This window comes from Centroberyx gerrardi, chromosome 24, assembly GCF_048128805.1.
Source record: "Centroberyx gerrardi isolate f3 chromosome 24, fCenGer3.hap1.cur.20231027, whole genome shotgun sequence".
Taxonomy (NCBI): domain Eukaryota; kingdom Metazoa; phylum Chordata; class Actinopteri; order Beryciformes; family Berycidae; genus Centroberyx; species Centroberyx gerrardi.
In genome coordinates this window covers 5319811-5461756 of record NC_136020.1, presented here as the reverse complement: position 1 = coordinate 5461756, position 141946 = coordinate 5319811, and the positions used below count along the sequence as shown (strand labels likewise).

At 42.7% G+C, this 141946-nt stretch overlaps 9 protein-coding genes across 13 annotated transcripts in view; 4 read left to right on the top strand and 5 right to left on the bottom strand.

Moving 5' to 3' along the window:
- The window catches only part of usp6nl (USP6 N-terminal like), a 67410-nt gene extending 29133 nt beyond the window's left edge, over nt 1–38277 (top strand). The window contains exons 1-14 of one of the 2 annotated variants that reach the window (XM_071912064.2): nt 3866–4006; nt 14526–14599; nt 18378–18457; nt 21058–21097; nt 22157–22237; nt 26836–26943; nt 27686–27795; nt 28687–28735; nt 29377–29497; nt 30155–30249; nt 30766–30831; nt 31220–31319; nt 31419–31571; nt 34828–38277. In XM_071912064.2, coding sequence (XP_071768165.1) covers nt 3952–4006; nt 14526–14599; nt 18378–18457; nt 21058–21097; nt 22157–22237; nt 26836–26943; nt 27686–27795; nt 28687–28735; nt 29377–29497; nt 30155–30249; nt 30766–30831; nt 31220–31319; nt 31419–31571; nt 34828–36443 — 2748 coding nt within the window. In that variant the 5' untranslated portion in view covers nt 3866–3951 and the 3' untranslated portion in view covers nt 36444–38277. Of the gene's footprint in view, nt 1–3865; nt 4007–14525; nt 14600–18377; nt 18458–21057; nt 21098–22156; nt 22238–26835; nt 26944–27685; nt 27796–28686; nt 28736–29376; nt 29498–30154; nt 30250–30765; nt 30832–31219; nt 31320–31418; nt 31572–34827 lie in introns of those variants that run through there. The other variant, XM_071912065.2, reaches the window with a different exon arrangement.
- A 1613-nt stretch (nt 38278–39890) lies between these two features.
- Nucleotides 39891–42772, bottom strand: echdc3 (enoyl CoA hydratase domain containing 3). Of its 2 annotated transcripts, XR_013504074.1 has the most exons (7): nt 42621–42772; nt 41808–41929; nt 41608–41705; nt 41310–41510; nt 41053–41231; nt 40028–40913; nt 39891–39990 (listed from the first exon to the last, which is right to left on the bottom strand). XR_013504074.1 is itself a non-coding variant. In XM_078282055.1 (6 exons), the coding sequence occupies exons 1-6, from the start codon at nt 42752–42754 to the stop codon at nt 40760–40762; spliced, it is 888 nt and encodes a 295-aa protein (XP_078138181.1). In that variant the 5' UTR covers nt 42755–42772; the 3' UTR covers nt 39891–40759. The 2 variants fall into 2 exon arrangements, 1 of the variants encoding a protein (XP_078138181.1); XM_078282055.1 differs by having other exon boundaries at nt 39891–40913.
- A 2076-nt stretch (nt 42773–44848) lies between these two features.
- Nucleotides 44849–52458, top strand: proser2 (proline and serine rich 2). The gene is made up of 4 exons (XM_071912073.2): nt 44849–45032; nt 46318–46529; nt 48347–48668; nt 49051–52458. Exons 2-4 carry the CDS (start codon nt 46416–46418, stop codon nt 50532–50534), a joined length of 1920 nt encoding a protein of 639 aa, XP_071768174.2. The 5' UTR covers nt 44849–45032; nt 46318–46415; the 3' UTR covers nt 50535–52458.
- A 1350-nt stretch (nt 52459–53808) lies between these two features.
- upf2 (UPF2 regulator of nonsense mediated mRNA decay) lies at nt 53809–74541 on the bottom strand. Of its 3 annotated transcripts, none has more exons than XM_078281989.1 (22): nt 74499–74541; nt 73327–73701; nt 72125–72904; nt 71856–72016; nt 71321–71512; nt 71074–71223; nt 70642–70745; nt 70340–70425; nt 69955–70063; nt 69174–69287; nt 68964–69080; nt 68430–68615; nt 67386–67589; nt 66405–66680; nt 65334–65517; nt 62284–62441; nt 60207–60311; nt 59845–59943; nt 58897–59070; nt 56872–57013; nt 56333–56453; nt 53809–55073 (listed from the first exon to the last, which is right to left on the bottom strand). In XM_078281989.1, the coding sequence occupies exons 2-22, from the start codon at nt 73698–73700 to the stop codon at nt 55064–55066; spliced, it is 3846 nt and encodes a 1281-aa protein (XP_078138115.1). In that variant the 5' UTR covers nt 73701; nt 74499–74541; the 3' UTR covers nt 53809–55063. The 3 variants fall into 3 exon arrangements, with proteins under 3 accessions (XP_078138115.1, XP_078138116.1, XP_071768170.1); XM_078281990.1 differs by having other exon boundaries at nt 53809–55070; XM_071912069.2 differs by having other exon boundaries at nt 58897–59067.
- A 4664-nt stretch (nt 74542–79205) lies between these two features.
- calua (calumenin a) lies at nt 79206–83258 on the top strand. The gene is made up of 7 exons (XM_071912071.2): nt 79206–79330; nt 80245–80463; nt 80922–81115; nt 81236–81396; nt 81494–81554; nt 81686–81885; nt 82267–83258. Exons 2-7 carry the CDS (start codon nt 80246–80248, stop codon nt 82369–82371), a joined length of 939 nt encoding a protein of 312 aa, XP_071768172.1. The 5' UTR covers nt 79206–79330; nt 80245; the 3' UTR covers nt 82372–83258.
- Nucleotides 83259–83911: 653 nt separating this feature from the next.
- Nucleotides 83912–85946, bottom strand: opn1sw1 (opsin 1 (cone pigments), short-wave-sensitive 1). Its single transcript, XM_071912075.1, has 5 exons — nt 85607–85946; nt 85304–85472; nt 85036–85201; nt 84103–84342; nt 83912–84013 (listed from the first exon to the last, which is right to left on the bottom strand). Exons 1-5 carry the CDS (start codon nt 85944–85946, stop codon nt 83912–83914), a joined length of 1017 nt encoding a protein of 338 aa, XP_071768176.1.
- An 8917-nt stretch (nt 85947–94863) lies between these two features.
- Nucleotides 94864–114901, top strand: tnpo3 (transportin 3). The gene is made up of 23 exons (XM_071912062.2): nt 94864–95109; nt 98712–98912; nt 99994–100067; nt 100761–100917; nt 101652–101795; nt 104015–104190; nt 105023–105161; nt 106103–106249; nt 106372–106479; nt 106567–106658; nt 107176–107315; nt 107462–107653; nt 108342–108433; nt 109231–109307; nt 109466–109526; nt 109652–109792; nt 110440–110556; nt 111130–111224; nt 111446–111602; nt 112003–112170; nt 112267–112379; nt 113555–113647; nt 114072–114901. The coding sequence occupies exons 1-22, from the start codon at nt 94990–94992 to the stop codon at nt 113613–113615; spliced, it is 2772 nt and encodes a 923-aa protein (XP_071768163.1). The 5' UTR covers nt 94864–94989; the 3' UTR covers nt 113616–113647; nt 114072–114901.
- Nucleotides 114902–115898: 997 nt separating this feature from the next.
- irf5 (interferon regulatory factor 5) lies at nt 115899–124235 on the bottom strand. Its single transcript, XM_078282140.1, has 9 exons — nt 124127–124235; nt 122691–123020; nt 120895–121081; nt 120767–120792; nt 120637–120664; nt 119554–119976; nt 118352–118741; nt 117214–117332; nt 115899–116993 (listed from the first exon to the last, which is right to left on the bottom strand). The coding sequence occupies exons 2-9, from the start codon at nt 122862–122864 to the stop codon at nt 116805–116807; spliced, it is 1536 nt and encodes a 511-aa protein (XP_078138266.1). The 5' UTR covers nt 122865–123020; nt 124127–124235; the 3' UTR covers nt 115899–116804.
- A 6160-nt stretch (nt 124236–130395) lies between these two features.
- Nucleotides 130396–140036, bottom strand: cdhr5-rs (cadherin-related family member 5, related sequence). Its single transcript, XM_078282236.1, has 15 exons — nt 140012–140036; nt 139215–139316; nt 138113–138321; nt 137965–138021; nt 137760–137852; nt 137482–137568; nt 137123–137233; nt 136056–136226; nt 135647–135737; nt 134805–134911; nt 134458–134658; nt 134216–134347; nt 132844–132922; nt 131981–132174; nt 130396–130971 (listed from the first exon to the last, which is right to left on the bottom strand). Exons 1-15 carry the CDS (start codon nt 140034–140036, stop codon nt 130396–130398), a joined length of 2235 nt encoding a protein of 744 aa, XP_078138362.1.
- Between the last annotated feature and the right edge of the window lie 1910 nt (nt 140037–141946).

Here is a 141946-nt window from a genome sequence, read left to right as displayed (position 1 = left end):
CTAATGGGTACAGTTGGTTTTTTTTCCTGTGCCACCCGCCCTGGACTTGTCCTGTCTTGTTAATGACACACTGGTGACGGTCATGATGTTGGCACTAGGAGTCCCGGTGACGTGGTATATTAACAGCTACTCTTAAGCGGTGCCAAGTCCTGTCACAGGTTGTTCAAGCAGTTGCATTTGATGAAATTTGTTCTCTCTAGATTGAATTTGCCATCGTAGTTTCATTGGATTAAGGGGGGGGATCTGAAAGCTCCATACAATGGCAGTGACCTGAAGGGAAAGTTGTCATCCTATTGATTTTAAAAGTCATATTATTACTTATTACTCCCTGAAGCAGTAATTCATTAGACTTCTTGTTATATTACTTTTCCATTACAACCCCAAAATTGACATTTGCATCCTCTTTTACCATTAAAAAAAAAAAATAGGAATGTCAGTTTCCGCTCCTGTGAACGATCAGGAAAGCAAACTGTTGATGTCTATAATCCGTTTGCTTGCTACAATGAAGGCAGTGGGAATCCTTCCAACCAGAGAGTCGACTTTAATTTCTACCATTTCTCATCTAAACTAGTGTGAGACGACGACAACTAATTATGTTTAAAACAATTTGGGGGATATTGGTTGGTTATAGTTTTTGGATTCAACTTCAATGTAACATTTGGATGAGGTGATGACAAGTAGTCACGCAACTCATTGGGAAAAGTAATAATATGCCTGTAAGGTGTCACCACCCAGCACTGGTTTTCACACACATACAGGCATACACTGCCATTACTCACAGTGTAATGGCAGTAAGTATAATGTGCGTGCATGTACTGTGTGTGTGCCACAGAGAGAGAGAGATGACGTCAGACTCATAACCAGTGAGGAAGTCGGACTGGTAACCAGTGAGGAACAGTGACTATATATCGGCTTTCATGCTTTCTGTGAAAGTCACTGTCAGAGCAGCTTCCTCCTGCAGTCTTTCATCCATCTTCTAAGTACCTGCTAATGATAATGTCTCCCCTGGGATGAACCTATTATAGACAGCTTAGATAGCTTCTGATCTCTCATAAAGTGGATCCAGATAAACTTTTCATTCATAGTACCACATATAATCATCTTCCAGTCTGCTGCTTTGCCTACTGACTGCTAAGTGGATATTGGTCAATATTTGCCTGTGGGGGAACACTGATCTGTGCTGTAGCGGCACTGCAAAAAGATATCCAATTTAAAGGAGTACACCAGGTTTTGGGGAGATTGGTCAACGTACCTGTTAAGTGATGAGAACATAGACACCAAAATCATCCATGTGTCCCTGGTAGATCGTTGTCTCTGGTGCTCCATACTAACACTTTAGCATACACTATGTTGAGTGATAATAGGCTACTAGTATTATCCAAAGTAAGAAGACTGACCGTTTACTAATAAAAGATTTGTAGTGATTTGTATTATATGACCTGTAAATGGAACTATACTATAATTGAACTATACTTGGTATATTCCTAATCTACTATTGAGTCCTAATATCTTATTTCACTTTTTTCCATTCCAGTTTGACTGAATTCACTTGAATTGAATTCTTGAACCATGTTGATTTGCACTGAAGACAAGTAAGATTTTCTCAACCCACTTTTTCACTTATTTCAGAAAAAAAGATTTTAAGACTTAATACAAGATTAAATGATTTAAAATGGACAATCTGCAGTGTAGCGACACACATCAAAGCAGACTATGAATGGTCTCATGCAGTTTTCTCACGAAGCCTTTTGTCCACTGAATGCTTATACACGTGCACCCAAAAAGCACTGAATACACAATGTGCACTTTTGCAGTCTCACGCTTACTGTTCAGACAGGCACATTTGTTTCCGAGAATAAGTGTGCTTCAGATTCACAGCGACAGGGGTACAGTGTGCTGCAGATTTAACAGTTTTCGCTTATTTTATTCACACCAACGTTGAGCACGGAGGTGTTTTTCGCTACTCGGTGGTCGTTTTTATCCGGCCTGTCGGTGCCAAGATGCCCACACACTTTCCAAACCGCCTGCTTCCATCTCAGATACAGTACAATTAGGGGAGTTTAGTTGCACAACAGCTACAAAGAAAGTGAGAGGGAGACTCGGGGAGAGAGAGAGTGAAAGACATTTTGAGAACCGCATTGCCAGAATCACTTATCTTGGCTTTGCAACATTACAACTGACAAAATACCCTTCATAGTGTTCAAGGCTGTGTGACAGAGATTAGTGGTAGACCGATATATTGGTTTTGCCGATATTGGCCTTTTATGAACAATCGGATGTGGTCCAGTCCAGTGTTGTCTCCTTCTGATATACCATCATCTTGGGTTTCAGTGGAGAGTTTTAGTGTCCCCTGATGGTCTAAATGCTGTTTCAGAGGCTTTTCCACCCTGACAAGAGTCAAATTCTTGGGGGAAACACTGAATTTTGAAGATACTGAAGCACAAAATATCAGCTATCTGCATTTTTGACCCGAAATGATTTTTATCAGCCTTCAAAAACCCAAATCGGTGGAAGCCAAATAGAGATGTGGACTTGCCCTTCCTCCCCAGTCTCTGACAGTCTTCCCAGAAAATGGAGACTGTGCCTCAAAGCAGTAACACCCCCCCCACCCCCCGCTGTGACCCCGCAGTTTCAGAAGTGAAAACGGCACTTCAAGTCCCATCTACCAACTCTCTCTCTCTCTCTCTCTCACAAACAGAGATATTTCCTGTACCGATGGAGGGAGGAGATAGAGGCGAGATGACAAGAGAAGAGAGAGAGAGAATTTCTTTTCCTTTATTTTTCCCTTTTGCCTGTTGCTCGTTTCGCCCCTCCTCTCTCTTCCCCCCCACTGTCTTCAGATATGCCACATCAATAGGACCCTTCATGGTACACCACATCCATTTTTTATAATGAAGTTTTAATAGAAACTGTTTATCATGAAGCTGTCATCGTCTGCTCTCCCCCCCTCCTCCCTTGCGTTCAGTTTCCCTCGCTTCCCTCTCTTTCCTCCCCACATCCATTCTTACCCCCTGTTCCATCTTCGCCATCGCTCGGATTTCCATCTGAGCGCTTTGATGCGAATTACAGTGTATTGAATTAGCAAGGCTGAACGGAAAAAGGCAAAATTCGATACGGTTTCCTCAACATCGCGAAAATGTTTGTACATTCGTTTAGGCAGTGGGAATTTTTTTCATCGCTAAAAGAATTCTGCAATAACTGCCAATGGAAACGCATTTGTTGACTAAATAATGACTGTCTTGAAATGTCTTTCCACCACGACCTCCTAGAAATGTCACACCCGCTGTGACTCCCTTGTATATTTGCCCATTGTGGGCGTATGGCTATTAGTTGGCGCATTAGAACATTGCCAAGTGCATTTCTTTCTTTTCATCTTTCGATGAAAGCATGACACAAGCTGACACGGACAAACTAGAACAACTTTGCCCCGTATCAATCAATTCTTGAAAGACTTTCCGTTTTTCTCGTGTGCATTTTTTCAAGTTCAGCCTGTTTATTCGCTTCAACCCAGCGGATGTAAACACACCAAATCTGCATTTTATTTTTTGCGGCATTTCCAAAGTTTGCTTGAAATTCACCAGACAGTTGGATGGAAACACAGCAGGATAGAAACAGCTATTCCCTCTGTCCTTCTCTTTCCCTCTGATGTATTGAATAGGGCCTGTTGTTGTGTTGTGTTTGGGTGGGGAATGTTGTGAGTGGGACAGACTCTCCTCTCTCTCTCTCTCTCTCTCTCTCTCTCTCTTTCGTACCTACAGTGACAAACAGTGGCATTGTGACCGCAGAGGCTCTCGAACTCAACATCTCTGATCTCACTTCTCTTTGCGTCTCTCGCTTGTAATTCCTCTCTTGTGTTTTTTTTTCTCCTCAGTATGTAGCAGTGGGTCATGTCCACTAATGGGATGGGGTAGTTCAGGTTGTGTCTTTGTGTGTTAGACCGGGTCATCACCAATGCGGACTAAGGCTCTGACTCACTTGGAGGATCCACTTGACGGCTTGAAGACAGGTAAAAGATGAACAGATAATGTAGCTAAGGCTGCTTATTCTCTCTAGTTTAGAAATGTATGTATGTTTTCTGTTGCAAATATATCGGGCCGATATTGGCTTTTTATTAAAAATCAGATCTGGTCCAGTCAGTGTTGTCCTCTGATATGATGGAGTTTGATTGTTTTTATATTTATTGTGGAATTGATAAACTAAACTGGCTGTCTATGGGAAGACCTACTGCAACATTTTGATCAGATTCCAAGTATGCGTATCCTGGCTTTCAATGGAGAGTTTTAGTGTCCCATGATGGTCTAAGCTAAATGCTGTTTCAGAGGCTTTTCCACCCGGACAAGAATACTGGTGGAAACACTGAATACTTGTAATTTTGTAATTTGAGCATAAAAATGCTCAAATTAAAAAAATTTGAATTTTGGCACAACATATCAGCTATTGGCTGCTGTAATCCAAAAATATCGGTCACTGTATCAGCCTTCAAAAAACCATTTCAGTCGAACCCTAGTTCTATGTATGACATATCACTAGTTTGTCATTGTATCTCTCTTAATGTATATCTGAGGAAAAGGGATATAGCTGCTGTTCAAGTTCCGCTTGTTACTGCAAGGTTCCTGAACTACTGCTACAGAGAGGAATTGTTATTTTAATGTTTTTATATTGTTCTTGTTTCAACCATCAGGAAGTGCTACCAGTGGTCTGGCACTGGCATTTAGACTGACACCGAGTTTTGTGTGTTCATGATTTTGTTCTACTGTAACATTCAAAAAAGGATCATCCCCAGATGAAGCTGCAATATTCATGCAGGTTAGATGCTAGATGAGAGACATCTGGTCATACTGGAAAGTTGGCGGAGTGCGTGGGAGCTCATTATTTGTTTTTAAACCATAGTCTTGATCAAGATGGCTGAATTTTTTTATCTTATGGTTGTCACTACGAGTCATTCTGGGGTCACGTCATGGTCAGGTTCAGGTTAGAGCACGTTTTAAGTATAGACTGGGAGACGGATGATGGTTTTGGAAGCATAGTAATAGCACATAATAGTATACTGTATAGTGTCTGCAGTCACCTCATCACTTGTTGTTGGTGACATCATCTGGTGTGTGTGTGTGTGTGTGTACGGAGTTGGTTTGTCAACACAACATCAGTCACTTCTTATTTAATAAAGGTGCTATGTGTAGCATTTTAACATCAATAAATCATTACCACATTAATTTTGAGACATTAGTATAATTACCATAAACAAATGAGACCATCACCGTAAAGAGGCAGCCTGTACACTACACTGCAATTGCTTTATGGTACAAAACAGGAAGAGGTCGTTGTTTTTCTAGCACAAACGCAGCTAAAGCTTTCAGAGTTTCTGGCAAAGGCAGATGGTGGAAGGAGTGAAAGGCCGATGGAAAAAATCACTACAAACATCCAACATGTTTATCCTCTTCAGTAAAGCCAAAGCAAAACAAACATACAGATTGACGTCAGGGAGGGGCGGACACGTGCCAACATCCTCTTTGTGACAGGAAGCAATGGGGTTTATGGGAAATTTGGTCTTAATTTTGAGAAGCACAAAAACTAACAACATCACCAGCGTGAGACAGAGGCTACCAATCATCTTGACCATGCTCTCACTTGTTTCCCATAATTATACACAGATATCACAATTAATTTGACAATGATATATTGATGTTTAAAAATGCTACGCACTGCACCTTTAAACCTGTTTCAATTCATTTTATTCATTTCAGGTTGAATAGCACAGGGTTGACTTCCAGACGTTAACTTTACTCCAGAGGGCCTTGGCAGGCTTTTCAGACAGCAGTAAAATGGAATCAAAAGGAGAGAACATTTTGACGATGTCTTTCTCTGCATGTTTAGCGGGTATATAGGCACTAATGGGAGATGGAGGTGCTGTGGTGTGAACGGTGGTCAGGTGTGGCCTCGGGGCCTGAGCACAGGCTGCAGCTGAGGAAATACAGCAGATGAACTAAGTGAAGCGTGAGTGTAAGAACAAAGGACAGGAAATGAGTTATTCTCCAATCAACCTCTCCACTATTATTATTATTCCTCTTTCTCTGCAGATAGCAACTACGAGAGAGCGAGAGATGCATAAAAAAAGGTTGAAGGAGTGCAAACAACTGTAACGCGCAAAGGCTCCTTATCATAAAGAACAAAGAGGGCTCATTACAGCAGCCAAAAGGAAGCTGGAGAGGGGAGAGGAAATGAGAAGGCTATGATTACGCCTGTCGTGTTGTTCATTGTCAGTCCTGGTCTTTAACAGCAATGATAATGAGGAACAAAAACAAATACACCCCAGGACACTTCTTTTCACGTGGCGTCACAGACCCTAATGGTAGCCAGCTGAACTAGATTGTGTGTCTTGTCTGGAGACTTCTGGTCTCATGCAGCCATACGTTTCCTCCAGACGTTTCCAGCTTTGTCTGGCTGATGCTGTTTGTCAAGCGGGAATAAAAGTGTAAAAGCAAACTGTAGATAGTGCTGTATTTCTTCAACCTGTCACAGAGCAGGGCGACGCTCAAAATCAGGGGTTCGATGGCCATCGTCTTGTGTACATTTGCCAGCATGTACGTTAGCCAGAGTTCCATTGCCTTCTTGGGGCAGTTGGTCGAGATTCAAGGACCAACATGTAGTTGTAGTAAAGGGATGGGGCAAAAACCAAGAAATTAAGGACTTTTACTATTCTCTAGACTGTGAAATGTCCATTGAGACAGAGTTGGTTTCCAAGGAGTCCAAAGCAAAGGCGTTCTCAGGATTTCAGAACATCCGTGGCTCAGCCCAGAAGAAGTTACAGAACCATAGTAGGGGGGTCCAGGGGCATCAATTCAATTCAATTCAATTCAATTCAAAACTTTATTCCAGACTCATCTTCAAGAAATTGGTCCATAGCAGATAAAAACAATACAAGACAATTACACATAGAAGAGCAAGATGCACATAAGAAGAATAGAAAAGGTGAATAAGTTGCAATCAAATGCAAAGGATCCATTTATGTCACATCTAAAAAGTTTACATAAAGGCTCTTGCGCCAGTGTGTCCACAAATCTGATGCACTCCTGCCCTCCTGAATTCTTCTCTTGCCTCCTCTGATTTCTCTCCTCCCCTCTTCTCTGTTTCTCTGTGTCCCTCTCCTCTCTCTTGTTCAGTTCAGGTTGTGCAACAGATAAACAGAGAGACACAGTTATCAATGAATAACTTTAAATATGATATACAGTATGTGCTCATCACTCCTCATCTGTCTCTTTACTGTAAAAAAAAAACAACAACAATAAACATAAACAAATCCAATCTCAATCCAATAAGTTAATTAATTCAAAGAATCAAAGGTTGTGTTTCTATATATTTTACTAACTCATAATATTATTACAACCTAATAGTAAGCTACTTTGGTTTGTTTGTTAGGTATGGAAACTTAATTTTAAACATAACTTATTTTAAGAAGCAAATGATTTCAGCAAAAATTTATTATATTTACATACTCAACATGCTATTTTAGCAAAGATTTGTGAAACAATACAACCTGAAATCCATGGCATCTTTTGAATCTTTGGAAGCTTCTTTGGAATCAATTTTCTCAACCTTTCACTGATGTCACGCTCTTTATGATGCAATTGGAACTGAAGCATAAAAGAACATGCACCAGTGACAGAGGTTCATTCGGTGCAAAGAAACTGACAGAGAGAGAGAAAACACAGACAACACAGACGGACTATTACTAGCAGGTCTCTTCACAGAGAGGGAAGCCCTTCACAAGACATGGAGGAGCCAGAACACCACAACCAGTATGTCTTAAACCCCTACACCCTAGCCAGGAAGCTCAAGGCCTGCGAGGCCGAAAAAGAGGCCCTTCGTCAAGCAATGACCATCAAGCTTGAGGCCTGTGAGCTGGAAAATAAAAGCCTTCACGGAGAAATGGAGGAGATCCAGAGATCCACACGCGAGCAGGCTGCTAAATTCAAGGCAGCACAGAAGGAGAAGGAGTTCGTCCTCCGACAAATGGAGGAACTCAGACGACTCCAGAAAAAGAAGACCTTCGCCGTACTCGAGGACCTTAGGGCAGAGCAGAGGGACAAGGAGGGCCTCCACCGAAAAATGGAGGAACTCCGACTTCGGCAGAAGCAGATGGGCCTCTCCACGCGCAAGCAGGCTGATAAGCTGAAGGCCGCACAGACGGAGAACGGGGTCCTCCTCCGAAAAATGGAGGAGCTCCAACTAATCCAGAAACAGATGGCCTTCTCCACAAGTGAGCAGGCCACTAAGCTGAAGGCCGTGGAGGAGGAGAACAAGGTCCTCCTCAGAGAAATGGACAGCCTTAAAGACAAGCTCCGCAGTGCCCAGGAGCAGGCCAGTGAGATGGAGGCGGCACACCGCAAAGAGATGGAGGAGAATGAGAAGACCCGCAGCAACGTGGAGGCCATAAAGCTCAGGGCCTCTGAGCTGGTGAAGGCACTGGAAGAAAAAACGGAGGATCTGAAAAGTCTCCATGCAGAGAAGGCCTTGAGCGCAGAGCTTACTACCGCGCTCAAGGCAGAGAAGCAGGAGATGGACCGCCTCCGCCAAGAAATAGAGGCTCTGAAGATTCTCCATAAAGACAAGGACTTAAGCATCCAGGAACTTTCGGTGACGCTCAAGACGGAGAAGGAAGAGAAAGAGTCTCTCCTCCGAGAATTGGAGGAGAAGGCCACGAAGGCCTGCGACTTGGAGAAAGAGACCCTCAACCGTGACACCAGAGAGGCAGAGGCGGGAGGCTCTGGAGACCGAGACCAGAAAGAGCAGAAAAAGTCCAAGAAGCCCTCCATGCTCAAAAGATTTGTCAAGCTCCTGACACCAAAAAAGAAGAAGAAACAGGAGAAGGTGGAGTCCACTTACAACAGTGACTCCAACATTTGACTTCCCTGAACTTCTTCAAGCCAAGACACAGACTTGGTAATTGTGCACACATGCCTATAAATGTGCACATTTCTAATTTTCACATTTTGAATAAATTCTAAAATCAAATAATGCACCATCTGTATTGATTTATTCCTGTAGAGAATTGTAAGTGGCACTGCAGTCAACATTGTATGCAGATCATTTAAGACAGCTGGACAGAGACAGTGTTGTAGAGGAAATTTAAAAGCTGTGTTGGATCTGTAGTTGTTTTTATGTTTTTAACGTATGAATTGTTTGTGTTTGTGTGGTTTTGCAATTTAAATGCTGTTGTCAAGCTCAGAAATGGAAATGGAGCTGCTATACTACTCTCACAGTCACATCATAACCTTGGAACAAGTCAAAGATAAGTTGGTTAAAAATGAGTTTTTTATATAATGCATATAATGCAACATTACATTCCAAGTTCTCAATTATAGTGCCACATTAAAGACCCTGTGAAACAGCATCTTTACTTCCTTGATTTGATGTATTTCCTGTTAATACTGTATTCCAGCTAAATAACTGGTCTTTCAGTGTTGGGATTACATGTCATTCATGGTAGCAAGGACCTCTGGGTAATCTGCTCTCCACTAAGGAGTCTCCTGTAACTACCAGTTTGTGTTTTGCCATACTACCTAGGTTGGTAATTCAGTAACACACTCTTACTGAATCAATACATTTGCACTCAGAAAATAAAAGCTAGGGCAATTAATTCAGACAGCCTGACCATTAACTTAAAGACAAAGTGACTATCAACTCATGTTGGATTTCTCCAAAGCCTTGTCTTTGGATGTCATGATGGGAGAAGAACATCCTGGGAACACAATATTTCTACAAGGGTTCGATCCATATGGAACGTATATTTCGGATTGAAGCTGCCGATAGACAGTATTGTGTGTTGATATTCAATATCTTTAAATTTGGCGAGAGTTTCTGCCAGAATTTGATCTATTCATGTGTTTGTCTAACATTTTTCCAAAAACACTGCTCAGAATGTGAAATAACAGCTGTGCACTTTGCTGTTAAGTGAGATGGATGAAGAGAAGAGAGGGTTCTAATGCTGTATTTGTCAGATAAAAAAGACAGTATGTATGAGCTTCCTAGTTAAAAATACCATTCACATCAGCTTTTAGGTGGTAAATACTACTTGGGAAATCAGGGTTGGACGATGGACACCGGTTTCTCCCAACTTCCTGATTTCTGATGTCACCCACAAGTCCACAGAAAACTTCAATCCTGACGTCTTGACGGCTTCAAACGGGTTAAAACGCGCAAACACTCCCAAGCCTTTGCCTTTAGCCGCGAAGCAGCGCTGACAGTAATTCCCATATGACATGACTGCGGCATAAAGAGCAGGAGTGAAGGGCAAAGCGGGGGACAGGGCAGTATCCAGCTGGCCAAGCGGATGACAGACAGGGACATTTTAATCACAACGGGAGAGGGACGTTAGCCGGGGCCCACACAGCCGTCCCTGCTGGAGACTGATGTGAAGGAAGCAAGAGGAGCACTGGCAGCTCAGAGGAGGAGGATGTGAAAGGGCAGCTAGATGGTGGGTGTGTGTGTGTGTGGGGGGGGTATATCTTACATTGATATCTTACATTTCCCAGAATGACTTTCGCCCCTTACTGAAAACATGTCTTGTGGCTGCATTGCACTCTGGTCTATTGAGGCTGCTGCCATTGGAGAAATTGGTCTCTCTTCTTCTATGATGGATTTCTCCCTGTATGATTGTTGCTGATAATTGAATTCACAAGAAAGTATCCCAATGAGAGAAATATATGAGTGACTCCTCTTATCATAGGTTTCACTATTATCTCCCCGCTGTTAGCTCCCCACATACAGTGTAGACAGTTCAACAATTCAGTAGTAAATCAACAATTAAAGTCTTCCAATCTTCCACTGGGACAAAATCTTATCAAAGCCTTATGTGTTTTAATTTGGAGGTCCGTGACATGAAAACATTTCAGAACCTCTGTCTTAAGATAGAAGCACGGCGGGCTGAACACCCTGCAAGCTTCCAGTCAGAGGGGGTCTTCTACAATTGGCTATAAAGCCCAGCGACCCCCAGCAAGTCCAAAAATACCCCCTCCCACCCGAAACACAAACACACACACGCACCCCCAGACTCAGTCACGGATGCCAATGTGATTCCCAAGGCATGAAAGAGGTCTAATTGCATTTAGCTTAAGCCGGGCCACTGTGGAATACTAATATGGCTGCAGGGGGGTCAGAATTAAGGCTAAGCTTTAGTACAGGCGGAAAAAAGACTGAATCCTATTTCCTCTCCAATTCCACTCCGTCTCACTATGGGAACCGCAGGGCCCCCCGGGGTGGAATTCCCAGCAGAAAATGGTTTAGTGTATTTGTTTATTTGCCCCAGACAGTGTGCTGCGCTGTGTACGGACTCCCTCCGCTGTGTGTGTGCTCTTGGCAGCCCATAGCGACATGCCTTTCACCGTCACACACACTGTCCCACCATCCTGTCATAAAAATGCCAGCCGGCTCAATAAGGGGCACATTTGTTCGGGACGTATTGGAATTCCGGTTAGCCGTCCCGTCTCCCCCTCCCCCCCTGTCGAACCCCAGAGACCCACAGAGGAAGTTGGAGAATGACTGGAGTTGAATGCTTCCTGCTGAAAAAAAGAAAGGAATTATTAAAATTGCGTAACTGCTGGAGTTCGACCAATATGGGTTTTTGAAGGCTGATACCAATATTTCTGGACTGAAGCTGCCAATAGCCAATATTTTGTGCCAATATTTAATATCTTTAAAGGGGCCTTATTACAGGACTTAAAATCCTCTATTTATATACATAAAGATGGTCCCTGAATACATTATTAAAAAGGTTTTTGTTTGAGTGGTTGAATTTAAAGTTATTGCTTTGTCAAAAAATATTCTTTTCCAGACCGTTTCAAATGAACTCCAGAAAACGCACCACAACTGGACTTGGTCCTGATTGGCTCCCCTCACTAAACAATTACTAAAATCCCTCCTGAAATCAGGCCAGTTTGCAGCATTTGAACTGGAAAGCCTCGACTCAGCAGGTTTACCTCGTTTGAATTACAGGAGCTGCTGCTGTCGGCCAATCAGTGTCCAGTATTGTGACTGGTCTGCCTGTGAGGACTTCATATTCATTCAATAAATATAATTTTAACTAAACTACATGAAAACATCACAAAGAATATTCTTCTTATCCTGATCCATAATAAACAAAACAAAATCATGAAACTGAATATTGGAACTTTAAATTTGATTTTCATGCCAAAAACTTTTTTTTTCTGACAGAATATTAGTGGAAAACTCTGAAACAGCATTTAGACCATGGGCCACTAAAACAATCCACTGAAACCCTGGATAAAAATAACAATAAAACATATTCATGCATACTAGTGTGGAATCTGATCAAAATGTCACATTAGAATCAATGCAGGTTAAGGATTTCTAATAAACGACCACTGTAATATTGATCAATCCTACAATAAATATGTAATCAAACAAACTGCATCATATCCATCATATCAGAGGTGGACGACGCTGACTGGCCCATATTTAATTTTTAATAAAGAAAGACTAAATCTGAGACTTAACTACTCTCATCCATGATGACTTCCTGCATACTTCACCAGTAAACACCAGTGACATGGTTATTGCCTAAGTATGTGCTTGTGTGTATGTGGTTTTTGAATACTATCACTTTAATTAACCCAAATGAATAAGCCAAAGATGTAACTACATTTTGCATCCCGCCTGCCTGATGTGTGTTAAAGGCTAGTGGCTCAGCACGGGAATATGAAAACAGATGGAGTGCCAGCCTTTGGGCATTCGCCTGGAAGTACGCATCATCTCCAAACTACACACACACACACACACACACACACACCCCACTTCCATCAGTACCTGGCTGCTCAAAATTGGGCCATGGGAACATCTTATCCTCTGCGGCTATTTATTATCAGACTCATGCCATGAAATACCTTGCTGCCTGCTGGTCGCTTTTAGTGCTTTTAGTGGGTCTGGGTATAAATCATTATACGCCTCCATTACTTACGCGCCTCACACGGTGTTCCAGCATAAACACACAACGTGACCCCACTTAACAGAGTGCGTGCCAGCTTTTGTTAACACGCTTCCGATGTTAGGAACCGCCCATGGGTGGTTGAATCAGGAAGTGTGTGTGCGTGGAGTGACCGATCCCGTGAAATAGTAAACACGAAAAAGTGGAACCTAAAGTAGGAAACTCTGATTTACAGTCGTGAGGTGCATGGAGAAGTGAGAGGTGTGTGTGTGTGTGTGTGTGTAATTGGGTTGTCTAGCAGCAGTCATACACATTTACACTCACACAATGCGGTGCGTGGGCTCGGCAAACACAGAAAGCCTTTCTCTCCCACAGTGATGTCTCTCCGTCACAATGGCCTTCATTCTGAAGTGGCTCCTCTCATCAGCCTGCACCCACACAGACAGACACACACACACACACACACACACACATTATTCTCCCAGGCTGAGGTCAGGCTGACACACTGGCCACGGTGAGGTGATGGGTTCCTGCTGGCTTGGCCACTCTCTCGCTGATTGGTCTGCGGAGTGTGTGTTCAGAAGTGTGTGTTCTCCACGTCAGCTCTTGACCCAGAGTAGGGGAGAGTAACACACGTCTTTGATGACAGAATAAAGTTTGGTGTATGCAGCATCAAAGTTTAGTAAGAAGCAACAAAGGTTTTATTTACTCATAGACACCAAAATCATCCATGTGTTCCCAGTAGATCATTGTTTCCGGTGCTTTAGCATACACTATGTTGAGTGATAGTAGGCTACTAGTATTATGATGTATTATGATTTTGGTGTCTATGTTCTCATCACTTCATGGGTAAAGTCTCCCAAAAACTCCTTTCCTAGTCCTCTGATGTTGATCTGGTCACTCTGTCACTGTTCTACCACACTCTTGTGCTAAAGTGTTTTCACCTTCTGCCATGTATGTAGTTTTGGATTTATATGTGCAGTCAGGACCGACACAAATTAGAGAGAGCAGTTGAATATGCCAGCAAGATAACCGGTGTTCTTAAAAAAAAAATCAGTGGCAAGTCTGTAAACAACACAGGAGCAACAAAGTCGGAGAGATAATAGAGCACAGCTGGGTGTCTATGTAGGTACAGCAGGAGAGGGAGTAGTTGCCTACTGGCTGCAATTAAACTCTACAGTAAGTCTTTGAAAAAGTGAATTCACCTATAGCTATTGCTGTGTGTGTGTGTTTGTGTGTGTGTCTGGGCAGGGGGGGGCTGCTTTTTAGTATTTTATGTGTTTTTCCCTGTAAATTTTTGCATTTTCCACCTTTTTTTTCATGTGAATGCTACTGTCAGTCTCCCTCTTTGGCATAACAAAGATGGACTTGACTTAACTTGCCTCGACTCGCCTTGTGTAAAAGCCCAGAAACATCGCTACCGGCACAGAGGGTTTGATTGCCGTTTGCCCGCGGCTCATTGAGCGTAGCGACACGGCCGTTTAAAGTTTGAATTGTGACTTGTCGAGATTAATTTGTCTATCCCTTCTCTCCTTTTCCCTTCTCTCTCCCTCTCTCTCTCTCTCTCTCTCTGTCGGCTCTGCAGCGTCTGATACCGAGCAGGATGCGGCGTTGAAACTCGAACAGGAGCGGGCCGAGATCGTCGCCAAATATGACAAGGTACAGTGAGAGCTCCCTCCAGCAGAGCGTAAAGCGCAGCTCATCGTGAATCCAGTGTGATAATTGGTCATAATTTACAATTGCTGTTTTTTCTGGTGGTCATCAAGAGCCAAATCCCCTCCGTCACTCCGTCACGGTGAGACACTTCACTCCTCTATACGCTATCAATCTTCATTACGGCGCGGTAAAAGTCACTCTGCAAATCATTGCCCCAAAATCAGCTCGCTAATTTGAATTTATGCCTAAATTAACAGAGGCTGTGATTAGCGTGCGTAAGAGCCGCCTTATTCGCAGCGATCGCTCAGCTGACAGCCAATGAAAATCAACATGTTAATTAAGCGCTGCGTATTTAGCGGCCGCCCTGATGATCCGGGCCTGTGGCAGAGAAAGACGTAAGTCTCCCCAGCAGAACTCTAGCTGGCTTTAAGAGAAGAGGTAGTGAGTGGAAAAGACATGAGGGGTTATTCATAAAATTCACCAGCAGGGATAGCGTGACGCCTTTGGGGGTGATGTTGTTGGCTGAGACCCAAGGGTGCCAATTCACTAAACTCTAAGCTATGGAAAAGTCCCTTCACCTAATATCATTTTCCAGTCTCTGGGGACAAAGTGGAGTAATGACTGATGATTGGGAAGATAGTATTATTTGGTCAAAGTGATTATTAAACACACACTGCTTAGAGGGAACTTTGGTCCTGAATGCTCCCGTTTTTTGTTTTGCTTCCAATTGATTTCTGCCAATTATTACTTGATCTCTGCTCTGCATTATAATAGTAAAAACCACAAGATCAAATCTGGGCATGTCAAATTAGCAAAAGGGGATGGCGGAGCTGCAAAAGCAAAAACTGTAAAACTGACCCGGTAATTCACATCTAAGAATAAGAAAACACAAATTTTCAGCTTTTAATGTCACGCTAGTTTTATGAGTAATCCCCTAATGTCTATGCTTTATTGAGCAGTTTCTAATAAATAAATGGAAGTAAGCATTAACTCTATCTCTTAAGTAACTCTAAATCTCAACACTTTAGCTGTGATTTTTCACACAACTCCCATAATCCTCTTCTCGTATGCAAATTAATTTAAATGACATCACACAAAGGGGGTTTTTCATCTATGAATTTACATGGACTACTCCCATACAGTGATACATACATGCATACAGTGATACATTTTATAACAAGTTATGTTGCTGTATAAGCAGTGCCTCTATAGTATAAGCTACTGTATTCTCCATAGAGAGGTTAGTGGTCTAGTTTGCTGTGAGTGTGATGTGTGTTATGGATGTATGTATTTCCTGACTGACAGCTCTATTTCCCAGCGCCGCCATATCAGCCGGACCAGCCGGACCAGCCCACCGCGCTCGGTTTGTAAATTAGCCGTTTTAATTTAGTCCGGCGGGCCGCATAATCAAGCTGCCTCATTAAGAGTGAAGAGACCATGGAGGGACGGAGGAGGAGAGGAGATGATGGAGGAGCGCGTGTGTGTGTGTGTGTGTGTGTGTGTGTGTGTGCGAGCGCTACGCCACTTGAGTGTAATTGTGTTACGTCGTGTGACCTCGATCGCAAGAGGAATCCATTTTTGGGTGCGCGGCGAGGCAGAATGAGGCGCAATCAGTGGCATTGCCACTGTCTGGGAGGGGAGGAGTTTAACACTTATCACAACGCCACACTCGCTGTTCATCATCTCATATCAACAAGCGCTCCTTTGTGGATATTAAAAGTGATCTCTTGTCTGTTTAGTTTTGTTCCAAAATGAGATGTCCACTCGGGTTCGACCGTTTCATGCCAAACATATTTGGAATCTGATCAAAATGTCGCATTAGAATCCATTCAGGTTAAGGCCTTCCCATAGACAATCACTGTAATATTGATCGATTCTACAATAAATATGTAACCAATGAAGCTGCATCATATCCATCATAACATTTTAGAGATATTGAATATCGAACGACAGGTATTGACTTTTGGAATCTTCAAACATTATGTTGTGCATTTGATATCACTAAGCATTCATTTATAGTCACTAAACCATACAGTTGTACAGTAGATCATAGAGTAACATGCTTTAATGTTACTCTGACATTGATTTTAAGCAGGGAGGGAAATGACTAGAGAGTGTGTGTGAGTGAGAGAGAGAGAGAGATTGTATCATCACTATTGGACATGGGTTTTAGGTTCACAGTCTGTGTGTGTCCTTCACTTTACTGCAAGCGTGGACACACACGCAGTCTGAGGTCGGAGAGCACACTGAGGCTCTTTGATTCTGTTGGATTTCCACGTATTTATTTAACCAGCGCGCAGAGGGAGCTGTGCGGGCGAGGACGGAGATGAATTTTTAGAAACGCATCACCTCGACATCTGGTCTTCAGACTGACCTGCGAAACCGCAGACCGGCCCTCTGTCTCTCCATCTGTTTTCTCGGCGAAGTTTATTTTGAAGGCGTTTTGGATGGCGTGCGGCGGAGAGCGACAGGAAAGGTGGGGGGCAGAGGGGGTTAGAGGGTACCTACCACCGGTGGTAGGAAAAATGTCTCCTGATGTGAAAATGCGGGAATTCTGCTATTTGTGAAGTTCATAGTCATAGCAGTTATTGTTTAGAAGAGGAACTTTGTATATGAAGGTTAAATGCCATTCTGTTTTATTAACCTGGCCTACTGCACTGTTCATAATCTGTTAACCCATTATGAATAAGCTGTTTTTATGTCAACCTATTCTGAATAAGCTGTTTTTGAGAGTAAAGCTGTGTGAAGCCATATCCTCAAGTCTCTGCTATGTCCTATTATTGTCATTTAGCATTATTTTTGTATTTGATTGAGGATTGTTATACAATGATCAGTGCATAATGAGGAAAATGAATGAATAACCACTCCTGATGCAGTTGCTCCTATAATTGTGTTATAATATCCCAATACTAGGCAGCATGAATGACTGTAAATTGAGTAGTACCTGGGTCAGCACTCTGTATTGGTGTTGGTGCACCTGCAGAGACTGTGTACAAAACGCCAGAAACGATCATGAGCCGCTTCGAAATGCGATGCCACCGGGGCGATTTCTTTCTCTTTCTTTCTCAACTCTACACTTCCATTCACTCCCTTTTCTCCCACCTTTTCTTGCCCGCATTATCTGCCATTGCCACTCTTTCTCCCTTTGATATTCTCTCCCCGTTCCTCCTCTGCATAATCCTTCCCTCCACTCTCCACCTCTGGGTTTTCCATTTCGTTGGCCCATGATGGCAAATTAACCAGAACCAGTTTTTTTTTCGGAGGCCCGGAGTCAGACGGTGACGCAGGTGGGCGTCTGGCTGTTCATTTCACACCTGTTAATCGCAACACACACACACACACGCAAACATCGCTCTTTCTGATACATTCATGCACATGCGCTCTCTCTCTCTCTCTCTCTCTCTCTCTCTCTCTCTCTCTCTCTCTCTCTCTCTCTCTCTCTCTCTCTCTCTCTCTCTCTCTCTCTCTCTCTCTCTCTCTCTCTCTCATATACACACACACTCCCAAGGGCACCGGAGTCGTAATCTACCAGCCAATCAAAACATGATTGTCTGCCCCTGAAGAGCGTGGGTGGCATATAATCAGCTCCATCAGAATCCACCGTTCATTTTCAAATAGAATGCAACCATTAGGTAGCATGTAATGCACCTCTAACAGTCCAAGTTGGTTTGTGGTCTTCTTCTGTGCTTCATTTGATGTGTACGCTCTCCATAGCAGGGATGTTTACCATGCACATATATTCCAGATTCGTTTTTAGTCACCGCTCGCTTCTTCATTTCAGGGGAAAGAGGCCATCGTCGAGCCCTGGGAGGACACCAACTTCCACCTGTACAAAGTCATCGACCGCTTCGGCTTCCTCCAGTAAGCACACACACACTGTCACACACACACACAAACATCACAACCCATTATTTCTGATTACTAACTTAATAACGCAGTTCGAACAGTAGTGCCACTTTGAAAGGAGAGAAAAAAAGGAGAAAATGAGAGGCTATAAAGATGAGTGGTGCTGAGAGAAGTGTGTGTGTGTGTGTGTGTGGCTTTGGCAGGGCCAGCAGGCGGGCTGCGAGGCTCTTAAACAGCAGTGTGCTACGGCGTTATATATAGGGCTGGCACATGCAGGCAGGAAGCCGCTCGGTTAGCCACAATCACAGGGCATCAGTGTCGGGGCTGCAGCGCATAGGAACACACTGCAAGATGGAGAGAGAGACGGGGAGGTGACGGAAGAAAGACAGCGATGGGACACATACGACCTGTGGGTTATGTGATCGGTTGAGACGGGGAGGACAGAAGTGTCCTTGGGCCCAGGGACGAGGCCTCGGACTGGGGGGGTCGGAGGCAGAGATGGGCCAAGAGGAGCTGTGACCTCCACATACTTTCTAGGCTTTGGAGGCTGTGTGGACTGACAGGGCTTTACAGCACACAGACAGAGGGAGACTGAATTTACTCAGAGGCTAGAAGGAAAATGAGGAGCTATGTTTACATCCAAGTGTCGAGCGAATGTTAAAGCTGCACTAGGCAAGGATTTTATGGGAAAATACCCCTCTATTAACAGTCTAAATCACAAAGTGGGGCTGCAACAGAGAAGAGTGTCCCAGCCCCTCTAATTGAAACCCCATAGATTTGCCCAAATTAATTTCAGATGTCGGGTATGGTCACTGGTAGGAAATCTTTTCCGCCCTCAGGAAGTGACAGATCCCTCCAGAGAAAGCTGGACTCATCAGCAATTCTTGAACCTGCTACAAAAAGATATTTTGTCACCATCTGCACCCCTGCTAGCCACTAAGACAAACTTTTTAGGTTTGAGAAGTTGGCAGTTTATTGATGGCAGTTTATTGATGTCACATTAAGTCAGGTTCATTTGTATAGCACTTAATCAGCGTTACAGTCTCAAAGGGCTTCACCACGCCCACATTATGAAAGCAATACATGAACTGCTGGATAATGTAATAATTGGCCAAAAATTGATAAATTGTCCCTCTAAATGGGTCAAAAATATAATAAAAGCTGTTAATGCAATAAGCTGCCAAATAATGTCTTCAGACTGATATTGTAATCGTTTAAAAAAGTTATACAATTGTGGGAATGTCTTACATCATCAGTTATTAAATACTAGATTATTAGTGCATTGTCTGACCATTTATTACATTGGCATTTTTTATTCCATTTTTGACCGATTTAGACAGACATTTTATTACATTTTAACACGTTATAAAATTATTATATATTGTTATTATTAGTCAGTTATTATATTATCAGTTGCTACAAAGTTTCCTCAGCTTCAAAAAGCACATTCACAGGAAAACTGGAAAGAGATCATTTATTCACCAACATTTCTTCATAGACAAACAAATGTTGCTACCTCAAGCAAGCTTAAAAACATTTTGTTTTGCAATATTGAGGAAATTCAGCGTTTTCTGATTCGATGCGTCTTAATTGGCATGAAAACACTTGGATGGAGACCCAGTGTCATTACAGAGCCACAAACACTTGTGCACAGAGAGTATATTCAGTGCGACAGTCAATTTGTTCCATTTTAATTGGATGGAACGTGCCAGCGCACACATGCTGGCTCCACTGTGCAGGCTGCCTGGTTAGACTGGAGGTCAAAGGTCACGCGGGGATGAGTCCCAGACTGAGCTTCCTTCCTCTCTTGACCTGATCTCAGATTTCAGACGTATTGGATGGATGACGCAATGGGATGCATAGCTAACTTTCACTTATCAGCTTGAACATGGGGCATGATATTATGTCTTACAGCCAGGAAGGAAGGGAGGGAGGAACGGTGAAAATGTTTTCAAAGATATTCAGCTGACCTCATTAAAATCTGTGCATTCAAACCTCTCTTTGTTTATTTTACTTTTGATTCGTGTAAGACGAAACTATTTTCTCAAGAGAAAAACAGCAGGGAGATGCCAGTAAGCATTCAGTGCAGTTGACACCAGAATATTCAATGACTTTGTTTCCTAGGATAACCTCCGCTCAGCAATTGCTTCAGGGGCTTTGAAACCCCGATAAGCGGAGCCAAAATGGAGGAATGTCTAATCTGTTATTTCCTGTTTGTGTGACCGCCGACATGTTTCGCGCTCCCTTCCTTTTTGATAACTGCCAGGGAAAGCTAGACGAGCCCCGACCCGGCCGCCGTTTATTTCGGTTCGATGTCGTGTTAAAAATTCAAAAACTCTTGAGATGAAAAAAAAAACGACAGCTGTGTGAAGCGAATAAGTGTGAGAGTCGGGGTGAGGAGTGATGCTTCGCACCTGCCATGCTTATCATATGTTACAGGCGGGGTTAACTAAACTATGATTAATCCAGCGCATGTGTTGACAGTAAGCGCATGACTAAAAATAAACTGTGAGCTGAGCGATAAGTCGAAGGCTTGAAAGCGCTAAAGCATTTTATCTCCTCACCCTTTCCCCTTTTTCTTCTTTATTTCCGTTCCTCTGCTCTCCTCTCATCAGTGAGAATGAACTGCCGTCCTACGACTCGGTGGAGGAGAAGGTGAGTGATATTATTTCTCTCTCTCTCTCTTATTTCTATGTTTCTCCGACTCCCACCTTCGCCCCCCCAGTGTCCTTTTGTAGCCGAAAGGGAAACAAAAGGGCCGATTCAAACAAATAACCATTACTGACACTAGAAATAGAACTGTGGCTGCTGAGAATGTGCAAAGCTCTCCTCCCAGATATCTTGTGCTTTAGTGTGCTATCATAAGTCTTCCTCAACATCGATCAAAGAGTGGAAAAAGTTGGATCCAAGGTGTTCCAGCATCAATTAAAAAACCTTTATTACAAGGGTTCATTAAAACCGAAAGCTTAAAAATAGTTCTCGCTGCTTTTCAGATGTTTTGCTATCATCATCATACTTCCTTTTCTTTTGTATTTGGAACGCTTTCGGTCCTTCTTTTTGCTTTGACTAAAAATAGAGCCTTTGTTATCCTTTTTTTTTATCATGTCGCATGCCAGCCTTCTATCAATCTCCTCCCACACCTCAAAGCCTGTTCTCTAAATCTCTTGTTGACTGTTGTATAATGTTTTTTACAGCCTGTGATTGTTACTTTGTGGTTGAGATATCAAATGCTGCATTCACGCCCCATGGGAAACGGGAGCTTCCCACTTCAAAATACCATTTACCTCAGCTGTCAGATGGTAAATACTGCTTGGGAACTTGGGGTTTGGCGATGGACCCCGATTACATCACCAAAAAGGAAATAGAGAAGTGTAGGGAATGATATATTCATTTCAAATAAAGCAAACCAGATGAACAATTTTGTGATCACAACTAACTTGCTGGATTTTTGGTTTGTGGTTGTCACATGTGGTTTGGTTTGCTGTAAAACATGAACTCAGATGTATCACTAAGTGCAACCAAAGTCTACATAAAACTTGAATCATGACATCTGGGCGGCTTCAAACGAGTTGGAACGCGCAGTCGCTTTCCGAGTCGTCGCTTTTAACCGTCAAGTCGTTCGCTCTGACAGTAATTCCCACAGGAGGTGAATGCAGCAAAAGACTGTCGGGGAGGAAGTTCAGTACTAACGTGTCACTTCCCGTGTCCACTCAGCAAAAACACACGGAGGTGGAAAGGACCACCAAATGGCTGAAGATGCTGAAGAGCTGGGACAAATACAAGAACAGTGAAAAGGTGATCTCTCTTCTCCTTCTCCCACTTCTAGACTGATATATCAGGCCGATATTGGCCTTTGATTAAGTAAGTGTTGCTCCACCCTGAGTGTCAGTCTGTAAAACCTGTAATGAAACCTGCCTCACCCTGCCTTAAGGAGCTGCTTACCCAATTTTCATGGCTTTCAGTGAAGAGTTTTAGTATCCCATGATGGTCTAAATGCTGTTTCAGAGGCTTTTCCACCATGACAAGAATAAAACTCTTGGGGAAACTTTGAATCCTTCTAATTTGGGGGGGATTTTTTTATGCATGAATGTGGTCAAATTTAACAATACTGATTATTGGCACCAGAGGTGGGGACTCGAGTCCCGGTTTTAATTGCTTGAGACTTGTCTTGGGTTCTGGTGACTTGGGACTTGACTTTGACTTGTACTTTGACGACTTGAAAAGGTTTCAAAAATCTTGACAAAAGATTTTGTTTGTGTAAATCACTTAGATTGAAAGTGATGAGATTTGTTCTAGCAGACGACTGAATTAAAATTTTGTTTTCTGAATTTGTATGGAATTGTATGGATGATTGAATTTATTGAAGTTCAAACTGACTATAGAAATCAAACTCATGATGCTCTTACCAAGTTTTTATCCTATTAAAACCATATTGCATTGAAAAGTCCTAGATATTTAGTTTTCTTTAAGATATTAAATTGATACTGGACTCTTGATTTGTTCTGACTTGACTTGCTGTTCTACATTTAGACTTGAGAATTGACATTAATGACATGGACATGACTTGGACTTGACTTGGTAATCTACATTTAGACTTGGGACTTGACTTGAGACATGTGCCTCAAGACTTGAGACTGACTTGGGACTTGAGCAAAGCTGACTTGGTCACACCTCTGATTGGCACAAAACGTCAGCTATCGGCAGCTTCAAACCAGAAATATCGGCCTTCAAAAAGCCACATCGGCCTAACTGCCCTCTACCATCCTCCTTCTGTTGGTGGCAGCTGTAAAGGAGTGTCGGTCTTCTCTGGGCCTCGGCCTGCCTCCCACAAGGATGCTTAGAGGGAGTCAGGTATCAGTTATAGCTGTCCTCATTAGTGCCTGATGGTTTTCTATATCCTGGTTGTGATAACTGTGTGGCGTTGCCTGGAGCGCTTCACCATGTCCTTCATTTGTGTGTTTGGTTTCAGGAGGGATTTAGCGGCGGGGGGGGGGGCAGAAAGACTAAGCCTCTCCTCCGTTTCAAAGAGTTGTCGGTGGCGAGGAACAACCAAGGACACCACAGCATTAACACGCCCCAAACCCACCACTTCCTCCCCTCCCCTCTTCTCCCCACTTCTTTCTCTTTGCTGCAAGGATATATATAATTTTTTTCCCCTTCTTTGTCAGTCAGCGCCAAAGCTTTTTGCTCAGCAAGTAAACAGGTCACGCTTGATACGTCTCTATTTTGTTTCCTCACTTGCGGGCTGCTAAGAACATTTAGCCCGGAGTAGGAAGTACAAGGCAGCCAAGCAGTTGCAAAGCAGCCGTCGGCTTTTTTTTTTCTTCTTTTTTTTCTCCCTCATGCCACACATGATGGAATTGCTTGAGGTTTCAGTATTTAGCATAATAGTAATAATAACAGCATAACACAGCATCCGATACCTTGCAGAGCTGTGACACAGATCTTGGTGGGGTTGCGGCATCTTTAAAGCAGACTGTGGCCCCTGCGAGCAAGCCGAAATCAATACAATCCAGATTGCAAAATTGGGTGGACAATGCTTAGGGTGTGTGTGTGTGGGTGGGTGGTTGGGTGGGGAGGAGGGTGTGTGGGGGGGTGCTGATTCAGGGTCCTTGCGGAGCTCGGCGGTGAAGTGACAGTCAATCGATGCTACAGACGGAGCGCCGCAGAGTGCAGCGGGGAGCGGCGACCTCTTCAGCCGGAGAGGGATTACATTAACGCACACGCACACATGCCGCTTCACATCAGCACAGATGCCACACACACACTCGCACACACACCAAAGCGCTCAGGAGCCATCGCACTCTCACTCGGAGATACCGTATACACACAAAACCCAAAGAGAACCAGTGGATTGAAAACAAACCTGTAACTGTGTACACATATGCGTTCAAGTGAACACACACACACACACACACACGAAAGGATGATTAGTCTAACAGATGCTCTCATTGACTAGCTCATCAGAGCCTAATTACAAGGCTGTTGCACTAGAAACTATGAGTCCCAAGTGTGATGCTAGGAGGTTGATGGAGTGTAAGCTTTGGATACTCCACATACACACACAGGCAGACGTTATTAATTATAAGATGACACACTGACTTCTAACAGGGATGTTAAGGTAGGAAACTGAAACACAGACACATCATGTGCATCACATATTTCTGCATGCAGGCGAGGTTACTGGCAATAATCGATCCATGACTCTTCATTATCACTGTGCTCTGCTTCACACATCTCTCTATACATCAATCTGTCTCCCTACTCTTACTCTTTCTCTCTCTTTTCCTTCTCTCTCTCCCTCCATCTTCCATATGATAAATAATTCAGAAGCAATAAGACATTTCCAGATTCTAGATTAAATGCGATCAACCTTGTGTATCCGTACAGTCGTGTAATACACCTCCCATTTGTAAAAACAAGGAATGGGAGGACTTTGCTCTTCATTCGTATCCCCTTTCAGCTACCTATATTGCACACACACACACACACACACACACACACACACACTTCCCATATCTGCTTTATAACCGTTCCAGCCGGTTGGTTTTTAATAGCTGTAGAAGGAGAATTCACTGCTCCGATTAGCTTTGCTGTCCCAGCAGTTTGGGTTTTAAGACTTAATCTTTCTCACCCCGAGTCCAACAGATTTTTCCATCTCTTTGTGGACATTGAATTACTTTAGACTGTTCTGCATGCATAGCAATCTCTCTCTCTCTCTCTCTCTCTCTCAGCCTCTCTCTCTCTCTCTCTCTCAGCCTCTCTTGGAGCTGGTCCAGCCAGATGGTCATGGCTCACCTTCTAAAGCCCTTTCCATTTGCCCGGGGAGCGCACCGAGCACGTTCGCGCACACACACCGTTTTATCATTCACATGAAACTCTCACTGCTTGGACACACTGCGAGGAACTGGGCTGATGGGTCGCTCTATTCTGACCGATTGTGGGCGGGGCCAGAGGCTTCGATTGCATCTATGCAGCTGCAAAGATCATGTATTTTTCAGTGCTTTAGTATTACCTTTCATAATGTTACATCTAGTTAGATAAAGAGAAAAAAAATAAAATGATTTCAGAGCCTCCCATCGACCCCAGCGATGAATGCAACCGTTCTCCAAGTATCGTTTTTGAGACGTTTATTCTTATAGTCTTTTGAATTTTGCCAGGCAGAACTATTGTTCATGAAACAAAATCAGATTGATAAAAAAACAAGGAAGCGCGGAAATCTGATTGGCTATTGACAGTTGATGACTATGAAAAGCTCAGCTCTATTTGAAATTAATGGACTTCCACTGACTGTTGCTCGCAGTGTGGAAGCACAATTAGAATCATTTTCTGTTTTCTTTTAGAGTCTATTCTTTCATTCTCACCTCTCTCTGACCTGCATTGATTTGAAACTATTTGATGTGTAAATCGTACTGAAGTTATGCTTTAATATTGTAAACCTTGATCTTTCCGGTAGACTATAGCGGTGGATGTCAAAGCGGGGTCTGGGGCCCCTCAGGGCTCCTTGAGGGGGTTTCAGAGGCTCCCCAGCGAAATGAGGAATACTTTAATTTGACTATAATCTAATTCACTAGAAATTCACCCAATTAGAGAATGTATAAGAATGGCTCTTGTCGTAATAGGTTTAACTCTCCCCACTGTTATCGCCCTACATACTGTGTAGGATGATATGAAATGAGCCATTTAATGTTCCCTGTGGGGAAATGGGGTCGTTGCAGCAGGAAAATAGTAATAATGGGGTACAGTCAGGAAAAATTGGGTATAAATATGAACATACCAAATATTAAATATAATGCAACTTGCTTCTCTAACCCTAACCCTAACATATTAAGTAGAAACGTATGACTGAAAGTTTGCAAAAACCATAATTACAGCATTATGAAGGTGTGCAAAATAACAGCAGTAAAACATACAGAGACAAAGACAAAATGAAGGGAAAAATTCAATTCAACAAAAATCTTCCAATTTGATATAAATTGATATGAGTTTAGAAAGCTGATACCAATATTGTTGGAGTGAAGTCACCAATAGCTGATGTATTGTATATGTAGTGTCGATATTCAATGTCTTTAAATTTGACTGTTTCCATTACTGTTTCCCTCAGAACTGTATTCTTGTCAGGGTGGAAAAGCATCATGGGATACTAAAACTCTCCACTGAAACCCAGACTAATGAAATTTTTTCAGCACTGGCAGCTCCTTAAGGCTTCTTCTATTCATTGGTAGGGGGAAACTGGGATACATTACATTTCATTGTAGGTTTTGCAGACTGTTTGCACATAGCGGTCAGAGCGGAACCTTGGAGGGCGTGGCTGAGGTGAATTCCTCTTTGAAGGTGTGTCTAACAATGGCTCCCCCCCCCCCCCCCCCCCCCCCCGCATCTCTCCCTTCCAGCTGGTGAGGAGGATCTATAAGGGAATTCCCCTGCAGCTCCGAGGGGAGGTGTGGTGTCTGCTCCTCGACATTCCCAAAATAAAGGAGGAGAAGAAAGACTTCTACGAGGTATGGAGACACGAGCCGGGATCTCACCACTAAACACACACACACACACACACTCCTTCCCTGTCTGTAGTTTACAGTCCTGGACTCCAATTTATGGAACGTATGCCGCGGCGCGTCCTTCATTACGGCACAAGCCTCATAAAGATTCATAAGCAAGTGAGCAGGCACCCCAGCTTTATTTGATTTCACCAAGCTGCATCATTATTATGGGCAGGAGGTGGTTTTGGAGGCTTGTGTTTGTATGAGTCTGTGTGTGTGTGTGTGTGCACTGTAATTTTTTTTTGCCAAGAGCCAGAGTTTGGACCTTATTAGAGGGTTTGACTGGCTAGATCAATGTATCCCTACCTTCAGTTGCTGTCGGAAATGTTTTAATTATGAGTTGAGTAAATAAATGAGCAAACACAGTGGGAAATTCAAGCTGGAAAAGTTGGAATTTTTAGGGGTCTTTATTTAGGGTCTATTTAGGGTCTAGATTTTCTTACTAATTTTCTTACTAATATGTTATTGTTTGGCATTCCATGTAAATATGTGTTGTTGTATGTTTAGATTTTCACTCATTTTGGTATTTACTAAATTATTTGGCTATTTCCAACCAAAAGCGTTTGAATGCACTAGTCGTATTTACGACTTTGGAGCTTGCGAGGAGCACTTGAAGGCAGCATAAACGTGCAGCCTCCTCTCACTCCTCTTTGAATCTCACCTGCTCTTCCTTATTCTTTCTGTGTTTTCCCGCCGTCTCCAGAAGCTGAAGGTGAGAGCGAGAGGGGTCTCCCCCGACATCCGTCAAATTGACCTGGATGTGAACCGAACCTACCGGGACCACATTATGTTCATGCATCGCTACGATGTCAAGTGAGTACCCCAACAAATACACTCCCCAGCACACACACACACACTCCTCTATGACAGCCAATGAAAATCAACATGTTAATTAAGCGTTACATATTTAACAGCCATCATTCAGCGAACCATAGACCAGGATTTCTCAGACTTTTTGATTTCTCTGCCGCACTGCCAGAGAAATCCAAAAGTCAGAGAAATCCTGGTCTATGGTTCCTGTCTGAGAGCAGGTGGTATTTTGTGCTTTTGTGAAACTGACCCGGTAATTCACACTTATGAATAACGGAACACTCTCCAGTCGCGCTCTCCCTGACGGTTTTATGAATAATTCCTAATATCTGAAGCCCCAAAGCTGCTTCCTGCTGACATTTCCCCCGAACACGGAAGCGAGAGAGACCGCACGTCCCCCTTTCCTCTGTGTTTTGACTTCTGCTCCGCGACGTCGTTCTGACAGAAGCCTCTGATGGATTTTAAGCCAAGGAGTATCAGAGAGCAGCCGCCGCTCACACACACACACACACGCACTCCTGTATTGCCAGTCTAATATCCTTTTTCACACTGCCGGTCTGAAATGAAGCGGCGTAGTCGGCCCTCGCAGCGGCACGACTCAGCTCCGCTCAGCTTTTACGGGGCCGCCGTGTGAAAAGGATATTACACATTACATTTTTTTTTTTTTTTTCAATGGAGTTTTTTTCCGCACCAAAGCATTTTCTGTTTAATTCGCGCCTCGGGGGATTGACTTACAACTTCCTAAGACACACATGGGTAATTTTACTGCGAGTTAAAAATGTTCGAGCTATTACTGCGCAGGACAAAAAAAATGATAAATGAAGACACCGGCCGTAAAATAAGGATTGTGTGCGGGGTTTTGTTGCTGAGTGCGGTTTGTGTTTGTGTTCTCAGGCAGCAGGCGCTCTTCCACGTCCTCACAGCCTACTCCATGTACAATACGGTGAGTCATTCACATTCCCACTTGTTCCACAGGAAAGTGCAAAGCTTACTGTGCCTTTTGAGTGTTTGCATGTCTCTGAAAGCAGTAGCGGAATCTATAGAGGAAGGTTTTGGATGCATTTTAGGTGCAAACTCCAGGTTTTGCTTTACTCAACTAAGTGACGAATTGAATTAAAATCTTGACTGTATACAATTGTTTCCAGGGCACCAGTGGTTTCAGCGAATTTCATTATCTCCCGCAAATGCGTCACACAAAATGCATTACTTACATCAGGTTCCCCAGTAATACTAGTCCCATGCAAATAAGGCTCAAAAGCCTCTTTTTCAAGGGAGACCTGGCCAAGAAAGCAGCATCAAGACAAACATAAAAGTTGCAGACAAACAACATATGACATTGCACAGAGTCAGAATCCAGTCAGAATTGCATGAAAGAAAGAGCAAAGTATAACAATGTGTGTAAAATCAAGGTACAAACAAAAGAGAACACATGCACATGTCCATCAGAGGCGTCAGAGGTTCAGTGTCCGGCCCAAGGACAGCGATGGACACCAGCTGTCACAGCAATTGAACCTCTGACCTTCTGACCATTTGCCCACCGTGCCGCTCCGACCAGCTCATCTGTATTGTACCGTGTGTTTGCAGGAGGTGGGCTACTGCCAAGGTATGAGTCAGATCACGGCGCTGCTGCTCATCTACATGAACGAGGAGGACGCCTTCTGGGCCCTGGTCAAACTACTGTCCGGGCAGAAGCACGCCATGCACGGTAACGCATGCTCAACACTGTATGAGCAAAAAAATTTAAATTTGAATGTGTTCTGTTGCACCACAATCACCACAAAGGCTCTCAATGTCCAAGGACAGGGAAGTGGCTGGCAGGCACACAGTCTTCCGACAAGCTTAACATTTGTTCTGTTTGAGTCACATTTATTGTCCTTATTTTTCATTTAACTTCTTCATTTGGATTATTATTGTTGAAAACTAGGGCTAAGGAGCTTTAAATATATATAAGAAGCCACTACACACACCATGTCTACAGCATGTCAGAGCACACACGTTATTCTTGTCAAACATGCTAAAATCATGTGGAAGAACAGCAGGCAGGCATGTTACAGCCATGTTCCTGAGCTCATAAATCTCTAGCAACAGACCCCAAACGCTCCATAAATGGCCAAGCTCACTACACCAAGGAATATGTCCTATAGACTATAAACATACACAAAGATAGACTATACACAAGCTTAGGACCTCCAATATGGCCGCCAGAGGGTGTGTCACATCACCTGAAAGCCCTTCTATAATGTAAGCATCTAGACTGTGGTCACAGATTCAAACTTTCACACTCCCCAGGTAGACGTGGAGCTTAAATGTCATCTCTCCCTCCCACCTCCCACCTCTTCATCTTTCCTATCCTCTCCATTAGGGTTTTTCGTCCCCGGCTTTCCCAAGCTGATGCGCTTCCAGGAGCACCACGACCGCATCCTCAAGAAGATGATGCCTAAACTGAAGCAGCACCTGGTGAGGCGCGCAACACTTCTGTAGCAACCGATAATGCAATAAATGTCCATTCAGATGAGTCAAAAATGTAATAAAACCCAATAATGGTATATCTCATTATTACATTTTCCACTACATTATCTGGAAATTTATAACATTAACAGGTTTTATTACATTTTTGACTCATTTAGATGGACATTTTTATTGATATTTTGTTATTACATTATTACTCATAAACAAAAACCTATACGTACATAACAGAGATGGCAGGTCAATTTAGAACTAGTATAGTGGGGAGGAGGAAATGATTTAAGGCAACGGACTGATGTGAAGAGATTCAAGCTGACTGGAGTGAGAGAGAAATATCACGCCAAGGTCAACGCTTCTTTCATTCTTATTCTCCGCCTCTGGCACATTCGCATACTAACATGGCACTGCTGCCAAATCAAAACCTAAAAGCACTCCTTCCGCCCACTTCTCCACACCTACTCAATACACTGAATAGAGCTTCTCTCTGGTTTGTTTGTGCCGCATCAGGACAACCAAGAGGTGTTCACCAGTCTCTACACCATGAAGTGGTTCTTCCAGTGCTTCCTGGACAGAGTGAGTACCGTCTCTGCACACACACACACACACACTGGATTTCATTATTGGCTTTAAATGAAGAATTAACTTTCAAAAAAACATTATTGAACAAGTAAATGAGACCATTTTTACATACTGCTACCACTGTTGGGTAAAATCCTCCCACACCACATTGGAACGATTTCTCTGGCCAGCCATCTGGAATAAAAACTATAATAATAAAAGCATATTGACTGGCTGTGTTCAGGAAGAAACCTCCTACACATCATCGATGGATGATATTACACGCTGATATCAGACTTTTAAGGCCAATACCGGCCAACCCGATATATCGGTCTAACCCTACAGGGAAACGATGATAAGGAGATCGTATTTACTCATAATCTGTGGGTCTCCTTGTGTCCAGACGCCCTTCACCCTCACCCTAAGGATCTGGGACATATACATCTTAGAGGGCGAGAGAGTGCTGACCGCCATGTCCTACACTGTCCTCAAACTGCACAAGAGTAAGACCGTTTACTCCGCTCAAACATTGCCGGTTGCACTGACTCATTCTCAAAAGGAGAAAAATCTGATGTGTGTGTGTGTGTGTGTGTGTTCAACAGAGCACCTGATGAAGCTGTCCATGGAGGAGCTGGTGGAGTTTCTGCAGGTGGCTTTGTCCAAAGACTTCTTCTTTGAGGACGACTTTGTGATTGAGCAGCTACAGAACTCCATGACGGAGCTCAGGAGGGCGAAGCTGGAGCTGCCTGCACCAGGTACTGCCAATACCGTATGACACACACACACACACACACACACACACAATATAACCATACTATACTACGGTAATAATACCCAATGAGGCATTCTTGACTGTGATTATGGGTACAGTAGGAAACACAGGAAACACTGAATGCTTGTATTTTTTTTGGGCATGAAAATTGTTGAAATATAAGATATTTTATATCAGCAAAACAAATATCAGCTATCAAAAGCTGCAATCCAAAAATATCTGTCAGTATCGGCCTTCAAAGACCCATATCAGTCAGAAGTACCATAATTACAGAAAAGAACGCCCTCTCAGGTATTATGGTCTTTATATAAGGGATATCAATGCATGTGTACTGTCTGAAAAGTTTTCTTGTGTTGTGCATTAGCGTACAATATCACACAGACAAAAAAGAACATACACACCGATCCAAATGCATTAACACACACATACATTACCACATACTGGGGGTCAGCTGACCTGGCTTGGCTTCTTGCTGCCGTTTAGACAATAGTTGTAGAAGTAGTCATGTGTGTCTAATCTTGCCGTATCTCTCTTGATTAATCTGCATTCTCTCCCTCTTCTTTCAAATGATGTTAGCCTACAAAACTGTGGCCGTGAGCGGGGGCCACATTCCCTCCTACAACAGTAACCGGTGGGCTATCCTGACTGGTCTTCCCTCTCCATGTCTTTGTCCATCTGTCCCTCAGTCCGTCCGTCAGTCCGTCTGTCTGTCGCCTGTCTGTCCAGCAGCCCTGGGGTTTTCCTTCACTACTAGTCCTCCAGCTATTTTCCCTGATAATACTCTAAACTATGCTCGGCTGCATTGCTTCAGCGCTTATTTGAAGTCCTACAATGGCTGGGTTCCCTCTTTTCTTTGTATCTTGTTAATATATTTTCCTTTTACTCCCATGCTCCCATGTCAAATGAAATCAGGAAATTGTCGTTATCACCTCTGTCCCTATAAAGGGACAGGTGACATAATGCACCCTCTGGTGGCCATATTGGAGGTCCTCAGCTCTTGGGCAATCTCAATAGAACTGAATATACATAGTCAATTTCATCACTGATACATCTGATCAATTTTGTGTTTAGATAATGTCAACTTATTGGCAAGCAAATCATAGTACATATTAGCTAACTATCACTGCCTTCTTGTTAACACATCTGATTTGCACACAAGCTAACGTGTCTAGTAGAAGCTAGCGTTTATGGTAGTATTTGCATGTTAATATTAAAATTGGTTGCTTTGCTAAATTAGCCTGCTGGCTAGTTAGCTAGCTAACAAAGCCAAAAACCAACTGTTTATTTTGCTTGACTGACCTACAACTCATAATAGTAGCTAGTAGTAGCTACTGTAAGTTTGAAGTAGAGGCTGGGGCTAAAGACAAGACAGTTACTGCGTCACAGTAACATTTGGAAGCCAATCCACCTCATCAGACTATTCACTTTTACTTAGAACTTATTGATCCACGTCTACACCTCCACAATCCTTTTCAGGTTTCTCTCTTTTGTTTAGCCATTATTTGCGCACAGCCAATTCTCCACTGGACCTCCATGATGGCACCAGTCGTGGTTGCTAGATTTGCGACGCAACTGCAAAACCTCTATACCAGAATATTTAATACTGCACAATATATCTGAAGAATATTCTCCAAGGGGACCAAACCAGAACTTCCCTGTCTTCCAGAACCCACACAGCCAACATTACAGTAGCTGTCTTATTGCCCTCTGACAAGATAATGAGCCACTCTTTCCAACACTGGAGGCTTTTGTCAAACTGGCTCTTAGAGACCCATCTTCAAAACCATCTGCTACCACCAAGCCAGACGCCAGTTTATGTGCTGGCGTGGAATGGTGGCATTTTTTATTTTTTTTTATCTGAATTGGCTGAACTGTGAGACATTGACAATGGTTCTATGGTTCTGGTAGTTTTGAGTTTTGCTAGTCATGTTCTTGAGTTAAGAGATGCCATCCTCTACCCAACCACCACAACAACATAATTAACTTTCTCTGCACACACTCCAGCTGGGTGAATCCCCAGTCTGAAGTGGCTTCATCTCCTGTGTCTTTACTGAGAAGACTAAGTAGGTTAGAGCAATAAGGAGTCAATGCCTCAATTGAGTACTTTTCCATGTATTCCTTTCCCCTGTCTCCTTTCTTTTGTGATCACAAACCCAAAAATTAGGGTTAGGGCGATTGGGTTTTTTGAAGGCCGATAGCAGTAAAAATATTTGAAGCTGATACTTTGTGCTGATATCCAATACCTTGGCAAATATGGCAAACCGATATATCGGTCTAACCCTAACAAAAATCAAGCTTCTTTACACGATCTTATCCAGTACAGATCAATGCTGATGTGGCAAAGGTGGATAGGGAAGGTAAAGTCACTTAAGTGATTGTTCTCTATTGCTTTAACCCATTTGGTCTGAGAACAGGAGAAAAGGCCAAAGTTAGTGGAAAAAGATATCATGGACAGACATTTTAGTTTGTGGATACAGTGCCAATAAGTTCACTTCCTGGGTCACTCCCACAGCCTTTCCTCTTCCTCCAGCTGCTGCCTCCTGGCCTGACTCTGGTGATTGTAGATCACACTTTCCCTTACAGTCCCCAACACATCCAGCGTCACCATTACTGTCTCTGCACACTGTATATGTTCTTGTCAACTGTTCTTTTTATTTCTTTGTAAGTCTAAAGTAGTAAATTAAAGTAGTGAATAATATCATGTCATAACTTGTAACATGTACTAGTTGTAGAATACTTATTGTAGGTGCAAGCATAGCAGTCGAAGTTAAGAAATATTTCTGTGGTTTTATAATGCTTGTACTTATAAGTCTAAGTACATTTAACAAGGTTCATTAATCAAGAACTATTTCTGTATGACCTTTCAAGTCCGGGTCTACTGCCGCAGCTAAGTACAGTTTAATGGAATGGAGTGAAACTCATAATTTCAGAGGCTACTCAATTGAGTGTCAGTTCCTAATTGAGCGCCTCCAGCGAGCTGGGAATTAATATCAAACACTATTTCAGATGTATTTTTTTCTGTCCTTTGTTCTTTGCCTGTGGAAATGTGATTAAGTGTTGTCATGAATGTAATTCTCCTTTATTTTTACCTCCCTATGGCAGTGGTGTTGCATGAATCCATGTACCCGTTGTGAATCCTCATCTGATGTGAATCAACACCACACAGTGTGTTCAAGCCATTACCCTTCAATTTGTTTTTATGGCGGTCTTCTAACCTCTCCACTGTTTTCACTTGGCAGGTAAAGAGGAAGAGTTTCCCAAGAAGCCTCTAGGGCAGCTTCCTCCTGAGCTGGCAGCAGCGGTGGCGAACCACATGGCTAACGGTCAGAGCCACGTCGAGCCAGCCGAGCCTCCCAGGGCCCCCAGTCCTCTGCCGGACCGCCAGCGGGACAGCCGGCCCCCCAGCCGGGCGCGCCGGGACTCCCTGGACAAGCTGGTCCGCCAGCACAAGGCTGACAAGCGGGAGGCTCGCTCCAGGGGATCGGGCGAGATTCCCGCCGAGCATCGAAGGCAGCCCACCCCCTCCACCATCACAACTCCTGAGAGGGGGGTGACGCCGACCCCGGCCCGCACTCCCACGCCTACCACCGCACCGCAGCCCATCCCGGGGCTAGTGGAGGGAGGGAAGTCTCAGAGCCACGCCACGGCCAACCACAACTCCAACGCGGCCTCCAGCTCTCGCAGGGAGATCACCCCCCGCTGGGTCAAGCCCTCCGAGACCAAGCTGGAGGCAGCCAAGGCGGCGGCGGCCCGGGAGACCAAGCTGGGCCGAGGGGCGTCCCCGGCCCCCTCCAGCCCGGACGACACCGTGCCGCCCCACCGCCGACCCCGCTCCAGGGGCTTCGTCCCCGGCTCCAACCGCGGCTCCAACGCCTCCCAGTACGACAACGTCCCGGGACTGCCCGAGCCAGACTTCGAAGTCCTGGAGCTGGACAGACCTCCGTCCAGAATGAGGACCCCTCGCAGCGAGACCCCCTTCAGCACGCCGTCCCTCCGCCAGGGCAGCCCCAGCCGCACGCCCAGCCACGCTGGGAGCGCCGTCTCCGTCGCAACAGGGCCCAGGGTGGCCAAACACCCGCTTCCCCCTCCTCTTTCCCTCAACAGTCCAGCGGGGGTCCAGGCCGGCTACCCCGGCACCCAAGGCCAGTACCACACTCCTCCCCAGCAGTACTCTCCCAGCAGGCCTACCATGATGCCCCTCTTCCATCCCTCCTACAGCGTGAGCCTGGAGCACAGGGGAGAGGAGAGACACTACGCCCCGCCCTCCCGAGTCCCCCCGCCCTCCAGCCTGGTGTACGGGGACCGGGCGTACGCCACCACTCAGCGGCCGCCCAACAGCCTCTCCCCGGAGAAGGCGCTCATGAACAACTCCTACGCCACCTACCGCCGACAGCCGCCCGACCTCCGGAACGCCGGCCCGCCCCCGGAGCGCCCCCTGCAGCTGGAAAGCCCCGGCAGCTCCACCCCCGTCTACCTGCGACAGCCCACCCGGCTCACCTACGCCCCGCCGGACTACAGGTTCGAGGGGCAGCGGAGAGGCGAGGCCAACCCGCATTACCCGCCGGAGGGGCCGGAGCGGGTCGTGGACGGACACCCGTGGGCGCAGGAGGGCGAGCTCCCGCCTCGCTCCCCGGGCGGGATGCCCCGCTCGCCCAGCTTCCAGAGGGCGCAAATGTCTCCCGTCCAGGAGTTCACCTTCCCTTCCCCCCCGGACCCCGACAGCCTGCTTCACTACAGGACACAGTACCAGGAGCAGCAGCCCGTCTTGAGGCAGCAGCTCCCCCAGCTGTTCGGAGGACCACACTACAGGCACGCACAGGAGGCGTTCGCCATGCAGGAGTCCATGTTGCTGTGAGGGCAAGTGACTGGAAGAGAGAGAGAGAGAGAGAGAGAGAGAGAGGTGGAGAGACACTGAAATAAACTGAGGTGTAGTCACTGACACTGTGGCAAAGACAGGCAGTAGTCCTAGCGTTGTTAGGAGCCTTGTTTTGTTCTGTTTCCTCGTGCTTTATGTGTGAAGTACTGACCTTCTGACCGTCACGCTGCATCGTAAAGTTGCAGGACACACCAGCCTCTGACGTTTTTACTGATCACTTTAAAAAAAAAAACTGACTGAAGATTTTATTTTATTTTTGGATGTAAATCATTAACGAGAGGTGACTATATATCTTTTAGAGTCTGAAATGTACAGTAAAAAAAAATGTTTTGTTAATATACTGAGTCGTTAAACTTTATCAGTAGTAGGGGAACGTTCTCCCGAAGAGGAAAAAACTCCAGATGTATTTTCTTTTTCCATCTTTATTTTTTTATATGTTAGCTCCAGATATTTACAGTAGAGGTCGATTTACTCTATATGCTTGTGAATATGTTATTTTTCGAAGAGAAGAAATAATACTATGTCATATGATAGGATTAGAAGCAGTGATGATTGACTCGCTGCAAGTCATGATTTCCATTTCAATTTTGAAGCGCCGCCACTGTCGTTTTTTTGTTTTAATTAGGGATTTATGGGGTTTTTTTTCACCGAGATGATTTTGTTATTGCTCAGTTTCAGCGATAACGTTTATTTCTGATCAACTGATGTGCAATGCATTTCTCTTTCCCACATGAAGTACAGTACATTGGCTATTGACATATATTTGAGGCCAGTGTAGTTTTCGGTGAAATTCCCATCCCGACTCGAGACTCAAGGAATAGCGAGCTGTTTTGCGAGGGCTGTATGATCCAGTTTTGTTTCTGTTTTTTTTTTTTTGGTTTGATGGTTTTAAATCCTCTGATTTAATGTGTAACCATAGGTAACATAAGTTTTACACTTGCAGTACTGTAGTTTCCACATCTGCAGCACATGTAGCGGGCAGTCAGAGGCGGGTGTGAACTGGCGTTTCAGTACAATGCAGCAAGTTCGCTTTACTTAGTTATGTTTTACTATTCTCAACACTGTCAGATCAACTACTGTTCAGCTACTGGCACTTCCACTGGCATACATCATCCCACACACACACACACACACTACATAGTCACTGATGTGTGAGTCACACATTTCAACACTTGATCAGTCACATTCCCTGTTTTTCCTCAAACTTTTGTCAATTCTCAAACAGTATTGCCATACTGTTCATTACATTCCCTAAGTTATCTTGTGTTTTTTTTTGTTAAACGACTAATCGCAGACCATTCTCTGATACTTTGCTTAATAAAACGAGATGGGGTGAAAATGAAATCGGCGGATCTGTCATTGACTGGGCGTGAACGGGAGGTTATGTCATACACTCGCTAGGTAGAGTAGTAGGAAATCCTCAAGCATGCACATTCCTACAAGATTTATTTCCACCCCTTTCTTTTCCTGCTGCATGCCTTGTCCTCTCTTTAGGATACTCTGCCCCCTAGTGGAGAAACGGGGCTTTGGAGGAAATTTAATTTCACCTGCCTGCAGCATGTAAATAAGAGATGTGAAGTGTTTTTGAGTGAGTTTAGATACATGCAGAATCCTTTAAATGAAGTTCCAGCACACAAACCAAGAGGGAAACGTTTGAATTGGTGTTAACAGGATAAATATTATATTCTGGTCAGGGATTCGATTTGAAAGTGTCTCAAATTTGATACAGATCTGCGTCTTTTAGGGAAAAGTAAGGCCAAAGTAAAGATGTCTCCTGATTAAAGTTACACTCAGTAGTGGGGAAAAATACTGGCAGCTTCAATTTATATAAAAAAATATGGTCTACTTATAAATAAATAAGCTGGTGAAGGCATCAGAGGTATAGCTTGTAGGTAGCTTGATAGGATCAGTCAACATCTCCATTCAACCCCCTGACTCCCATGCTGTTATTGTATATCTCTGAGTTGATGAAGGCATCAGAAGCACATCATGTTGAGAGCTTTGTGGGATGAGCTAACACTCGAGGAAACAACAAAATCCCGCTTCTGATGCCTGTCTCCCTGCAGCCTGCATGGTAATGGCTGTTTGTTGTCAGCAGTGTGAAGACTTACATAAATAGGATGACAAATCCACGGTAAGAGAAGCTTAAAGAGATGCTTGTGATGCGCCGGGATGTCGCTTTGAACCCCGGCCCACAAATCTTCAGCTGTGTCGTGTTATTTTTGTCCGTAGTGCGGAGAATCTGCATAAGTAAAGAGGATAAATTGGAGGAAAGGCTGAGAGGCTCACTGGGATAAATACTCGGTTGAACCATCAACACCTGAGACTCTAAGAAGGTTTGATCCCTGATGGGGGACAACTGTTATTACTGAGACTAACCTGTAATTTAGTGTTGGCACTGCTTACAGAGCAGCTCCATGGAAATACATCACTACAGACTGGCTCCTACACTGTGCTACAAAAGCTAAATCTAAACCCCAGTCATGACCTTTGACATTTAAAACCTGTACCTAGACCTAATTATTATATAAACCCTAATATATACTGCTGACATTTTCAACACGTGGGTATCGGGAAGAAATGGATTACTAACATTGGGTTCTTCTCTCAAGAAGAACAAACTCTTATAATGAATAATTGTCAGCATTACAAAACAACATTACAACTGGACGAACTGTCCGTCATTAGGACACAGTGGGCATATTTTCCATTGATAAAATAGTTTGTGGACGCACTGAGGCTGTGAAAAGATTTTCTATTCATAAAGTCGGCCTCATGTTCTTCAGGGCTGCAGTGATGGAATATGAATGCAATAGGCTGCATTGAATTGTCAGGAATGCAATGAAAAATTATCAGCGCAATTAATATGCAACAGTAAAGTAAATTCATTGATAATATGGTCAGTTAAGTACCTGCTATATCACCGATATAATAAATTATCATGGAAAGCAAAGTGATTCTACTAGCCGACCCTATTGAACACATCACCCTGCAAACCCTTCTGACTGTCTGTTAATCAATAACTAAGTAACTGTTCTCTTTATTACTTGTCATTCTCATTTGAATGCAGTATTTTTGTCCATGTTGGGATCCTGTAGAAATGGTAACTGCCTGTTTCCGGAGAGCTGATTGGTCAGGAGGCGGGCCCATTTTGATCTGATAGATCTGAACTTAACCTGCACCTGAACTGTCACTTACCTACAAAGATACTGTTTAACTCTAAACTAACCAAAAACAATACCAAGTGAAGTGGTAGGTTAAGGTCGTGTGGGAGGGAGTAGAGGATCATGCGAAACTGAGTTCTATAGGGGGAGTCATCTGTTTGAATAGCAATGAAAAAATATTTTTTGCACATGAATAAACCCAGCCATATATGAAGAAAAAAATCTGTACCCTTGATACAAAATGTTTACAGTAACTCAACTCTCCATTCGTAGACTTTTATTTTGAAAACAGAAACAGGATTTGAAGTATTGCATGGCCAGCTGGCTGCTGCTGCTGCTGTAGTGGAGCCTCTGAAGTCTTGCTTTTTGAACCTTCACTTTTCAGATCAGGACAGTGACACCATCACATGGCCATGCAGCAAAACAGCAACCTGTTGCACAACTGATGTGGTGACATGTTGCACGGAAGCATTTCACACTTTTATTCCCATCACCTCGGAGATTTTGAGAAATCACTCAATAGCTGTCATTCATCAAGAGCTCCAGTTCACCAGTTCAGTGTAAGATTACATTACATTTATCCTCTGTATAACAGAGCATCCCATGAAAAAAATAAAATCACCAGCCCATTCATATTTCTTCAATAAATTAAAGTAGTTTGTGGCCATTTAAGGACCCTAATTCAATTGTACCTTACATTAGATATATAGTCAGAGCAGCGCACTTTAACTCTAGTGAGTCCACTATTGTCACAGAACATCTCAAGTCCCAATGCATTCCTTCCTTCCTCTTCCTAAGGCACACACTGGTCCAGCTCACTTGCCTTAATCACACAGCAACAGGGAGGAAATCCTCAGGGAAGCCAGCTAACAAGTTCAAAGCTCCTGCCTTGCTTGTGATCTGGCGAGTTTCACTTCTAAATACAATATCATCGCCAAACGCTAAAACAACAAGCAACACAACAAACACTTCCCAGGTCTTATCAGTAGCCTGAACATTTCATCTGGAACGCCTTTGAATATTCCACACCCATGATCCGACACCAGATTCAAAGTGCAACAATCAGGATAATCACTAGAGTAGTACGGTAATCAGCTGTGGTAAAGGCCTCTCCGTCCTTCCATCCATCCATCAGTCGTGGGCCTTCTCCGCCTTGTGACTCCACACCGGCTTGCGTTTCTCGATGAAGGCCCGGATGCCCTCCTGGCCGTCTCGGAGAGCCAGGTTGTCCACCATCACCTTGGAGGCGGTGGCGTAGGCTGCGTCTCGACCCTGCGCCATTTGTCTTGCGGGGGGAAAACAACGTCAAGGAGAGCATGTAAACTTGAACCTAACCCTACTTTAAGAACCACTGACATAATCATATGCACAACCACTATGGAAAGGGACAGGCTGATCTTTGAAGAGCAGAAGAGCCTCCTCACCTCTGGAACGTGGCCTTGCCGAGGGCCACGACCGGCCGGCTGGCCTGACACACCCGCCGGGCGATGGCTAACGTCTCCTCCTCCAGCCGCTCCTCCGGCACCACCTTGCTGATCAGACCGTGCAGCAAAGCATCACGGGCTGAGATGGGAGTCCCCGTGAACAGCATCTCCATGGCGACCTGGGAAAAAAAAGTGAGAGATAAGATAAAACTTTACTGATCCCTGTGGGAATTTGTCAAATGGACTCCCATGTTTACCTTCCTGGGCACCGCTCTTCCTATGGCCACCGCTGGCGTCGAGCAGAACAGGCCCACGTTGACGCCCGGGGTGGCGAAGGTGGACTTCTCCGTCGCCACGGCGACGTCGCAGCTGGCCACCAGTTGGCAACCTGCTGCCGTGGCGACGCCGTTCACCATGGCGATCACAGGCACAGGTATGTCTTGTACCAGAGTCATTACCTGAAACGCAAGAGGGAGTGGATTTAATGTGTGTGTGTGTGTCTGTGTCTATGTGTGTGTGTGTGTGTGTGTGTGTGTGTGTGTGTGTGAGACTAACCTCTGCACAGCTCTGGAACACCTGTGTGTGATATTCTCGGCCCTGTGCCGACGTCAGCTCCTTCAGGTCATGCCCGGAGGAAAACACTGGACCGTTCGCTGACACACACACGCACACACACACACACATTACACAGTTAGAATAACATCTCGCTCTCTTTCTCTCTCTCACACACTGACACACACACGTCAATATTATACCTGATATGATAATAACTCTGAGGTCGTCACTGTCGACATCAGTGAGGATGTTCTCTCTGAGTGATTCCAACATGGACAAGGACAGAGCATTTCTCTTCTTGGGATTGTTCAATATTATTCTCCTGAAAACATAAAAAGTGTCATTAACATAGAGACATATTTGCTCTCAACGAATTAGGTGTCAAAGAATATAGGAATAGTATGGGAATATTATAGTGATTTTTCTTTAGGGTTAGTGTAAAGGGTCTTTAATGGCCTTACAGTAAGACTAGACTGAACAACTAGCCAACAGTCTAACTTATGTAACCTGCTAACCCCAATACATGCCCTTCTCTCCTATGGACTGAACGCCAAACTCCATTCAATAGTCTGAATTTAATGTTTCATTTCTTATTCAAACGTTCTCACCTGGTAGAATACAACTTTAGACCTTTTACAAATAGTTAGGAGACATTATTTACTTCGGCATACATCCAATACACGAAGCAACACTTATTTCGATTAAGTTTCAACTTTTACTACGTGTTTGCCTGTCATTCCTATCTTCTTCCAGCAAAACACACCATGGTGGATGTGCGAACCAATTCTAAAAGTGATTTTATGGAGGTAATGTTGTGCTCTGTGGATTAGTTGTACGCCGAATTTATCAGAGGACCCTAACGAGTCGGAAAACGTCTCATGTCATGTGCTATGAGGTGTGTTCGTTTGCCGATAAGCAAGAATGCCAGATTGTTGAATGGAGTTTGCCACACAGTTCATCTCCAAGCTATCCAGCTAAGACGACGGACACAGTAACATGATAACTCACTCAACCTTATTCCGTTGTTTTGCTGCCTCACGGTCAGCGGCTCCGTTTGAGTCTGAGAGTATAACCGTGTCCCGGTCAGCAGCGTTAACCTGCTGAGCTGAACTACATCCACGGCTCTGCACAGTAGACTACGGGCCATGTTTTGCTCTTGTCACTGTCCTGTCCTGTCAAACGACAAAGAAGGGATAAAGCGAAGACCTCCCACTCTTCCCTGTTTCCGGGTACCACAAACGTCATCACGTAGCGCGACGTGCAAAAACAAGTACAGATTATTTTTTGTTTGTGTTTAATTTAACCACAGTTACACACATTACAGTGAAAATACTTTGAAAACACCCGAGCAGCATGTAAAAAATAGGAAAAGGGGTCTAAACTTTTCATATGAATTCATCATATTATATATTTAGGAGCACTTTTATTCTCTTAACTGTAAAAAATAATGTTTATGGATGAAATAGCACTAACTATAATACCGAGAAATACTCCAATTTTCATTCTCCATAAAGAATCCAAATTGTATGCTATTGTTATGTTATTGTTATGACAGCTCTGTGGTAAAAATTGCACACCAGGCAATGCCTTCAGTTTTTGACACTAATGAGAAAGTGGCCTGGTATTACATGTTGTTGTTTTCTTTCATTAAAAACATGTAAGGTTAATTTATTTGGACCAAGTCACACACAAGCCAAAAGTAGTGTTAACATCCAGCATCCAAAGCATTTTTTTTTTTGTGTGTGTGTTCAGTGGTTTTTGAGAAAAAACAAACTTTGAGATCAGTTGCTGTGAGGTCTACTTATAGATGGGACAGTTTATTTGTAAACTACTGAGTAATTCATCTTTAAAAAAACTTGAATGATCTTTGGTCTTGTGCCGTTCCTGCCGGTCCGGTCAAACGAGCGAAAACAAAACAGTTCCGGGCTGATGGGCTTTCACAATAAAAGCCCTCAACCAAGTGGACGTGTAAATAAAGGATGCTTACAACAGTGGTCCGTAAAAGTGGGGTCCTGGGACCTCCAGGGGTCCTTGACCGTGTTCCAGAGGGTCCCCGAGAAAAATAAATAACAGGTTATCATTATTATTTCGCTGCTTAGACGTTAGTCCAATGACATGGATGACTATTTTAATCAAAGGTTTCACTGTATGCACTATTACTTATTTTTACATAGATTATTATACGTCATATTTTTGTTTTGAGGGCAAAAGTTGTTCTATGTGATGTGTGGAACAGCCCAAATGGAAGTATATTAATAAGACTTTAACTTGATATATATATGAGATAATAATTTCTCTACCCAGATACAATGCTGTGACTTGATTGACCCTTGACCCTCATAGTTTTTCTTTGTCATGTGTCCACTAGGTGGCGCAGTCTACTTTAGCACACTATCTGTGGAACTGAATGTCTGCCTTACATATTTTAATCCTGTTTATCCAGTAGTTTCATTCCAATTTCATAAATGTTTTCAATTTCATCCTTACTTTGACAAGCAAACTGATGACTTTTTTTTTTTTCGTAATAGGCCTATCCTGAATAGTGGACAAGGCTGCAGCATCTGTTTAAACTCTCCTTTCAGTGTAACACTTGTAATCTGGGATGTATAAACTATTATAAATATTCTTTTTCTATTGCAAAAAAATATGAAACACACCCTGGACATGAAAAGTGAAACACCAACTGCTCTTCTCGTTGAGGTCAAAGTGTAATCACTCCCACAATCACTTTAGTGCAATAAATATACAGGGATTTTGTCTGACCACTTTACATACAGTGCAAAGAGAACACATTGTTTTGGATTCATAACAAAATATAAAAATGTAAGCAAGGCTGTGTATCAAGATATAATTTTGCATATAACTGTAGGCAATCCTATAATGAATACTATAAAGGATATTCTACAAATGCCACAGCAAAGGTACAAGTCCTATAGGAATATTATAGCGATACCATTGGAAATAAAAATCATCAACCATCTAACAAATGCCAACTGCATCACTTTGATATATGTGTGAATTGAACTCCTAAGATTTATGTCAGACTATCAAGGCGGATAAAAGTTTATTCCGCCAATAAAAAGCTGGGTAGCTACACTGGGTTTACGAGCCAACACTGATTCTCACACCTGAATGAAACCACCGCCCCCCTCCCTCCCTCCCCCCTCTGTTGGGTGGAGTTTGCCCGCCGCTCAAACTGGTGCGCGATGTGCCACTTTGGCCCCATTACGCACGGGGAGTTCACCAAGTCCGCACGGAGAGAGCGCAGCAGGGCATTTTTTTTACGACCAAGTCGGAGATTAAATACATGATTTCTCTTAGAGGGGAAAACGACTGAGCAGTTTTCCCTCTCATAAGTCGCTGATTTATAAATATACATGTGATCTGTCGCTGTGAAAGCGATGCGGCTGCTGCGGAGATGTTGGGTAAGTCAAAACATCTTTGACTATTTCACTGTTATTGGCAATCTTTCTTTACAGCAGTCCCAAAGTATCAATTTGATGTCATTGATTAATCTGACTTAATATTACTATTAATATTACTTACCTCCCCTAATGAAAGTCACTATAATATTCCTATATGGACTTATTAGTGCGTCTGGGGTTCTCAATAGTACTTTACAGTGTTTTTATCTCCTATAGTATCTCTATAATATTCCTATTATATTCCTATAGAGAATTATAGTGTGTCTCTTGTACTCAATAGTGAATTTACAGTGACCCTATTGTACTCTATGGTATTTTTATCTCCTATAGTATCTCTATAATATTCCTATAATATTCATATAGAGACTTATACTGTGTCTGTGATACTCAATAGTGAATTTACAGTGACCCTATTGTACTCTATGGCATTTTTATCTTCTATAGTATCTCTATAATATCCTTATAATTTTCCTATAGATACTTTTAGTGTGTCTCTGGTACTCAGTAATGAGTTTATAGTGACCTTATACTTAATGGTGTTTTACGTTCTATATCACTGTAATATTCCTATAGGTTAGTGTATAAAGTTTATAGTTTTGCTGTGATAATTGTATTGTATCCTCTCACATTTATCAAAGCCAGGGGTGGATCAGTATGCTTTCTTTTTGAGAGGGTCAGCTGTAAGTCTGCTGTTGCCTTTAGCCTGTTTTGTTCAGATCTCAGTTTGTGCTATTTGGCTCCAGACCACAGCAACGCACCATCTTGCTTTAGTCCTTATCAGAACTGCTTTAGAAAGGAATGTGCTGGCTAAATCACCCACTTGACAAACCACCGCTGCTGCTTTGGAGCCTGGTTTCCAGCTCCACCTGATCTAGGAGAACTGGTCCGTCAGGCCTCTGTTGTGATGCTGTGCTGTCACCTCCAGAGAGACAGGAATAAAGACTGGCACACTACTAGAAACATAAACAAAACAGCGAGGACTTCCAGCCCAAGTGGATGCACTCAGCTGTTTCTTGTGATTGCGAAGGCGAAAGCTTCCTCAAGTACAGGTGCTGACCTTGAAGCACTTCTGGTTGAGGAGTCAGTTGAGTGTCGGTTGGAGTAGACCGTTTGTATTTGCATAACAAACAGCAGAAGGTGAACTGGTCTTGTGTGCTGAGTAGACCCACATGAGTGTGTAGAGTGGCCATCAAAGCCTCTCTTCCTCTCTGTCACGGTGATATTTTATCTTTCACTCTTCTCACTCTGTTTGTTGTCTCTCTCTCTCTCTCCCTCTGTTTTCCAGGCTCTGGTTGAAATGAGAGGATTCGATGATTCTTCAGAGTGAGCCCGGACACGCTTCTGGTTTTCTCCTAGAGAAGAAGACTGGAAGCCCTCCATGAGATGTCCAAAGGCCAGCTGACCTCTGACCCGGTTACCATGGACGTCCATCTGCAGGCCAATCCTCCGCTCCACTTCGGTGTCAACGGAGCGGCCAGGAGAAACTCCAGGCCAAGCGTGAGTATTAGGAAACCATTATGGTTAATCAGTAATTGACTTTGGGTCGGTATTAAGTCTTCTTGTACCTTTATTTCATCTCACAGGGCGAAAAGGATCCTCTGCACACTTAGATTCATGTAATTTACATTTACTGAGCCAAGCTTTAAGTCTGCAGGAGCTTTATCAGACCGTGGATACATGATAAATCATGAGCTTGGAATTATAACCTTCTATCTGGGTGAAGTGCCATTCTGCAATGTTGAGCATCAAAGATTTCACAATCCAGCTGGGAAAACTGTTCTGTACTTTCTATCTTTTTAAATATTTAACCCCAAAAGGCATTAAGTAACATTCAAAGATCATGAATACGTGGATAATTCAATTTTGATTAAGAAAAAAGTCAGATAGAACCCATATAATTCTAAGCTCTAAGTGTGTGGAAAATCTTTTTCACGGTGAATTCGACTAGTAACACCTTGCCAAAAACTCCACACGCCTTTATTTCATTTCAAAGCATTTATTTTCAGCTGTCTATTACTAACGATAAGCCTCAATGTGTTGGTTATCAAGTTAAGAGCTGATGCTTATTGTTCTGTGATTCACCCTTGACTGAGCAGTGCGTTGTGTTTATACAACGCAACCGGTCCTCGCGGACACGCAGAAATTACACTCGCTTAACAACTTAATCCCTTTGCATGCCTTGGGGATGACACGCATTTATCAACACACAACACAGCCGAACCGGTTAAGCTGCAGTTTTCTGGGTCTTGGCTCCATTACGACAATAGACATCATTCATTCTTGCTGAAACCAGCATATCAGTTTTATCTCGTATTGGTTTCAGTTGGGTGTTGCCACAGGTGTCTTTGTGTCTATGTGTAAAGCAAAACAAGCCTCGCGTTCACCTCGCCGTGCCACCGGTTGGCTCTTCGCACAACGTTCATGTCAGCATCAGACATCCGCCTGCCGCCATGGTAACCCTGTTTACCATGTCAACCACAAACTGAATGTCATAATCTTAAAATAGCACAAATAAGCACCTTCAGCTTGGCCAGTGGCAATATAATTGTAGTAATACACGATATGTGATCAAAACAATGTGTTGTTGTACATTGTATTGTCACTGTGTCTACTAATGTGCACTCTACTTACCTCTAAGTGCATCATGTTTGGCTGTTGGGGATAATACCTACTCCCTAAAGCCATGTGGTTTGGTTTAAATAGGTGGACTTGACCTTCGTCTGGACTGAAAAAGACCTCAGGGTGCAGCGGAAAAATCAATAGTCACCCAGCAGCCCAGCCATCGAGGCAGGCAGCGGCTGTTATTGGACACCCCATTGTGTCGTGTACAGGGGCTGCCCTGTGTGAAGCAGGACAGGTAGCCATGAAGGCAAGAAGCAGGGATGGAGAGAGGGAAGGAGGGAGGGAGGGGCTGTCAAGGTTTAGACCCCTCCCATAGAAGAGAGGGGCGTTTGAGCTAAATATAGGGTGGGAAAGAAGTTTGGAAGGTTGGGATGCAGGAACAAACAGCCCTGTGTTCTCTCTGTACGCACACACACACTCACACACACACACACCTACTGTATGAGAAAGCCAGTTCAATGGCTTGACACAGGGTTTTCAGTGCCACCATGAATGGAAAGGCACTGCTTTGCATCATTTCACAAGGGTAAGACTCAAGTAATGATGTTCAATAACAAAGTCGTGGCTATGATGGTGATGCTTCTACCACACAGAGTGGAATGCAACGCCAAAAGATTGGTATTGATGTGACAAGGTATACAGTCCAGGCTCCAGTAATAAGCAGGACTCTTGCTTTGTATGGCCCCTGACAGGAAGACGAGACGCTGCAGTTCCTGAGCCAGGAGGAGCAGGAGTGCATCCTGTTCTTCGAGGAGACCATCGTCTCCCTGGAGGAGAGCTTGGAGGAGGACGAGCAAAAGCAAGGGCCGGCGAAGCCCCCGTTGAGCAGCAGTCCCATCGAGGAGGTAGACGGACCCCCCACCTTGCCCTCTGCACCGAGCTTCAGCCCTGGGCCCATGTCCTCCTTCCCGGACATACCCCCCAGTCCCAAAGACCAGGACATTATAGACCTGGTCCAACCAGAACCGGACCTTGTCCAGACCAAAGAGCCACTTTTCCATCCCACCATTCCAGGTAGTGTACTGCTCAGCTTGGCCTAACAGCCTTTATTTACAGTCCATTAGAAAAAAACATTTCTCCACCTACAACAGGTGATGAACTGAAACTTAGGAGTGAAATACAAAGAGTCTCCTAAACAGCCTTTCTCGTACGTTTGGTATTCTTTGGTATAAAGCATCACAGACCGGCCAGGTTGGCAAACATGAGCGTGCTGTGTGCAGTTTACTGACATCATGTTACAGGATTTCTGGGTATTGAAGTTCTCGCTGCCATCTGGAGCCACCAACGTGCAAAGTTGCCTAGTGCAGCTCTAACTAGATGATATTTGTAATTCATGTCAGTTGAAAGGAGAGGACTAAGAATTGAAGCATTAATCTTTGAAATGTGTCCCTCCTAGATTTCCAGACTATGGCGGTGAATCCTGACAGCCACTTTGAGATGAAGCCAAGGCGTGATCCGATGGACGGCTTGCCTTTGGAGTACAACCCTCCCCTACCTAGCGGTAGCTATGGACCTGCAGATAGCCACTTTTCCTACCACCCCCCAGGCTGCATCCCCACCCCGGTCCTGATTGCCCAGAAGATAGCTGAGAACCAGGCGAGTGGAACCTCCAGTTTCCATCCCTCCTCTCTTCTCCGCCATTCGAGCCTGGAGTCTGATAAGCCGCCAAGCTACAGCTCCGACCATTCAGCCAAACAGGGCCCTCCTACCTCCGTCAAGCCCACCCGCTTCCCTGCTAACATCAGCGTGATGCTCGGCAGCAAAGAGCACCACAACCAGTCGCTGGCTAACGTGAACATCCAGGAGAGGCGGGCGCAGATGCTGGCTAACCTAACAGGGACATCGCACCCTCTGGAGCTGGAAGACCCTCAGCAGGTCTCGCCACAAAAGTCTCGAAACGTTCCCACACGTAGCGTTTCCTTCAGGGATCCCACGCCAGACAAATCCAGGCAGGAGGCGCTGTCTAAGCTGGGCCTGACCAGGAACCGTGCCATGTCCGGGGGTATGTCTGTCCTTATCACCCCTAACAGTACCATCCCACCTCTTACCACAGATACAGAAACCAGCACCGAACCTCCTGTGGCCAATATTCCCAGCCCAATCCAGAGCCAAAGTCATGCTGACAGAAAACCAGAGACGGTGCTGACCAACTCTGGAGATAAAACCCCTCAGATGAACCCCTCACCTCCTGCAACAGTCACACAAAGCAGCTACCCCCCACCTCCCTCTGAAAGCAAGCCGCCAGTCTTGCCAGCCCCTCCACCCGAGGTTGCCTCTTTGGACTTCAACAGCTATGGAGGGAAAACCATCGTGGTCAACCCTTCTGCTTCCTCCAAAAGCGAGCCTGCGGTTTCTACAGGCGGCCATGATAGCAAAACCCTCCCGTCCGCATTGGCTAACCCCAGTGACTTCAACAGCTTCGGAGGAAAGACCAAAGTCATGGCCACTGCCTCTGTGCCCATGACCAGGAGCGACCTCCCCGACATCCTCAGCTCTCACATTGACAAGAGCAGAACGTTGCCATCCCCCACCAAACCGGAAACACTACCCTACGAGCTCAACAGTTACGGAGGCAAGACCCGAACCATAACACCCTCCACCAGCTCCAATCCCCCTTCCTTCAGCCCGGCGAGGACTTCCAAAGCTCCAGCCCCGACCCCGGCCCCCAGACCCGCCCGCCACCACCCCCACCAAAGCTCTTTCAGCCCCCAGAAAGTAGTGGGCCGACCCCCTTCCCCCGAATCCAGGCGGAGGTCCATCTCCAAACCGGCCTCGTTCCGTTCCCAGGGCATCACCGTGCAGTTTTCCGGACGGGGAGCGACGGATGAGTCACGCAGGGAAGCGCTGAGGAAACTGGGGCTGCTGAAAGACACTTACTAAACCAGTCTACTCCATTCTTCAGGCTTCACCTGTACAGCCTGAATCTCCTGAGTGTAGTAGCAGGTGGAGGTGGTTTCTCGAAGTTTCCGTGTGTGTATGTGAGAGGCGTGGTCGGAGAGAGACCTACATTTACAGTGGAATGGAGCTGGATCCTGTGATAGACCTGCACAGCCAGTTCTCTGTTCCTGGTCAACAGAAAACTCCGACAAACAAGTCTGACATGGTGCAGTTGTTGTACACACACTTTTGCTGACAAAGTGTTGACAAAGGAACTATAACAATTGCTTTACATTGCCTCTGATCCAAGACATTGTATACCTCTACACAAGATACTTTGAACCAAATTAATGCTGTAAAGAGGAGTGTCCCCTCCCTGTGGGAATCAGATAAGCGTTGAGAACAGACTTTTGATCTCCTGCTTATGCCACACACTAAAGAAGTGGCTCCCCACAGTTGTTTCTATCACAAAACGGATATATATATACACAATTTATTTAGGTTACTCTGTATTATCATGTCACTTTCTTTCTAGCAGCTTTCAGCCAAGTGAAATTAATAGTCATAAACAGGCTGTGAAGTCTGTTGTGCCGCTGTTACATGGGAACTCGTGACCTCTTGTTTTCACTGGTTTGTTTACTGACTTGGGCATTGTTGGTTTGGAGGGCATTGTAGTCAGTGTGTGTTTTTCTGTCAGCGCTTATGAGCAAGAACAAAGTTGAAAGCACTTTTCTTGACAGCATTTTATTATTCTGACGTGATCAAAACTATATTGTAAATCAAAAGCGGTGTGTTTACACACAGTGCTATCTTAACTAGAACAATAGAGGACGCAAGAAATGAGACCACTTTCATCTGGAAAGACAAAAAAAAAAGATGATTTGCATACTAATCGCTATCTCATCCACGCTCATAGTTTACAAAAATTGTACTGGTTTCTGTTCCTCTTTTAACTGTACAGGAAATGAATGTCTGTTATACCAATGATTCCACTCAATCAAATGTCCTAGAATGACATAGGCACAAAGTTGAGTTAGTGAGAAGAGCCTGAGTTTCTTGGAAGAAGCAATATGTTAAAGCTGTGTTAACTACAGAGTTGGCTGAAGGATATTTATACTCCACGGACAAGCCTCCCACACCAAACCACAGACTGTGGAATGAGTTGTGGGTAGGACTTTTACTTTTTACTACACAGAGGGAATATGGGAAATGAAAAAAAAAAAAACACTGCTACTCTGTAGGGACGGGCGAGCACATGGTATTGTACAGAACACAAACACTAAAACCACAGAATCTAGAAATACATACCGGGAGAATTTTTTTTTTCCTGTCACACTTGTTGATGACTATGCTGTTCTGACATTTGAAGTATGTTATTTAACTGTCATTGTAACGTATGCGTCTGGCACCCTTGCTGGTATGAAACCCTGTGTGTGTGTGTGTGTGTATGTGTGTGCGTGTGTGCATGTGTGTGCGTGTGTGCATGTGTGTGAGAAACCTGTATGTCTATTTACCTTATTGTTTTATCCAGACTCCGGCCTCTGTAGGTAGTCTACAGTAACTCTTGAAGTATCTTTTGTATCACACAATAGTGTGAATCTTTTTGTGAATTTTGTTTACAGACTCCGGTTTTTTGTAGTTCATCTACAGTCATTTTGAAGTATCCAGTGGTGCATACATACACATATACATACTGTGTAAACTCACACCAGGGAAATGTATCTGCATAGTGTACAGATCCACACCGAGCAAGGCAAAACGTGCTTCCCTGACATGAACGGTAGATGGGAGATCAATGGCCATCCAAAAGTTGCTGCTATGGTACAACAGCTTGGTATGCTTTTTTTTCTGAATTCTGAAAATGTACTCTGCTAAATATATCTCATGTTCAAATTTTGTCAATCATTAAAGAGAATAATATAACGTCTTTCTAATTGAGGCTTTTGTTTTTCTTCGCTTTACTCTAGAATGAAAAGAATGAATGTGTGGTGTTTAATGATTGGCCATGTCTGGGGAATAATTCACCTGGGTTGAAACTTTAAAGGAATAGAAGTGATGAGAGCATAGACTTCATACATGTGTCCCCGGTAGATCGTTGGCTCCGGTGCTCCAATACAAATTTTGCATACACTATGTTGAATGATAGTAGGCTCCATGCTAACACATTAGCATACACTCTGTGTGTTTACATGCACGCTAATAATTCGATCTTAACCCAATTAAGGCAATACTCAGACTTAATTTATCACGTAAATTGTCATTTAAAGTCCTGATTATCTCAATCAGAGTTAGGTCATACTCAGAGTCAACATAACCCAGTTAACACACCCAGGTCACTGCTCAATCTTTCCATTTATTAGGACATGTGAACGCCTTACATTTCTTTTGCCTTTTTCCAACTGCGCATGTAGACACAGTGACCATGCTGTATTTGCAAAGCAAACATGGCTCAGTTCAGTGGAGGGACGAGTATTCGATTAATGCATTAAACGAATCCATGTGAACCAGGTTATTTGAGAAATTGTGTCACTTCGAACCATGTAAATGTAAATATTGTAATTGTAAACCTATAGATTGATAGATCTTAAAAATGAAATATTAACTAAATATTTTGGTGTCTCTGGCAGCTTTGCTTGCTTGTGCAATGAGATTTCATAACTTTTTTTCCCAGACATATTTCAGATTTTACATTGGACTCCTTATGTACTGACCACCACCTAGCTGCACAGAAGCAATGCTGTCTAAGTTGCAGACTATTGCATAAGGCCTCAACAGAGAAGCCTTCTTCCCTGAGGAGTGTGGCTCGGAGACTTCTAGACTTAAAGAGTGTGTGTGTGTGTGAAAGAGAGAGAGAGTGAGGGCATCTGGGGCATCTTTGGGAGTGACCGAGGAGAATCTGCGTTCTCGTTTAGCGTGATTTGTCTTAATGAGCGTGCATGTCCTGCAGTGTGTGTTAGCGATGCGCTGCATACGATGTGTTTGAGAGGAGGGAACCGGGCGGGAAGTGAGGAAATGGTTATGTTTGGCCTGTAATTAGGTCTAGACAAACAGACGCACCCTCTCGCTGCTCTCAAACACACGCAGCACACACTCATTTATAGATCATTCATTCATCATAGCTCATTCTATTGCATGTATATGGCGAGGGTAAGAGTTTTATATAGACGGTTATTTTTCATACCTTTATTGTGATATTACTTAGTCTGTCATGAGCCAAGACAAAGCCGAAGGCAGTTTAGAGCATGTTTGAATCTTAAGACACAAGACAAACTATAAATTGGAGTCACCAGTGGACACTTTACTACAACACAGGCAGAGAATAGCTTAGAAAGCTGGTGCAGAAAAGGCCCATGCAGCAGAATACAGAGTAGATCTACCTATAGGTTCAGCAGACAAAAATAATCCAACGGTATATAGTCACTGCCGCCGCTAAGCACGACTCTCAGGCACACAGATATGGATGTTATCAATTTTGTCAAAGGAAAAATATGCTTTTTTTTTCTTTTCTTTTTTTTACCACATTACGGCACACAAATCCAAATCAACACAAGCTGTATACGTGTCCAAACTTATCTCTTTTGATGCTGAAAGAAAACATCTAGAGGGCTTAAAAAGCAGGGGGGGAAATAAAGAATATGTACGCTCAGGTATATATTATATTTGCGACCATGAGATGCGGGTCGGTTAAGTCTCTCCTGGCCTGATCACCGCCGTGGCAAGTGTGCACGGCGAAGCGCTTCCTCTGCGTGTGCGCGCCATCCACGTCTTCCTCTACACCGTCGGGCGTATCGTCTCTCAGTGGGCGACCCTCCCCAACCCCAACCCCAACCCCCCTCCTCCTCCTCCGTCTTTCAGAGCTGCCTTGACAAACAGTGTGCAGTTTTAGTTAGGATAGAGAAAAAAAGTAGACTTGAACAACAGATGCGTTCCCAGTTTTTAAAGAGTCAAAACAAATCCCTACGGATGTCGAATCCCCCTCTCCCCCCCGCTACTCTTGCACACAAATTCTGTCCGTTGATTCGCAGCTTTCTAAACTCTGCATCCTAAACGTTGAGTGACTTTTCTACTCCTGTGCTGGTTTTGACGGCTGGAGGCGATCCCATTCACCCTGCTGTCTGTTTGTATCCGTCTAGCAGCCGGTCGGTGGTTTCATTCATCTTTCTAGTTCATTCTCTGGTCCAGACAGGTGGTTGGTTGTTTTTTTTTTTTTGCGCGCTACTGTGCCGCTGTCGTCTCAGGCGACAGACAAAAAGAAAGGGAGCCGTCCGTCTGACCCCCCTGACCCCACCCCTCCCCCTTGTTGATAAGCTTTCTCCTCCTTGTGCTTCAGCCCCACGGTGGGTTAAGTGTTTGTATGGGTGGGTGGTGGTCCGCCCCGGCATCAGTGGGCGTCTGGAGGACTCATTCACTCCTGTTTCAGACGAGACCGGTCTCCCTCCGATCTTCTCTCTCTTCTCTCGCTCGCTCGCTCTCGTTCTCGCTCGTTCGTTCGCTCACTTACTCGCTCGCTCGCTCCCGGGCCCAGACTCCGATCAGCGTCTCCTGGAGGACAGAGCAGGACGTTACTGTAGGAGCTGCTTCCGGGACCGGGTTTCCCTCTAGACCAGCGGAGGCCAGTCATGGAATGTGCCATGGAAGAGTCTGCAGGTTTTGATTCCGACCAAACGCTACAGCGGCTGATTTCACCGGTTAGTTCTTTCCTCTCTGGTTGAAGGTGCTGTAGCGTTTGGTCGGAATCAAAACCTGCAGACTCCTCCATGGCAAAAGACTGCACACTACTGGCTTACATTGCTTAATGATTTATCTTGTTTGCTGTGGTATCTAATAGTATCACATTTTCACATACACTTAGTAACTGGTATCAAAGCAAAATAAATCTAGTGTCGTGACAACACTACTCCAACTGGAGATCACCATTATCTTCTCACTCAAAAAAAACACAGTCTGTAATCTCTCTTCAATGTTTTCTACTCCATCCTCTGGCATTAATGTATTCTCCTGAAATTTCCTGTATTCTCACACTGCAGCTGACTGTCCTTAAGTTTCTTAATTCAAAAATATTATGCACTAATTTTAAAAAACCTTTCCCCCAAATGTAAAAAAGTATTCCAAAACGGGTCACACTTGCTATTAAATAAGCTTGTGGTTGGTTATGGGTTTAAGAAAAATGTCATGTATGCAAAAATTCCTCTATAGAGTGCTTATGTCATGTTGTCATTCCTCGATACAGATGCAAGAAAGACACACAAGGTGCTTCTGATGTAAAGAAAATATAAACTTCATGCAATCTTTATTTCCAAATTTTTTCTACAGCTTTTAAAGAAAATTAAGAATCTCACTTGAGCTTAGCACCTGCAAAGCAGAACACATTTCAGTTAAATAAAGAGCAAAAATGAAGAGTCTCTCCTCCACAAAAACTATTTTACTAACTTGCTGAACCTTCGCAGCTACTGCCTCACTCCTGCTGACTTCATATTATTAGTCTTTAGTGGGGCTTGGACACACACACTTTTGAGGCTCTGTCAAAAGCGGGTCCAGCTCATCTGGCTGGCTCTAGCCTACTCCATTTTATATGCGTTGTTTCTCTCCTGCTTGTCTTGCCTCGCTTGTCTCTCTTGCCTGTCTTGCTTCTCATGTCTTTCATTTCTTGCCTGTTTTCTCAGTCTTCTGTTCAAAGAGATGCCGATAAGGAAGAGTCAGTACATAATAAGATAATGAGCTCTCTTCCTTATTCCCGCAGTCACGAGTACATGCTGCGGGTTGTGTGTGTCTGTGACCGGGGTTGAGGGTGTGAGTCTCACCTTCCTCCAGTCTTGAAGATGAGGTCGGCGTTGGGAGCTCCTTTGGGGTGCTGGTAGCGTGGCCGGCGCTCCCGGTTGGTGTTGGCCGGGGCCGGCCGCTGGGCCAGGGACTGCATCATCTCTGTACCACACACACACACACACACACACACACACACACACACACACACACACACACACACACACACACACACACACACACAAGGTACAAGGTACTGATTGTCAATAGTGACAGTTAATGCAGCTTGCCCTTACGGAAATTAACCTGCTTTTCATTATCAGCATGGAATGTGGCTGAGGCAGCGCTTTCTCTACAAAAAAGTGGAACCATGTAAACACACCCATATCCAGTCTATTACAGGAATACAGCAAGTTTTTGGAGATTGGCCTGTTGTTTAGAGACTTTTCCAAAGGGAAAGTAGTCCCTGGTCATTCAATTTTTATATCATTTTGTATCAATCATTTTTGTATCATATTTGGTGTAAATTTCACTGATCTCCTCCTCCACGGGGTATTTAACTCAAATCGTCATCCCATACCCTGGTAGTCCTCCTGCTCCTGCCTCTCGTTGATGTCCAGGGTGAGTTTCTTCATCCTCATGCGCTCCTCCTGCTCAGCCTGCTGCTGGTTGAAGTGGTTGGCCGCCAGGTGAGATGACAGGGGCACGTTCAAGATCTTGTACTGTTGACCAGACACACACAGCGCCGTTTCTTTATTTACACTGGCAAAACTGGCATACACAGGCTCAAAGATCAGTGAGAGGAAGACAGACATCAATAGAGTTCAACCAGTATGGGTTGTTGAAGGCTGATATGGGTTCCTATATTTTTTTTCAAACTACCCATAGCCGATATTTATATATAAAAAAATCAATCAATCAATCAATTACTCAGTATATCCTCCAGAATGTTATTCCTGTCAGAGTGGAAAAGCTTCTGAAACAACATTTAGACCCTGGGACACTAAAATATATAATAACAATAATAAAACATTCATACATACTTGTAATCAAATCAAAATGTCTCGTTACAATCAATTCAGATCAATTCTACATTATATAAGGCAACATTGGCCTCATACATCATCAAACCAAAATAATAGTGTAACCCTAGACAAGAGTACAGTATTTAGCATAGAGCGTTAGCGTGTGTGTATGTGGTACTGACAAGGCTGTTATATTCTGCAAATTCCAATTCCTAAACTCTCTCTCTCAGTTAAATTGACATGTGTGGGTCTGAGGAGCTGGCAGCAACAAGCTGCGAGAGTGTGTGTGTGTGTGTGTGTGTGTGTGTGTGTGTGCATGTTTGTCAGGGAGCGACTCCAGCTGCGGTCCAGGTACATCCTACATAGAGGTAGTGACACTACTACTACTACACACACACACACACACACACACACACACACACACACACACACACACACACACACACACACACACACACACACACACACACAGGACTCCTTTATTCACCATTGCGGTAAACCCAGTACAGCAGAGGGGGAGCTGTGTTTATAATGGGGGTGCAGAGAAAAATGTCATTTCCTATCTATATGGCTTATTATTACATCTACATAGTCTGTGTACTCGCCGACTTCTCATATAAAAACTAATTTATTTTGCGTATATGTATCTGGCAACTGTCCTTAAAATAGAGTAAAGTCATGTGTGCTACTGTGAGTGTAGAGTGCTCTATTAAAACTTAGTGCGCTGGCAGAAAGCTGGACACACCCTACAGTACAAGAACCAGTCTCTGCCCTCAAACCACACATTCCACCGCTGCCGTTTGCCTAAACACACACACACACACACACACACACGCACACACACACGGCTGCAACTCAAGAGTCAATATTATTCCTGGGTTCAGTCGGACAGTGCTGAGTCTGTGAGGGAATTTCATTCAGTAGGAAGGAGGTGTAAAAGAAGGAAGGAGCGTATCGCTCCTCTCCTGGTGTCCCTTCGCTGTCAGTGATAAAATCCACTTTAAAACTCTTGGTGTTTCTTTATAAAGCTTTGTATGGTCTTGCTCCTTAGTATATTTCTGGACTTCTGGACCCTTACAGCACCACTAGGTCCCTTAGGTCCTCTGGCCAGGGGCTTTCTAGGTTAAAACTAAAGGGTGATTGTGCTTTTGCTATTGCAGCCCCTAGACTGTGGAACAACCTTCATGAAGCGTGAGGTTAGCAGAACACAATGCAATATTTTAAAAAAATATATATATATTTTTTTTTTAAACTTTTTGTCCGTTTAGCTTGTTTATTGTCATGTTATCTTTTTGGTGTTTAATGCCCTATAAAAATAAAGTTAAACTTGGTTGGCGTAAACATCAATATGTCACTGTCAAATGAATTGTGATACCTTGGTATGATTACTGTAAACAAATGAGATCATGGTTGAGATGAATGGTAGCCTCTATCTCACACTAGTGGTATTGTTAGTGCATTTCTTGACCCCCCTCCCCCTTCCTCCGTTGCTCACAAGTTCAATTGTGGTAATGATTTGTTGATGTTAAAATACTACACATGGCACCTTTCAAAGTGTGTGTGTCCTCTGCAGATTTTACCTGCTGCTTGTTGCCTTTGCGTGTGAGCATGACAAACTGCATGGTGTCAGAGATGTCGGAGTCTCCCTCCCCGGTGCATGCTGGTCCGGGGCAGCCCTTCCTCAGCTGGCTCTTCAGCTGCAGGGGAATGGCCACGTCCAGCTGGTGCACTTTCACTGCCTCGCCGCTGCGCTGCTGTGGAAACAAACACACAAGTCAAAATCCCTTCTTCCTTCACAGTAAGAGTCGACCTGGTATCTTAAGATAAACGTTTAATGTAACAGTAATAACAGTAATAGGACACAGCAAAGAAAATAATATCATTAAGAACAGAGCAAATGGAGGGTATTTACATGAACTTATTACATAACATAATGCAATGGAATCAGTGGTATCAACCTGTTATGATGGATATGATGCAGTTTGATTGATTACATATTTATTGTAGAATTGATTAATACTACACTAGTTGTCTATGGGGAACCCTCAACATGAATTGATTCTAATGAGACATTTTGATTGGATTCCACACAAGTATGCATGAGTATGTTTTATTATTATCATCTTGGGTTTCAATGAAAAGATTTAGTGTCTCAAAAATCTGGGGGAAACACTACAGATTTTTTGGCATCAAAATAAGAGAAATTGGCATCTTCAATACAGAATATCGCTATCGGCCTTCAAAAACACACACTGGTCAATCCCGAAGTAGAAATCTCTATGCAAAGTATGGAAAATGTATGAATTACAACATGTATGAGCTTGTTCCAAAAGCAGCAGTACAAAATACTAAGACAAAGAAAAATATGTACAATATGATAATTTATCCAAAATATATCATATGTGGCAAATGAGAAAAATATGACTATATGAGGAAAACAAACAAAAGGTTATACACAGGATGTGCAAAATGCGTGTCGTATTCGCATTTTAGCCCACAGATGAGTATGAGGCACGATGTTAGCATACCTGCAGGTTCTCCAGCATCATCTTGTCCAGAGCCTGGATGAAGTCCTCGTCCTCGGCGCAGGCCACGTGCTTTAGGCCACCACCACGGATGGTCACCTCCTATGGAAAGGCAGAGGATGAGCGCAAACCAATTCATACACTCTCAGAAAAATCTAAAAAGATCCATCAAAACACTACGTATCCATTTTGGAATAAAACTATGACCTGAAGTTCATCATTAAACATCTCTAGGGATTCCAGTCTGTAAAGGTTACCAACCATCTTTCAAAAAGCACCAGAATTTGTTTTCATGTTGTGCTATCAATTTGGTAGAATGTTTTTTTTTGGAGCAAAACTATTCATATCCACATGTTCAATCTTACATTGTTCTCCTCGTCGGTTTCATTTTCTTTATTGGAGTCGGTCAGGTAGTCGGTGTTCTCCTCCTCCTCCTCCTCCCTCTCCTCTTCCTCGTTCTCGGACCCTTCCTGGAACAAACAGAGCCGCATCTTGTTTACTGACCAGGGATTCAGCCAAGTAGGGTTAGACCAATATATCGATTTAATTGGGGCAATATTGTTCTTTAAGTGAAAAACTGGATGTCAGCCAGTCAGTGTTGTCCATCTCTGATATGAGGGAGAATCCGTCCTGACTAGGGATGCACCGATCCGATACTGATATCGGATATCGGTCCGATACTGACTCAAATAGCTGGATCGGGTATCGGTGACAATGGGGCCGATCTATTCAATTCAATTCTATGTTTATGTCTACGTGCGCATACTACGTCATGCGTCAGCAGCGCGCCGGTAGACCCGGCCATTTGCCTTCGGTGCGTCCGATGGCTCCTCCGGTCCAGCAGCTTCGGAGGATCCCGCCTGCCGCGCGCAGCGTCTCGCGCACTGAATTCTCACTCGTGGGGCGCGAGCCTCCCGCAGCTAGCATCCAGGCTAACAAGCTAACCTGGCGCCCAACCCTCATAACAGAGCCGGGGTCGGGGTGAGCTGACCGGGGGTCGGGGTGAGCTGACCGGGGGTCGGTGCTGATGCTCGGTAGTTAAAAACACACCTGCATGAATACTTTGTCTCGGTTATATGTTTAAACTCTCCCGGGTCACCGCGCGGCCGAGCAGGCTGCCATTTAACCTGCGAGGTAAAGTAGTTTTCCACCAATTATACAATCGGCGCGTCCAGCCAGACTCCATTCATAAATCCAAGGTGTTCGTCAGGTACTGCTGCTCCATTCGGCCGACACATAGTCAGACTAACATACCTTGATTTTTTTTTCTGAGGGCTGTTTCATAAAGCAAGATTACCAGTTAAACCAGAGTTATTTCAGTAATTTAGGTTTATTCTGCATATTTTGAATGTTTTGTTTTTACCAAGTTACTTGTTTATACTACTTGTGTGAATTGTGATTTAATTTATCAAGTTTGCACTAGTTTGTGACTTAATTGTGATTTAATGTTTACATTTTGTTCTCATTTGATGCAGTTGTATTGTTTTATACTGGAATTTTAATTCCTGATCAATTTGTTGCTGCATTTAAAAGGTTTACACTTGAATTGTAATTCCTGTTAATTTTGAAGATGTTATACCAAGTTGCTGGAGCACGATTATTTATTATTTTAATAATAAATAACAATTGAGTACATTTATATCTATGTATTTATTTGTTACATTTTGTTTTACAAAGCTAGGAAAGCAATGTTAAAGTCAAGCCTGATGTTGCTTTACACATAAAAGAATGATCCCAGTCTCTTCCACACAGTGAGGCATAGCCTACAGTTTATTAATTAAACACTGGTATCGGATTGGTACTCGGTATCGGCCGATACCCAAAGCCCAGTTATCGGTATCGGTATCTGGACTGAAAAAGTCGGATCGGTGCATCCCTAGTCCTGACCACAGCTAATCCAACACGATATCTGTCTAACATGAATTCTAATGTGGCATGATCAGATTCCACACAATTATGCATTAATATGTGTTTATTATTTTAGGCCAACTCATTTCACTGCGGTGTGGATGTATTTTAATCAACCGCTTCAGGGTGTCAGTCTGTGAAACCTGCAGTGCAACCTGCCTCACCCTGCCCTCAGGAGCTGCTAAGCCACATAAAAGAATTTCATTAGTCTGGGTTTCAATGGAGAGTTTTAGTGTCCCATGATGGACTAAAGGCTTTTCCACCCTGACAAGAATAAAGTTCTGAGCAAAAGAAAGAATTCTTGTCATTTTATGCATGAAAATGGTCAAATTTAAAGATTGAATATTGTGTGTGGCAGATATATCAGGATTAGTCAAATTGATTTAGACAGCCAGTGTCAGGAACACAGTTTCAACACACATATTAATGTGTTAAGTTATTCTGAGTGTGATATTAACATGTCGATCTACCGGCACCAACAGTAGAAAAGGGGTGGACAGACAGGATGGAGGTTTTTACAGTCAGTTCACTCACTTCCTCCTCCTGTTCATTCATTTCGCTCTCGTTGCCCGACTGCTCCTCCGTCTCCGCCCCTCCCTCTTCATCGTCATCGCCGTCGTCATCTTCCTCGTCCAGAACCTCGCCCTCACCCATGGCGCTGGAACAACGGCCGTCCTTCTCCATGGCTAGGCCTTCATGAACACACGCATTGAGACATGTTAACACATATGGGATCAGAGGGCATGGGGAAGAAGTTGAAGCTCTTTGAGGAAACAAGGAAAAAATGCAACTCGCACAATATTCGTCATGTTTTTCTGAGCGTAAAGTCAACATTATATTCCATAACGCTATGTTGACCATAATGCTCTACAGCAGGGCTATTCAATTGGGCCAGATTTTAAAACCAGGAAATGTAGATGGGCCAGACATTTTCAGCAGCCTATTTAAAACCTTTTTTTAGCTTTAGGTAATGACAATTTTTAAATAAACGCAAATGAATGTAGTAAAAAATAGCAATGTTTATTGTTTCACTTTTGAAATAAAAAAAATATTTTTGGTCACATATCTGACCCAGGCACATCACAAAGTGCAGAAACAGAATAAAAAAGAGCTATCAATGCACAGAATCATAACAAGTGGCAATAACAGTAACCAATAACACACTCTATCTCTCTCTACCAGTATCTCCCTCCCTCCCTCTCCCCTCTCTCACACACACACACACACAAAACAATGTTTATTGTTTCACTTTTGAAATAAAAAAAAATATTTTTGGTCACATCTGACCCAGGCACATCACAAAGTGCAGAAACAGTCCAGGCAGGGTTAAACCAACGGTTTTCATTGTCAATTCTACGTTTCAGGGTTGACAGAGACATATTTTCAGAAAAAGTGGGGGTCGTCTTATATTCGAGGACTAGACAAACGTGTTCACAACATCAGATATTCTTTTTGAATGGACAAAGTACCGGTGTAAAACCGACTGCTACACGGAGTGTTGCATTATGGGTTGTTTGTAGCCTTAATGTTGCTAGGCTAGCGAGTGTCTTAAAGTCTGTTTATAGTGAGTCTGTTAGAGTCAGTCAGCCCCAAAAGTGTTTCGTTAGTCCAGTTTAACCTGCAGGAGTTTCTGAAGGCTCGTGTAACGTGTTTTTCTGCCACGGAGGAAATAAATTCATGACGAGTGAAAACGAGTCAAAATTTTTATAAAATAATATTACAATTAAAATTGCTATTAAAATAGCCTATTTAATTCAAGCTCGCTGGGCTACTCGGAGGTTGCTTCTGGGCCGGATGTGGCCCGCGGGCCACCAATTGAATAGGCCTGCTCTACAGGAATAATGGTCATGTTCTCAACAGGCTTTAGATGCAGTAATCAGATTACACACAGAGATGGTTATGACAGATTATATCATAAACTACTCCAAGTATGTCCAACCCGGGTGAACGGCTTTCCTCCAACAAAAGCTTCACTTATAAATAAAACAATTATTCATGAGAGAAGGCATGAGGAAATGACTGCTTCATTAAAAGGGAGCTTCGGCGTTACACACCGACCTAGACAATGAGCGCCAGACCAATTACAGAGCCAAATTACGTGAGAGTGGTGACAGAGCGGAGAAATGAAGTCAGGTAGGCAAGCTGAAGTTGAAGATCAGGTCTTGTGTAACCAGGGGGCTGTGGAATGCCTTATCCTGGTTAAAGGATGAAAGGTAAAACAATGGGGCCACTGTTTAGCTTGGGGGCCTCCATCTCCCTCATCAATCACTCTCTCCCTTTCATTCACACACACACAAGCATAAAAAGGCAGGCAGGCGCGCACACACACACACACACACACACACACATACAAACTCACATGCACTCACTGACACACGCGCAGAGGGTGGAGCTGTGGTTTGCTGAAAGCATTCTCTCCACATTACACGTCAACACCTTGAAACTGTAAAACAATGCGGTGTGCCGGTGCTGCTATCAGGCTGAACGGTGAAGCCTGTTTGCGCTGTGACTGGAGAGTTCATTACACCTGCTACAGGAATGCTTCCCTCTTCCTCTCCTCTGCTGCTACAGCCACCTGACTCTAGCTTGCTCATCTGCTTTGCTCCATTCATTCACAACTGTCTGTCTTCTGCCCTGAAGACAGACAGTTCACGGTACACTCAGCAGCAGCCTACCTCGTTATTCAGTAGGCCTAAGTATTACAAAATTGCAAGGCAATAAATCACATTATTAGAAAGAAAACTCAGATAATAGGAGGTGGTAATGATGTCATGCCAATCGGAACTTCTAAAGTGATATTTTGATCGGATTACACACAAGTATGCATGAATATGTTCTTCTCCTAATTATCATCATCATCCAAACTATTATTTTTTTTATTATTCATCATCCTGTGTTTCAATAGAGTTTTAGTCTCCCACGGTCTAAACAGGCAACAGATGAATCAGATAAATCTCAAAAGAGAGAGAAGCCATTTGGGCATGTGTATTTTTAGAGGAAGTTTACAACATAACAGGATCCAAATGATATATCATTGAATATTATTGGCACATATGCAACCCATATAATCATCTCAAAATTGGATTTTACTATAGTTATAATATAAAATATATAAAATAATTATTTCTAAGATATTTACATTCACAAAAATCTGAGGAGTGAGGAACATTTTCCTTCAAAATACCCTGCAATTACATAAGTAATTCATTAGTGGCAGATATATTGAACGTCATTAATTTTAGTTCCCAATTATCAGACCCGAAAATCCTGTATCTGCTGGGCCCTGCAGTGTAGGCAGGACTGACAGCTGTGACAGTGTGTGTTAGGTATGTGTGTTTAGATGAGCTGAACCTGTCTGACAGATGGATAGACAAGAGAGAGAAGAGTGATGCAACAGCATCCTCCGCCTACACACCGGGGAATGCTGCTCAGCCGGGAAGACAGAGAGTGGGTCAACCTGCGAGGCTGGCTGCCAGCTACACTTACACAGTCACATCCTCTACACATGCTGTAATTGCATGCTTGGTGGAGACAATCGACAATTGCATGTGTCTGTAAATGTCAGCGGGTTGCTGCCAGCGTACCTAGTTTGACGAGCACCTCCCTCTCCAGGTCGGTGACCTGTTTGGTGGCCTCCTCCAGGGAGCAGCTGAGCCTCATCTTGGGCCTGAGCAGCTCCAGGGTGTCGGTGATCATGTAGTCGATGTCTATGGGGAACGGGTGGTCCTTGTTCCACACATCTATGCTCTTCTTCCACCAGATGTAGCGCTATAAGGACACACAATGACGTCAGGCAAAAACTTATCTCTGATATGAGGGAGAATCCGTCCTGACTAGGCCACTATAGAGGCCTAATCTCCTCCACTGAATTGATGCTGATATGAACCACAGCTACAGAGAGAGAGAGAAGTTTGCTTGGTTGCTTGTAATGTTGGCAATCTAGGAATTGAAGCTCATTTTGCTATTAAGTTGATTTGTACAGCAGCATTAACTAAATGCCTAAAATGTAAAATCCCAGAAGCTATGTTTCCATCCAAGTGCCAATAAATTTTTAGTCAACTTTTGAAATAGTGCAAAAAATATAATGCAAATTCTGTGCGTTTCCATCAGCTGGGTTGAAGTGAATACACTTTGTGTTCTTTAGTTTCGCCTAATGTTGGCTCTATTTCATGCTTTCATCCAAAGATGAAAACAAAAACATGCACTTGGCAATATACTAGTGTACCAACTACGGTCATACAACCAAGAAAGTTAGACTTATACATGGGAGACACAATGGGTATGGCATCTCAAGGAGATGTGCTGGACAGATATTTTACACACAACATTTCAAAACATCCAAAACCACAGTTTGAACCATGCATCGGGCTGATCATGCCAGGCCTACGTCAGTATTTTTTTTATTTGAGGAATGTTTTCATCGCTACTTATCTTCATCAACAACAAGTCCACTGAAGTCCACTTGAAGCGAGCGTAAAAACTTTTTTGAGATATTTAATTAATTGTATAAAATTCTGACGTTTCCATTCAGCTTTTCTGATTCGATGCAACATAATTTGCAAAAAACTAACTGGATGGAAAGCAAGCTAGAGAAAGAGACAGAAAGGACATAAAACTAAACAGAAGGACTCAAGGTGCACTGGAAGCAGACATGCCTGGAAGTAGATGAGGAAACAGTCCAGCTTCCTTTTGCTGGAGCCTCGGTCAAAGTACTGGCCGCAGGTATCCAGCAGGGTGCAGACCAGCCGGATGCGGAAGAGGTGCTCCGGCGGGTCCAGAGGGCTGGGGCTGCCGTCCTGGTTCACCCCGAAGGAGATGAAGGAGAAGAGGGTCCGGAAGATGACCGCCGACTCCACCATGCGATAGTTGTAGAGCTCACCCAGGAACTTGGCACTGCTGATACGCCGCTGGTTGAACTTGGGCTGGTTGACCTGGGGATGGAGAAGTGTGTGTGTTGTACAGTTAGATCTATGGAAAGCCCTTAACGTGAAATGAGCAATGAGACATTTTGATTGAATTCCACACAAGTATGCACAAATATATTTTATGCTTATTATCCTGGGTGTCACTGGAGAGTTTTAGGGTGTGATCGCACCTGCAGTTCTTCTTCTTTGGTCTGAATCGTAGTGGAAAAGTTGACTCACAGTACCCAATTACAAGTAAATCAGAGCTTGTTCGCAAAAGTCAGTAGACAATTTATTTAAAGAGATGTACCGTATGCATGTGTGTTCATCACATGTGCTCATCAACATTTCACCATGTTGTCCTGCTGTTGTCAGAGCCTGAGGGGCAACTTCACCTATGTGACACCTTAAGAAGCATGGTGCAAAGCCACGTGACTGCATCTTAGGTAGAGTCATACAGTATTCTCACGTGGCTCACAGCATGTACACACGGTTCATAATAATGACAGTAACAACATGTTACTTCATCTTCATACTACAGTCAAACATGTCAATCAAGATTAGCGCCTATTATCGTTTGCGTTCCTGTCCTCTCTCTGTTCCTTCTTCACCTCAACGCCCAAAGAACCCTCAGTAATATAGTATAGTAGAAGTATGTGTGGAGTATAAGTGGATCATATCATCAGTGGAGATACTATCATTTTCCCCATTACCTCCCCTTCCCCTCCTCACCTCCATGCCCAGGCGGATGTCCTCCAGGACGCCGTCCACCACGTGGATGCCTACGTCCTCCTGGTAGGCCACCAGTCCAGCCAGCAGGTTTGCCACACAGTGGATGCTGTTGTACTTGACGTTCCAGATGTTGACCATGCAGCAGATCAGGTAGCTCTTGATCTCGGGGTCCTGCCAGGGAAGCTTGCGCATCTGCCTCAGCACCTGGGGACAGATGGGAGCATAACTAATACATTCTGTATACTTCAAGTTTTTGTCCGCTATGATGTAGTATGCTTGCATTCAAACTTGGTATTTCTAATTAATGACGTTTATGAAAAAAAGAAATGAAATGTCTGAAATGTAGTTCACACCATATGTAGCGGTAAACCACACATTTTGGTTCACAAAACTAGCGCTAGTCAGATGGGGGTATAATTCTGCGCTAATATTAATAGAGTAAGAGACTTTAGTGCCTGAACAAAGATACTGAGCTTGCCAAATGAAATATCAATAAAAATGCAGCCAAAACATAGCCTAGTTAGATAAATACACACACACACACACAACTGAGAAAACACCATGAGGTCCATCTCAATTTGAATAGACAGAATAGAGGATAGACAGAATAGAAAATAGACCTGTGGGAACCACTGTAGACTGATGGCGATGACATATTGACTTAATTAAAGATCAGTTTATTTGAATGTGATCTCAGCTCTCTGGTTCCTTAGTTGATCAGCTGCCTTCATCACTTCTATGGAGATTACAGTAATGTTAGGCTATCTGGCTCGCTAGTTTAAGTTTATTTGCATATGAGAAGGGGATTATGGGACGTCTGTGAAACTTTGCAGCTAAGATGTGAAGATTTAAAGTCAAAGTTATTTTTTCTCAACACTACAACTTTTACTTCCTTTTATTAATATTTTACTGCTCAATAAAAATGTTTTAAAGAGAACAGGAATGGAATAGTCAATTTGCAATCATCAGCACAAGAATTGCTCGTTAATTGCTGGTTAGTGAATTAACATACTACAGTCTCTCCAGTCATATCAGGTCCTGTACCTTCTCGGTGGTGACCTTGGACAGGTCCTTGTAGAGCAGCTTGCGGATGTACTCCTGCAGCGGGGGTCTCTTCTTCTTCACGGTCTTCTCCATGGGCGGGGGGTTGCAGTAGTAGTAGGCGTTCTCCACCATGGTCACATAGCGCGCATCCAGATGCTGCGCCTGCTTTTTACGCATCATTTGCTCCTGGGACGCAGAGAGGAATTGACAAAATATCAGTTTCCATGAAGACTTACAGCAAAATATTCAACAGTCATAATAATATGGCTCAAAAGAAGAGGGTAGAGAAGATAAGGGAAATCCTTTTCATATGTATGAACTTCTGTAGCCCTGCTAATGTGAATACAGCACACATTTTGCACATCCTGTATATACAGTACGATGTACATTTTTTTCTTTGCTGTATCCTATTATGATGCTGCTGCAACAACGCAATTTACCCACGGGGATCATTCAAGTTTCATCATATCTCGGCATAATAATAATAATCATAATCTTTTTCCTGTGTGTGTGTGCGCGTCCTTGGGTGTATACCAGTAGGACGCTGGTACGCAGGTGGGACTCAGGGGATCTGAAGAGGAAGCGACCGCAGGTCTCCAGCAGGGTGCAGGCCATCTCGATGTGGTGATGGGAGAAATCAGACAGCAGCATCTGTTGGACCACACACACACACACATTAAACAACTTGTTTGTTCATCCACTAAACACAAAGCTTTAGATCACTGACAGAGATTATCCACCTACCTTGAGACAATGAAGCGTGTCCGTTTTGGAGAACATCTTGAACTTGGCCAGCTCCCCAATGAATCTGACAGTTTTATTTTTGGTTTCAATGTTGATCTGATCCTTCTTCCGAATCTATGGGAAAACATCAGTGAAGCAAAATAAGCCACCAATTCAAACTTAGAATAGTAATCCGCAACATTTTCATACAAATAAATTTCTGTTCTGCTACTCTACATCCACAATTGATTGATTTAACCTGTAGCCAGATCATGAAAGCTTTTACATTTGCTGTTCTGAACACCCAGAGTCTGGTAGCTCTTTACTGGGGAAAATCCTCTGCTGGAAAACTGGTGGTTCACAGATTACCACTTTTTAATGCAAAGTCCCCATTAGGTTTTATCCAGTGACACTAAATCAGTAATTAAAAGTAATAAAGAGGACTAGGGCTGCAACTAACGATTATTTTCATTGTCGATTAATCTGTCGATTATTTTCTCGATTAATCGATTAGTTGTTTGGTCTATAAAATGTCAGAAAATGGTGAAAAATGACAATCAGTGTTTCCCAAAGCCCAAGATGACGTCCTCAAATGTCTTGTTTTGTCCACAACCCAAAGATATTCAGTTTACTGTCATAGAGGAGTAAAAAAAACAGAAAATATTCACATTTAAGAAGCTGGAATCAGAGAATTTTGACTTATTTTTCTTAAAAAATTACTCAAACCGATTAATCGATTATCAAAATAGTTGACAACTAATCGATTAATCGATTAATCGTTGCAGCTCTAAAGAGGACCTACGTGAAACCTGAAGTCTCCCTTTAGCATGGAGCATAGGTCCTCAGCCACATCTGACATGCAGGGGTGAAGGGTCGCAACCAGGCGAGAATAAAAGGGCAGAAGATCCAACCTGCAAGAGAAAAACTGTGAGTGCCCTACTGGTCTTCAGTGCCATAAAACATGAGGATAGCACCACCTGGTGGCGTCAGTCACCATCACATCATAGATATCAACCATGAATTGAGCGCACTAGACTGGAGTTTGACCAATATGGGTTTTTGAAGGCCGATGCCAATACCAATATTTTTGGATTGAAGCAGCCGATAGCCAATATTCAGTATCTCTAAATTTGACCATTTTCACGTGAACTGATACATGAGTCTAACCCTGGTGTGCACAGCTTTACCTCTGCCTGGGAACGGTGAAGAGGGCACGGACAAGCTTCCTCCTGTTGGATTTGGTGTTCATGTTCATGCAGAAGTCCATGGCAGCCTGTGAGAATAAACAGTGTCCATAAAATAGAAATGATCATTCATGAAATCTCACAGATCTTTTTGCCTAAGAAGCAATGACATTGGATGTTTTTTTGCTTCTCAGTTACTTTTTGAACTGAGATCAGTGTTACCTTTTCAGCTGTCAGTCATTCTCTATTTCCTAAAACCCACCAAGTAAAGCCTGCCATTACTCCTTTGTAATGCTTCTCTTTACCTTGTCTATGAGGTCTCTGTTGACACAGTTGGGGAGCTGCTGGATGAAGGCGTCCACTATTAACTTCAAGTGGGACCCGGTGCTGGCCTCCTCATCCTCTTGTTCTTCACACACACAAAATAATCATGAAGGTAGGTGTTAAATCCACTTAAAATAAACTAAAAACTGCCAAAAAAAACAAAAAAAAACCTAACAGGACAATAAAAAGATTTGAGATTCACAGTTGCACAAAAGTACAATGCATTGTTAAAAAAAAAAAGACAAGCAGCATGTAATACAAATTAGAGCTGAAGAGTTTATCGTATTGTCAGAATCTCACATATATTGAAAGGGGTTCTAATACTATTCTGGCTATCAAGCTAAATAGTAAGCGTTAAATGTAGGAGGGGGCTGGTTTGTCAGGTGGCATTAAGGGAATACCTTCATCTTTACCTTGCTCGTCCAGCAGTTTCTTGGCCAGCTCTTCATTCTCTGCCTCATCTGGGCCTTCCAGTTCAAGAGGGTCGTCAGCAATGTCCAGAGCCTCCAACTCCAGCTCCAGTTCTTCTGTGGTGCTGGCCCCATCCTTCCCCTCTCTGGCATCTGAAGAAGAGAGCAACAGTAACACAGTCAGAAGAAATCTGTGTGTGTGTGTGTGTGTGTTCGCCCTCTGTCTGTGATTTTACTAAACATACTGTACCTTTGGCATCATCTTTGTCTTTGCCCTGGTTGCTCTTCTCATTGTCCTTGAAGAGGATGGCAGGGACAAAGGCCTTCAGGTCCACCATGTTCTCATAGAAGTTACGAGCATCCTCGTCCTCCCAGATGCCCCCCTCGAGGTCATACTCTCCGGGCTTACCGGGGGTGAAAATGTCAATGCCAGGGCCATGCTCTGTGGGCAGAAGGAAGACAAAATATTACACACAAAAACACTGGAAAGACCTAAAGCATCACAATTAAAATCTTCACGACAAGAATTGTGTTATCATAATTATAACGGTAACACATATAAGATTTTATGCCAATGTGAAATTGTGGAAATTATCACTGATGCTACATTCTATTGCCCTGCTGTTTTCTAACTGTATCTTTCCCCTCCAAGCTGCTTGAGAGCTCAGACCTCAATGGAGCTACTGTTTGTGATCCATTGTTATTCTGCAGATACATATTAATGAGAAAACCCTACATGTTGCATCTTTAAGTTTAAACAGGACCAGAAAAGAATCATCACACACCCTCCTGCACAGTCTTGTCCTGAGGAAGCTCTGGCATGTTTTCATCAAGCAGATCGGCCAGAGATTGAGTGTTGGCCAGGAGCTTCTGGTAGGAGGTGGCAAACTCCTCATACTGCTTGTGTCTGTCCTCGCTCAGCTCCCCTTTGGAATGGAGGATACGCCTGATGAGGACAAAATGTAAAGAGGTCTTAGTAAACAACAAAAAGCGACCAAGGAGAGCAATGCTCTGTGGGGAAAAAAATAAAATTTTCTTTTGGTCCCCTGCTCACCTGTTCTGCCTCTCAATGTTCTGCAGCTCTCGGTGGTCCTTCTTCAGGTGCTTGGTGAGTGATGTGAAGTACTCTCTTAGAAGGTTCTGGAAGGGCTGCTGTTTCTCTGTGTTGATGATCTCGCTCGGTGGGAAGACCAAGCCAAACTTCTCAGCAGCCAGTTTCACCTTGCGGGGCACCAGACCGGCGATGTCATCCCCGCAGTGTTTACAGAAGCTGATGACCACAGACACGTGAGTGTGCGTCTCCCGGTCCGTCCCGATGATGTTCTTCAGCTGCTCGTAGATGAGCGAGAGGCCCTCCTTGTCTGTGAAGAGGCCAACGATCGTGAGCTCAGCGATGAAGCGCAGGTCTGTGCGCAGCTTGCTCACGTTGGGCGACTTCTCCTCCTTCCGCGCCTCAAAGTGTTTCTTCCATGCCTGCAACAGCAGAGGGGCGAACTCAGCATAGCGCTGGTGGAAGAGGGAGCACAGGTGGACGGCGCAGCCAACGTCTGAGATCTTCAGCTTGGCCTCCACGACGGAGCTCACAGCCTCGCCGATGTACTTGCTGAGGTTGAGCGAAGCAAAGTCATTGGAGAGGGAGTCTCGCTGCTGCTCAGTGAGTGTCCGCAGCTTCTTGACAAAGGCGGTGTTCTTCTTAAGGCTGGAGTCCAGGCGGCTGAAGAAGGCCTCTTCGGGCCGACCCTCATGGGCGTTCTGGTTCTTGCTGCGGAGCTCCTTCCTGCACTGGTGGCGCTCCCAGGCCTCCTGGTGCAGCTGATGGCTCTCCTCCTTTTCCCTGGGGAAATAAGGATGAATCGAAGGTAAGGGACAATGGATGGTGAGGTTAAGTCAACAGAAGCAGAAAGATGATGTTTGCTAATGCATCCTTTGATTTTAGGGACCTTTCTGAACATTAAAACTTCCTGAGCTCTATGTACTGTTAAAACATAAAGCCGTTCATTTCTGTGTCAAAATTCCCTACCATCCATATCAGGTGTACCAAAAAAGATTAACATGAAACAAAACAAAGATTTCTGCCTAAAAATTGTAATGCCTTGTTCCTACTGGCCAGGGTCCTGCTATGCCAAGGACTGCCTGGTTCAAAGCTACAATGTTCTTAAATGATGGAGAGCACACAATCCAGTACTTTTTAATCACAACAGTGAAAAGGGGCCTTACAAGGAAGAGTGTAACAATACAATGTTCACCATCACTTACTTCTGCTGAGCCGCCTCCTCTTCACGTTGTCTTTTGGCCTCCTCCTCTTGGAGCTTCCTCTCCTGCTCCTCCTGCTGTCTCTTCTCCTCCTCCTCTTTCTTCCTCTGTTCCTCCTCTGCTTTCTGTTTCTCCTCCTCTTTCTTTTTTCGCTCTTTTTCTTCTTTCTTCCTCTTTTCCTCCTCTAGGCGCTTTCTCTTCTCCTCTGCAGCCTTGCCACTATCTTTTTTACCACTCATTTTGGCCTCATCTTTTGCTTTATCTCGAGAGGATGCTGGTCTTCTGTCACCATCTCTATCCTTCTCTTTTTCTTTATTACTGAATGAGCACACTTCTTTCTCATCCATGTTTACTGACCGCTTGCGTTCAGCAGGCATACTGGAGATAAAGGGAATAAAAATTATGCTAATCTGTAACTTGGATGCAATATGCAAGAAGCACAGCTTAGTGACACTTGTGAGCACACTGTAACATTATACTAAGGACGCCGTTCTGCATGAATTGTACCTAGTACAGCTAAATGTGATAAATACCAGGCGGCTAACGTTAGCATAAAGTGAGAGACCTGTTGAAAATCACTGACATTATAGTGCTAGCACATCACAATAGCTATATCGGTAGATACTTCGTTACTTACCTGCTTTCGAGAATATATAAACTAAAATTCAATCAAGTAACCAACGAAACCAACATAAATGTGAGTTTGCCGCACACCCACAGCCGTTTCGTCCTGGTTTAACGAAGATACCTTCGTTAGCTAGCTAGCTAGCTAGCCACCTGAATACTTATTCGGTATGCTAACGTTTGCTCACTTTACGTTGTGTAGCCGACGAATCAACAACAAATCGTGTTGTGCGTGAAACAGTCAGATTAGTAGCCTCGTGGCGTGGTAGACGTTTATATTTATATAAGAAGTCACAATACACAGTAGCTAGCGAAAATAGTTAACGTTACTTAGTTAGCGTTAGCATAGTTATCGTTAGCCGTCGTGTTAGCGTTAGGCCACTTGAATGGAAGCATTGAAACTGATGTAAACAAATGTCTTGACAGCGCGAAATTAGCAAATGGTGTTTATGTAATCGTTGTAGAGTAAATTTACAACAACTTAGACTATAATTCGCGTTCACCCATTCTAATGCAACAATTTTAATGCGCAATAAATGTTTAACGGTTACCTTCTACTTGTAGCAAAACAAACATCGGTCTTGAGCGTTGGTTTCCGTGTGAACCACAGAAGGACCCTCTTGTTTTGGTAACACAAATCATGCCTGAATAAAATTCTTCCTAATGGCCAAATGTACTAGTTATTTATTGTCAGGAATTTACATATATGCATAGTTTAGTTATAAAATATCAAAATATAATTAAAAACATAAACAATAACACATTTCGGTATATTAGGCCTACATTTCTATCACTCTGACAGGCAATACTTATGAAGGATACTAGTGCAACACTGTGCAATAATATAATAACAGACTACAGTGGGCAATCAATTTGCACCATTTATCACACTAGATACCATTTTGTTGGTGGTTTCTCTTCAGGATGAACAAAATAAAATGTTACAATCCCTGACAGCTGTGAGACTTGAGCTTCCAATACAAAATAATCTCATATTAGACAGATAATAAAGGTACAGAATTAAATGAAAATGTTTTCATTCTGTCTGAAACTTGTGGAAGGACATGGGAGTACTTTAAACATCTTCTAATTCACTAGCCAAGCTCACTTTCTGATTGGCTAGTTCTCAGAAAATGTGCCCACCCACAGCCAAATCACAATTTCCACTTGTTTTCCACTTAAAAAATGTAAAAACAACAACAAAAAACAAACAAACGTAAAAACACTTCATATTGCTTGAATAGAGCATCTTAAACAGTAAACATGTCAGTGTTAATTTAATTCTGCAAGTGTTAAATTCAATACTGCAAATGTTTAAGTCCAATCAACACTTATTAACACTCAAAAATAGGTCATCTGCATTGCTTGGAGAATTGTGTGTCTACCTCTACGCACTATACCTTAACTGATCCACATGATCTATTGATATTTTTACTTACTGAAAAGTGTCAATCTATTTTCATGTCACTGTTCATACTGTTTCACATGGGAAATAAGTTTGAAAATGTAGTTTTGTGATGGTGATGCATTGTGTTGTGGCAATTGTGGAGTTTTTTTTTTGTTTTTGTTTTGTTTTTTTCAGTTTCCTTATTCACCAAGACACAGGCATTTGCCCCAAAATAAATACATTTTATGTCAGTGAGGTTAATGATTTTAGTCATTTCTGTGATAAGTGAAAAAAGAGTTAAAATTTGCCCTAAAATGGATTACTGATTGATGATTATTATGATTGCTTATGTTAACTTATTTCTTGTGATTGGCGTATCCTGCAAGTCAGCAGAAACTATACCTGCCTCCACTCTCATCAGGTCCAGACTTGGTTCTCTTCCTCCTCAGTATGACAGTATCAAACTGTGCCTTATTGAAAGTGGCCAAAGATGCTGTACTATTAACATACTGATCCTTCCAAAGGTCTGTAAAGTGACATTTCATAAACTTCATGCAAATTTCCCTCTGGGTCAAAAATGCACATAGTACCTGAATCTGAATCAAACTTTCTAACAATTGACCATTTTCCTCCTCTTGCAGCCTGCGAGAGCGGCATGGTCAGAGTATATTATTTTACCTAATAGGATGGGAATGACTGTTTTTCATCAGTAGCGGCATTGTTCTGGAAAGAGACCCTGGCTGTGATAGGGCTGGCTGAGAGTGCAGGCATAGTAGATTACTGACCACATCATTTTCACACTTCCCAGGGTAGAGTGAACAGCCAGGGGAACAAGCCAGCCAACAGTCACACCCAAGGGACCACATGCAGTATCAATGGCCTCGGAAAAACTGGAGGCCCAGCAGGAGTTCTGGAGACTTCAGGTTGGAAGACCAGCATAGAAAATGAGAACTAGTATGTTTTGAGGACCAAGGATACAGCATCGGAGATGACAGCAATCCCTGACAAGGCAAAAGTAAACATGTCGTCCCTGACACAGGATGCAGTCATTGTTTAGGTTAGTCAATCATTTATAATTATGGTTTTTGTCTGTAGATTTGTGTGCTCTGTCATATCTCAGACACCAAATTTTGACCAATTTTGATCACATTTTGACTAAACTTGTGTGAATAATGCATCTCAACACTGCATTCGTCCCTGTTAGAGCAATCAGTGTAATTTGTAAGGATAGCTGGATTTTTGTGGCAAGTTTTGTGTCAGTCGGACAGTGATGGCCTGTCCAAGTTAGAAATTTCGACTTTTAATTATAGCGCCCCCATCAGGCCAATCAGAACACAATGTCAAAAAACATCATCCCTCCAACTCCCTCTGACATCCCTCCACACTAAGTTGTGACAGTATGTATTTCCTCTAATTCAACATTCATCCTAGCAGCTATGGACACGTAGTACACCCTCAGGTATTCACAGTCGAACTGTCAAACTGTCAAACTGCAAACACAAACTGGTAGAGTAGCAATCCAGTTTTTATAGAACTCACCTGCCACACAGCTGACGGTTAGTGCTGACTGGGCCTAAATTCAGAGTTTGGGATTGCTAAACCGAAGAAAATCAGCTTCACCCTGAGAAGCTGTCGCATTCGGCCCACCAGCATGATGCTGTCCGGTTTAAATTCTATGTCGATGACACTCTTCCGGGTGTTGAAGGTTGTGGTTGGCTGCATGTAAAGTCAGGATATACCATAGTTTAATATTGATAAACTTACATTTCGCTTTTTTGCATCTTGCTTCATGCAGTTGCTTTCTTGCACCTCGCTTTTTTCCTGATAATAGTTTGAGATTCAGTTTAATAATTTATTAGTGATGAAAGGTATATTTGTCTCCAGGCATATTTGGTTTCATATGTAACAACAGTTACAGTTAGCTCACATGTAACGAACCTTTGGTCAGGCAAAATCTGACCAATTGAACAAGTGCTACACAAACTTTCGCAAACTTTATCTTGGTGTGTATTACATGATACTGAAATATTGACATCTCCATGTGGGGAGTAGAGAGTTTGATAATTGTACCTTCTCTACCAACTCCATGGAAAGAAACTTTGGGCTTGCTGCCTAGTGAGGACCCACTGCCTCTCTGCCTGGTGCTTATTGGGGTCCCGCTACCAACAGAGGTCCCACTGCCCATTGATGTGGGAGGTCCCACTGCATACTAGATTCCGACTGCCTATTCAGGGTCCACTGCCCACTGAGATGAGGACCTGAGGACCCACTGCCTCTCTGCCCAGTGCCTACTAGGGTCCCACTGCCTTTCTGTCCACTGCCAATCGAGGTCCCACTACCTGCCGAATTTCCATCGCCTCTTTGCCCGCTGCTGAATGAGTTTCCACTGCCTAGTAAGATCCCACTGCCAATCGGGGCCCCGCAATCTATTATGGTATTAAATTGACATGCCACTGCCAGCTGAGGTCTCACAGCTTGCTGAGGCCATATTGAGGAAGTGATTTATGAGGACTATTCAGCATGAGGCTGTAAAATGCAAGGCTTGTCATTTTTCATGTCAGCCCGTTTTGGGCTGACATTGGGCTGTGTCCTATCCTGGACAGGACAGGACACAAAGGACACGGGACATGTGCAATTCGAATGGGCACAAGACTAGTGAATCCCTTCCTTGGAAGGCAGTGATACCCAGTGAATCAACAGAGGATGTAATTATGTAACACGGTGGAGTAGGTTGTCTTGGCGCACACAAGGAAAAATTATCTACAAGACTTTAAATGTAGCCTTTCTATTGTTGTTTAATGAAGTAATACATTACAGACTTGACTTCCTTGGCATTGTCCACCAATTACCTGAATTTTATTTAATAAAGTGCTATCTTATCTTAATAATTGTAATTATGTTATTCCTAGGTACACAGTCTGCATCATATGTTTCATCAGTGAGCCTATTTTAACACCCACAAAGACACACTAATAAGAATTTACTGTAATCCATGTTTATACCTATGTAACCTATTTCTGTTCTTCTTCACCCACTATAACTGTATCATAATGTAACATAACAACACCAAGAACACCATAGTTATTTTTGCTGACCACAGACAGAGATATTTTTTAAAAATGTATGCGTAATCTTACATTTTAAAAGAAGAATGTAAATGTAGAGGGTCTCCTTGTGCTTTGTGAATGCAAAAGTTAAAAACATGTTATTATGAAGGCAAATCTCTTGCATATTTGCTGACTTTATTATAGCTATAACATGTGAATGATGTAACTATCATCCAACATCCAACCAGTTTCAAAACACTATCCTATTTGTCAGTCAACTTTTCAAGTCAGATGGCCTTTTACTTACAGTAGGTTTTTGGTTTCTTTAAGTGTAATAGAAGCAAGCAGCATCTTATCATTTTTAATTGATGTGATGTATTTCAGATTTGGAAATGCAAGTCTACAGATAAAAAAATAAATTGGTATTGAACAATCTATGAATACCATCCTACACTCTTCCAGTAAGAAAGTTGTGAAATGAATAAATATTTGTCTTCCCTTGAAGGGGCCACATTGTATACATCCTGTGTGTACTGTTGTTTCTGCACTTGTCTTTTTATCAAATACAACAGACTCATCTACGTTTCAAAGATTGTGGACGTGGCAGGTAGCGGTGAGACTTTTCTCCACGCGTATCCGCTCCTTTAACCCTGATTGGCTCATACACGGAACTCTGCTTACGACAGCCAATGACAAGCAAGTGCGATGAGCGAGCCCTCCGTGCGATGCATGATGACACAGACTGAAAACGTTGATGCTGAAGTGGACCAATGGAATCGGGAGAGGTGTTGTGTGCGGGTTTTGATTGGCTGTGTCCGGGAGGAAACGGGACGTCGACGCAGGGGTGTGATCTGTTGACTGATGGGATAAAGCCGCCTGTGTTTTGGAGGCTGGTGAATTGAGAAAAGCGGTTTGCACTCTACAGCGTCCGACTGCAACCATCATCCAGGTAGGTAAACCTTTCGTAATGTTTGCAGTCTTTGTCAGTGCAGAGATGAATGATAAGCAAACTATGGCGTACATGTCGCATTCCTATACAGCTCAGTCATAGACAGCAGACGTGGTCATAACATTGTATTTACCATACATGGTTGTTACAACTCAGGTTAGTGGCCAGACTGATCACTGTGCTGTTGTTGCTTTCAGTGTTAGTATTTATAGTTGGGGAATCATTTACAAAGTCGTTGCTATAAGTTGTATTAATTATGGTAAGGGTTATCACCAAACTGTGATGTTGCCCTGCATCAGGTTATGATTGCAACATTACATTGCATCATATTGTAATTTGATATGATGAGCAGAAAGTCATGCAGAGCCACCTTAGCCACATGTCTACACTCTTAACACTGCTGATGCTGTGTGTCCTCAGCATCGCTAACAACAACACATATTAATACATCAGGGCAGCAGTCAAAGCCTTACTCGAGTCCATGTCAATTCCAAGACTAGGTTCAGTCGAGTTCGAGTTAAGACCGGGTCCAAAGGGGGTGGAGACCAAGTCAAGACCGAGACCAGAGCAAATCAAGTCCTATTCAAGACCAAGACCAAAAAAGGCTATAAACACTGTGCATGTCTTTCCAAATGGAAAAAATGATACTGAAGGAGTTTCTTTAGGACCAACAGAGATGTAGATCTATCTGCAGGAGCTCTGTATGATTTTGACCAATCAATGTATAGAAGTTTATGCAGGAATAATTCCTTAAATTGCATATAGTGCTGGGAGGGAAATAAGTCCAAGTCAAAATAGGCACGAGACCGTATCATGCAGTGTCATGGAAAAGTCTGTACCGCTTCTCCGACTGTGTCTGCATCCTGTATCCTGCATCTATGAATTTGATGTGAATCTCTCCCTCTGCCTCACAGGATGATCAGGCCACTGCTCATGTGTTTCGTCCTCTGCGTCGTCTACGCCACCAGTAAACCCATGGAGAAGAAGAGCCGCATTCACCACGAAGAACCTCTCAGCCACCTCGAGCACGACGATGACAAGAACTACGACTACGACCACGAGGCCTTTCTGGGCCACGGAGAGGCCAAGAGCTTTGATGATCTCACACCAGAAGAGAGCAAGCACAGACTGGGGTGAGTGGATTTACGATTCAGCTATTTATAAGCGTCCTTAAGTCCCGATGGATGATTGAACCTTTTCTTGCTGCCATCATCCATAATGACTTTGAAGAGAAAGCGAAGAGAGGGTGATATTGTAGCGTCAAATGCAAACCGCCTGTGTGATGTTTGGCAGATTTTAGAGATTGACACACCAGGAAGCAGGCAGTAGATATCTTCCTGTAAATATGTTTAATCAATGACGAGGCAGACAAACTGGAAATGTACTTCTGCTTACTGGATTCTGCTGCAGAATGATCATAAACTGGTTGTGCAAGTTTAAGTCCAAGCATGTTCGGAGCGGTTTATTTGAACTCTAGAGCGTTTCCTCGTTTAGTTTGTTTGGCCAGGTGAGAACGATGCCATTCAAACTAGTAGAATTGGTACTGATGTTCCATTGGACACTTTGGACAAACCTTTCTTTTTCTCTCCAGCTTCATTGTAGATAAGATAGACGATAACAAGGATGGTTTCGTCACTGAGGAGGAGCTGAAGACCTGGATCAAGAACGCTCAGAACAGGTACGTCTATGACAACGTAGACAACCAGTGGAAGGACTTCGACGTGAACAATGACGGCCTGATCTCCTTGGAGGAGTACAACAACGTCACCTATGGTACCTACCAGGGTAAGGAGGGAAGGGCAAGGAACTTAGAAGCCATTGGTTCCGACAAGTGTCGCTTTCTAACGTTTGTATAAGGCCACATTTGTGTGTTTTGATCCCATCCATTCCCCCTTGACCCAATAGATGAACCAGATAGCGAGTACGACCATAAGAAGATGATGGCGAGAGATGAGAGGCGCTTCAAAGCAGCAGACAAGAACGGTGACCTGAAGGCAGACAGAGAAGAGTTCACCGCCTTCCTGCACCCTGAGAACTACGACCACATGAAGCACGTAGTGGTGCAGGTATGTATTCTATTCTAAAATCAAGTGATTCCAAGAAACGCAACCAGGATCAGAAACTAGTTTCATGACACCTATACCTGTCTGCTTACCCGCACAGGAAACAATAGAAGACATCGACAAGAACGGCGATGGCCTCATTGACCTTGATGAGTACATTGGTAAATAATTGTGATGTTTTGGTTGAAAATGTGGTGGATTATTACTTTAAACGTACCAGTTGAATAATTAGACATGTTTCTCCTTTGTCAATATAGCAGTTTTCTCATCCCTTTCCATAACTCTTTCGTAGGCGACATGTACAACCATAATGATGACATGCCAGAGCCAGAGTGGGTGGCAACAGAGCGTCAGCAGTTCACCGAGTTCAGGGATAAGAACAAAGACGGCAAGATGGACAAGGAGGAGACGCTGGACTGGATACTGCCCAATGACTATGACCATTCAGAGGCAGAAGCCAAACACCTGGTCTTCGAGTCCGACTCCGATAAGGTGTGTTATCTCGAAAAGTTGTTTAAAAATCAAAAAAAGTATTCAGTGTTTCCCCCAAAACTGTATTCTTGGCAGGCTGGAAATGTCTATGAAACTTTTAGACCATCATGGGACACTAAAACTCTCCATTGAAATTCAGGATAATACTACCAATATTAATATATACTAATATATAATAAATATGTAATCAAACAAATTGCATTGGATCTATCACATCAGAGGTCACTGACTGGCTGATACCCAATTTTTAATAAAAGGCCATGGCGTCAAACTATTGGTCCTAACCCTAATCTCAGTGCTTTTCTTTTGCTCTCTGTTGTGCTCTCTCTCTGAAAATGTTTGCCTATTTAACAACTGTTTTGCATGTCCTTGTTTCTACAGGATGGGAAGCTTACCAAGGATGAAATCGTGGACAAGTATGACCTGTTTGTCGGAAGCCAAGCAACCGACTTTGGGGAGGCGCTAATACGGCATGACGAGTTCTAGAGACTTAGTTTGTTTAGATAGATAAAACAATTTTACACTTGATTTGATAAATGCTATAATTTATTTTGTACGAGACCTACAGCACTCAAAGACTAGCGCGTCCAATTAGTCTGAAGAGCAATGCATTTGTTTTGGGTGTTTACTTTGAGAGTTCTGTTACATATTATGATGCTCAGTGAAGCGAAATGAGCTTTGACTGGTCATTGTGTTTCCCTTTGAGGTTTGACTTGTTCTCACAAGCACTTGCTAGTCATTCCATTTCTTTGTATACCGTCCTTTTTGTGGTGCTTAGTGTCGTTACTGCTCCTCGTAGTGCTGGTAGACGACAAAGGCCCAGTTTTTCTTTTGTGCCTTGATCACTGTGTTCATCAACATTAGCACTCTGTATGTCCTGATCCTGTTATGTACTATTGTCTTGTCCTACTTTTGAAGAATCCACTATAGGGCAGGTATGACCATGTTACTGACCTCTGCCCCTGTTTGCCTTGTGTTCGCCTTGTCAATCATGCCTCACAACAGTTATCAGTGACTTTCTGTATATTCCTATTTTCTTTTCTGGATTTCTGTTTATCATGCCATTGGGTCATTCCATATCACTGATAAATTTAAGATTTAAGAAATCAAGTTCTGATGTGATGTAAGAATTCTCAATCCGGGTTGAAAAATCAAAGCTGCTGGAGAACCAAGATGAAGCGATCAGTGCTTTGAAAATCCTATGAATTGTTAATCTACGTCTTCATCAGAGACATTGTAAAAAAATTGACATTTACATATCAGTTTTTCTTGAATTTGCATACAGACAATGTATGGTTATTCATATTTTGGACTAACTGCTGTACTTTGACCTTCACAGCTGATTTCTAAATAAAAACACAAAATTGACTAAATGTGTATGTGTATGTGTTTTTTTTCTTTTTTAATTAAATTGTTTATAGTGTCTTAGTTATTTCAGCCTCATGTTGTGATTGATTTAAAGACTATACTGTTGCCAAATGTGAAAATGTGGGTCGAAAAAAGAAAACTGTCCACCATGTTTCAAAAGTGCATCATACATACATTAACATGCTTTATTCATTCTAGATGTTACAGTGGAATTATTACATCAAAATAAACTCAAAATGCAATTTCCCATAAATATGTGCACTCAAGAGTAAGTCATAGACTAGGAGAGACAAAAAAAGTTTGAAAATAAAAGTTCAAAATATTTTTATTTGATTTTTTGTTGCCTTTATCTATACAAAGATGTACTACAGTATAATACATGTCAGCATCAGAAGCTGAACCATTTGTTGCATTTATACATTGCATTCCCATGTGATCTAAGGGTGGAAGTCATGAGAATTGAACTTATTGGCTACTGTTGTTATGAGCTTAGTATCTCACATTTTCACTTTCCAGTTATAAGCATTTATTCTCTGCCTACAAGGGAAAATGCAGCATACCTCCAAACCTGCGGTCAGATTTTGGAAAAGTCCCATTTCGAAGATGGTGGAAAGTGTCTTCCATCTTCGATCCTCTTTATCCTCTTGTATCCCAAAAACTAAGAAGCTACAGAGACTGAGGAGGTCTCAGTCTTGGAAGAAACCTCAGAAGATTCATCCATTTTCTTGCCAAAGACTGTCTCCATGATGCAGGCATTGAACTGAGGAAACAACCACATCGACATACTGTAACTTCACAGACAGGAATCAGTGTAGGATTGTTTCTGTCGTTCTGCCTCTGTCTACTCACCTGTTTGTTCATGAAGGCGTAGATGAGTGGGTTGTAAACACAGGAGCTCTTGGAGAAAAATGCTGGAATGGTGACCAGGCGATAGTCTTTGCTCTCATCTGCTGAGTGAGCGAAGTACATGGCTGCGAGGGCGTAGGGCCCATAGCATGTGATGAAGGAGCCCACCATCACAATGATCATCCTGGACACCTCCTTCTCTGCCTTCTGGGTGGAGACTGACTCAGTCTGCTGGGCTGCAACCTGAACAAATGCAAACACCATGTGTCAAGGAAATCAATGGAATCAATCAAACCGTGACAGGTAAATGATTTTAACGACCGTCTGCCTTTTTCTGGTCGCACAATGCTTAATGTCCATTCACACCGCAAGCAACACAAGTCACCAGAAGTCCATTAGTTTCCTGTAGAGCTGAGTGACTTCAAAATGTGGAAATTCAGCAAATGTGTGGACCGTGAACAAGTTTGTCAGCTGAGAAAAACTGGCCACTGCTGAACTTTCCATGGTCATCGGCTGTCAACTGCCAATCAGATTTCCACGCTTCCTTGTTTCCTTAAAGATGTGATTTTGTTTCATGAACAATAGTTCCAAATGACAAGTGCAAAATGGAAGTTGATTACAGCCATTCACAGCTTCCCAGTTCTCTACAACTTGTAATGAAAGATGACAGGAATTGCATCCATGGTTGGGGTCGATGGTAAGCTCTGAAGTAACTGAGTTTCTTGTGTTTATTTTCATTAATGATACTTAATTATTGTCGCTTGCTAGCTAGTTTTGTTAACTCATCAACAAGATGTAGCACTATGAAAGGCAATACCAAATCATAGAAAATGTTATGATTTGATGAGTCCACTAAATAGACACAATTGCCCACATACTGCCCAGAGTGACCCATCAACCAAGTTGCTTGCAGTGTGTACAAGCAGTTAGACTCACAGCACGCAGCGCCCCCAGTAGCTGGGAATAGGAGAAGATGATGATGGTGAGTGGTGAGATAAAGCAGGTCACCATGAGGAAGTAGGTGTAGCTGGAACAGTTGAACTCCTCATTGTGGGTGTACCAGTCAGGTCCACAGGAGCAGCCTAGACCCTCAGGAATGTACCTGCAAAGCAAGCAGAATGTTGTTAAGATCGCTCTTATCACCCTAACACAGAACATTTGTACCCATATTCACATGATCTTGGAAAAAGGGTGCGTCAGTTACCTGCTCCAACCGAAGAATGGTGGGGTGGCACACCCAATCCCCATGAACCAGGTGAAGGCAACAGCACCTAGAGCATGATTGGTTCCAAATTTGAAGGCGCCAAAGGGTTTACAGATGACCAAGTATCTCTCGAATGAAAGGACAGCCAAGGACCAAGACGTCACCAACCCTGAAGAGTAGAGGATGAGGTGAATAAAGAAATGGAACACAGTAGAAACAAGCTTTTCATCATAGTTGAATTGAATAGATCCTACATTTCTCTCAGATGATATAACTATCATTGCCGTAGATCAGTTTTTATACCTGCTATAGATCCCATGCAAGATTCTAAGGCACACATGGTATGGCCCAAGAAGTAGTATCCCTTCAGGGAGGCGAGGAATACTTGACTCACAGAAAAAGTGACAAAAATTAAGCCTGCGAACGAAATGTTGACCAGGATGTAGTTCAGTGGCATCCTCAGCTTCTTGTATTTCACTGTCACGAAAAGAACAATACAATTCAAGGGTACCCCAGCAAAAAAGACAAAACCCATGAAGGCAGCCTGCAGGTAGAAGGCCCAAAGCGGAGCCAGGTAGTACTGTGGCCCCTCGAAGGGATCCACTTTGGAGATGTTCTCGTACAGGTGGAAGTGCTTCCCCATCTTGGCTCCTTGGCTATGCGGCTATCTATGCGGCTCCCTCATGTTGCCCCTTTTTAAACAGTCATAAACCACTTAAGCTGAAGATTACAGATGGGGCAAGCTTCCCTTGAAGATCTCCTGATCGTATTGCTGGGACAAATTTTGGGCTTAAGTTGCTGTCGTCACATTCGCCTTCCGTCTACGGGTGTCGTCCGCACAACAGTATAATCCCATTTAGAGCTGGCAGTAAGAATCAGGGAAGGATTGGAAAGAAAGGGACTTAGAATATATGCAGGATCCACTTTTACATGGGTTAATATCACATACTGTAATACACATCATTATATATGTATAGATTTATATATACGATGGTTCAACTTATATGGGGTTTTGAAGATACCAATACCAGTATTTTTAGATTTAAGTCACTGATAGACAATATTTTGTTTCAATTTAAACATATTGAACATATTTCATGCAAAAGACTTCAGTGTTTATTCTTTTAGGGTGGTAAAAACTCTTAAACAGTATTTAGACTATGGGACACTAAATCTCTCCATTGAAACCAATACTAAACTCTTTTGGGTTAGCAGCTGTTTTCTTCACAGCACCTATTCCATGGTAAGGAAACTCTGGGATGCAATACTGCCTTTACATGAAGAATTAAGTTACAAAAAACATAACTGAACAATTAAATGAAATGTATAAAGATCATATCGCAAATACATACAGTACATTAAATCATAGGATAGCACCTCACTGAGGAGAGCAGAAGTGGGATCTGTTTTGGTCTATTAAAAATTGGAGAGGGTGGTGGTTTCATTTTGTAAAATTAAATAAATAGATGCTCAAACTAGTTTTCAGTATTTTTCTTAATCAGAGCAAAAAAAATCCAAATCATATCCCTTATACATGAACTGTTGCTCTTATATTTTTAAAGAGTGGTTATTAAATTGGTCTCTTGTGTACTAAAAAGACTATTGAAAGTTTTCTTTAGAATTTGGAATTTGGAAAAATTAGCCTTTGTATTGAAGGTAGAATCTTTGTAGCCTACTGTGGAAAATTAATGTGTCATGTGTTCTGTGTCTTTTAACATCCTCACTGAGAGAACAATCTTTTGTGGCATTTGGAAATAGCATTCCAAACTTCTAAAAGTTCTATAAAGCAAATTGCCATTAAAGGCACATTACCTATATTGAATTGACTGCAGAAGATAGGAGATACTGAATTCTGAGGATTTTTATGTATTTAATGTGTTTGGTAAGTGGGTTACAACTGAAGTTGTGATGTTGATGATTGATGAGTTATTTGAATATGTACAGTGCCTCCAAGATATTAGCACAGTACACACTACGTGTCAATAATATACAGGTCATGTCAAGGTAGTTTTAGGAATTTGAAGTGAAGTACAATGCTACCTACCTTTTTTGCCTGTATTTGACAGTTTAACAGTGAAGAGAACAGGAAGGAAGAGGGAGAGGGAGGGGGGATGACATGCGACATCTTGAGCTGGTCACTCAATTATCACTGTGCAATCCAATTTTCATTATCTTGAAGCGGCTTAGCTCCTTAACCCTGCCTGAGAGCAGAACAATTGGCAGGGAATGACATGGCAGAGTCAAATACAAGGTTTGTCAATTAAATTAACCCTGTAAACTCTCATTTAACCAAATCAATCAAGCAATTAAGTCATTAATTACAAACTCCAATTACACTGGGATGCAGTCAGTGGAGTCTAGTTAGTATTCTCCGACTCATTGGTTACATCAGATTTCCTTTCTTTTGAGTTAATTGATGATCTAACATTACAATCTAACAAAGTGAGACTTTTTTTTTGAGCCATATTCAAATCATTCATGAAATCAGTCATGAAATTTGAGACATTACAAATTTTCTTTTTCAAAGACTTGTTAGGGCAACTTTGCAGCAGTACAAAAAACTGTATCCAGGATATGAACTGTAATGGTAAAATCTATCTTTTGCATTGTAATATCTGCACTCTTATCATATCAATTACAGCTTTTAAATTGACTGACCATGGAAACACTGAAAATTTTAAGTTCAGGAATCATATTTCATATGGACACATTTGAACAGTCTGTGATTGTGGAGAGAAAATTTAGATATATCTTCTCTGTTCATCCATTTGTTGTTTGTATGATGTAAAATGGATTTAAAAAAAGGTGTCAGTATACTTCAAAAGTGAGTGTACTTTTCTTATCTTCAACTTTATGTAACATCTAGCCACTGAAAAGCAAGGGCTACTTCAGTCCAAGTGTATTATAGTTCAACAATATGATACGGAAACGTAATATACACTGAAATGCATAAAACCTCCTTGGATCAAGGATGTCTTGCTGCATTTCAAAAGCAACGTTTTAACTTCTCGCATATAATCCATTTACTATAAGGATGTGCTGTCAAGGCCCAGTGATAGGTGGAGTTAGCTAACAGCAGCGGTGGTAATTGAAATGGATTAGGCTGAATCATAGCCAATTAGTTTAATTAGTGTGTTTCTTGTCACTGTAGCGAGGTCACTGTAAGGTCTTGGCAGGGCGTGTTCCCATAACCACAGTCACTGTTATCTTACGTTTCATAATTGGTAATTATTCATTGGGACTTGTTTCAATTAATGGAATGGCTATCAAATGTACTTCCCTTAAAATATATTGTAGCTATATATAGAGGTCTTAGTCTTGGAGAAAACTTCAGAGGCCTCATCTCTTCTTCCCAAACATCGTCTCCATGATGAACTGAAGAGGGGAAAACCAGTCAGAGCATTAATGTGTGCATTCAATACACTGAATATTAGAACCACAATGGAATGCGGGTTGTACCTTGAGAAGAGTCAGGTCAGTTAATCTGAACCAACAGTTGTTTTTTGGCTGTTAGCTAGCTATATGGCCAACAAGCTAATTTAGCAAAGCGTTAGCTAGCGCTAGCAAAATGTTAGTTAACATGCAATTACTTGCCACAACTAGATACATTAGCTAGGGCACATTTCAGATGTGTTTATGTCGACAATGATAGCTAACCAGATACTATGGTTAGCAGCTAACAAACAAAATTGATTGGTTGTATTGGTGGCGAAATGATCAGTTCTCAGTCAAAATCTATGAAATTCAATCACAAGTGGGTGTATGGTTATATCTACTTAGCTTGAAAGTGTGATCATTTGGGTTATATGTATAGGTGGAGAGAGTGATAGCATAGTAAGAGCAAAAGAGTAGTAGTTTTTGCAGTTGAGAAAAAGAGTGGAGAGAGAACAACATTGTGCTCTGCAGTGATGAATCCACACTTGTCCTACCCAAATAGCTGACTAATTTCCTGTGTTGAGCTGCCTTGGTTGAACTGGTGGCTCTAATAGATGGCTAAAAGAGTCTTATGTAGGTTCCAACAATCTGTCACATAAAAATTGAATATTTGTACATGAGCAGCAAAGACAAAATATAAAGGAAACATATTGAGTTCTGAACATATAGGATAAGAAAAAGCAGACTAGAGGCAACGATTCTCCCTATACCTTTCACAAACTGTTGTTTAACAAGTAATTAACCAATCTGGTTATACCAATCAATCAATTTACCACTTAGTGTCTGTGTGTGGTTGGCTAGTGTCCTACAGAATAACATACTGAGACAGACACAAATAAAAGCTAATTGGCTAAATGGCTAAATAAAAGCTTTATTCAAAAATAATGTTGTAGATTGCAGATTTATTTGTAGAACACATGTATGCAAGCTGGGGCTTTTATCTGGTCATAGAAAAAGATAGAAATTCAAGAGCAATCACTGATATCTAATGGAATCAAATACAATACAATCTGAAAAACCTGAAAAAATACAGATAGAGTGTATGAGTCTGGTGTAGTAGTGTATAGACACCATATATAAATCATACTGGGTGGCATTTATATTGTTAATCAATATAAATGATACAATAGAGAGATTTAATGCTTGTTTATTGGGACTATTATAGCTCCAAAACAATTAGGATCGCATTGTACAACTGAACCCTTACGAAGAAACAAGTAAAAAGATAATGATGAAATTTAATCACAAAATCCAATTTTGCATCTCATGTCTCACTTGTCTCATTCATTTTAAAGTAAGTATTTTCAGTCGCATTTTAACATCTTGCAAAGAGCAAAATCAGTTTATACATAGATCACTCTGTGCGATACAAAGCTCTCGCAATACAGAGGTTATGTAAATGACATCTGTCCTGAATGTTGAGCCATATCTCTATGCTGGAACCTAATGAGAGATTGGTAACTGTGAAAGTTATTGACTTACATGAGTGTTTAAAATCACTTTTTGAGATAAATAAAATAATTGATTGACTCATTCATTTTCTCTACCTGCTTATCTGTTTTCAGGGTCGTGGGGGGCTGGAGCCTATTCCAGCATGTGTGTGTGTGTGTATATGTATGTGTGTGTGCTGCATTGAGACAGGCTTTGAGACAGGATAAAATTGTTATTCCTGTGAAATATTTAAATGAAGTGTCTTGGTACCTGTTGACAGGCGGTGTGACACGTGCCATTCCTCTGACTTTCTATGAGTGTGAATGTTATCCTTCAACCAGATCATTCCGACATTTGAATATTCAAAAGTGTTACAGATGGCTGCATTATCTGCATATCTTTCAAAGCCAAGGACAACCAAGGACCAACTGGGAGAGGGAGAGAGACATGGCTTTAGAGACATGGAACAAAAAATGTTAATTCTCATAAAGAAATGAAAATGTTCCTTCTAGTATTTCATTCTAACTAGGAGGAACAATACAGTTCAGCAGCAGGCCAGCTGGCTGCCTGCAGGAAGAAGTCTTAGATTAGTTTTTGTCGATTCATGCTCTGGGGTTATTTTACAAGATGAATATAAAGTTACAATGAAGTGAAACATGACTTCTCCATATCATAACGTACACCTATTTAACATGAAATACCAAATTCAAAATTTACATTTTCTTGCACTTTTATATCAAAATCCCATTACTTTTACTTACCGGAAAATAATGTATTTTCAGCGGTTCAGGCATACATACAAATTCCAACCAATAATACCATCACAGATTTTTGAACAACCATTCATTTTGTGAAAAAGGGTTTCTTTTGAAGGCTAAATATGAAGTAATACACTCTACCATTAAAAATGTGTATCATATTTAGACTTAGATACTGTAATGTGACTGTTTCCACTTCAACAAATTACAGTTTTTTATGTGCTTTTTGAACTGAATGACTGAATGAAAGCACCACAGCTATAAACTATATAGAAGTTGGCCTCATTTCAAAGGCTTCATAATAAGGATAGCAGGTGGCAGCCACTTAAATATCCTGCATTTGTTCCCTGTGGCCTTTCTTTTGAGCTTCCATGTGAAACCCTCTAACCTACAAACTGTCATGCCAAGCAGGCCCATAACCATCCACCCTGCTAGAGCAAACTGGAATCTTAAGAATACCCCCACCACTGGGATGAGCTCTAATCTGGATATATAAGATTTACCTGGTCAATCCTCCAAATCCCAGCCAAAACAGTGCTATAACATGGGATTAGAGCCAAAAGACTGCGCAAACTACAGTCTAAACTCAGATAAGTGAAGAACAGCTAATCTGGGGAAGGATAAGGAGAGGGATAAAGAGAGGGATAACAAGTAAATCGCCTCCTCCCCTTCTTTGCCCCCCCTGCTCTTTTTTTTTTAAAAACACCTCCACTCCTGTTCTTCCTCATTCAGAAACTCTTCATCTTCTCTTCATGCCTTTCTCTTTTCCTTTGCAGGACAAGTGCAGAGGAAAGTGCCAGAGAAAATCTCCTAGAAATACAGAAAATATGACAAAATACAAAGGTATGTTTTTTTGTTTTCATTTCTAGTGTTTAGTATTACTTCACTTATATTTGTCTTGTTTAAACGTTAAATTCTAAAGCCAAACTTTTATTATTATTATCATTTTTGTCATTTTCACGTTTATCTATCTCAAATTTGCAGACTGCACTCCATTGACACTACATCACTTGAATGTATTGTAAAAATGGCTTTCATTGCTGCATTTGTGCATTGGTTTTATGGCAACGTGAACAATTTTTTCCTGTTTCCGCACAGCGACATGCACTTATTCACCCGGATCGTCTGAGAAATAAGAAGAAAGCAGATGACGTTTGAGACAAAAAGGAGACGACAAAGGCCAAGAGAGGAGGGAGAAGTCACTGCCAGACCCGGGCTTGTATCATAACCAAGCTGTTGAGTGTCAGATGCATGGGTATGATACGACCTGAGTCTGGAAGTGATCTGCAGCCTGAACACTACCATGCCACCACAGATATGACTGCACAGAATTTCATAACTGTCTCTATAGGGAAGTAACACTCACGTTACTGCAATTGAGTTGCTTTTTTTGTGTTTTTGTACTCTTTGGAGTATTTTTTAAAGTCAGTAATTGTACTTTTGCTTAAGTACGTTTCTGCTGAAGTATTGTACTTCACTACATTTTAAATCACATCCATTACAGAGATTCACAGTGAATGGTCAATCAGCAAAGAAGAGTGAGTCAGGCCCAGCTCATGGAGATTTATAATAAGCAGGTCCTCAGGATGGCCAATTCCATTCTGGTTTGTCCTGACCATCCCCTGCAGAAGGAGTTTGAGCTCCTGCCCTCAGGCCGCCGTTTCAGGGTGCCTGCTAGAAGGACTAAGAGACATAAGGTCTCCTTTGTTTCTGTGGCTATTGACAGGCTTAATAATAAATAGCCTTTGTATACTCACTGTATTTCCCCTTTGACAGGAGTTTGTGTATTTATTGTCTTGTTGCTGTTCCTAATGTTTGATCATGAATGCTGTATTGTGTTTTGTTATTGTCATCTGTTTTTATTTGTGTAATTCCCTTACCCCTGGCTGCAAACCAATTTCCTAGTGGGACAATAAAGTTTTTGAATTGAATTGAATTGAAGAGAAGAATAATGTGGCTTTACTTTGCTTAATTTTGTAATTTCTCATTTTTCCAATGAAAAGAATCTAGTTTGAACTCTGTCCTCTCGTCCTTTTAGAGTTGCATGGAAAAGATCACAGCTGACAACGTTCTCTTTTCTAAAAAGGAACTCAGTAACTCTGAGGGCATTTTAAATAAGCTACTTTTTACTGTTACTTCAGTAGATTTTTACACCAGTACTTTTGTGTCTACTTAAGTAAAATATCAGCAAAGTAACAATACTTCTACTTGAGTAGGAAATTCTATTACTCTTTCCACCACTGGGAGGTAACAATGGGGAGAATGAAGCCTCTGATCAAAATAGTCATTATAGTCTTATATATTCTTTTGTGCTAAGGGTTTGATTTTGAGGGGGTCATTTCTCTTTTATCCTTCTTGTTGGATAGGAGATAAGTATCCTGCTCAAGGATGCTTTGAAAGGTACGACCCACAAAGTGGATCAAACCCGGACGGTCTCACCAACCACTTGGCTGTCCTGCCACCTTGTGGGGAGTGAAGTAGTAATGAAATTTAACTGTAAGTCATTTTGCTGGGGGGAGCCCCTGGAGCCCACTCAGGGACCCCTGGTGGTCTCCCCACCCCACTTTGAGAACCACTGCTTCTGCGTAGTCTATCACATTCTCTCCAAGTAAGAGAGAATGTATTCAAAAACAGGTACATCTATAATATAAACATAATAAGCCTATAATATAATAACATGACCCAATTTCCCCACTGGGATTATTAAATTGTCATGGTGTCTTTATGTGCAACCTTTGTGACAAAACTCTTGCTCCAGTTCGTAGTATGTACTTTGCTGACATCTAGTGGTAAATTGATACACAATACAAAGACTATGTGTATTTTTGCCAATGATACATTGTAACATCTTTCTTTACAATAAAAACTACAAAATATTTTAGTGCAATATACTGTATCTGTTTGTTGTTTATCCTTTTTCTAACCCATTCCCCCCATTTAAGTTCATTTTAGCAGAACGTCACGCCAAAGTCTATTCAAAAGTCTTTCAGTTTCATGTTGCCTTGTGTAAAACGTAAACGCAAATACCGGGCGGAACATGACTTAAAGGGTAACTTCAGTATTTTTCAACCTGGACCCTATTTCCCCATCTTTTTGTGTCTAAGTGACTAAAGGGGACAACAATTTTTGAAATTGGTCCAGTATTGAGTGAGATCGCTTCAGATTTCGCTTGACCGGATCAAGCGAAAGGTAAAGAAAAACTTTTAATTTCTCTGTAGGGTCCTTTCCATAATGTTGTCAGACACTTATAATAACAATCTGAGCCTGTCAGTGGCAAAAACAAGCACTTTTAGTGGACGTACATTGACGGTTCACATTTGCCCCATCGGATTACATTGCAGCTCATTTCGCGGCTACCGGCTGACGGGATCTTGCTCAATACTGGACCAATTTCAAAAATTGTTGTCCCCATTAGTTACTTAGACACAACAAGTTGGGAAAATAGGGTCCAGGTTGAAAAATGCCGAAGTTACCCTTTAAGACCTTTTACGGATAGTTGGGAGCCATTCTTCAATTCGGCATATACCCAACACAAAGCAGCACTTACTTAAATAAATTATCAACTGTTATATTTGGTTCGCCTCGATTTCCCACGATATTATTCAATCAAAATACACCGAGGATGGCAGTAACGAGCAGGGGGAATCAATTCTAACAGATGAGATTTCATTGAAATAAAGTGCTGTTTATTGAAATGTCTATATAGCCGACTTTAGCAAAACCCCAAGAATTCATTAAGGATTCAAATAGCGTTCTACCAGGTCTGTGTCGTTGCCCTAAGTACGGCAAAATTAAACTTGATGACGTTTAACTGGATGTTTGACTGGATGAAGTTGGGTGGGTGTGACATTCTCTCCATACGACAGAGCGGAACGTTTCAGGGCTAGGTTCCTGCTTATGTTTCTTCACGGAACAGAATCGTAGTTGCACGCGGGAAACCTGTGCGAGATGGCGGTCGACATAAGGACCGACTAGAAATCTATCCGGCTCAAATACATCTAACGTTACTGTCGGTAGCATATTATCACCTTATCGTTTACATTCATAAATCTAACCTGCGCTATGGAAGGGGGCAAACCCACACTGGCACTTGTTTACCAGGCTGTTCAGGCTCTGTATCACGACCCGGACCCCGCCGGCAAAGAGCGAGCCTCGGTGTGGCTTGGGGAGCTGCAGAGATCGGTAAGAAAATGGGAGAGGTGGGAGGACTGGAATGGGCCCTGCTACTTCGTGGGGGAAATAAGTCACTGATGGGTATATATGGGTATTCCAGACCAAGCCATACTTTAGCACTGCATCTACATTGCTAAGCATAAATACACATGAAGTGCGCAGTCAGAAAAGGGGCTGCAAATTGCCTGTATTATAAGCTAGCTCACTCGGTGAATGAATGGATCAAAACATAACATGCTAGGGTTACAGTGCTGTTAGCTCTACATTTGGCTACATCATCAGCTGGTGGCTATCTGTCCTAAGTTGGCAAGATAGCCTCCAACGGCACATATTTATTAGTTATGCTCATTTTTCTTTGTATCAAGGCCAATGTGTCTCTTCCAGACGGAGAATTTGCATTTTACCCGGGCTCAGGGGATTTCAGCCAGGGCCTGGGCAACTGTAGCTAGCTAAGTTAGCTTAGCTAAATTAACTGCTACAGTGAAGCATATAGCTTTGTCTTTTTGCTAAATGTTCCCAGGTGAATATGCATAACTTGGCTATCTCCAATTCGTGCCGTTCTCTATTGTATGGATAGATGGAAACGCGACATTCATTTAAAATTCTGGCAGTTTAATGTTGCCTTTCTTCTTGACAAAGGTACATACCTGGTAGCACATAACTTAAGACCTTACATGAAGCAACAGTCTTCTGATAATTTTGGCATATAGATGATGCAACAAGCAGCACTTTATTTTAATAAAATCTCAACTTTTATACTCGATTCCTGCTCTCGCTACCGCCCACCACGGTGTATTTTGGTGGAAGGAGATTGTGGGAATAACATTCGAACCAGTGTTAAAAGTAGATTTTTTTTTGAAATAGGTGCAGCTTTGTGTACTGGGTGTGTGCCGAATTGAACAGCGGCTCCCTAATGATTCAGAAAATGTCTTAAGTCATATTTTATGCGGTATGCACCTTTGCGATCCAGGCAACATTTAATAATCAGGTTTTTGAGTGGAGTTTGGCGTCACGTTCAGTCCACCCAAGAGAGAACAGAAAACTGTACGTTTACAAGTACAGATTTTCTTCTCATCTTTGCTCAAACTGTGCCGTTACAGGTACAGGTTTTCTTCTTTGTATTTCTTGTTTCAGGCAAGTAACTTGGTGCACATTTATTAGCTTATGTGGTTTTGTACAGATACCTTTTTAAACCCATACCAGCCATGTATCTGTGGCTTTTTCTGTATTTGCTGGCCAAGTATGAGTGAGCTTGGCTGACACGTTTAATTTCTGCATGTGCGTGCTCACTCCCAGCTTGTTGTTGTCTGCATCTCACTACAATCAAATCGGGTCCAACTTGCTCAGCACATTCTGCATGCTGGATCCATGATAAGCTGCACTGCAGTTGTTGCACTGACAACTAAACTGTTCAAAAAGTCACACAGGAAGGACTCTAACCTGGTCATTACTCAGTATAAGCAGATAATGAAATAACGATTGCCTCATACACGCCTTGAAGACATGGGCATCTTGCACCTTGTGTCTGCTTCTATTTCTGGCATTCAGGGAGCTAATTTGGGAGAACGTCTTTTGAGTGACTGCATGTATGTGTGTGCTGTCAATCAGCATTTGCAACATTTTTGCTTGAGCTGCATGGATATGGGCTCCCAGGCACACTTTTGCGCCTGTCCTGTCTTGCTCAAATTTTTTTCTGGGGTTTTCTTATTTTAAAAAAGGACTTTCGTTTTGGCACACAACTTCCCATCTTTGCTCATGGGAGGTGAAGGTTTTCCTGCTTTGATTGTGTTTCCGATCACATTCCTACATGGTATTCCCATGAATTATGCAACATCTGTCGTTCCAGAAGATTGTTATTGTGGACCAGGCAACATGTTTTCTGGCCCTCTGCCAATTCTAATAAAGCTACATTGGTTAGAGGGGAGGACATTAGTGCTGACTAATGGCTTACTAAAAGCTAGGTCACTCTAGCTGATTTTTCACACCGATTCTAATCCTGACTGGACCATCCCGGGGCCCGAGTGCCCCCCAGCCCTGACTCAACCCGACAGTCAGTCGGATTATTCTGTGGTGTGAACGGGTTGTTGAAGACTCATGACTCCAGACCAGTCGGAACCCAGCAAGATCTTTTTCAGACGTGTTTGGTTTTGTCTGGCCCAGTCTGGTCGGGCTCCTGTCGTGTGAAGCGGTCCAAGATTCACCAAGATTGAAATCTAAGAGTAGCCCTGGCAACAGCCAATTAGAGTTTAACTCAAGGGGGAAGAAAAAGAGAATGAACCGGAGGAGAAGTCGCTTTTAACAACAACACCCACTCACAGCGCTATGTACATCAGTAACATTCCCAACTCTACTTGCTCCACTCTAGGTATACAATTTTATTTGGAGGGATAGGCTAAAAATCATATGAAATGGTATAAAGTGGCTATGTGCCTGGATAAATCCTGAGTGTATGCAGTTAGAAAAGTCTTCATTGTTGCTATCCTTGTAATAATGTCACTTGAAAATTAATTTGTAATGTAAATGTCAACTGTAGCTTCTGTACCACAAAGCAAAAAACGATGGAACAGCGATTTAGGGGCTGGCCAGCTTTGCTGCCGCTCCCTCTTGTATTTCCAACTCTTCCTACATTTTAGATTCAACTGACACCAAAACTTGCCACACAGCATCTTCAGACTGTCCCCATCAACATCCACAGGGATTTAAAAAACCGAGCCCACAGTACAAGGACATATAGGCCTATTACTGTAAATGGTACTGTAAACAGCCACTGTAAATTCTCACTTAATAAATTCCCAATCTTTATAGTCATTGAAGTATGTCCAATTTCAGAATTTCCTCACAAAAAATGAGTATTACAGTTTAGTGAATGTTGGTGTTTGCCTTAGTCATGATGTTAAACAACAACTGGTCAAGTATCCTCTCAGATGGCTCAACAAGTTCCTGGGTGGAGCTGAACAAACACGCCTACACCTATGCAAGCTGTGTGCTGTGCAGATTTGTAACTTGTGTAACTTATTTATCCTAACTCTTCTTTTTCTTCCTGTAGTATCACAGGACAGCCCTGTTGGTGACTGAATGCAGTACTAGTTAATTGTAATGTAATTGTGCTGTTCTGGACCAATGGGAAATGTTTTTGAATCACAGAATCGGGCTGTGTGTGATCCCTCGTCTTCATGTGTGTGACGCCTCATCTTTGCCCCAACACTGTTTTCAGCTAATTAGCCGTTTAGTGCCATAACATCAGCCGGCTACAGTTTTTCTCTCAATTGTGCCACTAGTCTAAGATATTACTATAATCACCATTTCAACATTTTCATCATTGCATCAGTTCTTTTAAAAACTGATGAAATTTTTGCGTATCCTTTAAATAATTAAATGCAAAATATTTATTCAGCTGACTGTTCTCAGTTGATTATTGACATCGGCCAAAATGTTCATACCCATGCAAGACTATGTAATATACCTTACAACTTGGCTTCACATTTTGTTCAGTAAAGACTGTTGAGAGTGTGTTAGAAAACGGTAAATTGGAGTGTCACGTCAGAAGGCTTAACATGTCCCCTGTCTGTCCTCCCTGTGTGGTACCCCCCCCCCCCCCCCCCTCCCTCCAGATGTATGCGTGGGAGATATCAGACCAGCTGCTTCAGCTGAAGCAGGATGTGGAGTCCTGCTACTTCGCCGCCCAGACAATGAAGATGAAGATCCAGACATCGTTCTACGAGCTCCCGCCGGACACCCACATCGCCCTGCGCGACTCCCTCCTCTCCCACATACAGAACCTCAAAGACCTCTCACCCATCATCGTCACTCAGGTAACGCCTCGTCCTCCCGTTATTGTCGCTCGGGCGCTGCCTCTCTCCTGCCGGCAATTTGCGTTTTGTAACGGTCAGTTCACGTCAGCGTTCCATAAGGGCGCATTGACACCAAGCTTGTTGGAGGCTCATGTTGACATCTGATAGCCAGCAGTTCCTCATGCTTGGAAAGCCGAGCATAACAAAACGAACTGAGGGCAAAAGCCAGTCTAGACTGAAGCTCATATTCAGCTATTTTCAAGTGTTTTTTTCTGGTCACTTGAAAAATGTTAAGTACAGGTAAGCTGTGGAAATGCCTGTTTTTTGCCTGGGGTGTTATCAGTGCGGTTACTTAACATTTTGTTACGTTAAGGGCAGTTATCACACTGTGTAACACACATTGTTTTACTGTCACTTGCAATTACCTCAAACTTTGTGTCTCTGCTTACATAAACAAATATACACGGATAATAATAATAAGAACCAGGCAAATTGCGATTGGATTCATTTTTATGTTTGCACGGTACATTTTTTAATAGCAAAATTAAAAAATGTACAGCCCTGATTGGGGAATTTTACAAATGGGTCACTTTACAGGAATAAACCAGAACCATGTATTTTCCAACTTGTTTCACATTCATTGCATTAGCCGATTTTTCAGCCCAACTGCAGTGGAAACTGTTCAGAAAAACAACATTAACAAACCACGAAGGAATAGAACGTGGAATGGAAGCACTCTGAGGTGGTTATGGAAAGTCATGGAACTTCATATCAGGGCCCCGGTGGGAACCCTGCTAAAAGTCCCAGGGCCAGGCATCCTGGTGGTGACCCAGCGGTCTGGGGCGCATGCCATGTAGCCGCGGTGTCCTGGGTTTGAATCCGGTCTGGGACCTTTGTCGCATGTCATCCCCTCCTTTCTCTTCCTCCTTTCGCGTCTCTCTCAGCTGTGCTATCCAATAAAGCAGAAATGCCATCAAAATCATTTAGGCAACTATTAGGCAATTTTGGTTGTTGTTTCATACCTCTGTTCCTCTTTTTTGTGCAGTGTCTAATCTCTCTCTCTCCCCCTCTGTCTCTCTCTCTCTCTCTCTCTCTCTCTCAGCTGGCTCTTGCCATTGCAGATCTCGCCCTTCAGATGGCCTCGTGGAAGGGATGTGTTCACACCCTCATTGAAAAGTAAGACTTCCTCTCCCTCGGCCTACCATGTGTGGGACAGTATGATCAGCACCCTTCTGTCTTTTCATTACAAGAGTCAAGTCAATCGCATCATGAGTCCATCTTTCTCCCTCCGCCAACTTTACTTAGTAAATTGGTACATTCTACCTTTCATACGCTGAGCCGACAACAACAGACTGTATTGTGTTGCGCATAAATTTGCATACGTACACACACGCATACACACACGAACGATCCCGCCCAGGGCAGCAAAAAGGCTGGAGCCGGGCGTGTGTCCACTTACCGCTTGTTTTTCTGGTAAGGTCACTTAAAAATGCTAATAGTACTCTTGCGCTTGAGTCTTTCAACACCGGTTGCTCGTTCATAGCACCATCCTCCATTGTTGAGCAGTGGAAAATGGTTTGGGGGGGATTGGGCGTCTCTCTGAAATTCAATGGATGGGGAGGTTTGTTTTTTCCAAAACGGAGTGATTTCATGCGCTGTAAACTGGGATGAAGTTTGACAGCACAGGTATTGATAATGAATTTCTGATCGCCAGACCTGAATTTGCCTTTTGATGACCACAGCACTGTGGTAATAACACACTAGTTGCACATTTGCAGTTGTTACGGTATATCCATGTTTGAGTCCCTTCACCACACCTTGTTCCTTCTCTTCCCATGCACTGACTGTCCGTCTCTCTGGCCTGCCCAGGTACAACAACGACGTCAGCTCCATGACGTTCCTGATCGAGATCCTGACGGTGTTGCCCGAGGAAGTCCACAGCCGCTCGTTACGCATCGGAGCCAACCGCAGGACCGAGATCATCGAGGACCTGGCCTACTATTCCAGCACTGTGGTCACACTACTGGTGAGAAATCTCTTCTTCCCCTCCCTTCTCCCGCCACCGTTCTTCTTCACTCTCTGCCGGCTTTCCGTTTTATTATTCTATCAACCTATTTCCCCCCCCCCACATTCACAAGTAGAGCTCTGATCCATCCTTGCTTTGCAGGCCCTCTGCGGGACTGTGTGTCATTTCTCACTGTTAGCCCCCTAGGGAACTGCTTCATTATCACAAGCTTTGTAACTCTTTGCTACCGGGCCTCTCTGTTTTAATAATGACAGCTAAGATGACCGCGGTAAGGAGAAAAAAAAAGAAATTGGCCTATTTTTTTAATTTAACTTTGACACAGAAAATTGATCAGCCGGGGATATTATATTTTTATCTTTTTCAGTTTGTGTTTTTCCCCAAGATTTTAGTTTAATTTCTGGGTTTCTGGGGGGGAAATGGTAAATGTCTGAAATCACATAATCTAAACTAAAGACTGTGAAAGATCTTGAACAGTTAAATGAAGCCTTTTAAGTCCTAAATTCAGTATTAAAGGTCTTAAAAATGTTGCTGTTTTTGCAGCGACAAAGTGACAATTTTTACTTTTGCAGAATTGCCCGTAAATGTAATTCTAAATGCCATTTAAAAGACCTTAAAAAGTCTTAAAGGAAACTTGCAGACATCCCTGATCAGCCCATACAATGGCAATGGATGATATTGAAAGTCAGTGTACTGATGGCTTGTGTTTGTGCGTGTGTGTGTGTGTCTTCCCCCAGACGACGTGCGTGGAGAAGACGGGTAACGATGAGAAGATGCTGATCAAGGTGTTCCGCTGTCTGGGCAGCTGGTTCAACCTGGGCGTCCTGGACAGCAACTTCATGGCCAGCAACCAGCTGCTCATGGTCCTCTTCCAAGTGCTGGTTAGCCTCACGCTTTCTTTTATACTCATCCTCAGATGTTTTTATAGGGTGTTGTAATTGGGAATAATGGTGGTAGTTGTTATGTTTTAGTATTTTACCAGTTTTCCAGAAAGATTTTGCAGATATATCAGCCCAATATTGACATTTTACAGTGTGATGCAGTTTGTTCGGTTACATATTACTGTGTTATTGATCAATACTACACTGGTTGTTTATGGGAAGCCCTTAACCTGAAGTTATTCTAATGCTGTACACAAACTACATGATCTAAGATCTCTGCACCGCTCACATTAAATGGCCTCCTTTCGTTTCTTCTTCTTAACGTTTCCTGTCTCGCCGGCGTAGTGGAGTGCACACCAGATGATGTCAAGTCAAATTTATTCACATTTAAATACCACAGGAGTTAACCAAAGTGGTGCATTGAGTCCATAAATAAATAAAATCACACTAAGCATAGAACATCAACATATTACTGCCAGAAAAATGCAAGACATATACATGCAACCTGACAAATTAAGAGGTCTTAAAGCTAGGGGATAAAAGGGTGTTTTAAGCTGAGACTTGAAAGGGTCAACAGAGGGTGTAGATTGCGCAAAAGTGCAATAATTTAACCATGTGGAGATGAAGGCATGCATTACTTTCTCCATTCTCCATTACTTTCTCTCATTCAGCTGGAGCAAATTTCACACCACCAAACATTTAATGTCCCCAAGTGGTCTTTGGGTTTTAGAGGGAGATAAAGCTGTGTATCACCTGCGTAACAATGGAAGGAGATATACCTCTGAATTAGGGCTGCATGATATATCGTTTCAACATCGTCAGCGCGATGTGCGCATGCGCAATAGTCACATCGCAGGACGTGCGATGTCAAGTAAGGAAAATTAACTCAAACACGTCATGCTACAACTTTTTTGCTGCTTGATACAAAAGGAAAACTCGCACGGTTCTCATTTTCCATAACTAATCTACAAGAGAAGTCTGTCTGATATAACATAATTTACTCCGATTTAAGGGTTTGTTATTAGAGTAGCGTATGTTACCTTTCCAGCTTTTGCGGCTCCGAACCGTAGTTGGGAAGCCTCTGGTGTTGTGCTAGCCTATTTTAGCTTAGCCTGGCTCGTAGCTGGTAACAAGCTTTTTACTAAGACTCCGGACCAACTCTGCAGTAGAGAACTGGCACTTTATTTCGGTACAGCAGCGAACATAACGCACGGCCTCTCAGTGACGTTCTAAGCTCTTTTCCCGCTAACTATGGTAACTTTACTCACTCATTTGCATCCTGCAACTCACTCTGGCTGCGGCTAAAAACACACTCACTTCCTACTACGTCACCCGCAGGTTACCCACAAGGCCACCTTCTTAAAGGGGCAAGAATTGATAGAGCTATTCAAGTCATTTGGTGAAAATTCCTGTATTTTTTCATATCGCAATATATATCGCAGAAAAAAAAAATATTGCAATGTCAGTTTTTTCCAATATCGTGCAGCCCTACTCTGAATGGTTTGACCCAGCAGGAGTGTATAGATGGAGAAGAGGATAGAACCTAGAATGGAGCCTTGTGGGATCCCACAGGAAAGACTGGACTAGCAGGAAGAAAAACTGCCTGTATTCTCGCACTACAGCAGTGTTGCAAACCCTGTGCTGACAAAATCAAAAAGTTTTGAAAATCTCTGGATGTCCGAGATGGCTCAAAGACCGGGTCAGACTACCTCTCAGACTTAACGAGTTTCAGTGAAGGGCCGAGTTGAGATTTTGTCTCAGATCTCAAAAACTTGTCTTGGACAGTTAAACTGGGCCTAAAGTCGTGTAGTGTGCGCCCGGCGTGATGCGACAGTTTGATCAGATTCAACACAAGTATGCATGAATAGTTTTTATTCATGCATACTTCTATTCTTCTTCTCATCCTGTGTTTCAATGGAGAGTTTTACTGTGCCATGGGCTAAATGCTGTTTCAGAGGCTTTTCCACATTGCCAAGAACAAAATTCTCACATAAGTCAATAATAGTGAATATCAGCACAAAATATCAGCTATTGGTCAAACCCTAACCCTACTAGTTATCTCTTATATGTCACATTAATGCCAAAAAAACCCTCACTGGCTACGGCGATGTGCCGGGCAAGTCATATTTCTATTATTCATGTCTCTTTCCAAGTAACCGATCAATTATGCATGAGGCCAACTGTGAAGCGAGCCGCTGATGTTTTCTGATGTGTCGCAGCAGCGAGATGAGACCTCCACCAACCTGCACGAGGCGGCGTCCGACTGCGTGTGCTCGGCCCTCTACGCCATCGAGAACGTGGACACCAACATGGCGCTGGCCCTGCAGCTTTTCCAGGGCGTCCTCACCCTGGAGACGGCCTACCACATGGCTGTGGCGCGGGAGGACCTCGACAAGTAAGCACACACACACACACACACACACACACTTTATTCCATCAACAATACCCCTTTCAAAATGATTTCTTAAAACAGCACCTGCCAATGTGTGCATATGCTGCATTCCAGAGATGTGGGAAAGTCAAAAGGTAAAATGCAATTGGGATTCCAAGTAGGAAGTAGGCAAGATTTCTCAACTCAAAGGTTTTCGAGTTATCTGATGTCTTGTCAACATGGTGGCATACACTGTAAACGCCACACAGCATTACTGTTAACATGTTTATAATGCACAAAATACACACAAAGTTTGATTTTCGGCATTGTATGACCTTAAATCCATCAAAAAGAGCCTTGTTTGGGTACAGGAAGTTTCTCCCTCACTTCTTTTTCTAACACTATGATAACACCATATGTGGAGTACATACTGTATATATATAAGTGTACTCCCTTTTCGCCGACATTTTGAATTGCGCTTCATGGAGGAGACGATTTAACAACAGACTATGTGATTGGTTTGATCGGGGTTGGCGCACAACCGGATTACTCCACTTCCAGATGCATTCAAGTAGGTAATTTCATGTATCAAAAATTAAAACTGCCCCACGACAAGTAGATCGTGGAAAAAAGAGAGTAAGTTGCTGGAGGAACTCTCACTGATGTTCACACTAATAATAGTACAGTTGGATTAATGTTTTACATTTTTTAATGGCAAAATGCGACAGTATTGTCACACTCTACAGCCCTGCCCCACCTGGAATGGCTTTATACAAACAGTGTTTGTAGCCCTCCTCTCATCTGGGTTCTGATTTTTCCCTCTTCCCCCCCCTCCAACCATTCCCTCCTCTCTCAGAGTGCTGAATTACTGTAGGATCTTCACTGAGCTGTGCGAGACGTTTCTAGAGACGACGGTGAGGAGTCCAGGTCAGGGCATGGGGGACCTGCGGACGTTAGAGCTGCTGCTAATCTGTGCAGGACACCCCCAGTATGAGGTACACACACACACACACACACTCACACCCTGGAGATGGAACTGTGTTCAGTGTTTTCATGTTACAGGAATGTTGAGATGTCCACACTTGGGTGAGGCTAATTGATTTGCCAATACATAGGGCTGATATTGGCCTTTTATTCAAAATCAGATATCATCCAGTCAGTGTCGTCCGCCTCTGATATGATGCATGTGATGCAGTTTGATTGATTACATATTTATTGTAGAATTGATCAATATTATACAGGTTGTCTATAGGAAGCCTTAACCTTAACTGATTCTAATGCAACTTTTTGACCAGATTTCACACAAGTATGCATTCATATTTTTTATTATACAAATTTTTATTTATTATTATCATCGTTATGATTTTATTGTTCGTGTCCTGAGTTTCAGTGGAGAGTTTTAGTTTCCCATGATGGTCTAAATGCTGTTTCAGAGGCTTTTCTGCCCTGACAAGAATAAAATTCTGGGGGAAACACTGAATACTTGTCATTATTAATATGACAAGTGTTAGTGCGGTAGTGTGAGGTAGCACATCCAAAATTGAGGGAAAATAACTGGATACAATACTCAGTTTTCACTTACTTACTGGAGAACACACCACAGAAGTTTTTGTTTTTTTTTACCCAATTTTGGATGTGCTACCTCACTCTTTTTTGAGTAGTCACATTGGATTATTATTTTTTTGTCTCAGCATTCTTTATCGATAGATAGATAGATAGATAGATAGATAAGAACTTTATTAATCCCAGAGGGAAATTCAAATAATACAAGATATACAAGAACTTAAGTGCACATCTGTGCGTCACACACTGCTTGTAATTTTATTTAATATAATTATTTTGGTGTGGAATATAAAAAATATCCACATTGGTCAAACCTTTGTACACACAGTGAAAGTTCATTATATATATCGTCCTTTTTTTTTTCTTGGTCCAGGTTGTCGAGATCTCCTTTAACTTCTGGTATCGCCTGGGGGAGCACCTGTATAAGACCAACGACCCGGCGCTGCACAGTATCTTTAGGCCGTATATCCAGAGACTGCTGCATGGCCTGGCCCGACACTGTCAGCTGGACCCAGACCACGTACGGAGCCGAGTTATCTTTACCTGCTCAAATGAATTCTGCTTTAGGATGGGATTTCTACTCAAGCATACTCCTCAATACTGATCATTTTGTCATATGTGGTGTCCCTGTCCGTCCCGCAGGAGGGAATCCCGGAGGACACAGACGACTTCGGCGAGTTTCGGATGAGGGTCTCCGATCTCGTGAAGGATGTCATTTTCCTCGTGGGCTCTATGGAATGTTTCTCCCAGGTATCTTCTGATCCATGTCGTTTTTTTTCTGATTTGCTATCTGTAACGTTTCAGCGGCCTCACATTTCCTCTCCTCTTCCCTCTCAGCTATACTCCACTTTAAAAGAAGGGAACCCGCCGTGGGAGGTGACGGAGGCTGTTCTGTTCATAATGGCCGCCATCGCAAAAAGCGTCGACCCGTGAGTGTCCCCCTTGTTGCTCCCTACCAGCAAAAACCTTTCACCTAAACATCACTTTTGTATTTTAATATATGGGGCCGATATTGGCCTGTTATTAAAGATCTTGTAAAATCTACCTCTGATATGATGGATATGAAGCAGTTTGATTGATCAATACTACACTGGTTGTCTATGGGAAGCCCTTAACCTGATTTGATTCTAATGTGACATTTTGATCGGATTCCACACAAGTGTACATGTTTTATGATTATTATTGTTAATATTATCCAGGGTTTCAATGGAGAGTTTTAGTGTCCCATTGTCCAAATGCTGTTTCAGAGGCTTTCCCACCCTGACAAGATAAAATTCTGGGGGGAAACACTGAATACTTGGAATTTTTGGCATGAAAATGGTGAAATTTAAAGACACTGAATATTGATAACTTCCTATCTCTGCATTTTTCTCCCTCCTTCATATTTCTTCTTCCTGTCCATCTGGTTTTTGTGTAACTCGTAAAATGTTTTTCCCCTGCCGGCAGTGAGAACAACCCCACCCTGACGGAGGTGTTGGAGCAGGTCGTGCTGCTGCCGGAGACGGTCCACATGGCGGTTCGCTACACCAGCATCGAGCTGGTGGGGGAGATGAGCGAGGTCGTGGATAGAAACCCCCGCTTCCTAGGTGCGGACTCAGCTGATCTCCTAATACTGTTCAAACATGATCGATACGTGACCCAGCGATGAATTCTCATGTCTAAACGAGGTACAACTATCATTCTTGCGTCATCCGCATATGTGAGTGAATCCATCTCGTCCCTCCCGTCTTAGACCCGGTGTTGAACTACCTGATGAAGGGGCTGCGGGAGAAGCCTCTGGCGTCGGTGGCGGCCAAGGCCATCCACAACATCTGCTCGGTGTGCAGAGATCACATGGCCCAGCACTTCCAGGGCCTGCTGGACATCGCCCGCGCCCTCGACTCGTTCGCCCTCTCCACAGAAGCAGCCGTCGGCTTGCTCAAAGGTATGCAGGCTCAGTCAATATATCAACAAGTGGGGCTGCAACAGAGAGGAGCATCCCATCCCCACTAATTGATACCCTGTAGATTCACCCTTTTTGCCCAAATAACAGACTTCTACAGACTAACAGACTTCTACCTCTGTCATTATGATAGTAGCACCTTTACACAACCATTTAAAACGGCAAAGTCTGATGGGTCGGCAAATAACAGAGCAACAAAAATCCTCACTTTGTCAAAAGAATGCAAACAAACTTTGGTGGTTTTTATTTCAGTAAACTATTACATAAGTCTTATTGCAACAACACCTTCTATTGCAACAGCACTTGCAGTAACATTGATAAATCAGTAATGACCAGATTGTTGGTGTAAATCAGAATGTATCAAATGTTACCTAGTTGTGTTACATTATGATCACTTCATTACATTAGTTTTTATTGCATTATGCTCAACTATTGCCATATGTGCAGTTCTTACATTATGTGTTGCTACATACTCTTTGGCAATTTCTTGTGTGTCGTGCTTTTCGTGGCTCTGCTCCACGTTTTGTCTGCACTGCTTTTTTTCTCTTCATCTTGTGAAACCGATTTGAATCATTTCTTAGCTTAATCATTTCTGGCTCTTAATCATATGTTAGCAGTGTGTTTTGCCTGTCATGGTTTTATAGCAATTCTTGCCTTCTCCTTGGTGCAGGTACAGCACTTGTCCTCGCCCGTCTTCCCCTGGAGAAGATTGCCGAGTGTCTGAGCGACCTGTGCGCTGTGCAGGTCATGGCCCTCAAAAAGGTCAGTGTGAATACAGTGCTAATTTCAACCACAGAACTGTGCATCTCGATAACTTGATATCATAACTTCATTAAGACAGGATTCTATTGAAAGGCGTTAAATGATAATATTGACTTATTTCCCAGCCTACATGTCGGCATTAACAACATCATGGGACACTAAACCTCTTCCTTGAAACCAAGGATGATGATAATAAAACATTACATATTCATGCATAGTAATGTGAGGTCAATCAAAAAGTCACATTAAAATCAATTCCACTCTAGCTGGGGGGAGCAAGTCAAAAGCATTTAGAGCTTTGCTTCTGGCCCTCTTTCGATTTTCATTTGTACTGTTCTATCTTCATATTATTTTTGACATTAATAGCACTTCTAAATAGAACTTAACAGTAAACACAGCTTTGGAAATTCTGACTAAGTCATTTCCAGGTCTGGAAAAGTGTGGGAATTGGACATAAAAGTCTGGCAAAGTATGAAGCAAAGGTTGTTCTGTGCTGATACACACATAACCACACATTTCCTATGGTCCTAGGCCCACTGTCATTTCACATTAGAATGTTTTTGTTTGTGAAGAATAATCTTCAGCTATAGAGCGATATGGCATAGTTGACAATCATTATCAAGCTTCTATCAGGATGCATCATTTTGAACTCTGACCAAAATCCAGTCAAAAAATTGAGGTGTGGACAAAGTATGGAATTTTAAATGAAAATGGAGTAAGAATCCTGATTAAAGAATCCAGGATGACACATAGTTTGTACTGGAACCAGAGTGTGATTTTTGTGTGTCTCTCCTCAGCTTCTCGGTCAGGACCCTAGCAATGGAAAAACGGCAGACCCAACCGTCTGGCTGGACAGACTAGCAGTCATTTTCCGGTAAGGGCGCTGTGTTGATTTGCATGTAGTAAAATGTCAACAAAGATGCTAGTCTTTGTGTATTTGTGTAGAGCAGGCAATGGTATATCACATGATGTGCATTTGATGCCTCAATCTTGGTCACTGACAGTGTTTTTTGCTTGTTTTTTACCCCCTAGACACACAAACCCCATCGTAGAGAACGGCCAGACCCATCCCTGTCAGAAAGTTATCCAGGAGGTAAATCACTCGCTTTTCTACGCTCTCCGCACTTTTCATTTTTGTCCCTAGAGCAAAAAGAACATTTGTCTATTTCCAACGGCGTCATTTGAGTATTCCTCCACCCCATGTGCCGTGTCCTGTAGATCTGGCCCGTCCTGTCGGAGACGCTAAACACACACCAGGCTGACAACCGCATCGTGGAACGCTGCTGTCGCTGCCTCAGGTTCGCCGTGCGCTGCGTGGGGAAGGGCTCCGCTTCGCTACTGCAGCCGCTGGTCACACAGGTGTGTGTGCGCTGGAATTTCTGTGTTTGTGTATGAAGGTGGATCGTCTGTTTGTCTGTATGTAAAACCATATTTGGGATGGGAGACACTATGGATCTGGTTTGGTTTGTTTGCCCATCTGTCACACACGTTGGATTTTGTCAAAACTTTGGGGAATGATGCATCTCACCACTGCGTTCCAGCAGTTTCAAATGACATTGATTGGCCCAACGGGGGGGTGCTGCAATTATAGGTCAAAATTAATCTTAATGACCAGTCATATCTCCCATACCGCAAATTCGAATGACATGAAATGTGCACATATCCAGCTAGCCTTGTTCTGCATATCTGCCTCAGGACATCAATATACATTTTGAGCTTCTTAAAAAAAGTTTCCCCCCTTTTTAAATATATTATATATTGTTCATCATTAGTACAGCCAACCAATATGGGGCGCCAGAAAATGAAAAGACAAGCAGAATATGCAAATGGGCCTACAAAATGGTTTTGCATTGTTACATAACAGATTTGAAACTTTGACCTTTTTACATTTATATAACTTGTCGCCGATCAGCCCAGAGTGTGACTGCAACATCCGTGGATGACAACATGTTTACCGTTGCCTTGGAAACGTTGGATCATGTGTTTGTGGCTTGGTTTTCCCCCAGATGGTGAGTGTGTACCAGGTGTATCCGCACTCCTGCTTCCTGTACTTGGGAAGCATCTTGGTAGATGAGTACGGCATGGAGGACGGCTGCAGACAGGGACTACTGGACATGTTACAGGTAAACGCACACGCACACACACACATACACACACACACACAGAGCCCAGGGTGCCTGAAATCAATGGCACTAGGCAACTTTGCACTTTGGCGACCCCAAGTGGCAGTGGGAGATAACTGTTTGCAGTTTTGAAACTTTGAAGGACTTCATTACCCAGAATTCATCTAATATGACATCAGTAAACCGTGCACTGCTCAGACCAGAATTTCTGGTGAGGGTGGAGATAGTGAAAATGATCTTTTTGCAGCAGGTTCAGCCATTGTTGGTGAACCCAGCTTTCTCTGGATCATGCTCCTGCTCTCTGCTGTTTAGGAATTTTTTGTATTTTATTCTCAAATTTTGATTAGTCACTTCTTGTGCACCAAGAAGATTTCCTGCCAGTGACCACACCAGACCTCTGAAATGACTCAGGACAAATAGGGCGAATCTACACTGTCCCAATTAGGGGGATGGAACAGTCTTTTCTGTTGCAGCCTCAATTAGTGATTCAGACCGGATAAGACGGGTGTACTTTTACATAAACATCTTGCCTAGTGCAGCTTTAATGGATTCATTCCCTCTCTCCTCCTGCAGGCTCTATGTATGCCTACCTTCCAGCTTCTGGAGCAGCCCAACGGCCTGAGAAACCACCCCGACACCGTGGACGACCTCTTCAGGCTCGCCACCAGGTATGACACCCACCGACAGTCTCACATTTTCTGTATGAGTAGATAATGCTTAATATATTCACTGAAGATGCTGTAGCCTTGAGATTTTATTTTGTAAGAAGATTCTATCTCCTACCGATCCTTCTTCTACGTCTGATGTTGCTCACCGTCCGTCTCTGTGTGTGTGTGTGTGTGTGTGTGTGTGTGTGTGTGTGTGTGTGTGTGTGTGTGTGTGTGTCCAGGTTTGTTCAACGTAGTCCAGTAACCTTGCTCAGTAGTAGCATCATCGTTCACATCATCCAGTGTGCCATCGCCGCCACCACACTGGACCACCGGGACGCCAACTGCAGTGTCATGAAGTTCGTCCGAGACCTCATCCACACAGGAGTCACCAACGACGTGAGTGACTGATCAGATTATATGATTCCTGTGGGAAATAAATAATAATATAGCAAATGGGGGGTATTAAACATAACACAACTGTCAGCTCCAGTGTGTCAAGAACATAGTAAGTGGAAATGTATGGATGAAAAGTATGGAAAAAATGAGTTACAGCAATATGAGGGTGTGCAAAATAACAGCATACTGAGACAAAATGAATGAAAATATGCATATGACAATATAACAAAAAAAAAAAAATATATATATATATAGTATTAAATAAGTGAGACATAAGAATATCAAAATATGCAATATATACTGTTCAAATGATAATATAAAAAAAAAAACGAGGGGGTGACTTATCAGCTTATATACTGTACATGATCTGCTGTTAACAGTGATTACTCTTCCATTGCAGCACGAGGATGACTTCGAGGTGCGAAAGCAGCTGATTGGCCAGGCCATGGAGCAGCACGGGCAGCAGCTGGTCACCCAGCTCATGCACACGTGCTGCTTCTGCCTGCCGCCGTACACGCTGCCCGACGTGGCCGAGGTGCTGTGGGAGATCATGGTGTTCGACAGGCCGGTGAGTAAACGCACGCCCTCCGCCGCACCGCTAGATGGCAGCATCGGCCCTTTCTGCCGCAGCAGGGATCTCACACGATCTGACCTTGCCTTGCAGACATTCTGCCGCTGGCTGGAAAATGCACTGAAGGGTCTTCCGAAGGAGACGTCGGGCGGGGCGGTGACCGTCACTCACAAACAGCTCACAGACTTCCACAAGCAGGTCACTAGGTAAGCAGCAGCATGGACACACCAGGACAGTCTGTCTTCACACAAGTCTGCCTCATCATCAGATAGAGTGAATCGAACACCCACCAAATGCCGGTAAAATTCATCTCTGGCAGATGAAACAAGGTTCTCTGGCTATTGACTTTTCAAGATGATACATTTGAATGCCTCAGTTATCCGGTTATATACAGTCTTTGACCTTTGTCCCTGCTGACCACCGTACCCTCTCTCTGATTGTGATCCAATCAAATCAAAGCAAAACAATAGCTCTGTATCAGACAGGCTTCTGATTGGCTGCCTGTTACACTGCTCAATATCTAAACTTCTGGTTTTCTGCCATCTGGATGGTTAACTAGCCTAACATTAGTTGAAACTTAATAATTGCATGTAGTGACACATAGCAGGTATGAGGCCACTAAAAAGGAAAAAAAGACATGTTTTATAATTAAGTTTTAAATTAAAACGAAATCTGCTCATATCTCTTCATTGAATGCTTCACGCAGGACCTGATTCTATATTGGAAATGGCATTGTGTGTGGAGTGACATACTTATTTGGAAAACGTTAATTGATTTGGATGGTGAAAGTAATTCTCTGCAAATACATAATTTTTTTTTTAAGTTTACCAGCCCTTGGCAGGTGAGCCAGAAAGTTAACTTCAGACACAGGGACTAGTGTTTTCACTCCTGACTGGAGCTATGGGTTTATCATAGAGGCATATTTCAATGGTTCCTCTAAGGTTAGGGTTAGCTTAGTGCAGCAGGCCCGAGGGCAACTTTTAGCCTCGGTGTCGGGTGTAGCCGCATGGGTTTGCAGTCTGACAGGTCCGTGCCCAGACAGGCTGATCTGGGGACGCTGTGGAACGTTGCAAAACTGGAGCGGGGGAGAAAAACCACACAGATTCCCCGTGGCTTGTTCAGGCTCGTCCAGCAACCAGCTGCCTTTCTGCTCCAGTTATATTTCGGCATAGAGCGAGGCGTGACAGAATGAGCCTGAGCCCTGTGTAGTTCAGAGGAACCAGAGTTAAAGTGTCTCCACTGAAATCACTGATCATAGTGGACCCTAGTGGAAAGAATCTTTTAAGTAATAATCTGTGACATTTTCCTATAAATCAGTGTCCATTTTGCTACTCTAGCTTCCAGTCTAATTGTGTTTTGCCTTCTCTTCACTTCGCTCCAGTGCCGAGGAGTGCAAGCAGGTATGCTGGGCCATCCGGGAGTTCACCAGATTGTTCCGATAGCCACGTCCTTGAGAGCTCTGCCACAACACCAGGTAACACGCATCAGACGGCCCGCACCCGGGGGGTCCAACGGGGCCACATGTTGGGTGGGGTAGGATCCAATATAGGTTTTCCAAGGCCGATGCTGACACTTGTCGCTGCCAGTAGCTGATATTTTGTGCAGATATTTGAGGTCTTTAAAATTGACCGGGTTCATGCTGAAAAATTCTGAAAATGTATGATTCAGTGTTTGCCCTGGATTTAGACCATAGGACACTAAAACGCCATTGACCCATTGTGATGATGATAATAAAGCAGACTCAGTTATACAATAGATACATAATAAAACATATTGCATCAGAGATTGATAACACAGATTTCAAAATTCTCCCTCTTTTCAAACTAAACTTGTCACAGAGATGGTCCTAGTTAACTAGTGACACTACAAAGTTGTTAACTCTGCGTTTTCCTCCTCAGGTTAAATCTTTTGTTGGCTAACATTCAGAGGTGACGGCAAAAATGCTGAGGACTGCAGATGAGGATCTAAAGGGAACTCTAACTGGAAGAATGGCGGGACTTGGCAATCGTGGAAAGCCAAAACGGGACACAAGTCTGGAATTGGAGTGACAGGGTGAAATGAGATTGCATAGACTGAGAGGAGGAGTCCACCAACCCCCCCTCCACCCCCCCCTCAGCTCCCTCGAGGCCCCCTGCCTCACCGACACCCGGGTTGACAGGGCGGGACGGGGGTCAGGCCCGAGGAGGAGCGACGTTCACCGACTAAGTGAACTGAAACGGATTAGTTCTGCGTCAGCTGGATTTCTACATGATCCATCATCAAAAAAGAGCAACAACAAAGAAAAAAACAAAGGATGTGCCTGGTTGCAAGTCATAATGCATCAAAAAGACATTGAGTTTTTAAGAAAGAGAGAAATGATTTATTTTCATGGACGTGTCTTTAGAACTTTATCATGGTCTTGCTGTCCGTGCCATATGAAGAGTCAATAGCAAACCCATGATACTCACTGAATGGCTGCCAGTGCCTGTGGAGGCATTTAGATGGTAGAGGCTTAATGCTTGGAGGATTTGGCGTCACCTTTGACCTTTTTAACATGTTGGCTGGAATTTTAGTTATCCTTTGCCAGAAAGTGAGAGCTGTGACAGATTGTGTGAACTCTGGCAAACAAAACAACTTTTCGTTCTTCCAATTGGTATTGTCCTAACTTGGGAGAGACAGACACCACGACATCATCGACGATGTAGCCTTGTTGTAAACAATAAAAAAACAACTGAGAAGAACAAACTTGCACTCGCTATTATAATTTGACTCAAGTCTCGTCGGTATTAGCCCTTTGGCTCTGCCCCAGACCCCTCTATTTTCACTCTGAACACTCTGAAACCAGTTCAACTGGGTGTCCATTGTTGCATAGTTAACAGTGTCTTGTCAGAGAAAGCTTGCACACACTAAGGTATCAATTAATGCTGAGTTTCAATGAGTACAGGTGTGAAGATACACTCAAAAACATTCATGGGAGAAACCTCTTGGCACTAACATTGAGTCCACTCAAATTCATGTGTTTTATCTTCTCGGTCACCCAGTAATCTGAATCCATCTCTATTGAATGTGAACAGGGCTCTAGCCTGGTTGATGTCACTCTGCAGCCCTCCCTCGGGGTAATCTGATGTCATGATCACACTTACTGCCAACTCTCTTTTGTATTACGCTCGCCTCGTTGGGACCCCGTTCGCTGAGTGTTCGAGTCAAACAGGTTTGTGTTTGTTGAGCACCCAGTTGGAGAGGCAGCATTTCCTCACCGTTCAGAAATCCCCACTTGAATCGCTAATGTAATCCGATAGCCAGAGCTCAGCTATGTAAGGGGGAGAGTGTGAAAATCCTGACAATACCCATACATCTCGAATGGAGCAGAAATCTATTAGGAAAACAAGACAACTCATTTTGTAGATACTCCTTTCTGTTCCACTTGGAAGTTGATAATTTTCATAGAAAATACTGTACATTATATTCAGTAGTTGTCTCAATAGGGAAAGCACATCACACTAATTGCTGAATGCTTGCATAACACATTTATGAAAAAAAATCCTTTGACATTTTATGGCTTTGAAAGAATGCATCTTGTGGCATGGTAATATATAGATTGTGGATAGGATGCCAGTAACGGATGAGTTTGCCATTCACAAAAGCTTGTTGCCTGATTGTTCGTTCACACTAGATGTGGTTAAGAATGCAATAGAGGTGACTGAAAACTGGCAAATGAGGGAGGAGGGGCAATACCTGACCCCATATGAAAGAATACTGCAGTGGTATTTATTGAAATCCTTACAATACAATTCTAAGGGGATACTTATTAGCCAAGAGAAATTAAAATACAGTGGTCGGTGTGTAGGTCATTCAATACCTCAGAGGTTAACTCAATACTGCACAGGACTGCTATTAACTTTCAATGCTGGATCCGGTTTCACAAGAGTTACCCTGCATTCACACTGCGAGCAACATGATCAAGTCCCAGAAGTCCATTCACTTTCGTTAGAGCTGAGCGACCACGGAAACTCGGCTCATTTGTGGGCATTTAACACGCTTGTCGGCAGAGAAGACTTGGGTTCATCTGCCGTAAACAGCCAATCAGATTTCTGTGCCTCCTTGTTCCCCTACCGATGTGATTTAGTTTTATGAACAGTTCCTCCTGGCAAGGGCAAAATGGATGAGAACAGCCGCTCAAAGCTTTCCAGCTCTCTACAACTTTTATCTGAAAGACTACAGGAATAAATGTCTCAAAAATGGTGCTTGGAGAACGGCTGCAGCCATCGTTGGGGTCGATGGTAAACTCCGAAGTCATTTTATTAGGTTTTACTCTTTATTTTCAATTAATGCTACGTAATTAGTGCTTGCTAGCTAGCTATGTTAATTAATCAAAATTATGCAACATTATGAAAGGCAAGGCCAAAGCAGAAGAAAGTTAGAAACTTTGTAGGTGCAGACCACCACATAGACGCAATCGGACCTGCAACAATCACAATCTGTCAGAATAGCAGCAGTGTTGACGCATGATGAAACAAGTTCAATGTTGAACAACGCACACACACTTTAAGGGTCTAGGGACCCTAGTGGAAGCACTCTTCCTGAGGAGGTTAGCCTCAGGCTCTTGTGTGTGTGTCACGATGCAGGTTGTCCCCGGTCTTTGACCCTCTGCTTCAGGGTACATTAGAGGCCCAGGGCCCTTGGGTTTGCTGGCTCTGGAGGAGCCTCTGCAGCTCCTTAAATTGCTCCACTGTCTGGTCCTTCACATCAGGGTTGGAGATCTGCAGCCGAATGCTGTCTGTGGACCAGCTGAGTTCTCCAGAGAACATCTCTGTCAGGATCCGTGCCACAACAGGGACAACCTGAAGCCAGTGAGAGAGACATTACTGCTGGAGAAGAGTTGTAACTTCACTGAAAACTGAATTCCTTCATGCTGCTGGCTGCATTTGGTTTACATAGCCAAAAGTTTTATTGTCACGACTAATAGCTCTCACCAGTCTATTCCCACTAAAATAGGATGACTTAACAAGTTTGACTGAAGGCCAGCCAATGCATGCCACATTAAATCAAAGAACTGCTGACCTGGACAATGATAAGTTTCTTCTCCTTGGGTTTCTTGTCTGGCCAGTCCTCCCCAAAGCAGAAGTAGATCTCAAAGGGAGGAGGGTTTGGGGCCTCACCCTTCTGGAACATGATCAGCCCTGTTTTCCATATGTGTGTCCAGACAGAAGGATAAAAGTATACTTAGGCAACAGAATCCAATCAAATCAATAAAAAAATCTTTCCGGATTCACACATAATACGTTTGAGCCACAACATCCTTGTGTACTACTCTGCCCACAGTTTGCATCACAGTTTACAAATACATTACGAATTGAGATGAAACATGGTTATTGATTGCGGTATTACAACATAAATTTCCGTTGCATCTTTGATTCACTGAAATGTTTTCATCATGAATTCTTCGCAGAGAGCTGGTAAAAAAAACGTGTTTAGGGTATCCATGCATTGTCAACACAAATAGAATAAATCCAATGTTTGCAACACCTGCATTGCAACACAAGGATGCAGCAGTGACAGATTCTCTCATTTGAAATTAATGAACTTCCATTGGAGAGCAATGCATTCAACGCATGAAGTGTGATGCTGGCCTTAGTGGCCTAAATAAGAAAGGAGAGATTCCAAGACGGCAATGACAGATCACAGATCAAAAATAACATGCACACGGCAAAAAAGTTTAGTATTGTTCTGATAACTGAAATTTCAATACCGTTGGGAAGGATTGAATTGTCTACATGTGGACTGGAATAGACAGAGCTGCAGTCACAAACTGGTGCCAGGAACCAAATATGGAACTATTTTGGTTACAGTGCCAGAGTGCTATAGGACCAGAGCATTGTCAGGAAAACATAGGAGATAATGAGGTAAATATTGGACTTTTGCACCCACAGTGCAATCGTTTGGCTACAAAAACTTTGATTATAATGCATGAGCTGTTTGATTGAATTTGATGGACCTTTTCTGCATTTTTTGGAGCTATACAAAAGGTGACACCTGGTCCAATGAACTTCAATTGAGTTCTGACTGACATGGGGGTGAGCAGATAATGACTGAATTTTCCTTGTGGGCGAACTTTTCCTTTAATATTGATACTGAAATCTAAATTCTGGCATTTTAACAACACTACAAACAGTATAACTACGTGATTTCAGCACTTCACCTTCCAAGAAGTTGTTGAGGCTGAACACTTTGATCTTCTTCTCGCGCTCCATAGGATTGGGCGGGCCATGTTCATGCATTCCCGGTCCGGACCAGTACACCTTGCACTGGCACAGGCGGATTGCGTAGATGTCCTGCTCCCAGATCTCCAGGATCAGGCCCCGGTCCATCACATCAAGCAGGGCCTCGGTGTAGAACTTCTGTTTCTGGTTCTGGATGTCGGCGGTGCCGGGGAACAGGACCTGCAGGAGGGTGACGGGCCCGAACAGGTCCACCTGCTCCGGGGTGGGCTCTAGGTGGCCGTAGTACAGCCGGCAGCCCTGGGGGTTACTGACAGTCAGGGAGCCCGTCGTACGACCACGGTACTGGAATTTCAGGTCCAGGTCCGTCACTGGAGAGACACACAAATGAGAAAGAAAGGAATTAAAAGAAAGAGAAAGAGAGAAAGGAACTAAAGAAATAGTGCTGCACTGGACTCTGAAATACCTTTTATTTAGCAGTCACACCCAATTTCAGTGCAACACCACTTGGGGCTAGGAAGTATGCATTTTTACAGTGCTTTCATCAACAATATACTGCCTCATTGTTCATTGTTTCTTTTTTAAGGCAGCGATAAATGATGCCACATGACTATAATCTGATTTGGAAAAAAACAAATCCATTCAAATATTTGGCCAAAAATGTTTGGTGAAAAATGCAAGAACAATATTATGATTATGATATGATATTTTGTCCATGCTATCGTAATCCTATCCATATCTAGTCAAATGCTGAGTAAGCTGTTCTCATGTACACAATGAAAAATGAGACCGTATTTTCACTGTCTAACCACAGAACCTGTCACACCATCTACCACACCTTATACCATTGTGTGCCAATGGCTGGGTGTGACATGCATGTGCAGCAGTGTAACAGACTGCACCACTAAAACCCATATAAACCACATAATCACTATATTAGGCTACTGCTACTGGGATGATATGCATCTCAAATAACGCTCGTAGTTTAAAGCTTTAATATGCAACTCGTCACATTGAAATAATAACTAAATAGGGTATACATTATCAGTCTGTGCAGAGCAGGGAAGTCATTGCAGATTGGCTGTGTTCCCTGTCTAACACTACACTTAGACAGCATACTGTAGCTTTAACCTTCCTGCACAAAACAAACACTTTCTGAGACGAAGGAGAAGGTTCTACTCACACGGCAGGCTGTTCAGCAGGTCGTACTTGCAAGGCTGGGCCTGTGCGTCGCCCTGGGTCTGGACGCCCGGCATGGGGCTGGCGTCCATCGGGGTGGGCTCTGGGGGTGCGGCGGCGGCGGCGGCGGAGGGAGGCATGGAGGGCAGCTCCGGGAGGGCTGGGGGCGGCACACCCAGCCCGTTGGGGAGTCCTCCGGGATGCCCGAAGCTCCCCCGATGCTCGCCGCCCACCAGCTGCACCCGCGCTGGGAACTCTGGCCGAGGGCGGTCGGAGGTCATGGGGAGGCCTCTGCCGCCGTCCGCCAGGAGAGGAATTGGGATGAGGTGGGCCGGTCCGAATGGGTCGTTGACCGGCATGCTGAAGTGGATCACTTCTGTGTGTGCGGGGAAGCCGGGGAACGACGGTGTGTCACTGCTTCTGGGGTCTGGAGAAGATAGTGGAGAAGCATCTCAAACATAGCACAAGTACAGTAGAACCTCCTTTACTCAAATTTCAAATATCTGAATTGACTGGTCTACCAAACTGTAGAATTTGTTTCAGAATACATGCATACGGTATTTCATATTTTGAATTAAGGAAAAATCCACCCTTGAATACTCTAACACTGTTAGATATCATCAATCTGTGATGTTCACTGAATTCCAGGATTTTGCGATGAAGCAATAGCAAACTGGCTCAAGTTTTTCCAGTCGAGAAAAAGTGACATTTATACATATCTCAATGTGATGTCACATTGTCTACATTTGTTGTCCACAGGAAAAATACACCAGAAAACAACAAAATAGACCCATAAATGCAAGCTACATCACCAATAGCTGTTTTTGTAACAGTGTTAAAGTGTTTTAGGGTGGAAGTCTTTGCTCAGTATTCAAGTGCACTGCACCAATTTGAATGACCTCCATTCCCAAGGCATTTAGACTAATGTGTACAGTGACCAACTTCATGGTGAATGTGTCCATTAACCAGCTGATGTGGGTGGAAAACACTAATCAAAACTGGTTAATGAACAGATTCACCATGCAGTGAATAGATATGTGCAGTGACATCGTACTACAAAGTATATTTCTGTGAACGTTTTACTTACTAATTGAGAGACCCACAAGATTCGGCATCTGAGAATATGAGATTAGGTAGATTAAGATTTTTGTTATCAAAGTCACAAAAAGCATTTTGAACCAACAGCCTCCTTGTATTTGACACATTCCATTCCTTACCTCCTCATCGTCCTCATCAGCAGCATCTGAAAGAAAATTCAAAATAACACAGATATCAATGAGGATGAGGCTGAGAGCTTAAATGTCAACACTCGACCTCTCGCTCATACACGGTAAAGCACACTTACCTCCGTTACCGGCCTGGTCGCACACCTCGTAGATCTTGTACGGCTGAACCGGAGTCTCCTTGGTGCCGTCGTACTTGAGTTTGAACTCGCGGCTCTTGTTGAGGGCGCAGCGCAGGTTGGCCTTCCACTTGGCCGGGTCGGGTTCATCCACACCCTCCTGGTACTTCCCTGTTTCCAGAGCCCAGGCCTGGAGGACACAGCGGGGACAGACTGGTTTAGAACAGGGTCAACTTCAAAAGTCCATACCGTTTCCAGACCTTAAAGGATAAATCCAGTGAATGTTAAGCTCATTTTCCATCTAGTGCCTTCTTTCCCCTCTAAAAATTCCTGTGGATGTTTTCATGCCATTATCAGAGAAGCAGTTATCATGTGACTTATTTCCTTAGCTCTAGACGCCATTCACCTTCTTTCAACTCCAAACTATATCAAAACCAAATTTCTGAGATGGCAAACTAAAGTGTAGTGACATAATCCATGGAGGAGAAGAACTGCCCTTTAATTCCTTGGTTTCATTCGAAGATTTTGGTGTTCAGTGAGTTATGCCGATAGTCGTCTTGCCACTCCAAACTACAAATATGCCATATTACACAGAGCATGTGAGATGACAGAGGAGAAAATGTGTGGTCTTATGTATACTGGGGCAGTACAACAATATTTTTTCAAACTTTTTTTTTTTTTTTTTGTGAAACTTTTCAAGACTTTTTGAAATGACCAAATTCTTTCTCCATACATTTCCAGACTTTCCCTGTGATCAAATGTGTATAAATCAAAGCTTAGGGCCACTATGTCAATATGGCAGCTCATACTAACACATGACAAACATCCTAAACCATCATATGCCTCCATTGTACATCAATTAATATAAAGGCCCGCCGGCACACTGCATACTGACCGCACTGACCAGAAATAAACCGAGAACAATAGTCAGAAACAAATAGAGAACAAGTTCACTACAAACGAGGAAATGATCCCATGTATGCAAAAGCTGAACTAGTGCAGGAGATCATGAGGGTGTTTAGGAGATCCCAGAATGACAAAAAACACTTGAGAACAGTGAATTGAAACTATGGCCTTTTCACTTCACTGAAACAGTTGGGCCTCTTCTAGCAACACGCTACTCTGGATAAGGAAGTTGCTGCAGCTCTTTCCTCCTGATGTCAGTTCTCACTTTTCTGGGCTGAATGTCAACCATGTGCTGCTTTAGAACTGCTGAATTAGCAGTAAAATGTACTTTCAGAGTGTTCAATTATTGATGTAAGAAGTATTTTAGGTTGAACTACTCCATATACTGTTGGGGATGCAACGTATTTTATGAGCTTATCGTATGTTTTGCACGTGAAACCTTATTCTGCAGAGTAGCTAGTAACTCCAGCCGTCAGATAAATGTAGTGGAGTAAAAAATACAATATTTCCCTCTGAAATGTAGTGGAGGAAGTATAAAAGTCTCACTCTACCTTAACAATTAACCCACAACGCACCTAATTTTGTTTATATGGGTTTAAATAGAGTTTTAGAGGCGTAAGGCTTTTCTTCATCATTCTGTCAATGCTGTTTCAGAGGCTTTTCCACCCTCACAAGAAAATTAAATTCAGTTGGAAACTCAAATCTCATTATTTTGCTCACATAGTATTGATTTGTATTCGAGGCCTTGTAAATAAACTAAATTAATACCAACTCCCCCAAATTATTCTAGTGCATATAAGATCCGCGTGAATCAGTCTTTGTAATTTCCCCTTTGAATTCTCCTGCCTCCTCTTCATCTGCATAACTGAGACTCATCCCTATGCTCGCCTGACCTTAAAGATGGTGTTCTCCTCCTCGGACATGGGCAGGTGGCGCGTGGCGTGTCTCCAGGGGATCTGGAAGAGCCGGTGGTCCGGGCCGAGCCACTGCAGGCCCGAGTAGTGGCCGCTGTTCACCTGGGCCAGCAGCCAGGGCTTCAGACGGATCCTGCGGGGCTGGATGCTCATGGCGGAAAAACGGGACACTGTGGACACTAGTGAGAGTCCAAACAGGGACCAGGGCGATGGGGTAAAGGAGGGAAAGTGGGAATAGGAATCTTGTGGGCTTGTAGTCCTGGATCCTGGAGGGACGATGCTCCCATACAGCCTGAAACGGCCTCGTGTCTGGAAAGGAACAGAGTGGATGAGATTTTAGTGCCCCATGATGGTCTAAATGCAGTTTCAGAGGCTTTTCCACCCTGATAAGAAGAAAATTCTTAGGGGAAATACTGCATAGTTGTAATTTTTGGGCATCTGGGCCTCTATCAGCAGCTTTAATACAAAAATATGGTATCAGTACCAGCCTTCAATAACCCATAGCTAGTAGGCGGTCAGACAGAAAAGGTAAGCAACACAGAATGTCAGTATGTGTGATGGCAACAGGCCTCTGTTTAGGGATTGATCCATTAGAAACAGAGCAAGCTGAGGAGCATGAGAGGAACAGTGATTTCTAGGATCAGTGCATCCAGATTAATTATGTGTAATGATAGTTTTAGCCAACATAAAACCTTTTATAATATCCAGATGAATGACTGAATCCCATATATGTGACATCAGTGAATACAGAAATGAATGCGAGTAATTCATTCACAGCCAGAAAGGCAAGTGATACCAGACTGAGACACTCAGTATATGGATGGATCTGCATGGGTAAACACTCTCTTTCTCTCTCTTTCACACACACACACACACACACACACACGCACATGCTCACATAGACACAAAAAGGTGAAAATAAAGTACAAACTGACAGTTTCAAGTGTGCTGCTGGTGTGATAAACACCTCCCTCTCCAAGGCTTTGCACGTCTATTTTGTACTTCTCATGCTGCAAAGTGTGAACGAATGCTAATGTTGTCCTAAAAGTAGTAAGAACTTGAACTGAACTGCAATTTATCTAGGGCTAATAGTAAACAGTAAGTGAAGAAACTCACTTTCAGTAGTTTCTAGACGAAACACTATTGATTTCAGAGCTGCATTAGCGAGTTATATGTCTGTATCATATAACCTATGAGGACTGTTGGTGCAAAAAAGTATTTCTTATTGGGAAACTTAAATTTGAATTTCATAACTTTATGCTGGCGAAATGGCAGTTGAGATGATTCATGAGGAAAAAGTTTGAGAGAGAGAAAAAGAGACAGAGAACTGAATGAATGTTGATTTCTTTGTTTAACTGACCTCAGGTTGGTATCTCAGCCTATTTGCAATGATTTCAAATAAATGATGGACCCACCTGATGTTGGAGAGCCAAGGAGCGACTTGCACCGTGTGGGGCGGACAGCTGCTGGCTTATTTGTGACTCCCAGGCTCCAGAGCAGCAGCTGGCGGCAGGTATGAGGCTTACATTGACGGCCAAAAAGACTTTTCAACACAACACTAAACACGGACTCAAACCAAACAAGTGGCACTTCCCAGAAAACATGTGAAAGGTGTCGTCAATGAGCAGCCGCTCACAGTTGGAGAGAGAAGCCTGGAATGTCAAGCGACACAGAATGAAAACCAGAACGTCCGGTCAAAAACTTCAAAATAGAAGCTTTAACGTTACTAGCGAATATCACTGAACATGAACAACCATTTCGGTAACGTTAGACTGAAGCACAGTTTAAAAGGCAATGGGTAAGAAAGGAGGTAATATATAATTATAATATATGAAATGTAGCACTCTTGCTACTAACTGAAAAAAAAGATCGGTTAGTTAGCTAGCTAGTTTAGCCTAGCTGACCTTCAAAGTAGCCAGGTAAAGTTAAGTTAGTTAGCTAGCTAGCTGCTGACCTTCAAAGTTTATGAATGCCATGGTCATGAATAATAATAATAACAACATATAATAATAATGATAATAATGATAATAATAATAATAATAATAACAAGGAAATAAAACGGAGTTAATAAAATTAGACAAAGGCAGAGGGTAGAAAAGTCATGTATATTTTTTTATTTCTATTTTGACCAGAGTTGTCGTTCAAGTTTGCCATTATGCTAACTTGCACTCCAAAAAACTTTGGCTCCATTCACTAACTCAACTAATGACATTATTTCTGCCTGTAGAGTAGCTCTGCCTCTGTGAAATAATTGTACGTTAGAACTAAAACTTAACTCTGACATAAGCATGCATGAGACAATGCACGCACAATCGTTCCTAAAGGCCACAGAATGGCAGCCCCAGAATACCTGCCACATACTGTACATGTTAGGTTCTCAAAATTAAAAAATTCTCAAACACCGTTTCATACGCACTTATCTTCTTTATTTATATAGCACTTTTCAAAACGTATATGTCTAGTAGAGCTAGACTTTCCCTTCATATCTATTGTAATGATTCCACTGAGCATTTTGATATGATTTTGGTCATTCTATACAGCCCAACACTCGGGGGAAGGAAGAGCACCAAAATATCCTACCCAAGTAGAACTAGGCTACTGTTAGGTCGCTGAAATTCTACTTAAGTAAAAGTAAAATTACTAGTGTAAAAATCTACTGAAGAAAAAGTAAAATGTAGCTCATTCAAAATATAGGCTTATTTTATTACATAAGAGACTATTGTTACATATGATCTTTCCAATACAGTGCAAAAAAGACGCAACGTAAGTAGATTAAGTAGAAAAATATGATAAAGTATAAACAAAGTAAGCATTAATCGACATTAATTATTCAAAATTGTTTGTACTCTGTAAAGGATGTGATTTAAAATCTAGCAAAGTACAATACTAAATTCATAACGTACTTAAGTAAAAGTAAAATCACTAATTTAAAAAAAAAAAAAAAAAAATACTCAGAACGGAGTGACAGGTTTACGCTTTTATTTTGAAGGCCAATCCACCGTACTCCCGGTCTTAGTCTGTCTTTCTGCCGCGGCTTGGCGGGCAAACGGTGTGTATTTGCAGAAGTTGCTCAGGTACCGCCCTTCCGGGTGTCTGCACATTGGGCGGAAGCAGACCTTTGTTTCATTTTCTATAATAGCTCAGTACTAAAGCCTCAGTGTGTCTCTGTTAAAGAGGCGTTCCCATTCAGAGGCACGTAGAAGTGTTACAGTTTAAAACAGTCGTCACTGGTACTGTAGCCCAGGACAAGAGCATCAATTCACTAAAAAGTCTCTGCATCTAACATCGGTTACCAGTTACCTGGACTAATTATTTTTTAATGGTATCATCTTATAACACAAATGCCCCAAGATAAACTAGGATGTAGACCCCACCCACACACATTTATTAGAAATTAAACCAATATTTAACATTTATTAGAAAGATACATGTACACCAAGACACCTGGCATCTTCTTGGCCATGCCATACTGTTGACTGTGATTTAAAGAATACACTGAGATTATCAGATACTTTAACATGTAGGTAATATTTATGTCAGTGAAAGTGAAATGGTATGTAACTTAGTTCTAGTTGAGCATGATGGGCAACTGCACTTGACCCTAAAGTGAAAGACCTATAGCAATCCCATAGTAGATTTTACAAGGATGTTATGGAAGTATCACAGGAAAACTATAAGCCCCTTTAGCAATATTGTAGGAATATTATAGTGATACCATAGGAGATAAAACAAATACCATATAGCGCCATAAGGTCACTATAAACTCACTATTGAGTACCACAGGCACACTATACTGTAAATCCCTACAGGAATATTATAGTGATTTTTTGTTAGAGGCACACAGCACATAATATAATAATTATGCAAAAATAATCCAACTTCAGGTATCTGTGTTAGCATATCTACATTTTATTTTTATTTCCTTTTTAGTGACAATTTTCAGATTCATTTCCGTAATATGGTCAGACTGTAAGACAACTGATGATGATGTATAATGACCACCAGGTGGCGCTGAAGGCTAAATCCCAGCCGCCTGGCATTCCTTCCAATGTAAACCAATACATTTCACATATACTTTAGAACATGTTTACAGATGCCAATGCCAATTTTCTGTGTATTTTGAAACATAATTCTAATATATTCTGAAGTGTATGTGAAACTGTGGGTTCATGGGTGTCATATGAGTCATACCTTGCCATACTTTAGCCTAAGTGAGTCTAAATTTGGTCTTGTAGTTTTTATCATTATAATGGAGATAAAAGGTCAAGCAAAAACTGCCAGAAATCTATTTAGAAGCCATATCTAAAACAAAATAAAAAATAAAATCACATCATGGGAGAAGACATTTTTTTACAAACAAGCCTTAAATGCTTTTAGTGTCATGGAAGACTTTTTTGTTTTGTTTTATCTTATCGCAGCATGATGGCAATTTTCATTACTGTCTCCTTGTTCGCAGTCATTCTAACACACCAGTGGCATTTCGCGTATGCAGGTCCCAAGAGCCTGTAGTCAGCACTAACAATCAAAAATAATGTAACATGAGCATTTAATCCAGAAGTAATGTGATACTAGTGTCAAGCCTATATTCAGCTCCGACAATCAGAAGTAATATGTTATCCAACATGACAGTGAATTATGGCCTATCACCCGATTTTCAACCATTAGATTATCTGAGACAAAGAAATGCAAATTAATTAATTAAGATAAAATCTCTATATTACAGTCAAATTACAACCAAGGTGATTAAAGTGGCACTAGGCAAGAGTTTTAATTGAAATACACCCGTCTCATCAGCCTAAATCACAAAGTGGGGCTGCAACAGACAAGAGCATCAAATTAAATTCTGGTGTTGGGTATGGTCATAGGTGGGGAATCGTCTCCTGCCACAGCAAATAATTGATTGAAACTTGAAACTGTCACCTAAACGGCCACGAGCAGCGCTCCATCAACAGAAAGCTGAACTCACCAACAGTAGATATTTTGTCTCTTTTTTTTTATCATTTATACAATAACTGTAGGCAGCATCTTTATACAGTACATTTCTAAAGGCCACAGTTTATTCTTGACAGTACAGTGGACCAGAAACAGAATCTGTTTTTATGGAATAGTTGCAACTTTTAAAGATTAGAGTATTTTAATGCAGTTCACATGTAGCTGTCTGATTCATAATGATTTAGTTAACCTTACACAGAAGGCTATGAAGGTGTCATCTGTGGTGTTTGGTGTGTGTCTGTGTGTGTTTGTTTCCTAGGGAGTCTGCAGAGGAGGGCAGGGCATCGCTGGAACCTGCAGACACACAGAGAGAGGGAGCATCAGCCAACATAGAGGAGCGCCATGAGCAGTGAGCGGCATTTCATGATTCCATAATACACAAACTTTGATTCTTGTAAAGTCAAAGTTGTACAACAAGTTGGTGGACAAACTCACACTCATTTATTCTCAGTAACGTTCAAACTAAAGGAATTTGTGCAGGACTATACTTGTGTTGATTATGTGAAAAAATGTGCATGTTATAAATCAGTTAGGTGGCCCCTTTAGTCAACAGAAAGTTAATCATTTAGTTAAGAAGGCCCTAATTGTCTTCCCCTCTGCTGACATTTTAAGGACCAAGAACATTTGATATTTGAATAATATCATAATATAATGATGTTTGTTGTTGAAATTCAATTGCTTTGCTTTTTTCCAGGCAAGAATTCTCGCATTACCAACAAAGTACCATAAATGACATTCAAAGGTGGTAATACTCCACCATTTCCATTAATGGTTCCCACTAATGATGTTTTGTTTTTTTCATCAGATCTACAGCAGTGATGAACCATTGTCTGCGTGGGACCTTCCGGTGCATCAGCTTTCCCTTCAGCTTGGCTCACATGTTTGTCAGTGAGCTGCTTCGCTTCATCATCAAGGTAATGTTACTCCTATTAACTGACCACTTGACTGTATTTAAACACTTGTTCCAAGCTCATAAATGGGCCACATGCAATAGAGGGCTTTTAGGTGACGTAACACACCTTCTGTCGGCCATATTGGAGGTCTTCAGCGCTTGACAACACCAGCGTTTCTAAACTTATGACTTGACTGTCTCAACATCATGGCCACATTTCTGTGCTGTTTATGACTTGGAACTGATCATTTCATCACTGATACACCTGATTTTGTGTTCAGATAATGTCAGCTTTTTAGCTAGCTAACCATAATGTCTGCTCAGCTACTGTGTTGTTAACACATCTGATTTGCAAACTAGCTAACGCACCTAGTTGAAGCTAGCATGAGTAGTGGCTAGTAGTCCCATGTTGACATTAACATTGGCTAGTTGGCTTAAGCCAAAAAAAGGGTTCAGGTTAACTGAGCTGACTCTTCTCAAGCCACAACTCTTGTTTTGGAGTAGAGACTAGAGCTAAATACAAGACAGTTTACTGTGTCACAGTAACCTACATTTGGAAACAAATCTACTTTATCAGACTATTCCCTTTTACTTATAATGTTAATGAATATAATGTATCTTTTTCCTGCCCGTTCGTTATATATTTAGCCATTAAGTGCCCAGCCAGTTAACTGGACCTCCATGATAGACTTCCATGACCTAGCCATGTTCGCTAGAAGATTGGTGACCTAACTGCAAAGCCTCGATACCAAGTGCCACTTTATATTTCAAAGATAGCGCTATGTTTTCTCCACCTTGAGGAATGTTTTCAGTTCACCTGTCTCTACCTGTCTACATGCAGGTGTTGCTAGTGGGACTTTTTGTGATGCTTGGAGAGCAGCTGATTGCTCCTCTGGCGAGGGCACTGAGTGACGTAATCATCAAGCCTCTGGTTAGGTTGCTCCTCAGTTTGTCCGTGGCTGTCAGGGACGTTCTCAGCCCACTGCTGGCAGTCATGAAGGAGGTTATTCTACTTGTAGCTCTGCTGATTCAGTCATTCAGGCTTGTGGAAGTCAACCTGACCAGCGCTCAGCCCCAAGGCATACAGCATGTGTGATGAAGTGATGAAGTGTTATTACGAAGGTCAATTAAAGCCTACTGATCAGTCCATATTCTTGTAGCTTTCATTTATGCTCATCACCAAGTCACCCAGCTCACAAGTAAGACATAATACTCAAAAAATAATTGCCTTGAGTTACTGATAACCACAATTTCAACTTCTTATTTTACACAAAACAAATTTATTTACATATGTACAGCACTTACAATATGCTTTTGTAAGATTGCAAATTGTAAAGCAAACATTTCTTGGGAGGTCAGTTAAGATGGCAATAATCTTATATGTTCGCATGACAAACAATGCTGATGTCACAAAATAACTGCACAGAAAAATTATACGTTCTTAATACGTTTTCCCAATGATCTGAATGTTTATCACAAGTCATAGGTATTTTTCTTGCACTGGCTTAGTTTGTATTGTAAGGCCAACCATTTAGGCTGTCATAGAAGACACAGGTTTCTGTTGCATGTGTAATGTCCAAAAATGTAGACTGTTTTTAATGGCTTAAGTGTTTTAGAATGTTAGACTGTTGAGGAATCGCAGTGAATAATTTGTCAGGTATCAACTTAATTCCCTCAGTTGTTTGTGTCAAAGGGTTGGCCACTCTTTGGATATTGAATTCACAGAGGCTTTTTTTGCTGGGAGCCATTTCAGGTTTCTCTTTTCTTTCCTGGCTGGCTGCTGCGGCAACTTTCCCGAAGTTAATCCTCTGAGCTTGTGTCATCATCAGATACACAGATCACGGCATGCATAGAGCTGTAAGGGTTCTCCACATCCCGTTTTGTGTCTTTGGCTTCTCCTTTCATGCCCTGAAACTTCACTATATTTAGTCTCCCTTTGCCATCACCTTGAACCATTGCACCAACATCTGTTGATAAACCTTCTGTCCGCCCCAGCACTGAATGTAGCCCCTCTTTAACAGTGGGGAAGCACTCTGTTCCAATCTCTGTTTCCTCTTTCACACTCTCCAGCATTTTGTCCTTCACTGCAGCCCCCATGCTGCTGGCCTCAACAGGCATTTGGCCTTTGTACTGGAGGGATGGTGTGAAGTCTCGGGGCTGGGGCTCTGACTTTGCTGGAACACGCAGCAAATCACTAAGAGGCCCGGAGCTGCTTTCTTGTTCGCTGTTGGAGGAGGGGGGAAGTGACTGCTTCCTGGTGTAGACCCCCTGTCTGCCATGGAGGCTTCCTGAACGAGGGGGTTCGTATTCACTGGTGAATGCTTCGCTGTTGTAGGACATCTCCTCCATCAAGTACTCAGGTCGACTCGAATTCACCTGTCGATTACGGAAAGAGGGGCATTTAGGGGGCATGCGGAACTAGAGTGTTTTGTTGTTTGGTTTGATTGCTTTTTACCATGTTCCACTGATTGCTTGTGTGTCTTTACGTTGATCTCAGTTTTTCTGGAGTATGCACATTGTATGGACATTAAAGTAAAACGTTCACAATTCCCCAACACATAGCTGGATCTACAATATTCACCACAGACTGAGGATACTATACGGTAAATGAAGTCAATGAGTGTATTTACCTCTTGGGCAAAACTAACACAGAACCACAACATCACAGAGCACCACAAGAGCACTTCAATTAACATAATTATGCAATGGAAGTGCAGCACATGCACGCCACAGCAAGTACACACCGTTACAACCGTCACAGCAAATGTCTTAGAGAAGCATGGAGGAGAACTCACCATCTTATAGCACTTTAAGCTCTACATAAGCAGCATTAGTAAAAGAAACATGCAGGGATGGAGAGAGTAAAGATGAGGAAGGGAGCAAAGAGTAGCTTATACTCTTAAGCTCTTTTCACTTGGAACGTTCCGTGAGTTTAGTAGGGTGGGTTCAGAGGTCATGGAGTATAAAATTACAGTTGCAATGACTTTGCATTTTGCCAGTAGTGCGTTTTTTTTTTTTTTTGTCTTATGCTGATATTAACAGATGTACTATTGTAGAGATGAGGATTGTGCAAGTGACCTTTTCTAGCTGTCTTGTTTAACAAAAGGGTGATTTTTTTTACAGTTTCCTCACAACAGGATGTAACAAAGCCTTGCAGCATCCTTATCATTGATCCCATGAATATTATTCAAGTCATGTATGATTTTTTGGGTTTTGCTTTCAGTGGATCAACCAACACTGTTTGCTACTGACCTATTCATTGCTGAAACCCCAGTCATTGTCAAGCATTATTGTTTGTATGCTTCCTGTTTTATCTTTAAATCAGTATATCTGTTTGCAGAGGGGTTGCATTCACTTGTGTGTTAATGGTTTACACAGCCCTTACCACATTTGGATGCTTTCCCAGGGCAATAGCCCCTTGGACGGCTGGGTCCCGACTGCTTCTCCTTCTCCTGACAAATCGAAGCAGCAGGAACAACGCTGCCACAAACAGCAACAGGATCATGGCTGCGATCCCCCCAGCCAGCCTGGTGTCCATATCCCCAAACAGCTGCTCCTCTGTGAATGGGCCTCGAGGAACTGCAGAGAGAAAGAGATGGAGGAGAAGGGTTAATGTCAGAGGGCAGTCATCTTCTCCATTAGTTAATGTATCTATCCAGTCGCCTACTCATCTGTCCATTTGCCCACTGTAACATGACTACACCCATACAGAATCTCCCTGACGCAGTCTCGGTCTTCTCATGAGAGGAAAAGATAGGGCTGTCAGGAATGTTCATTTCAATACTAATCAATGCTTCTCATCCTGTTTTCGTCCGGCTGTTTGCGTGTTGTCATTGGCTAGAGCCCCTGGCTCTGAGCGAGGGATGGAGTGGGAGATAATGGATCTTATCTCATTAAGGGAGCGGATTAATGTTCCTTCAATTGGACAGATTAGCCTATAGTCAATCAAAGCCCACTAGTACAGATGACCTCTAGGTGTCCTCGCATCACATTCAGGGCCGCTGCACTGCCGCAGCATTATACTCCACTGACCCTCCCAAAGGGGATTAAGTTGGTGTAATCTGCTCCTTTTGTTGTTCCTGTCCGAAGACTTTCATTACATGTCAAAGAGCTTAAAATGTGTGTGTGTGTGTGTGTGTGTGTGTGTACGCACATGTGCATGCAAGCTAGCACGTGAGCCAACAACAGACTTTCCTCTTCCTCATGGCTTCCTTTATCGTTATGATGTTTGTGATGCTTTCTGCTCACCTGGTTGGCCTCTCTGTAGCACCTCAATGTCCACTGAAGCTGTTGCCACTTCACCTGATTCCTCATCCCTGGCAACCACCTGCAGGATCATGATATATTCAGAACATTAATATATAATATATATAATTCATTTGGTTTATTCAGTTAATTCATTAATCAATTTTTCAAATGATTACTTCCACATTTTATCCTTGCAAGATGAAGATCCTATCACAGCAGGCTATTCCTAATTCATAGTAAAGACTCAGTCAAATGGACTTTAGCGATGGAGATTCAAACTGTGATGCTTTTAGTTGTAATCCCACAGTAAGCCCATCCTGCTGGGATCATGCTACACACAACTGTCCTACTCAGAGACAACTAAGTGGCCCAAGACAGCCATACACTTCAGGAATAGTGGCCAGAGGATTAAACCAGCAGCCTTTGTTAAATCACTTATTCCCTGTCTTTTCCGATTTTGATTATGTAGAGAGTAGTGGTAGTTAATTGCCCCTTTATACAACAGGTTATTTTAGCCAAGAAATCAGATTTTTCAAAAATGCATTCCATCTGCACTGATAATTCCCAAGCGTGGCAAGTTGTGCGTCATTAGTTGCCACGCCAACACTTGTGGCAAGCATTGAGCTAGTTAGTGAAAAGTGATGCATTCTTTGTTATTACTCTTATGTACGCACTTGATATACACACTAATCTGAAAATACCTTTCAGACCTTACATGCCTCAGTAACCGTTGTATAAAACGCCATAATGCCCATGAAGCCTTTATTTACTGTGATCATGTGTACGACTATATTTAAGGCACTATATTTCAGACTTGCAGATATGTACAGTATGTTCATAGTTCTGATTCTATCATTATTTATTGGCATCTAGTGTATTATTTATTTCATAGTAAAGCACTTTGTAACTTTGTTAAATAAGTGCACTTAAAGTTATTTTATTAATGTATTATTATTACTATTATTATTATTATTATTATTATTTGTAGTAGTAGTAGTAGTAGTAGTAGTAATAGTAGTAAATGATTAATCTTTATTATACCCAATGGGGCAATTTGTTTCAGCAAGCAGTTAGAATACACAAAAACATCAAGGGAACATAACCACATATTACAAAAACATAGACAGTATCAGACACTATCAATTTATATCCAACAAGAAGCTGTAGATGTAGATCTTACCCCTAAGTATACATAAGCAGAGAACAGGCCCTTGTTCCACACGCCTAACTGCAGTTACATATTTAATCTGCAGATTGCCTCAGGGATCTGTTACTTCTACTGCTAATCTGTTAGTGCTTATAGTAATACCAGTAGCAGTAGTAGTCATAGTGGCAGTGGTAGTAGTACCAGTAGTAGTAGTAGCAGTAATACCTCAAGGATGTGCCTGTCAAAGGCTCGTAGGCGGTCGGTCCTAGCGATCAGAACCCCCTCCTGGGTGATGCGGTACAGGCCTTCACTGGCCGACAGGGGATGGAGGGAGTAGTGGATATTTGGGTTAACCTCCTAAAAATGAGGAGGTGGTGTAATGAGACAGGAGGCATTTCTCTAATAGTTTGTCATTTTTATTCTAAGGATGACAAGAGATATGTAGAGCTCTACATATCTAGTCTTACATCTCTGAAGTCTGTGTCTATGGCCTGGATGAGGAGCACTTGGTTCCCATAGGTGGAGATGATGGTGGCAGGACTGGAGCTCTGGATGACAAAGCCCTTGTAGATAGTTCTGTTGAAGAAAGGAGGGAAGCTGTTCTCGGCTAGCACTCTTACCAACGCCGTTGTCACACTGTACTTCATTGGATCGTTCAGCTGAGATGCCTGTAGGTGGTGGACAGTGTGGTAGATGTGCAACAAAGAGATCAATGTTACTTTGATCTCTTTGTTGAACATGTTTGATCTTTCTTTGTTGGAAACATGTAATTAAAGAATATATTTGTGAAACAGCCATGAAAGGTGAAACATACTATGATGCGCAGTCTGAATGTGGGTGTCAGTTGTCTGTTTTCCACAGGCCTGGTTAATGTGATCTCTCCTGCCTGGTTGTCAATCACAAATCTGCCATGGTCAGCACCTGCTTTGTCAAATATACATACTTGTAGGTAGACATTCAAATACTATTTATATTAAACTAAAATAAATCATTCCCATATTCATTTTGAGATATTAGTATAATTACGAATGAGACCATCACTGAGAAGATTGGCAGCCTCTACTGAATTTTGCATTGTGTGGCACCGGGTCAAATTTGGAAGGAAATCTGCTGGGCTGCTTTACAGTACAAAAACAAGAAGAGGGTACTGTTCTACCAGAGCTAAAGCTTTCAGAGTTTCTGGTAATGGCAGATGGTGGAAGGAGTGAAAGGCTGATGGAAAAATCACTTCTAACATGTTTATACTCTTCAGTAAAGCCAAAGAAAAAACAAATGGACTCGGAGGGGGAGTGGGACAAGTAGCAACATCCTCTTTCCCACAGGAAGCAGCAGTGTTTATGGGAAATGTGGTCTCAATTTTGAGAAACACTAACACTAACAATACCACTGGTGTGAGACAGAGGCTTCAACCATGGGCTCACAGTTTACTGTAATTAAATTAAAGTATCACAGATAATTTGACAATGATATAGTAATGACCATAATGTTAACCTTTTTAACAGCAAGTTTTCAAGGATTCTTGATGAAAGGATTTCCTAAAGCATCTTGGTACCAATATTGACTTATACAACAAAGATGCTCTCTGCGATTCTCTCATATCAGGATGTCCAATGTAGTCCAATGTCAAATGGAATGAAATGGGCTGGTAGTCCTCACCTGAGAGAATTGTGTAGTTCAGGGGAGTGTTAAGGCTTCTGTCACCGTCCACTGCATGTATTGGACCAGGAAAAAAATCGAGAATCATGTCCTGAAACAGAAAGGAGTTGCTGCATCTGAGGATCGACCAGTGGTTCTCAAACTGTTTAACCGCAGATTGTGCCATGATTAAAGGAAAAATCGGTGCAAAATGGTAGCTCTAGAAAGAAGCCTCTTTGATTCTGACGGACTGACCGTCAGAACCTAACGTTTACCGTTGATGTTTTAGATAACTGAAAAATGTTCTGCTATCAAACTCCATCCAATGAAGAGAAAAATACACCACCAAACTCCAAATTGGGCCCAGAAATGCAAGGCACGTGTATGTGTTTTAGGATGGGTTTTTACTTTAAGAAAACACCATGTCAACCTGGTCTTTCTCTGTGATGTTGGTTGTGTAGACGGGGTTGGTGCAGACAGGGAGGATCTCGTCTGGAGAGGCCGGTGTGCAGGGAAGGAAATGCGGGTACTGGTCGTCCCCGTCTTTGATGTAGACAGTCAAGGTGGCGGACGTGTTGTACTTCTCCCTGGTGTTGGCTTCCTGTATCACACATCATGATATAAAGCAATAGATGAGACCAAAGATTTGAGAGCAGTACATGTCCATGGCAGAAAGAATGTATTAATAGAATTCAAAGAGGGTCTGAGGCACTGTTGTGATAGCAAAAGTGAAAAGCCTTTATTTTACATTGGCAATCTGAAAAGTTAAAGCTGACTGACTGTGTTTCAGCTCAAATTAACCTTTGTCAAGGTGTAGGACTGCACGAGACAACTTCGAGGCTCGTTGGTGGCTCCAAATGGCAGCAAGAGATAACTGTTGACTTGAATGATGTTAACTTGAATATCCAAGTAAGATTAGCAAGTCACTTGCGCTCAGAACTGGTGCATAGACCAAAACGACCAACCGACACAGATATTATGGTCCGCACTCACAAGGTTGCATATTCCTTCTTTATTCATTCAGCGGAGAGCAGAAGATAAGACAGATGTTTTGCCAGTAGGCCTTCATCAGTGTCATGCTATTCCCAAGAAGGTACTGAGCTTTGTAGGTGAGCGTGGCTCTTTTTCTCGTTACCCGTTTAGGATACAAGATTAGACATGGAAGTCAATCAATGATCCAACATACCATGTCTGTCTTCCTCTAGTTTGTAATACATAAAGCAATAGATGTCAGCAAACACACTGGCCTCCTCTGGAAGCAACTAAAATATATCTAACAGTCATATAACAGTCATTTTTTAATCTTTGAATGATTATGTCACGCTGTTGTTTGTATTTTTTACGCCTAGTCTAACCATCTTGTGAACAGTTGTTGGATTTAATGCTATTAGATTACGAGGCAGGCAGTGGCACAGTAATACCCTTTGGCTTTAATTATTGTCCTCTTGCCTCAAAGCCTTCCTGTTGATTAATGAAAAAGGGATTAACATGTATTACCGTGGCATAGATGACCAGCTGCAGTTGGGTTTTGGTCTCATAGTCCAACGGCTTGTCCAGTACCACATTCCCGCTGTTTGGCAAATCTATCCTGAAGTAGCTGGCGTCAGGCTTAGTAGATCAGTAGCATGGTTCATAGGATAAGCAAAGGAAAAATTCAAATGAATAGGTTCCAAAGTAGAAATACAGTGTATTCTAGCTTGGGGCTTCATACTGGTTAAGCTGTTACAATGTAGTCGCTCATTTTCTTATATAAAAAACACTCTAATATCACTTGAAGCCATATGGTTAAAGCTTTCGGAGGCTTAAAGGGGGTCATTTAAATTAATTTTACTTTGTGTGAGTAAGCTACATTATACCGATGATTTGTTGATGGTGTAGCTAATAATGTCTCCGTCCGCATCAATTGCCTTGACAGTGAAGACAACAGAGTTCACTGCTGCAAGCTGGAGAGAGAAGAAACATTCATTATGTGTAATTCATTATTTGAAAGCGAGATCAGTGAATTTGTGTTGCTAACTTCACTAATGTTAACAACAGAATGGACAGCCTTAGTATAACATCATTACACAGGCCAGATATTTCTAACCTGAATAGCTATAAGGTTATTCTCTGCCACTAAGCCTACATTTTATACCTCATTGATGTAAAATGGCTGGATTGTCTCCTCCAGGAATTGCGGTTTGTTGTCATTTTCATTCAGAATCTCAACCATGATCCTGTACTTACTCTGAGGAAAGAAATAGCCTTAATTTTGTCCTGAGGGCAACAGTATTTCATTTTGTTGTCAATGGCACTCTGATGTACTGGTTGCAAACATGCTGCAATAGTTTACATCGTACCTGTATTATGTCACTTTCATAACACGTCAATTCTGCCATAAGAATAGCTCCCTGAACCTTTGAGACCAAAGTAGATTCGATTAATGAAAAGTTGAGTATAAGTTTGCCGGATTTAGGCATTTTTCTGTAACATTTAGGGAGGTTGTACCTCTCGATCCAGAGCTCTTGAAGAGGAGGAGTTTAGCCGGATGGTTCGGCCCTCTAAGTAGAACCAGTCAACGTTTTCTCCAGTGAGGCACAGGCGAATGGTGTTGGCCCCTGGGTCCCCAGTGATGTTGAGGTTTGCTATGAACTGTCCCGTCCGGCTATTCTCTCTGACGGTCGCAAAGATGTCTGACCCACCCAGGCACAGGCTGGCTGGGGAACAAACCGGTGAGGTCAGTGACATCAACAGATATCGATAAGCCATGACTTCCATGAAGCCCCCAGGATTTGTTTTTCTAGATATACATTTCCAAGGCATTTCGGATTTATTGGATAGATAGCAGACAGTGGAGAGTGTCCGTAAAACTGGGAGAGAGAAAGAGGATGACTTGCAACAAAGGCTGTACGGCAGACTCAAACTCACTATGTTGCATGTACAGTGATGTAGTGGTAAATAAAGAGGAGGGTAAACTATGACTTACAGCCAGCGATCATCATAAGGCAAACAATCACCAATATAAACAAAAGTCAGCTATATTTTCAGAAGCACTGATTTATGCTCCCCCCCCCCCCCCCCCCTTAAAAGACCCTATCTTCATACAACTTCCATCACTCTGATGCAACTTACTGTGATGTATACTATGAATTTAACTCATTAAAATTTATGTCAGCCTAAAGCTATGAATAAACTGAATTTAGGTGGGTTTACCCCTCACTTCATCCCTGTGTGTCTCACAGCCCCAAATAGACTCACTATAGGGCCACATACCCCAATTTGAGGAGATTTTGTCCCCGGGACCCATATGGGAAGATTTCTTAATGTTGATTTATTACTGAATTGTCGAGCTATCTTCATTATATGTGCAGAGATAATAATGGTGAGAGTGAAAATTATGATTAGATTCTTATACATTCTCTAATTGGGATAATTTCAATTGAATTAATTTTCATGAAGCTAATCTATTCCTCATTTTGCTGGGGACCCTCTGGAACATCCTCAAGGGCCCCTGGGGGTCCCTGGATCCTACTTTGAGAACTACTTTGAGCCATCCCAGTGAGCCACCAGGACCCCCCCACCCCCGCCCCCCAATTGATTTCTGACCTACCTGTAACGACATGGTAGGATAATTTCACTGCCAACTGCCAGAAGAGCAGCTTCCACGCGCTCAGCATCTTCGCCTGTACTCCACCGCCTCCTCCAGCCCTGCCTGACAACCAGAGAAATAAGCACCAGTTTAACCCAGTGTCAATACTTTACCAAAAGTGTTTTCACCACAAAATAGCATTTTTTCATCAGGAGCTAAGGTCATCACAGCTGAAATAGCAAAAGAGATTATAAAAATAACTAATATAGATTTTTTTAGTAGATTAAGCAACAATTTACACCACATTTAAAGCTGCATGGGGCAACTTTGCACATTGGCGGGCTCCAAATGGCAGTGAGAGGTAACTTTTTGGAAGATTTGAACTTCAGTACCTAGAAATCCTATAAGGTGACGTCAGTACACTGCACACAGCACACTCATGTTTACCAACCGGCCGGTGTGTGATGCTTTATACCAAAGGAAACCAAAGGGACGAGAGAGGAAAAGATCTAACGTTGGTGAGTCCGGCTTTCTCTGGATGGAGCGCTGCTCACTGCTGTTTAGGAGACAGTTTGTATTTGTCCATACCTGACACCAGAATAACATTTGGGAAAATAGGGTGAATCTAGGGTGTCTCAGTCAGTGGTAATGGGACGCTCCTCTCTGTTGCAACCCCACACACTGTCCGAGAGCTTTTTTTGGATCCTCATCTAATACCCTCCAATCCACCTTTGTCCTCTCTCTCCCCTAGACTTTGGTGTCTCACACCAAAAACAAAAAGCAGACTCTGCCTATTCATGACTCATTATACCTCTGACCTGTTCTAAAACCCCTGTAGGCCATGTCTGCTTATTTTGTTCAACCAATAATCTAGCCATGTTTTGTTTTGCTTGAAGCTTAATAGTACAGCGCTGCAGTGTTTCTTTCTACCGGTTTGTTCACAGAGTTTCATTACAATGTCGTATTCAGACAGAACAACTCTAGATTAGATGAAATGATGTTTTCTTTACCCCCAGCCTAGCAGGAAATGCCGGTGAAAGGAGCCAGAACTGGCAGCAGAGTAAATGAAATGTGCAGTGAGAGTTCTCAGTGATCTGATCAATATTTTTCCCACAAAACAGAAAACATGCCTGTGTGTGGGTACGGTCACACCTCCATTTCTTTTTATAACATCGATCTTTCATGCTTTTTCCCCCTCTTATCTCCCAGTACATTTATATGCACTCAAGCCTCATACATACATGTTGGCATGTTGGCCTTTACCCACCCAGCAAGCACATCGAAGTTGACTAGATGTTGATACGAAGGCTGTAGATGTCCACAGCTGCTACCTGCATTGTTTTGTGATATCAGGGCCTAAATATCGTTCTGATATCAGTTCAAAACAGTTTCCAAAGCTGTTTTAATATGAATTTTTACCCTGCCATAATATCATATTGTGAACATTTTGGGTTGACATTGAACCTGTACATCATTCAAGTCTAAAGTCAAATACACCACTTGACAAAAAGTCTTAAGCCTCCTTCAGTCTCATAGTGGTAGCTTAAGTACTTAATCTATTAATTAGAGATCCACCAGGTTCTGCTTGGTCATGGTGATGCTTGGTCATGCAGGTTGTGCGTCTTCACCAAGCTTAGGTTACTTAAAGTTGATTCAATGCAATAAAAAATAATTAAAACTGCTGCACCATTATCTCAGCGTATCTTGAAAAGAACAGAGATTGACTGTAGCATAGAAGTGACCGCATAGATACTAACCACTAAATTATAAATGAATTTGCAAATTCTGGGAGGGCTGCAGCAAGAATCATACAACAGGATAATCAGACAATAATCAGAAAAAAATGTGAGCACTGCATGTTGTGCTGCCTATCATGAAGCTCTGCAAGTCATGCCATGATGGCCGGTAATTAGTCATGAAGGAGATACGTGCAGCTCTCCCAGCCAATCTCAGGATTACAGCATTAATTAGTGTGAAATACTAATACACAATAGGACACAGGTCTCTGTCACACAGGGAGCTTAGAAACGGATTGGCCTACTGAATATTGTTCAATATCCCAACCCACTGACACACCTGCTACCAACAGATGTCTGTTCCTTCTTTGTGTGTGTGTGTGTGTGTCATAACTACCACGTGAGCATTCATTATGCTGGTCACACACATGAGTGTATCTGTCTAACTCACTGGAAAGTATCTGTTTTTACGAGGCATGTTGTTTTCTGGAGCTAAAATCTTGATAGATCCCTTAAGATGTGAATGTGTTAAAAGTTTTGACTGGACAGGGTTTACTACTGGGCTGACTCTCTAGGCAACCTACCTTCCCCCATACCCAGAGATTACAGTTAAATAGACTCATTACCACGTTTGATAAATGGACAAAGCAATTACTAGGCAATGAGGCCCCAGGCGTTTAAACAATGACTCTCCAAAGCAATTAAATGAGCAACTGCCAAAAAGAATTAGAAAGAATAAAAGAGATATTCTCCTGTCGCTGTCCAAATATGCCCTCTGTGCAATGTTAGTTCGGACAAACAAAAATGCATTCCTAGCATAATAAAAGGTAAGTACGGCATTTTCTAGCTTAGTTTATTCTCTCTAAAAATAATTAGTATGCTAATAGTGGCCCCTTAGAGGTCTGGCCAGTCAACAGTTTAGGAGGTGATAATGGAGGTTGCCTCTCATATCGACCAGCCTGTCAGTCAAAGTCATATCACAGTGAGAAAATTGCACTGGATGCTGCTCTGCCCAAG

Bases quoted from the DNA above. Each gene is read 5' to 3' on its own strand.
- proser2 (XM_071912073.2), top strand. From the start codon at position 46,416: ATGTCCAAAGGCCAGCTGACCTCTGACCCGGTTACCATGGACGTCCAT. The intron at 46,530-48,346 runs GTGAGTATTAGG...GGCCCCTGACAG, and splicing joins GGAGAAACTCCAGGCCAAGC to GAAGACGAGACGCTGCAGTT. The intron at 48,669-49,050 runs GTAGTGTACTGC...TGTCCCTCCTAG, and splicing joins TTTCCATCCCACCATTCCAG to ATTTCCAGACTATGGCGGTG.
- opn1sw1 (XM_071912075.1), bottom strand. From the start codon at position 85,946: ATGGGGAAGCACTTCCACCTGTACGAGAACATCTCCAAAGTGGATCCC. The intron at 85,202-85,303 runs GTAACTGACGCA...CTTGCTTTGCAG, and splicing joins CCATTCTTCGGTTGGAGCAG to GTACATTCCTGAGGGTCTAG. The intron at 84,014-84,102 runs GTGAGTAGACAG...TTGTTTCCTCAG, and splicing joins ACGCCTTCATGAACAAACAG to TTCAATGCCTGCATCATGGA.
- echdc3 (XM_078282055.1), bottom strand. From the start codon at position 42,754: ATGGCCCGTAGTCTACTGTGCAGAGCCGTGGATGTAGTTCAGCTCAGC. The intron at 41,706-41,807 runs GTATAATATTGA...TGTGTGTGTCAG, and splicing joins CAGAGTTATTATCATATCAG to CGAACGGTCCAGTGTTTTCC. The intron at 41,511-41,607 runs GTTAGTCTCACA...CTTGCGTTTCAG, and splicing joins TGTTCCAGAGCTGTGCAGAG to GTAATGACTCTGGTACAAGA.
- tnpo3 (XM_071912062.2), top strand. From the start codon at position 94,990: ATGGAAGGGGGCAAACCCACACTGGCACTTGTTTACCAGGCTGTTCAG. The intron at 95,110-98,711 runs GTAAGAAAATGG...CCCTCCCTCCAG, and splicing joins TTGGGGAGCTGCAGAGATCG to ATGTATGCGTGGGAGATATC. The intron at 100,918-101,651 runs GTGAGAAATCTC...GTCTTCCCCCAG, and splicing joins GCACTGTGGTCACACTACTG to ACGACGTGCGTGGAGAAGAC.
- upf2 (XM_078281989.1), bottom strand. From the start codon at position 73,700: ATGCCTGCTGAACGCAAGCGGTCAGTAAACATGGATGAGAAAGAAGTG. The intron at 72,017-72,124 runs GTGAGCAGGGGA...TGTCCTCATCAG, and splicing joins AACATTGAGAGGCAGAACAG to GCGTATCCTCCATTCCAAAG. The intron at 69,081-69,173 runs GTAGGTGGATAA...GTGGTCCAACAG, and splicing joins ACACGCTTCATTGTCTCAAG to ATGCTGCTGTCTGATTTCTC.
- calua (XM_071912071.2), top strand. From the start codon at position 80,246: ATGATCAGGCCACTGCTCATGTGTTTCGTCCTCTGCGTCGTCTACGCC. The intron at 81,555-81,685 runs GTAAATAATTGT...ACTCTTTCGTAG, and splicing joins TGACCTTGATGAGTACATTG to GCGACATGTACAACCATAAT. The intron at 81,886-82,266 runs GTGTGTTATCTC...TTGTTTCTACAG, and splicing joins TCGAGTCCGACTCCGATAAG to GATGGGAAGCTTACCAAGGA.
- cdhr5-rs (XM_078282236.1), bottom strand. From the start codon at position 140,036: ATGGCCTACAGGGGTTTTAGAACAG. The intron at 134,912-135,646 runs GTGAGGACTACC...TTGACAAAGCAG, and splicing joins GAACTACACAATTCTCTCAG to GTGCTGACCATGGCAGATTT. The intron at 130,972-131,980 runs GTAAGGGCTGTG...CGTAATCGACAG, and splicing joins TGGGAAAGCATCCAAATGTG to GTGAATTCGAGTCGACCTGA.
- irf5 (XM_078282140.1), bottom strand. From the start codon at position 122,864: ATGAGCATCCAGCCCCGCAGGATCCGTCTGAAGCCCTGGCTGCTGGCC. The intron at 118,742-119,553 runs GTGAGTAGAACC...GTGTCTCTCCAG, and splicing joins CCTGCTGAACAGCCTGCCGT to TGACGGACCTGGACCTGAAA. The intron at 117,333-118,351 runs GTGAAGTGCTGA...TATGGAAAACAG, and splicing joins CCTCAACAACTTCTTGGAAG to GGCTGATCATGTTCCAGAAG.